At 47.9% G+C, this 144,179-nt stretch overlaps 1 protein-coding gene, 1 long non-coding RNA gene and 2 other non-coding genes across 4 annotated transcripts; 1 reads left to right on the plus strand and 3 right to left on the minus strand.

The window, feature by feature from the left end:
- Positions 1-4,019: 4,019 nt before the first annotated feature.
- PARVA (parvin alpha) lies at positions 4,020-108,974 on the minus strand. The gene is made up of 13 exons (XM_029060690.2): positions 108,714-108,974; positions 41,571-41,660; positions 41,101-41,171; positions 37,596-37,698; positions 32,118-32,258; positions 27,073-27,188; positions 23,663-23,721; positions 20,930-20,949; positions 20,093-20,154; positions 17,529-17,597; positions 15,046-15,147; positions 13,646-13,718; positions 4,020-5,492 (listed from the first exon to the last, which is right to left on the minus strand). Exons 1-13 carry the CDS (start codon positions 108,847-108,849, stop codon positions 5,416-5,418), a joined length of 1,119 nt encoding a protein of 372 aa, XP_028916523.1. The 5' UTR covers positions 108,850-108,974; the 3' UTR covers positions 4,020-5,415.
- On the plus strand, positions 48,019-48,152 carry LOC114810899. The gene has a single exon (XR_003758589.1). It is a non-coding gene; the product is annotated as a small nucleolar RNA SNORA7 (small nucleolar RNA).
- Positions 108,975-122,681: 13,707 nt separating the features above from the next.
- Positions 122,682-129,517, minus strand: LOC114810236. Its single transcript, XR_003757960.2, has 3 exons — positions 129,438-129,517; positions 123,297-123,370; positions 122,682-122,745 (listed from the first exon to the last, which is right to left on the minus strand). It is a non-coding gene; the product is annotated as an uncharacterized LOC114810236 (long non-coding RNA).
- Positions 129,518-137,578: 8,061 nt separating this feature from the next.
- LOC114810436 lies at positions 137,579-137,716 on the minus strand. The gene has a single exon (XR_003758136.1). It is a non-coding gene; the product is annotated as a small nucleolar RNA SNORA7 (small nucleolar RNA).
- Positions 137,717-144,179: the final 6,463 nt, after the last annotated feature.

The raw sequence follows: 144,179 nt of genomic DNA on the forward strand, positions 1-144,179 counted from the left end.
AGCGTTCACATCGAGGTGAGGTATCCCATACGGGCATGGAGCTCGATGCACGATGTCTGACTTTGAGAGACCCTGCCGTCTCCGTCTCATCTACCCATCATTCGCTTTTCCTTTTCTGCCCAGCCTCAGTCAGCAGGAGCAGCAAAGGCCCATGGAAGTGGAGGACGTGGGAAGGCCTCTGGAAGATTGTGCTTCCTTCCATTCCTGCCCCTTTGCACCCCCAGCCACTGGGCCTGGAAGCCATTTTGGGTTACCTGGAGTGGGCTACACCTCCTTTCCTCTTCTACCACTCCCTTCTGCACCCCCTTGACTTGCTCCCCTTATTCATCTCCCCTCCCAGCCCTGAAGCACTTATGTCTACATCTCTAATTTTATTTATTTATATTAATGCCTGTCTCCCACTCCAGACTGTAAGCTCACTGTGGGCAGGGAACTTGTCTACCAACTCTATTCTATTGTACACTCCCAAGCACTTAGTACAGTGCTCTGCACACAGTAAGTGCTCGATAAATACGATCGATTGACCCAATGCATCGGGCTGTTGCTTGGCTCTCTGGTTCCTCTTTGCCACAGGAGACGAGGACAGTGAACAGGTGGACGGTTAGCTGGCATTCGGAAGGGATTTTGGAACCGCTCCAGGAATCCCAGGGGTAGGCCTTTCCAGGTCCTTTGGGGAACACTGGACCCCGGGGGTGTGCGATGTAGCTGCCGGCCAGGAGGAGCACTGTCAATCGTATTTATTGAGCGCAGAACACCGTACTACGCACTTGGGAGAGTACAATATAGTAATATACAGACACATTCTCTGCCCACAATGAGCACTGGTCAACAGCCCCCCTGGAGGGAACCTGGGTGTGCCCGGCCTCAGCTGGATATAATAATGTCGGTATTTGTTAAGCGCTTACCATGTGCAGAGCACTGTTCTAAGCACTGGGGTAGATACAGGGTAATCAGGTTGTCCCACGTGAGGCTCACAATCTTCATCCCCATTTTACAGATGAGGTAACTGAAGCCCAGAGAAGTTAAGTGACTTGCCCACAGTCACACAGCTGACAAGTGGCAGAGCCGGGATTCAAACCCATGACCTCTGACTCCCAAGCCCGGGTTCCGATGGTACGCTTCCCTTCGGTTCCTAGTAAGCAGTGTGGTGGCCAACCCCACAGTCCATCGGGAAGGCGGAGGGCGCAGTCAGCTTGTCTGGCCCGTGACAGGAGCCCACTCCCTCCCTCAGAAGGTCAGAGCGGGCTTTTCCCCATACGACACTTAACCTCTCCTTTCCTCAGTTTCCTCAACTGTAAAATGGGGATTCAATAGCTGTTCTCCCTCCTACTTAGACGGTGAGCCCCACACGGGACAGAGACTGTGTCTGACCTAATTAACTTGTACCTACCCCAGCACGCAGAATAGTGTTTGACAGATAGTAAGCATTTAATGACATTTAAACAAACAAATAACAATTGAGCTGAGCTGCAGATCTGCCTGGCAAAAAATCAGAAAGCAAACTATTGGATAGACCAGGGTCAGCCTCTGTCTTCTACCAGGAAGGCCTACACGTAGAATTAGGGCCCCCTTCATATCAGACAATCACTCTCTCCACCTTATTGAAGGCACATCTCCTCCAAGAGTTCTTCCCTGACTAAGCCCTCTTTACCCCTACTCCCTCTCCCTGCTGTGTCACCCTTCCATTTGGATTTGCACCTTTCATTTACCCCACCCTCAAGCCCCACAGTACTTTCTTCATACCCATAATTTCTTTATTTATATTTATAAGCGTCTGTAAGCTCCTTGCAGGCAGGGACTATGTCTAGCAACTCTGTTTTCTGGTACTCTCCCAAGCGCTTAATTCAGTGATCTATACACAGTAAGCACTCAAAAAATACAACATTGATTGATTGATTGATGGGTGGGGGTTCTTTGTTCTACATCAGATAGGTACTTGGATGTAGGAAGTGCTTACAAGAATCTGAGTTATGGTTTAAAATGGGAAAAAGAGGTCATTTTTTTCCTTTGGCCCATAAACCATGAGATCTCTTGGCCTCAAGAGCTAACTCTGCTGCTGTTTGGATTTTAATGCATCAAAATAGAAAACTGGAATTCGATGTCATTTTTCTAAACACACAGGCATACACATCCCTCACTCCCTAATAGTGCCAAAGCCAAAATCCTGAGAATTTCCCAAACGGAAAATCAAGGGAATTCTCCACAAGCCTCAGTTTTTTCATATTGAGGATATGAGAACTGGGCAACCTGGCTTCTGTTGATTTGCATGTGTGATTCCTAGACTGAGCACCTCAAACCAAAAGAAGTAGTGTGTCCTAGTGAATACGGCAAGGGCCTCAGAGTCAGAGGACCAGGGTTCCAGTCCTGGCTCCACTTGTCTCCTGTGTGATCTTGGGCAAGCCACCTAACTTCTTGTCTGTCCGTCTCCCCCGATTAGACCGTAAGCCCGTCAAACGGCAGGGACTGTCTCTATCTGTTGCCGACTTGTTCATCCCAAGCGTTTAGTACAGTGCTCTGCACATAGTAAGCGCTCAATAAATACTATTGAATGAATGAATTGAATGAACTTCTCTGTGCCTCAATTCCCGCATCTATAAAATGGGGATTAAGAGTGTGAGCCCCATAATAATAATAATTATGGTATTTGTTAAGCGCTTATCATGTGCCAGGCAATGTACTAAGTGCTGGGGTGGATACAAGCAAATTGGGTTGGACACAGTCCCTGTCCCATGGGGCCTCACAGTCTCAGTCCCCATTGTGCAGATAAGGCACCCGAGGCCCAGAGAAGTGAAGCGACTTGCCCAAGGACACACAGCAGACAAGTGGGACATGGAATGAGTCCAACATGATTAGGCTTTAACTTCTCCAAGCTCCTAGTACTGTGCCTGGCACAGAGTAAGTGCTTAACAAATACCACAGGAAAAAAAAGAGGTAACTGAGGTCCAGAAGAAGTTAAATGATTTACCCAAGGTCACACAGCAGATGGAGCTGGGATTAGAACTCAGGTCCTCTAATTCCCAGACCATGTTCTTTCCACCAGGTCATACTGCTTCCCTTTAGATCAAGGCATTTCCTGTAGTTCCTGGGCAAGCCTATGGGCAAGTGACTCAACCCTAAACCCATGTAGGGGGAGTCGGAGAAGTATACACTGGACCACCCAATGCCCCAAGACAGAGAGGTGGGTTTTGTCCTGGCTAAAGCACACATCCCCCAAGAGGCCTTCCCCAACTAAGCCCTCCTTTCTCCTTCTCCCCCTCCCTCTGTGTCTCCATGATTTGCTCCTTTTAATCACCCCTTCCTCAGGTCCACAGGAGATATGCACGTAGCCGTAAATTTATTTATATTAATGTCTGCCTCCCCCTCTACACTGTAAGCTTGTCGCGGGCAGGGAATATGTCTACCAACTCTATTATATTGTTAAATTGGTCTCTCCCATGAGCTTAGTTCGGGGCTCTGCATCCAGCAAGGGCTCAATAAATATGATTGATCGATTGAAAAGCTCTGAAAGGGTTTTGATTCACCCTTCGTAGCTGGTGGAGAGGAAAACAGTCAGCTGGCCTGAATGAGCTCCCCAGATGAAGAAACCAAGTGGAAAATGTACATTTTAGTGACTGCACAATGAAAACATACTAGTTTGCTAACCACGACCAGTGGTGTATTCTTCAGATAAATTGACTCAAGGGACCACGACCTTTTTTTGGACCTTTCCAGGCTCACTAACTGAAGCTGGAAAATGTTCCTGTCTCACAATAAATTGTCCATAGACGCATGTAATGGATCTACATTTCGGTAGGTCTGCGTCTCTCCCAATAGACAGGCCATAAATTTATTTCTGAAACTCTCACGGAATGTTTTTGGAAAACGATAAGACCAATCTTACTTTGCGCCTTTCGGATTTAGATCGAAATAAATCCCTCAAAAACTACCGAGAGAGACAGACTTTCTGTAGCACATGAAAAGTAGGAGGCCCGGCAGGAGGGAAAACAACCACTGTTAGAAAAATAGACCAGGGAGGGCGATAAACCATTATCTGACTTTATGACATTTATAATATTTCTAAGGTAAAGGCTAAAGGCCAGTACAAACAACAGGCTATTTATTCCACCGCCTTAGTTCATTTTAAGCACTACGTCACCTACGAAAGCTTTCTAAGAAACACAACGCGACGATATCCTTGTCGTGGGCAGGGAACGTGCCTACCGACTCTCCCAAGCTCTTAGTACAGTGCTCTGCACACAGTAAGCTCTCAATAAATCCCAATGATGATGATGAGCCCTGTGAGCACTCTTCTCATGTTTGCCCCAGTGTGAAAGCAAGATGGAGTTTAACCTCTCTTCTTGGGTTCTCTTTCCTCCCTCATGACCCCGAGGGATGATTCAAAGCCCCATTTAAAATTGGGCCTTCTCACCGACCCCGACACATCACCGACAGCCTACTTTGGCCCAAATCACCCATTTTTTCTCCACTGAATTATCCAGATAAATACCTCCATTTGGCCCAAAGCGGCCAGTGGGCCCCTCCAAGCGAGAGGGGTAATTCTGGGGGACAGGAGGGTGAGGAGGGGGAGAAAACTGGGGAGAAGAAGGGAAAGGCTTTTTAGGTTTCCCTTTAAGGTTCAAGGCATCTCATTCATGGGATCTGAAATCCTCAAAGTTCTCCCAGGGTCTCCACACATGGGCTTGGCAGCAGAGCAGATACGATACGTTTTCTTAAGGATAATCAATTGGGTACTCTGCAGAAAGATGGAGGGCATGCCCAATGGTGCAATCAAGTCACAGACTGCCTAAGTCCCGAGTTCTCCCAGCCTCCCATCTCCCGCGGGCCGCCCGCTTGGTCCAAAGGACTCAGGACGCCGGGACCCCGATCTCTCGGGCTAGGTATGGATTCCCTCAAGGAGGGCCCGTTTGGATCCCCCCAGGAGAGGGGTAGGCGTTGAAACGTGGCCAAGCCAAAACTAGAACTAACTTGGCTTTGCTATGCTGGGTATCAGACAATCTCAGAATAAAGTTACAGGCGGTTTGGCAAGAGGAGTTGATCGGTTAATGAGAGGGGAATTAAGCTGCTGGGAAGGAAGGAGTAACGGGAGGGAGGGGGTCTGTCTTGGACTCTGAGGCCCCAGACCCCCAGGGTTCAGTTTATTTTTGAAGGTGAGCTTGCAAGGCCTTTTCCACTCTCCACCCCAGGAACATCCCTACTGGGTTGAGCACTTGTCTTAGTCCCGTGGGAGCCCCTGGTTTCTTTCCTCCAGAATTTTAGCGGCGCTCTCCCCCCGTCGGCATTTTCTCTTGCAAAGGGGAGCCAACTCAGAGAGGTGGTCTTGGGGTCGGGGGGAGGGGAGTGTGAGGGGACGGTGAGGGTCTCGCCTTCCCGCCAGGCCGATGGAGGAGGCGTCAGTCACGAGACCCGGCTTGGGAATCAGTCCACGTTTCGGTATTTGGTGAAGAGGTTGTAGAGTACGCGCAGGGTGGATTTCAAGTCACAGTTGACAATATCTGGAAAGAGAAAAGACGAGATGGAACCAGGAACTGCTAGTGTGATTAGACCCCCTCTCCCCACCGAGCCTATGGTTAATAACAATAATAACAGTAATAATGCTGGTACCTGTTAAGTGCTTACTATGTGGCAAGCACGCTCTTAAGTGCTGGGATAGATTTGATTCAATCACATTTACTGAGCATTTACTGCACGCAAAGCACTGTACTAAATACTTCGTTACAAGGTAATCAGTTCGGACGCAGTCCCTGACCCATTGAGGTAACTGAGGCCCAGAACAGTGAAGTGACTTGGCTAAGGTCACACAGCAGACATGGGGCAGAACCAGGTTTAGAATCCTGGTCCTTTTGACTCCCAGGCCTGTGCTCTTCTCACTCGAACTTAGACCCTGCTGAGGACAACGGAATTCCCTCTTGGACCTGGCTGGCGGTACTGCTTTTTCAGCTGGGAGTTAAAGGGTGCCCGGTCTTTTCCAGGAGGACTGGCGTGAAAACTGGAAGCGACGGGGTTTGGTGGAAAGAGCACGGGCCTGGGAGTCAGAAGCCCCGAGTTCTAATCCCATCTCTGCCACTATCCTGCTGTGTGACACAAGGCAAGTCACTTAATTTCTCTGTACCTCAGTTCCCTCATTGGAAGAAAGAGGAATCAAAACCTATTTTCCTTCCTTCTTAGACTATGAGCTAATTTTATTTGAATCTACCCCAGTGCTTAGTATGGTGTTTGGCATATAGTAAGCACTTGAGTACCATTCATTCATTCATTCATTCATCCATTCATTCAATTGTATTTATTGAGTGCTAACTGTGAGCAAAGCACTGTACTAAGCGCTCGGGAGAGTACACTATAACAATAAACAGACACATTCCCTGCCCACATTGAGTTTATGGTCTGGAGTTATTATTATTATGATAAGTGCTTAACAAATAATGCAATTATAGCTATGGTATTTGTTAAGCGCTTACTATGTGTCAAGCACTATTCTAAGCTCTGAGGTAGATCCAAGGTAATCAGGTCATCCCACGTGGGGCTCACAGCCTTCATCCCCATTTTATAGATGAGGGAATTGAGGCACAGAGAAGTTAAGTGGCTTGCCCAAGGTCACACAGTGACCTTGATTCTAATCACCAAGATTAGAACCTACGTCCTCTGACTCCTGAGCCTGTGCTCTTTCGACCAAGCTGCAATGCTTCTCTACAAGGTAATCAGGTTGGATACAGTCCCTGTCCCACATGGGACTCACAGCCTCGGTCTCCATTTTACAGATGAGGTAACTGAGGTCCAGAGAAGTTAAGTGACTTGCCCAAAGTCACACAGCAGATATGTGGCAGAGCCGGGATTAGAACCCATATCCTCTGACTCCCAGGCCCGTGCTCCTTCCAATAAGGGCTCGATAAATGCGATTGAATTACCATGATAAACACCAATATTAATACTAATGATTAATATCACTACTAATATTAATGATGTTAATATTTCATAACAAGCAGAGTTCTCAGTAGAAATAGCAAACCCTGGATTAGGGGAATGAACTATCCTGCATGACAAGAAACAGATCATCCCGAAAGCCTGAGCCCTAATAAATAGTGGGATTAACAGCTTGGCATTATGATTCTCATAACTGTTTTACTGCTTTTTCTCATATTCTGCAGCGGGTTTGCTCCCTGAGGCTCCATTCCAGGCGGAAACAGATGAGGATTTAGAAACTCCGCTGGTTCTCCTGGCTTGGGGAAGCAGTGGGTTTGTTGGCAGGCCGGACCACCGGAGGAGAAGCTGAAAGAGTGGCAGAGGCCAAGGGAGACCAAAGGAAGAGTTCTAATCCTGCCTCCGCCACTTGCCTGCTGTGTGACCTTGGGTAAGTCACTTCACTTTTCTGTGCCTCAGTTAGCTCATCTGCAAAATGGGGATTAAGACCGAGAGCCGCACGTGGGATGACCTGCTTACCTTGGATCTACCTCAGTGCTTCGAACAGTGCTTGGCACATAGTAAGCACCCAACAGATATCATTATTATTAAGAGGCTCATCCCACCTTCTCCTCCTCTTCCATTTCTCCACCTGCTCTTCTCCCTCTGCTTTTCTCCATCCTCATCCTCCTCCACTTCCTGCATCTCCTCTACTTTCTTCCCTTCCTCCACCTCCTAGTGGCAACAGTCATCATATTTATTGTTTACTGTGTAGAGAGCAGTTTCTCAGTCAATGGCATTTATTGAGCGCTTACTGTGGGCAGAGCACTGTACTAAGCTCTTGGGAAAGTACAGCGTAACAGACACATTCCCTGCCCACAGCAAGCTGGAGGAGAAGATACACATCAGTGTGCTAAGCGTTGTACAAGAATACTCAGGTGGGAATTAGATATTATCTCTGGCCTTCAGGGGGTCACAGTTTTTTATCCTCCACTTTCTCCTTCTCCATTTCCTTCTTCTCTTTCCTCTTCCTCCTTTGCTCCTCTTTCTCCTCTTCCTCCTATTTCTTCACCTCCTCTTGCTGCCCCTCTGGTGACCAGCAAGAGGGGAATTGGTGACCTGCCTTGAACCCAGAAGGAAATGGGGGTGATCAGAGTTAAGTCGGTATGACTTTGCCCTGCTTTGGCTGCTGGGTTCACCCCGTTTCCATTCTCTCCAGGGTCTAGTTGGGGCCCAGCTCCTCTCCTGGAGAAACCTCTTTAAATTTTTTTTTAAATGATATTACTATGTGCCAGGCACTGTGCTAAGCACTGGGGTAGATACAAACTCATCAGTTTGGACACCGTCCCTGTTCCCACATGAGGCTCACAGTCTCAATCCCCATTTTACGGTACAGTGCCTTAGAACACAGTAAGTGTTTAACAAACACCCACTCCCGCCACCAGACTGTAAGCCCTGTTTGGGCAGGGATTGTCTCTCTCTATTTCTGAATTGTACTTTCCAAGCCCTTAGTACAGTGCTCTGCAAACAATAAGCGCTCAATAAATACAATCGAATAAAGTGAATTACCATTATCATTATTATTTTGATATGAATGAGGCACAGAGAAATTGAGTGACTTACACTTAATTCACAGCAGATGGGTGGTGGAAGTGGGATTAGAACCCAGGTTCTCTGACTCCCAGGCCTGTGTTCTTTTCACTAGGCCAGGCTGCTTCCCATGTTTCTTTTTTTCCCTTATTTTTACTGGTATTTGTTCAGCACTTACTACGTGCCAGGCACCATTCTACGTGCTGGGTAGCTATGAGGTAATCAGGTTGGACACAGTCCATGACCCTCTTGGTGTTCATAGCCTTAATCACCATTTCACAGATAAGGTAACAGACAGAGAAGTTAAGTGACTTGCCCAAGGTCACACAGCAGACAAGTGGCAGAGCCAGAACTAGAACCCAGGTCCTTCTGACTCTATCCACTAGGCCTTGTTGTTTCTCATGTTCTTCGTGGGCAAGGAACATGTCTACCAACTCTGCTCTACTGTATTCTCCCAAGTGCTTAGTAAGCGCTCAATAATTACCAACGATTGATCGATCGGAGAAGCCATGCTGGAAGCAGAGGGAGGGGGTTTGGGAAAGAAAGTGGAGGGAGGGGGAGGAAAACCACTGCTCGCACCCTGATACCAAGCCAGTCCCCGCTTCCCTTGTCCCCAGATTTCTCACCACCCAGCCCTCTCTGACCCTCAGGGTCCCACTGGAGGCGGAATTGGGAGGCTCCAATGCTCCGAGCCAGTTTAAGGGGCTGCTCCGAGAGGACAAACTGTTCCTCTTGATTTCCTGTCTTGGGAGGAGGGAAGTGTCGAGGAGTATTAGGGCGGGGACAAACCCGTGTACCAACTCTGTTGTCTTGTGCTCTCCCAAGCACTTATTGTGGTGTTTCACACATAGTGAGTGCTCAAAAAATACCACCGATTGATTGACAAAAGGGGTCCTCAGACATCAGAAAAACGCTCAATTCTGGCAGCTTGTGACCCTCATTGTTCCCCCAGACCGATTCTCCAGAGGCAGCTTTAAAAATCTGCAGGCTACGTAGCAGCGGAGGAAACAAATAAATTATATTGGCTGTACTGCTGCCCACAATAGTCATGGAAAATCCAAAACTGTGGGAAGACCGCACTTCCTTCAATATACTGGGGCCTGTTCTTTTTTTTAATTTTCTTTTTAAATGGCATTTGTTAAGTGCTTACTTTGTGCCAGGCACTGTACTAAAGGTCTGGGGTAGATACAAGCTAATCTGGTTGGACACAGTCCCTGTCCCACATAGGACTCAACATTAATCCCCATTTTACGGATGAGGTCACTAAGGTGCAAAGAAGTGAAGTGACTTCTCCAAGGTCCCACAGCAGACAGGTGGCGGAGCTGGGATTAGAACCCAGGTCCTTCTGACTCCCGGGCCTGGGCTCTATCCTCTAGGCCTAGCTGCTTCTTACAGCAGCACTGCTGATCCACTGAGGGACAGAGTGACCGTGAAACTAGCCCAGGTCTTGAGCCAGGCAACCTGGTTTCTACCCCCACTTCTACCTGCTTTGAGATACTGGGCAAGTCACTTAGTTTCTCTGTGCCTCAGCTTTCTCATCTATAAAATAGGGCTAAGTTACTTAGGTGCAGTGTGGTTTAGTGGATAGAGCATGGGCCTGGAAGTCAGACGGACCTAGGTTCTAATCCCGACCCTGCCACTTGTCTGCTGAGTGACCTTAGGCCAGTCACTCTAATTCTCTGGGCCTCAGTTACCTCATCTGTAAAATGGGGATTAAAGCTGTGAGCCCCATATGGGACGTGGACTGTGTCTAACCTGATTAGCTTGTGTCTACCCCAGCACTTAGTATAGTGCCTGGCACATGTTAAGCGCCTAACAAATATCACAATTATTATTATTATTACAGTGCTTGGCACATAATAAGCACTTAGCCCCATGTGCAATCTGTCCTGATTATTTTGCAACAGGTACAGCGCTTGGCACATAGCACTTAGCAAATAAATAAAATAAAAATAAATTGTGGTATTTGTTAAGTGCTTACTATGTGCAAAGCACTGTTCTAAGCGCTGGGAGATACAAGGTGATCAGGATGACCCACATGGGCTCACAGTTTTAACCCCCATTTTACAGATGAGGTAACTGAGGCACAGAGAGGTTAAGTGACTTGCCCAAAGTCACTCAGCTGGCAAGTGGCAGAGCCGGGATTAGAACCCACGACCTCTGTCTCCCAAGCCCGGGCTCTTTCCCCTGAACCACACTGCTTCACAGTGATGGTCATTAGGACTCCTGCATTAGCCTTGCTGAGAATATGAAGGGATTTTGCACTGCAGACAGCAAAATACACTCCATCGGCTGAAGCAACAATACAATTAGCAATCGAAACAAAGAATAAAATCATCCTTTTCCAAATGTTCTTAAAGACAGTCAATTCCTTCACACCAGGTGTTGGGAGAGTGAGAAGCCTGTAGCCAGAGCAGGATGATAATTGGACTGCACAGAGATCTATGAATTCAGTTCTCATTTTCCAGTTCTTTATAAATGGGCAACATGGAGCCACTCATTCAATCAAGAAAAACAGCTTGGCCTAGTGGACAAAGCACAGGCCTGGGAGTCAGAAGGACCTGGGTTCTAATTCCGGCTCTGCCATTTCTCTGCTCTGTGACCTTGGGCAAGTAACTTCACTTCTCTGGGCCTCAGTTCCCTCATCTGTAAAATGGGGATGAAGACCGTGAGCCGCATGTGGGAGTTGCAGGGATTGTCTTTATTGCTGAAATGTACTTTCCAAGCACTTAGTACAGTGCTCTGCCCACAGTAAGCGCTCAATAAATATGATTGAATGAATGAATGAATGACCTTGTATCTATCCCAGCGCTTAGAACAGTGCCTGTCACATGGTAAGGGCTTAATAGATACCATTAAAAATGGTATTTATTAAGCACTTACTACTATTAATAATAATAATGTTGGTATTTGTTAAGCGCTTACTATGTGCAGAGCACTGTTCTAAGCGCTGGGGTAGATACAGGGTAATCAGGTTGTCCCACATGAGGCTCACAGTCTTCAACCCCATTTTACAGATGAGGGAACTGAGGCATAGAGAAAGTAAAGTGACTTGCCCACAGTCACAGAGCTGACAGGTGGCAGAGTCGGGATTCGAACCCATGACCTCTAGCTCCCAAGCCCGTGCTCTTTCCACTGAGCCACGCTGTTTCTCTACATGCAGAGCTCTGTAGTAAGTGCTTGGGTAGGTACAATACAACATAGTTCCCTGCCCACAGTGAGTTTACAATCTAGAGAGGTGGAGAGCTGCACGCAATAAGCGCTCAATAAATACGATCGGTCCATCAATCGATACCTAGCCGCAGGCAAAGGGGAGAAATGGACTCTGACCTCTGGACCTTTCTGTTTGGATTCTGCCTCTGCATCAAATGATAGCAAACCTGTGTTCGGCTCAAAGGTTCCTAGACCCCACGTGCCACGGGAAGAGAGGCGATGGAAATCCTGCCCATGGCAGGAACCCGGGGACCCTTGGCTCTGGAGCTTTGGCTCTTCTCTTTAGGGGTTCCGGCCCCCTCACCCTGGCTCTGCCCAGGAATACGGATGCTGGGGGGCACCAGCCCACTTCCGGGCCACCCATCCTGCCTCCCTCCCACCGGGAAAGAAAACAACACCTGGAGCCTGAGTCTCCATTCATTCATTCATTCATTCATTCATTCAATCAAATTTGTGGAGCGCTTTGTGTGTGCAGAGCACTGTACTAAGCGCTTGGAAAGTACAGCATGGCATAGTGGCATGGCCTGGGAGTCAGAAGGTCACGGGTCCTAATCCCGGCTGCACCACTTGTCTGCTGTGTGACCCTGGGCAAGTCATTTTACTTCTCTGGGCCTCAGCTCCCTCATCCCCATTTTACAGATAAGGTAACTGAAGCACAGAGAAGTAAAGTGACTTTCCCAAAGTCACCCAGCTGACAGAGGCAGAGCCGGGATTAGAATCACGACTTCTGACTCCCAAGCCTATGCTCTTTCCACTTTAGCCACGCTGCTTCTCATCACTTATATATTCTTTCCCACTGCTCAGTACAGCGCTCTGCGTATTGTAGGACCTGGGAGTCAGAGGACCTGGGTTCTAATCCCGGCTCCGCCATTTATCTTCTGTGTGACCTGGTGCAATTCACTTCACTTCTCTATCTCAGTTCCCTCATCTGCAAAATGGGGTTTAATACATGTGCTCCCTCTACTTAGAATGTGAGCTCCATATGGGATCTGATTATCTTGTACCTACCCCAGTGCTTAGTAATTTGTTTGGCAAATAGAGGACGCTTAAGAAAGACCACAGTTATTATTATTATTATTATTATTATTAATATCGTTCCTACTACTTCCAGCCCAGCTCTGCTCCTGGTTGTGGCTGAACTGATGTGGTGGGTAGAAGCAGCGTGGCTCAGTGGAAAGAGCACGGGCTTTGGAGTCAGGGCTCATGAGTTCGAATCCCAGCTCTGCCACTTGTCAGCTGTGTGACTGTGGGCAAGTCACTTAACTTCTCTGGGCCTCAGTTACCTCATCTGCAAAATGGGGATGAAGACTGTGAGCCCCACGTGGGACAACCTGATTCCCCTGTGTCTACCCCAGCGCTTAGAACAGTGCTCGGCACATAGTAAGCGCTTAACAAATACCAACATTATTATTATTATTATTAATTTGATTTCTGACCCATGTCTGCGTGATGGAGCTTGGCCCCCAGGGTAGCGAGATCCCCCTCAGCCCCCGGCCTCCGCCATCCCAGTCTGACCCCAAATACCATCCCCAGCTTCCAGCCCCAGACTATCCTTTCACCATCCCGGCCTGACCAGTCGCTGCCAGCCTGATCTCCCCTCCACTCCCCTTCCAGCCCCAATTATCTCCCCCCGGCCATTGAGGCCTGACCATTCCCTGCCGGACCGACCCCCTCTCCTCCTCCCCACGGCCTGACCCTCTCCCCCTCTGCCCCCCAACAACTCCAGCCCCAGACTATCCCTCGGCCATTCCAGCCTGACCATTCCTTGACGCCCTGACCTCACCTCCCCCCAAGCCCTGGCCAGCTCTGGAGCGAGGCTGCGTTTGAGCTGAGGCAGTTGGCGTTGGCTCAGAACAGACTTCCAGATCCAGCCCAATCGCCCCAGGACATCGGGAAAACGGCCACACCCCGGCTTCCCCCCTTCTCCGGCCGAGCCACCGACAGTTACCTTCGGGCCGCGGCTTCGGCTTTTCCAGCCCGCCATCCTGCATTAGCTCAAACGAAAACGACACATTGAGGACCTGGAAGTGGAATTTCAGGAGATCTTTTGGTTACTTCCTCCCTCTCAGCCCACCTGCCCGCCTTCTGGGTCGGAGGAGTCCGCGCTGGTGGACGGAACCATCGAGCCACGGGCCGGACGGGGCTACTCCTGCTCAGATGGACTGGCCGGCTACCCTCGGGGCTGCAGCCTTCTGCATCGCTAGGCCTGTCTGGGGGACGGTTGGAGTCCTCCTTCTGGCCAATCCTGAGCAGGCTTAACCTCTGGGACCACCATGAAAGCAGCCGGCCGTAAACCAGAGAGAAGGTCTGGAACCCTCCCCTTCATTCATTCATGCAATTGTATTTATTGAGTGCTTACTGTGTGCACAGCACTGCGCTAAGCACTTTGGGAGAATATAACAATAAACAGACACATTCCCTGGCCACAATGAGACCACCTTTCCTCCTGCCTCAACTCTCCCCTAGGCTGGACCTCCTGACCTGACCCCCTACCAGTCCTGACCAAGACTACAGCAGCATAAGCTAGTGGGAAGAGCCCAGCCCTGGGAGTCAGAAGATCTGGGTTCTAATCCCGGCTCCACCAAGTGTGCTGTGTGACCTCAGGCAAATCACTTCACTTCTCTGGGCCTCAGATCCCTCATCTGTAAAATGGGGGATAAGACCGTGATTGTGTCCAACCTGACTAGCTTGGATCTACCCCAGCGCTCAGTGCAGCATCTGGTCCATTACAAGTGCTTATCTCTAGACTTTAAGCTCATTGTGGGCAGGGAACATGTCTGTTAATTGTTGTACTGGACTCTCCCAAGCGCACAGTATAATGCTCCGCACACAGAAAGCAGTCAAGAAATACGATTGAATGAATAAATATTTAAAGAAAAAAAAAAAAAAGGAGACAGTCTTCCAGAGCTGGTGTGAGGGCTGGAGGTGGGGGGTCCGAGCGGTGGGGGAGGGTCTATCAGTTGAAGACACTCAGCTCCAGCTGTTGGACTTCTTTACTTTCAGGAAGGGGAAAATCTGGGTCAAGAAGCTGTACGGTGGTAAGGCTCAGCCAGATTGGGCTCAGTCCACCCCAGCTGAAGGGACGTGCACTGATTAACCCAGCCCATACTTCTCTGCTCCACCAGTGGTGGGAGGGAGGCGAGACAGACGCTAGCACTCTCATCATCCTCTTGGGGAGGCCCATTTGGGGCTGCTCGCCCCCAAGGCTTCCTGAGTTGGGGGGTCTGGGAACAGGGAAGAGAGGGGTAATCACAGTGTCGTTTCACTGGCTCCCTTCTCGGCAACCTGGGCGTGGGGGAGCCAGTGGGTCCACCCCGGGGTGGGGTCAGAGGTCAAGGGTGAAGTTACCTTTTGTTCAAAACTGTCCGGGGTCAAGAAGAAGCTGTGCAGGGGCACGAAGTATCCCTCCAGCAGCCCCATGATCAGCACCAGGTACACGCCGTCGGCAAACTGGAAGGAAGGCAGGCAAGTGAGCGGGCGGACAAGAGTGAGAGTCCCTTCCTCTGGTCGGACTAAGGTTGCTTCTACATTTGGGGGACCCTCGGGCAGGGGCTGATCTCCTGCCAATGCCCTCTGGGGTGGGTGACCAGAAGCCCCCCACACCAGTCAGGAACCCGCCCATCTGCCGCTCTCCTCAGACCAGCATAACCCCGCCACCGGAAGTGTGTGGGGAGTGGATGAAGCATTGGTGGGGACTGCCATAGATTGGCTCTGGGGGCCAGCGGATTGCCATCCCTAAGGGGTGGGCAAGGGTGGGTGTGGGCAAACGCAAGAAGCCAACACGCCGTGTTGCCACCTTCTGCTTTAAGCCTGCTCCGTTAAGGGGACTGGAGGAACATTAGCCACCTTGAGCGCCCCATGAGCCTCCGCTCTCCTTGTGCAGCTCAGACCTGTGGCTTCCAGAAGAGGCTGCTCTCTCATTTTGGGAAACCCTCCCTGCCCCCAACTTCCGGCATCTCCCCGAGGATGTGCTGGCCAGGAAACAACTCAACTTGTCTGGGTTAACACTGGACTCCCACTTAACAATGGTGAGCATGGATGCAGCACCTGGCCACCACCAGGACAAGACACGTGGAAAGATCTGGTCAGGGGTCAGAGGGTCAGGAGGGTGGAAGGGCGGCTGAGGGTCTCAGGATGGGGCTCAGAGGGGAAGGCCCTGAGGTCATCAGAATGGAGAGAGCTGCTAGGAGGGCTGGATGCCCACTGAAAGCCGCCCCTCTCCCAATCTCTGTCAGTGCCTCTCTCGGTCTCCACTTGCCTGCCTCTCTCCTTGTCTCTGTCAGGTTCTCTGCTGGTCTCTGCCCGCCCCTTCCCTGTCTCCGTCAGTCCCTGTCCCAGCCTCTGCTTTCTCCTTTCTCCTTAATGAACCGCAGGCTGGGGCTGGGGCGAGTGGTGGAGGAGGAGAGGCTCCTTAATTCTTTTACTGTTTTGTTCCCTCTCAGCCAGAGTGAAGCTGAGTCGTATAAGATCTGCAACTTCTGTTGGTGAGGTATAGAGTTCCTTTTCATGTCAGTTTAGAGCCGGGAGCTTGGGACTTTTGTCCTGGGGCTGAGACCGGACACGAGTCCCGACCCAGATTAAGCTGTGCTTAAGTACTCAGGGAATACCGTTCATGGTGATAAATTGGGATCCCTTCCCAAAATGCCACTCTCCCATCCCAGAAGCCTCTCCTCGCTCCCTCAGGCAGGAAGACTAATGGAAGTGGTTCACTAGCCACTTAACGCGCCTGAGGAGAGATCATTCATTTTAGAAATTCAGCATCTGGCAAAGATTTCCCCAACCCTTGCTGGGTTCCTTAAGCATGGCGTCGGATCCCGGTGATGTTTCCTGGGAAGCCCGGACACTTCATTTCCCGGGAAAATTAATGGACTGCACTCCTGGGTTTGAAAGAGAAGGCTTACTTCAAAACTCTCATTTACCTCCTACGCGGTTCCCCTTCTCAACAGCGGAATTAATGACCAAGTTGAAGTGCTTTTAGTTGGATTCATAATGTCCTCCAGACGGCTGTCTGGGCAGAAAAAGAACCAGAAGCAGTGTGGTCTAGTGGATTCTCCCCTGTTTAGACTGTGAGCCCATCACTAGGCAGGGATTGTTTCTATCTGTTGCCGAATTGTCCATTCCAAGCGTTTAGTACAGTGCTCTGCACATAGTAAGCGCTCAATAAATACGATTGAATGAATGAATGGAGTGCAGGCCTGGGAGTCAGAAGGACCTGGGTTCTAATCCAGGCTCTGCCACTTGTCTGCTTTGTGAGCTTGGGCAAGTCATTTCACTTCTGTGGGCCTCATTTACCTCATCTGTAAAATGGGGATTAAGACGGAGACCCCACGGGGGACAGGGACTGTGTCCAACTTGATTAGCTTTTATCTACTCCAGGGCTTAGAACAGTGCTTGACACACAGTAAGTGCTTAATATCATTATTATTATTATTATTCTCAGTACCTTAGTTACCTCATCTGTAAAATAGAGATCAAGACTGTTAGCACCATGTGGGACATGGATGATGTCCAACCAGATTAGCTCGTCTCTACCCCAGCATTTAGTACAGTCCCTGGCACTGAGTAAGTGTTTAACAGATACCATTAAGAACAAACAAACAACTAAAAAAAACTGGTTATCTTATATCTGCCCCAGTGCTTAGACCGGTTCTGGGCACATTATGTTTACCAAATGTCACCATTATTATTATTATGTTGGATCTACCCCAGAGGTTAGCACAAAGTAGGTGCTTAACAAACACCATCGTAATGATTATTCGAGCTGCAAATAAGGTAAAGCTTAGCTCTTGCCTTCCTCATCCCTGCAGTGCTCTGAGCGGCTGGTGACCTACCTGAGTCTCTAGCTCGGTAACTTCCAGATTCAGTTTGTTCAGGTGCTTGTTCACGAAAGTGATGAGTGTCTGAAAGAGAAGATTCAACAACAATGCTTTCAGACCCCTTTTTATAGAAGGGCACGACAAAAGAAGGTTTTAAGTGCTAAGCACAGTGCTCTGCATGCAGTAAGTGCTCAATAGTAATCGTTCCTCTAGATTGTAAACTCCTTGTGGGGAGGGAATGTGTCTATTATATACAGTTATATTGTACTCTCCCAAGTGCTTAGTACCATGGTCTGCCCACATTTAGTGCTCAATCAATACATGGACAAATACCTCTGATTGATAAAAACCATTGATTTTGACTCTGTGATGGAGAAGACACCACCACCTAGCTTTTTCAGAGCCAAGGAATGCTTTTTCAGGACTATCTCTTTTCCTGAAAGCGAGTTGAGAAACTCACTTTGGAAGTGAGAAGCAGTGTGGTCTAATGGACAGAGCACAGGCCTGGGAGTCAGAAGGACCTGCGTTCTAATCCCAGCTCTGTCGCTTGTCTGCTGGGAGACCTTGGGCAAGTCATTTCACTTCTCTGGGCTTCCGTTCCCTCATCTGTAAAATGGGGATGAAGACTGTGAGCCCCGCGTGGGACATGGATTGTGTCCAAACTGATTAGCTTGTATCTACCCCAGAGATTAGTACAGTGCCTGACACATAATAATAATGATAGTAATAATGATGATGATATTTGTTAAGTGCTTACTATGTGCCAAACACTGTTCTAAGCACTGGTGAAGATCAGGTTGTCCTAGGTGGGGCTCACAGTCTTAATCCCAATTTTTACAGATGAAATAACTGAGGCACAGAAAAGTGAAGTGACTTGTCCAAAGTAAACAGCTGACAAGTGGCGGAGCCTGGATTAGAACACACGACCTCTGAGACCCAAGCCTATGCTCTTTCCACTAAGCCATTCACTTAACAAAGACCATAAAGAAAAGAGTTTGTCAATTGTCTGGATCGTTTGACTGGTGGAGACACCTACTCCAGATCATATCAATCAATCAATCAGCTGTATTTATTGAGTGCTTACTCTGTGCAGAACACTGGACTAAGTGCTTGGGAGAGTACAAAAGAACTTGTAGACATGTTCCCTTCCCACAATGAGTTTACAGTCTAGAGGGGGAGACAGACACTCTGGACGTGTCACCCCGCTCCTCAAAAAACTCCAGTGGTTGCCCATCTACCTCCGCATCACACAAAAACTCCTCTCCATTGGCTTTAAAGCTCTCCGTCACCTTGCCCCCTCCTACCTTACCTCATGTTTCTCCTTCTACAACCCGGCTCGTATACGTTACTCCTCTATCGCTAACCTTCTCAGTGGGCCTCCATCTCGCCTGTCTCGCTGACGACCCCAATTACACTGTAAGCCCATCAATGGGCAGGGATTGTCTCTATCTGTTGCCGAATTGTACATTCCAAGCCCTTAGTACAGTGCTCTGCACATAGTAAGTGCTCTATAAATACTATTGAATGAATGCATGAATGACCCCTAGCCCAAGTCCTGCCTCTGGCCTGGAATGCCATCCCTCCTCAAATCCTACAATGACTCTCCCCCAGTTTCAAAGTCTTACTGAAGGCCCATCTCCTCCAAGAGGCTTTCCCAGACTAAGCCCTTCTTTTCCTCATCTCCCACTCCCTTCTCTTTCATCCTGCCTTGCTTCCTTTGCTCTTCCCCGCTCCCAGTGCTTTGGAACTGTACTTTTATTTCTTTGTATTGATGTCTGTCTCCCTTCCTCTAGGCCGTGAGCTTGTTTTGGTGAGGGAATGTCACTGTTAATTGTTGCGTTGTACTTTCCCAAGCACTTAGTAGAGTGCTTCGCATGCTAAGCACTCAATACATACGATTGACTGACTAAATAAATGAATTACAGATATGTACATATGTGCTGTGAGATGAATTATCTGGTTTGATTACCAGCTAAGCAGTGGGTTTGGTTTAGTAAACTCCCCATAATCAATCAATCAGTAGTATTTACTGAGTGGTTACTCTGTATGGAGCACTCTACTAAGCTGTTGGGAGAGAACAGGAGCGTTAGCAGACACAGTGCCTGCCGTTAGAATCCCACTGGGTGCTTACTCCAGGAAGCTATGCCCTCACCCTCCCAGCCCGATCTGCCATTCCCGAGCAGAATCAGACCGTAAGCTTGTTGCAGGCAGGGAATAGGACTAGGATGTCATCCTCTCCCAGGTGCTTAGTGCAACGCTCAGTCCACAGTAAGCACTCAATGATTATGATCGATGGACTGAATCATGCCACTGCCAGTTCTCTACCTCTAAAGTGAAAATCAGATTAGACCTGCAGTGCCTTGGCTCTTCTACCTCTTTTCAAATTACCATGCAGTACTCTCATTTTACCAATCAGGTAAGAACAGCATTTAGAAGTTTTCACAGGATGGGCTTTTCATAGCATTTTGATTCCATTTCAAATAGCATTTCAAACTCTGTGGCTCCTTCAGGCTAACTCAATGAATGTGCCCCATTTAACCTGTTTTCCGCACGTATTTCGGAAAAAAATAACGACCCACCTTCTTCACCACGTTAAGCTTATCTGGAGCATGGTCAAATAGGGTGTCAAAAGCATCCCGTTCTGAAAAACACAGGAATATAATTTTGGTGACCGGCAACAGACCCTCCTACCGCTTGGCCCCAGGGAAGATGACTTAACCAGATCCAGTGCGTTGTGGGTATATCCATGGGGGAACGTATTTTCTCCTCAGACCTGATCCGGTCAACGCAAAAGTATCGGAGGAAATTTCACAGCCACGTGGAAAGGGACACCCCCAGCACTGATTCCTCAAGCTATGTCCTCGACTGAGTCTGTTTGGTCTCAGTCTTCACCTTCCCCAGCTGTGGAAGGGGTACAAGCCAAGGGGGATGGATGAGGGGGCCTAACCATCTGTTAGGCAGTGAGTCAAAGACTCTCCATTCCCAGGACTTCGACCCAAACAAGGGGAAGGCCTCTGGCTTGTCTCTAGCTTTGAAGGGCACGAAGTGGAGTCTGGGGAAGATATGATCCAGTCTTCTCTTCTGAGCTACCTCTGGCCCCTACCCCTCCATAGGTCTTTCAAGCCCAGTGCCTATCACTGTCTACTCTTGTGGGATGCCTAGACCAGCCGACTGAAATCGAACGTAGTTTCCAGACGGCCATTTTTAGTGACCTAAGGGACAAAATGTGTGAAATGTGGGGCGAAGCTGGATTCATGTGCCCTGTTGTCCAGAAAGACTAGAAAAGAAGCCAAAATTGGCTGGAAAAAATGATTTGCTCCCAGGCTGCCAGTTATCAGCCAGCCCCAGAGAGGTCTAGAGCACAAATGGGTTTTAGCGGGGGCTAAAGGAAACGATGAAAATCAATTGAAACTTACCATGCCTTCCTGATAAAGCCCTAAAATAAAAGGGAAAAAAAAAGATAAAGATGTGAGTCTCAGTCTCTTTTGCTGTCTTCTAGAGTGAGTTTTACAAAACTCATACTCCATTTATTTATTCATTTAATTATGAATTTATCCATCTTCCCAGATCAATCCATCAGCCCATCACCTGTATTTATCGGGGGCCTACTATGTCCAACATTGTAATAGGTGCTTGGGAAAGCCCAAGAGAAACAAGGAACATATTCCTTGTCCTCAAGGAATACTGCTTTTCCTCCTGTCCCCACTGGAAGTTAACAATTTACATAATAATGATTGCAGTGTTTAGCATTTACTATGTGCCAAGCTCTGAACTAAGCGCTGGGGTTGATAAAAGATAATCAGATTGGACACAGTCTCCCTTTCAGGTAGACTTCACAGTCTAGCAGAGAGGAAGAAAAGGTATTTTATCCCCATTTTCCAAATAAGGTCACTGAGGTTCAAAAAAGTTGAGTAACTTGCCCAAGGTACCACAGCAGACAAGTGGCAGAGCTGCTTTTCAGTTCTGCCCACAGTAGACTCATGGACCCAGGAGACCCTCGGTATAATGATCAGTACAGAGTAGGGGCTCAGTGAATACACTTGATGGTTTGTCTGACCCCTTCTTGTTGTGCTGGGAAGCCTTGGACCTCCTGGGATCGGGGTTGAGCTTTCTTTCTTTTTTCTCTCTCATATTCATTCATTTTCATTCATATTCTTACTTTTTTCCCCTCCCTCCCCCCCCCCCCAGCCCCCAAGCCCCATGAAATGGGGCTCACAGGAAACTAATTGTGCCAGAACGAGGCCTGTTGTCTTGGAGAAAAGTACCTGGGTTCTAATCCCAACTCTGTCACATGTCTGCTGCATGACCTGGGGCAAGTGACTTAACTTCTCTGGGCCTCAGTTACATCATCTGTAAAATGGGGGTTATGAGTGTGAGCCCCACTTGGGACCGGGACTATGTCCAACCTCACTACCTTGTATCTATCTCAGCACTTAGAACAGTACTTGACACAGAGTAAATGCTTTAACAACTACCATTATTATTATTACTCTTGTTGTTATTAATAATAATGATAAAATCAAGCATGTGGAGATGGCTGGAATGGGCTTGGATAGGGCCCCGAGGCATCTCAGAAGCCAGGCCCAGGGCCCCCAGATGGACAGCAGCTGGCAAACACGGACTCCTCTCCCTCTGCTGGGCCTCCCCCGCCACCCAACTCCTCCCTTGCCAGAAATCATCCGCTTCTGGGGGGCACTGAGGCAGCCACGTGGGGGTGACCCCACCGCCCGCTCCTCCAGGAAGGATGGCAGGGTCTGGTGGGCCATTACGAGATAATGTCCCAGCTAGAAAGCCCACTGTTGTGTTTTTTTCTCTTTCTTATGATATTTGTTAGGTGTTTACTATGTGCCAGGCAGCGTACTAAGGGTTAGGTAGATACCAGCCAATCAGGTTGGGCGCAGTCCCAATCTCACAGGGGTCTCACAGCTTTAATCCCCATTTTACAGGTGAGATAACTGAGGCAAGTGATCCGCCCGAGGTCACACAGCAGACAAATGGTAGAGCCGGGATTCTGACTCCCAGGCACGGGCTCTATCCACTAGGCCACGCTGCTCCTCTGGTCCACGGCTTTGGTACCAGTCTACCCTGCCCAGAACTGCCTGGCCTTTCTGTTCTCTGGCTTATTCTTGAAGTAGAATCTTGAATCTTGAAGATTCTGGAGTAGGAGGAACTCCAGGGTGGCTACCACAACAGGCCTTTGGCAACTACTGAGAAGCAGCGTGGCTCAGTGGAAAGAACACGGGCTTTGGAGTCAGAGGTCATGGGTTCGAATCCTGGCTCGGCCACTTGTCAGCTGTGTGACTGTGGGCAAGTCACTTAACTTCTCGGTGCCTCAGTGACCTCATCTGTAAAATGGGGATTAAGACTGTGAGCCCCACGTGGGACAACCTGATTCCCCTCTGTCTACCCCAGCGCTTAGAACAGGGCTCGGTCCATAGTAAGCGCTTAACAAATACCAACATTATTATTATTATTACTTTGGGCTCCCAAGGGAGGGACTGACTGTGGAGTGTCTTTCCCAGCTCCTGGCAGACCCTATTATTATTATGATTACGATGGTATTTACTAAACTCTTACTATGAGTCAAGCACTGTTCTAACTACTGGGGTAGATATAAGCTAATCAGGTGGGACGCAGTTGCTATCCCACAGGGGGCTCGCAGTCTTAACCCCCATTTTACAGGTGAGATAACTGAGGCACAGATAAATTAAGTGACCCGCCAGAGGTCACACAGCAGACAAGTGGTGGAGCCGGGATTAGATCCCAGGTCCTTCTCACTCCCAAACCTGTGCTCTATGCACTAGGTCACGGCGCTTCTCTAGATGCCCGCTGTCCACTGGCCTCATGGCGCAGGGTAGGCACCCAATTACCCATCCCCGTTACAGTCCGGAAAGGACTCGGGGTAAAGTTGGCCTTTCTGCGGCGGATCCCTTCCTTTTCCCCACCAACCCCGAACCTGAAGGGCTGAGAGGGGCGTAGACTGAAGGCAGGGAACGGCTAAACTGCCCCCGTCGGCTGCGGCTTAATCCCTCCCGTAACCCCCATAAATGAAAACTAAATATCAGCAAATGGCTGGATTTCGCAAGGCCATCTGGGTTCCATTACAGTTCCGCTGGCAGCCAGGACTGGCCCCGGAGCTGTTGACATACTCTGTGTTCCCGGTTATTTCCTCTTGGATCTGCCGCGACTGGAGGATCCCTTCCCGTTTCTGGAATGGGAAAAGAAGAGCGATGATTTTTTTTGCATTACTTTCTATCTACCCCAGCGCTTAGAACAGTGCTTGACACATAGTAAGTGCTTACCAAATACCATCATTATTATTATTAAATGTTCCTGACATTTCTAGACTGTGAGCCCATTGTTGGGTAGGGATCGTCTCTATCTGTTGACGAATTGTACTTTCCTAGTGCTCAGTACAGTGCTCTGCACATGGTAAGCGCTCAATAAATACGACTGAATGAATGAATGAACCGGGAGAGTTACAGCTGCCCACCGGCTGTGAGAAGAAGCTAGCCTTATCAATCGGTCAATCAGTCATAGTTATTGAGTGCTTAATGTGTGCAGAGCACTGTAGTAAGCACTTGGTAGAGTACAATATAACGGAATTGGTAGGTACGCTCCCTGCCCATAACGAGTTTACAGGGGAGACAATCAATTAATCAATCAATGGCATTTATTGAACGCCTACTCCACCCAAACGGCTATCTTACTGTTACAGGCTCTCATAATATCCCGGCTGGATTATTGCGTCAGCCTTCTCTCTGATCTCCCTTCCTCCTGTCTCTCCCCGCTCCAGTCTATTCTTCACTCTGCTGCCGGGCTCATCTTCCTGCAGAAACGCTCTGGGCATGTCACTCCCCTTCTTCAAAACCTCCAGTGGTTGCCTATCGATCTCCGCACAAAACTCATTCTAGGCTTCAAGGCTCTCCATCACCTTGCCCCCTCCTACCTCTCCTCCCTTCTCTCTTTCTACTGCCCACCCCGCACGCTCTGCTCCTTTGCCGCCCACCTCCTCACCGTCCCCCAGTCTCGCCTATCCCGCCGTCGACCCCTGGCCCACATCCTCCCACGGTCCTGGAATGCCCTCCCTCCTCACCTCCGCCAAACTAATTCTCTTCCCCTCTTCAAAACCCTACTTAGAGCTCACCTCCTCCAAGAGGCCTTCCCAGACTGAGCTTCCCCTTTTCCCTCTGCTCTCTCTGCTCCCCCTCTACCCCCTCTTTACCTCCCCTCAGCTAAGCCCTCTTTTCCCCCCTTTCCCTCTGCTCCTCCTCCTCTCCCTTCCCCTCCCCTCAGCACTGTGCTCATTCGCTCAATTGTATATATTTTCATTACCCTATTTATTTTGTTAATGAGATGTACATCACCTTGATTCTATTTATTGCTATTGTTTTAATGAGATGTTCATCCCCTTGATTCTATTTATTGCTATTTTTTTTGTCTGTCTGTCTCCCCCGATTAGACTGTAAGCCCGTCAGTGGGCAGGGACTGTCTCTATCTGTTGCTAACTTGTACATTCCAAGAGCTTAGTACAGTCCTCTGCACACAGTAAGTGCTCAATAAATACTATTGAATGAATGAATGAATGAATACTATGTGCAGGGCTAATACTGCCCTGCAATATTAAGGACATTAGGACCGTACTAATATGTACAAAAGTGCGGCTGAGGGAGGGGTGAATAAAGGGAACAAATCAAAGTGTGAGGGTGATGCAGAAGGGAGTGTACCTGTTTACTTTTATAGTGTACTCTCACAAGTGCTTAGTACAGTGCTCTGCAAACAGTAAGCGCTCATTAAATTCCACTGACTGGCTGATTGACTGAGCGGGAGAAGAGGAAATGAGGTTCTAGTTGGGAAAGGCCTCTTGAAGGAGGTAAAACTTCAATGAGGCATTGAGGCTTTCAGAGGTAGCCAGGATTACATAGGCAGAGGGGATTGAATGGATAGATAATAACAATAATTACGTTATTCGTTTAGTGCTTACTAGGTGTCAAGCACTGTTCTAAACGCGGGGGAGAAGATACAGGATCATCAGGTCAGAAACAGACTCTAGTCCACACAGGGCTCACAGTCTCGGGGAGGGAGGATGGTACTGACTCCCCATTTTATAGATGAGGTAACTACAGTACAGAAAAACTGAGCGACTTGCCCTAGGTCACACAGCAGGGACGTGGTGAAGCTGGGATTAAGAACAGGATGACATGACATTCCACTTAATACCTGTGGTATCTCTTAAGCACTTACTTTGTGCCAAATTCCGTACTAAACACTAGACTAAGCGCTGTCCACTCCGGAGGCTTCCTGGATGGGAGGGTCACTACTCGATTGATCCCAACAGCAGCAGGGCAGGAGGGTCGTTATTGACCGCCTAGACTGGACTCTAAGTGATTCTCTTCCCCCTAGATCTGGCTCATGGGTTGGGAGAGGGGGTGTCAAGAAGCAGAGAGGCCTAGTGGAAAGAACCCGGGACGAAGAGTCAGAGGACCTGGGTTCTAATCCCGGATCTGCCAAGTGTCTGCTGTGTGATCTTGAGCAAGTCACTTTCCTTATCTGTGCCTCGGTTACCTCATCTGTCAAATAGGGACCCTGTATTTCTCGTCCCTCCCTCTGAAAACTGTGAGCCCCAGATGGGACAGGGACCGTGTCTAATCTCATTCTGCCAAGATCACCCCACAGACAAGTGGTGGAGCTGGGATTAAAACCCAGATCCTCTGATTCCCAGGCCTTTGCTCTTTCCACTAGGCCTCATTGTTTCTCAATTATGATAGCTGTTAAGCATTTACCATGTGCCAAGTACTGTACCAGACTCTGCAGTAGAAACAAGATAATTGGGTCAGACACAGCCCCTATCTTATATGACTCACTGTCTAAGTGGGAAGGAGATTTGCTCTCTTTAATCACCCCTCCCTCAGCCCCACAACACTTATGTCCATATCCATAATTTATTTATATTAATGTCTGTTTCCCCTCTAGACTGTAAGCTCAGCATGGGCAGGGAACATGTCTACCATCAATACTGAACTTTCCCAAGTGTTTAGTACAGTGCTCTGTACCCAGTAAGTGCTCAATAAATTCAACTGATTGACAGATTGAGAACAAATATTTAATCCCCATTTGATAGATGAGGAAACTGAGGCACAGAGAGTTTAAGGGACATCAGGTCAAAACTCAGAAAAGTAAAGTGCTTCTAGAGCCTAGGAAACCCAGAACAGATGTGAACTTGCTAGGTGTTTTCAAAATCTTCTTTGCATGTCTATAAATCGCCTTAGTTAAAAATGTTATTTTTATGGTAGTTGATATGCACCCACTAACCTCCAGGCACTGTACTGAGGACAGTCAAAGATACAAGGTGATGAAGTTGGACACATTCTCTGCCCATAACGAGCTAAATACACACATACACACAGCCCCCCTCAACCCATCCCCCCGTCAGCTTCATGCACTTGTCAGCCTCCCACACCCCCCTCAACTCCTCCCTCCCACCCGCCTTTTGACCCCCGGGTCCGGAGCTTGTATCAGCCACCCCCAGGCCACATCAGGATACCCGCTGTCCCCTCACCTGGACCACGACCACCTGGATGGACACATGGTCCGGGAGTCGGATGGGGGCCCGGAAATACTGGGACAGGGCCACCAGGAGGTGCAGGATGGCGACGATGCTCTTGGCATGGACGGCTGAAACGAGACGATGACCTCCGTTACGACGGGCTCCTCTGACCGTGCCCTTCCCCACCACGTCCCCTCACCTTTGACTGGCCCCAAGGGTTCCCGCAGCCCACCGGGGGGTTCCCCATCCAATCAGCTCACAAGAGAAGCAGAGACCCTCTCCTCTGACTGCTTCCATGAGAAGCAGAGTGGTCTAGTGGATAGAGCACGGGCCTGGGAGTCAGAGGTCCTGGATTCTAACCCTGACTCCATCACTTGTCCTCTGCCTGACCTTGGGCAAGTCACTTTTCTTCTCTGGGCCTCAGTTCCCTCATCTGGAAAATGGGGATTGAGACTGTGAGACCCACATAGGACAGAGACTGCGTCCAAACTAATTTGCTTGTATCCACCCCAGCGCTTAGTACAGTGCCTGGCATATAGTAAGCACTTAACAAATACCACAACTATGATTCTATTCTCTGTAGCAGCTTCCAGTTGTGTCACTTCCGACCTGAGGCGTCACTCCCTAGCTTGTGCCCCTGCCCGCCCACCCACCTGGGAAAAGATGAGCACGGTTTGATAGGGAAATTCACAATAACCCCCTGGAGATTTAATGCGTGTCACCACTCCATCAATCAATCCTATTTATTCAGTGTTTACTGTGTGCGGATTATACTAAGCCCATGAGAGAGTACAGTACAACAGATTTGGAAGACATGTTCCCTGCTCACAATGAGCTTCTAATCCAGAGGATTCCCAGTCTCAAACTCCTTATCTTGCGGGTAATCTGGGCTCCTCAGATTGGGCTATCCTGAAGTACTGAGGTTCACCTTTTGCAGCTTTTTGTTTGTTTTAAATGAAATTTGGGAAGTGCTTTCTACGTGCCAGGCACTTTATTAAGCCCTGGGGTAGACGCAAGCTCATCTGGTTGAACACAGTCCATGACCCAGATGAGGCTCACAGACTTAATTTCCATTTTACAAATGAGGTAAATGAGGAGCAGAGAAATGGTCAAAATACTTTTTTTTAAATGGTATTGTTAAGTGCTTACTATGTGCCAGACACTCTACTAAGCACTGGGGTAGATGAAAGGTAAACAGGGTGGACACAGTCCCTGTCCCATATGGGGATCACAGTCTTAATCTCCATTTTACCAATGAGGTAACTGAGGCAAAAAGCCTCTTAGATGACCATATCTGAGGGATAGCTTGGAAAATGCTGCCTGCTTGAAGATCCTCTGTTCTATGATGACCCCTATTCTCACTCCCGGCCACCTTGAAATGCCAAGCCCCTGGGTGTCGAGGAACTGGGCAAGGCAGTGGGGATGGCTAAGCCCAAACCATCACCACTAACTGCAGAAAAAACACAAGCAGGCCCTTGGGGGCAGCTATATTTTCAAGTACAGAGTGTACCAGTGGGCAGGAGAGTCTCTCTCTCTCTCCAAGACATCCGCATTGACGGAAACCATTTCCCCATTGGGGTCGAGGTTTTCAAGCCAAAGAATAATTCATCACTGTTAGAGGGGAGAGTTGAGATCCCCAACCAAAAGGACGGCCAGCTCATGGCTCCTACCAGCTTCCCGGTGCTCCCGGAGGAGACGGAATTCCAGGCTGGATAAGCCATGGAGCTGGACCCAAGAAGTCCTTACTCAAGGTCTGGTGACTTTCCTACTACAACAGGCCTCTCCCTCCAAACGGAGGTGGCTCAGTGGAAAGAGCACGGGTTTGGGAGTCAGAAGACCTGGGTTCTAATCCCAGCTCTGCCAAATGCTTACTGTGTGACCTTGGGCAAATCACTTCACTTCTCTGAGCCTCAGTTCCCTCATTTGTAAAATGGGGATTCAATCCTACCCACTCGTTCTTAGACTGTGAGCCTCATGTGGGACAGGGACTGTGTCCAACCCGACTTACTTGGATCTATCCCAGAGCTGAGACTATATGTTTGATGCGTAGTAAGCACTTTACAAATGCCATATTTATCCCCAGCAAGGTGGCAAACCTGGGGAGGGGGGTGGGATTACAGAGGAGGAGGCTGACAGACATAGACCCATCTTGGGCCTCTGGCCTGGAACGCTATCCCTCTTCGGATCTGACAGGCAATTACTCTCCTCATCATCAAAGCCTTATTGAAGGCACACCTTCTCCAAGAGGCCTTCCTTGACTAAACCCTCATTTCTTCTTCTTCCACTCCCCTCTGCATCACCCTGATTTGCTCCCTTGACTTCCTCCTCAGCCCCACAACACTTATGTCCATATCCCTAATTTATTTATATTGATGTCTGTCTCCCCTTCTAGACTGAAGCTCATTGTGGGCAGAGATTGTGTCTACCAATCTGTTAAAGTGTACTCTCCCAAGTAAGTACTAAGTACCGTGATCTGCACATGGTAAGCGCTCAATAAATATGACTGATTGATCTATCGATTGATGGATAATGACACTGAGTAACCAAGGTCCACAGCCAGATCTGGACTCCTCTGTTACATCAGGGCTCTAATCCTTCCTACCTTCTCTTCTTCTTCCTCATGCAGCAGTTTGTTGTGAATCCCATCCCCCAAGGAGTTCCCATCCCACCCTCTTCTAGGTTCCCGGGGCTGAAGAAGGCAGAGAAGGGGCCCATCGCTCTAGATGCTATTGATTAATGATTGTGCTATTTTTTAAGTGCTTACTATGTGTCTCATCTTCCTGCAGAAACGATCTGGGCATGTCACTCCCCTTCTTAAACAACTCCAGTGGTTGCCTATCAACCTCCGCTCCAAACAAAAACTCCTCACTCTAGGCTTCAAGGCTCTACATCACCTCGCCCCTTTCTACCTCTCCTCCCTTCTCTCTTTCTACCGCCCACCCCGCACGCTCCGCTCCTCTGCCGCCCACCTCCTCACCGTCCCTCGGTCTCGCCTATCCCGCCGTCGACCCCTGGGGCACGTCCTCCCGCAGTCTTGGAACGCCCTCCCTCCTCACCTCCGCCAAACTGATTCTCTTCCCCTCTTCAAAACCCTACTTAAAACTCACCTCCTCCAAGAGGCCTTCCCAGACTGAGCTCCTCTTCTCCCTCTACTCCCTATACCACCCCCCCTTCACCTCTCCGCAGCTAAACCCTCTTTTCCCCCTTTCCCTCTGCTCCTCTCCCTCTCCCTTCCCATCCCCTCAGCACTGTACTCGTCCGCTCAACTGTATATATTTCCATTACCCTATTTATTTTGTTAATGAATTGTACATTGCCTTGATTCTATTTAGTTGCCATTGTTTTTACGAGATGTTCTTCCCCTTGACTCTACTTATTGCCATTGTTCTTGTCTGTCCGTCTCCCCCGATTAGACTGTAAGCCCGTCAAACGGCAGGGACTGTCTCTATCTGTTGCCGACTTGTTCATTCCAAGCGCTTAGTACAGTGCTCTGCACATAGTAAGCGCTCAATAAATACTATTGAATAAATAAATGCTATTGAATGAATGTCTGGCACTCTACTAAGTGCTAGGTAGGTACAAGCTAATCAGGTTGGCCACAGTCCTTGTACCACACAGGGCTCATGGTGTTCATCCCCATTTTACAGATGAGGGAACAGGTCCAGAGAAGTGAAGTGACTTGCCCAAAGTCACACTACAGATAGGTGGTGGAGTTGGGATTAGACCCCTTGTCCTTCTGACTCCTGGGCCCATGCTCTAACCACTAGACAACGCTGCCTTTCAATTGCATTTAATAACAATAATAGTGGTAATCATTAAGCGTTTACTATGTGCCAGGAACTGTACTAAGCACTGGGGTAGATGCAAAAAAATTGGGTTGGACACAGCCCCTGCCCCACATAGGGCTCCTAGTCTTAATCCCCATCTTCCAGACGAGGGAACTGAGGCAGAGATAAGTGAAGTGACTTAACCAAGGTCACAAAGTAGGCAACTGGCAGAGCTGGGATTAGAATCCATGTCCTTCTGACTCCCAGGCCAGTGCTCTATCCAAGGGCCATATAGAGTTGGGGCAAGCAAGCACCCCAGCTGGAATATTTCAGATTCCTGGCTGGATTGGGGGCAAGACCCTTCACGAAAGCCAGGGTTTGGAACTTCGGATCCAGATAGTAGACTCTCAGCTGCAGCACTGTACAAACTCTGCGCTCTCTCTCTCTCTCTCTCTTCCCCTGTTTCAACTCATTTACCTATCTCTGTCCTCCTTTTCTCTCTCTCTCTTTACGATATTTGTTATGTGCTTACTATGCATCAAACACTGTTCCAAGCACTGGGGTAGGTACATGTTAATTAGGTCAGACACAGTTCCTGTTCTTCATGGGGCTCAAAATCTAAGTAGAAGGGAGAACAGGTATCTAATTCCCATTTTACAGTTGAGGAAACTGTGGCACAGAGGAGTGACTTGTCCAAGGTCCCACTGCAAGCAACTGGCAGAAGCAGGATTAGAACCCAGGTCCTGTGGACTGTAAGATTGTTGTGGGCAGGGAATATGTCTGTTTATTTTTATATTGTACTCTCCCAAGCACTTGTAGAGTGCTCTATATGCAGTAAGAGCTCAATAAATGCGATTGTCTGACTGACTCTGATTACCAGACCCATGCTCTTTCCACTCCGCCACGCCGCTTCTCTTTCAACTAAAGTGTTATTTCGGCCACGGTCCAACGTTTTCTGTCGGGAGATCGGGCCCCGCTTGTCCATGCTAAAGTTTGGCCACATGGCCCGGATGAGTAAATCCCATATGGAACAGCTCTCCTGGGAAGATTGGCTGCCGCACGAGGCAGGCGGGACCGAAGGGAGGGGAATGGCGGGAAGAAAGTCCCTAACTCTTGATACCTGTTTACTTGTTTTCATGTCTGTCTCCCTACTTCTAGACTGTAAGCCCGGTGTGGGCAGGGAATTTTCTCTTTATAGCTGAAGTGTACTTTCCAAGTGCTTAAGTACAGTACTCTGCACACAGTAAGCGCTCAATAAATACGACTGAATGAATGAATGAATGAACTCACAATCCACATTCCACTTGATGCTCCGAGGAGGAAGTTTGAGCGTGTCATTGATCTTTTCAAGCACCGTCTGCAGTTTCTGCTTCTGGGCAATTTCCGACTGGGTGACTTCTGCGACGTTCAGCTTCTCGCTCTCCAGCTTCTCTGCGATGGGGAGAACAATAAACAGAAGCGCCTCATCATCGGCTTTAAGGCACTCAATCCCCTTGCCCCCTAACTCACCTCACTACTCTCCTACTCCAACCCAGCCCGCACACTTCGCTCTTTTAACACCAACACTCTCTCTGTGCCTCCATCTCGTCTAACTGCCAAGCCCTCACTAGCATCCTGCCTCTGGTCTGGAATGCCCTCCCCCTTCATATCTGACAGTATCATCACTCTCCCCACCTTCAAAACCTTATTAAAAAGCACTTCTCCTCCAAGAGGTCTTCCCTAACTAAACCCTCATTTCCTCTTCTCCCATTCCCTTCTGCATCACCCTTGCAATTTAAGCACTTTATATTCAACCCACCTTCTGCCCTACAGCACTGATGTACATATCCATCTGTAATTTATTTAAATGTCTGTCTCCCCCTCTGGTCTGTAAGGTTCTCTTTTCTCACGGCATTTGTTAAGCGCTTACTAAATGCCAGGCAGCATTGTCTAGTGGATAGAGCTTGGGCCTGGGTGTCAGAAGGTCCTGCTTTGTAATCCCAGCTCTGTCACTTGTCTGCTGTGTGACCTTGGGCAAGTCACTTAACTTTTCTCTGCCTCAGTTCCCTCATCTGTAAAATGGGGATTAAGACTGTGAGTCTCATGTGGGACAGGGACTGCATCCAATCCTATTTGCTTGTATTCACCCCAGCGCTTAGTACAGTAACTGGGACATGGTAAGCACTTAACGAATACCACTATTACTATTATTAATACTAATAAATGCAAGTGATAGATTGATCCCCATGAGCAGCTAGCCTAACCCACCCAATCTGCTCTAATCCCTCTACACCGTGAAGCTCAGCAAGGTGGAGATATAACATAGCATAATTCTGTTAAACTGGACTCTCTCAAGTGCTTAATACAGTGTTCTCCACACAGTAAGTGTTCACTAAATACCATCGATTGATTGACCATGCTCGGGAACCCTAGCTTGAACCCAATACCGAACCCAACCCGGTAGCCCGAGATCTTGGTTCGGCCTGGGACTCAGGTGCAGGCAGGGCAGATGAGGCAGGATAGAATATTAATAATAATGGTGGTAGGTTTTGGGTGTGTACTAAGTGTGCCAGCACTGTTCTAAGCGCTGGGCTAGATGCAGTGCAAATTAAGTCAGACACACAGTTCCTATCCATAATAATAATAATTGTAGTATTCGTTAAATGTTTACTATGTGCTAAGCACTATTTTAAGTGCTGAAGGAGATGCAAGGTTAGACAGAGTCCCTGTCCCTCATGGAGCTCACAATCTTAACCCCCAATTTACAGATGAGGGAACTGAGGCCCAGAAAAGTGAAGTGACTTGCCCAAGGTCAAACAACGGACAAGTGGTGGAGCTGGGACTAGAACCTGGGTCCTTCTTACTCCCACTAGGAGTTGCTCTTTCCACTAGGCCAGGCTGCTTCTCTATCTCTCCTTATAAATGAATGACAAACAGCTAGTAGAAATAATGGTATTTAATAAGCACTGTGCAAAGTACAGAGGTGACAATGAGACCTGGTCCCCAGCCCTCACACAATCTATAAAACAAAGTAAGCTCATGTCTCAGCTCATTGTTCACTGGGAATTTATCTACCAACTCTGTTGTACTGCACTCTCCTAAACTCTGCACAAAGTAATAAATTTCACTGCTTGAGAAAGGAGAGGAGAAAGAAGAAGGAGTGAGGCCTAATGGAAAGAGACTGGGCCTGGAAGTCAGAGCAACTGGGTTCAAATCCCGACTCCGCCACTCAATTACTGTATGACCTTGGTCATGTCAGTTCGAATCTCTGTGTCTCAGTTACCTCATCTGTAAAATGGGGATTTAATCTTCCTCCCTTCAACTTAGATAGTGAGCCCTATGTGGGACAGGGACTGTGTCCAAACTGATTGCTTTTTATCTAGTCCAGCACTTAGAACAATGCCTAGCACATAGTATTATTTTTATTATCAAGTGCCATCGAGTCATTTCCAATTCATGGACACTCTGTTTGGCTTCAAAGCTCTCCATCATCTTCTGCCTCCCTACCTCACCTCCCTTCTCTGCTACACCCCAGGCCGCACACTCCGCTTCTCTGGTGCTAACCTTCTCATTGTGCCTCGTTCTCGCCGGTCCCATCGTCGACCCCTGGCCCACGTCCTACCTCCAGCCTGGAATGCCCTCCCTCCTCAAATCCTCCAAACAATCACTCTTCTCTCTTTTCAAAACCCTACTGAAAGTGCACCTCCTCCAAGAGGCCTTCCCAGATTAAGCCTCAGCTCCCCTTCCCTTCCACGTCACCTCGATTCCCTTTCTTTGCTCTTCTCCCCATCCTTGCCCCACAGCACTTAGGTATATATGTATACTGATGGCTGTTCACTTGTTTTGATGTGTATATATCTATAATTCTATTTATTTATATTGAGGCCCGTTTACTTTGATGTCTGTCTCCCCACCTCTAGACTGTAAGCACTGTGTAGGCAGGGACTGTCTCTATTGCTGAATTGTACGTTACAAGCTCTAAGTATACTGCTCTGCACACAGTAAGCACTCAATAAATAGGATTGAATGAATGAATGAATGAATATTTTCTCTAGAGCATCCTATCTTCTGCTATAATCCGCAACCTGGCTAACGGTTCTTCCGTTATTAAGCACATAGTAAGCGCTTAAAAAAATCATAAAAATAATTCAAAAAAAATTATGTCCAGTCCAGTGTTTTCCCCAGCCAGTGAGTGTCAACCAGGTGTGCTGAACCTGGCAGAGGAATAAGACAGTCTCATGCCCTGCGGGCAGGAGTCTGTGCCGGAGGGGTGGGAAAGGGGGGACATTCGGAAGCCCCCTCTCAGGACGGATGTGACTGAGGGAAACTGACCGGAGCATTTCCTTGCTGCCCCCACCGTGAACTCCTCCAGATGGGACTAATTCCAGAGATGTCAGCCCCTGCTACTCCCCTTCCCCAAAGAAGAGCAGCTTCCTCTTTCTACAGGCTCAGCGACTCCAAGATGAACCTGGGCACCTCCACCCTCTGCCAGAGGCTGGGCCCGCATGGCCAGTTTCCTCTCACTACGCTGAGAAGCAAAGTGGCCTAGTGAATTGAGCCCAGGCCTGGGAGTCAGAAGGATCTGGGTTCTAATCCTGGCCCCGCCACTTGTCTGCTGTGTGACCTTGGGCAAGTCACTTCACTTCTCTGTGCCTCAGTTCCCTAATCTCTAAGACTGTGAGTCCCATGTGGGACAGGGACTTTGTCCAATCTGATTAGCTCATATCTCTCCCAGGGCTTAGAATAATGCTTGACACATAGTAAGCACTTTGCAAATACCATCACTACTATTATTAGCCCTCTCCACACTGCCCTCTGGCCCGGTGGACCTATGCCCAGAGCCGGGCCCCAGGACCTGGTTGGGCTTCCTGGAGGGGCTCTCGGTGTCGTCATGCCCAAGGAAGGGGGCAGGACAGATCAACCGGTGTGAGGTGGTTCTCCAGGGACCACAATGGCAAACTTTGCTTCCAGCTTGGGTATGGATAGGATGCAGTGATCCTGGCCTGGGTGTGGATAAAATGCAGTGGTCCTGGCTTGGGTATGGATAGAATGCAGTGAGGCCCTACTCATCCTCTCTTCTGTGAACCCCTTGAGCACTTTGATACTCACCCCTGCTCTTCAGCACAGCAGTTATGTTCATATTCATTCATTCAATAGTATTTATTGAGCACTTACTATGTGCAGAGCAATGTACTAAGTGCTTGGAATGTTCATTCGGCAACAGATAGAGACAATCCCTGCCCAGTGATGGGCTCACAGACTAATCGGGGGAGTCAGACAGCAGAGCAAAACAGAATGAAACAAAAACAAGGCAACATTATCACGATAAATAGAATCAAGGGGACGTACACCTCATTAACAAAATAAATAGGGTAATAAAAAATATATACAAATGAGCACAGTGCTGAGGGGAAGAGGAAGGGAGAGGAACAGGGGAAAGGGGGCTTAGCTGAGGGGAGGTGAAGGGGGAAGGAGGAGGAGCAGAGGGCGGAGAGGGAGCAGAGGGGGAGCAGAGGGAGCAGAGGGAAAAGGGGGTAGCTCAGTCTGGGAAGGCCTCTTGGAGGAGGTGAGCTTTCAGTAGGAGTATTCTTATACTCTACTATTTCCCCTACCTGTAATTCATTTATTTCAGCATAGTCTAAATGCTACTTAATCCCCTTCTACCTAGACTGTGACCCCCATGTGGGACAAGGACTGTGTCCAAACCGATAGCCTTGTACTTACTGTTTTTAGCGTTCGTCACATAGTAAGCACTCAACAATTACCAAAAAAAAAAAGTGTTTTCTGGCTCCCCAGCAAGCTGCTTCTCCTTCCAGCCCCTGGATGCCCCCAGGAAAACGGGAGTTCAGGCCCTCAGCCATGTCCGGGTCTGCAGAGCCCCCTGGACCACAGGCCACTCCCTCCCCAGTGCCCCTGCATTTTCCCCTGGGTTGGGGGAGCAGGCCAGCCCCCAGCAGGTGTTTCAATTTTTTTTTAATGGTATCTGTTAAGCTCTTATTATGTGCCAGGCACTGTACTAAGCGCTGGAAGTTATTCAAGCTAATTAGGTTTGACCCAGTCCGTGGTCCATGAGGGGCTCACAGTCTCGATCTCCATTATTAAGGATGAAGGAACTGAGGCACAGAGAAGTGAAATGACTTGCCCAAGATCACACAGCAGAGAAGTGGTAGAGCTGGAATTATCTCCCCTTCTCCCTACCAGGGCACAGTGACATCTACCCCACTCCACCCTGACGCCACGCCTAGTAAGGAACGGACGGTGTGCTCTCTCTGGGTGGGAGGGAGATGCCTCGCCGCCCCCCTCATCCCCAGTGTCCCTTCCCGGGGTAACTTGTCTCTATCACCCGAGAGTTTCTATAGGACATGCACGTCACCACCCCCACCCCCATCCCGACTGTCCTTTTCTGGGGTCACTTTTTTTTTTAATAGTACTTGTTAAGCGCTTACTATATGCCAATCGCTGGGTTAGATACAAGTTAATCGGGCTGGACATCGTCCCTATCCCACATGAGACGCACACTCTTAATCCCTATTTTACTGATGAGGTAACTGAGGCCCAGAGAAGAGAAGTGATTTGCCCAGTCTCACAAACAGATCAGTGGAGGAACTGGGATTAGAACTCAGGTCCTTCTTGACTCCCAGGCCCAAGATCTAGCCACTAAAGCCATGCTGCTTCTCACTTTTCTCACTCTCTGAAGAGTTTTGGCAGGACTTGTCTGTCATACTTGTCGGCCGTACAAGTTGTCCCCTCCAGTCCCCATCCCTAATATCCCCTTCCTGTCTCTCTCACCGAAGAGTTTCTGCAGGACTTGTCCATCATACATGTCCTCAGCCAGGTCTTTCACGATGATCCTTTCTCCAACCAGCACATCATTAATCCAGTCGATCAGAACCTAAGGAGAGAAGCAAAAAACCATCAGAATCATTGTGGCTTAAAGCGCTTACTCCGTGTCAAACGTCCTACTAAGCACTGGCGTGGATACAAGATCCTCAGTCCTTGTCCCGCATGGAGCTCACAGTATAGCAATCTATTAATCAATCATGTTTTCTGAGCATTTCCTGTTTACAGAGCTCTGTACTAAGTGCTTAGGAGACTACACAAAAATATAACAGACACATTCCCTGCCTATAACGATCTTACAGTCTAGAGATGAGTTTAGGAGGGAGACATGAGGAATGAATCCCCATTTGACAGATTAGAACCCCGAGACACCGAGGAGTGATGTGACCTGCCCAAGTTCACGCTGCAGGCAAGTGATGGAGCCGGGATTAGAACCCAGGCGCCCCGACTCCCAAACCTGCGCTCTTTCCTCTAGACCACGTGCCTTGCGGAAGGGAGGACTGGTTGACTCGACCACACGGAGTTAAAGTGGCCATGCAAAGATATTTAAGCGTGACAACGGTCTCGCCGGTGTCAGGCTTGGCGTTGCTCTGACCCGGTGAGCACCAGGGAGCAAGACCTAAGGTCCTGGGGAGTCAAAGGGGGTCAGCACCCAGGGCCCCGGGGAGGTCCGGATTTGGATCACGTTGGAAAGAACCGGGGGTCCTCCCGATAGGCTCAAAATCATCTGAAAAAGGGCAAATTCTCATACACCGACTTTTCCCCGAAGGTTTTGGCAGCTGGACTGACTGAAGGGCCGGATCTGTCTTGTTGACATTCCCCGGAGTGGGAAAAAAAAAACACCCAAAAATGGTTCCTGTCTTTCCTGCTCTTGTTCCTAACTTTTCCAGAGAGCAGTGGTTTGAGAAGTCCCAGGTCTGAACCACGCGAGTGGTTGCAAATTGATCATTTTTCTTAAAATTTAGCACTCAGCTCCTGAGTCCAGATCTGAAGGGTCCTTCTCCCAGCAGAGCTGTGCGCTCTAAGTCTGGTCTGAGAGGCTTCTAGGTCTGCTCTGAGATGCATGGGCTCGACTTGCAGACTCCAAGATTAAGCGAGATTAACCTACCCCCTCTCTGCTCCTGGAAGCCTTGGTTGCCCTGTGCCCATTTTGTGCCCATGTACCCTGAGCTAGTAATAGTAACAGAGGTGGTATTTATGAATAATAATAATGATGGCATTTGTTAAGCGCTTACTATGTGCCAGGCACTGTTCTAAGTGCTGGGGTAGCTACAAGGTAATGAGGTTGGCCCACGTGGGGTTAACAGAAGTGAAGTGACTGACCCAAAGTCGCACAGCAGACAAGTGGCACAGCCCGGATTAGAACCCACAACCTCTGACCCCCAGGCTCGTGCTCTTTCCGCTAAGCCACACTGCTTCTCTGGTATTTGTTAAGTGCTTCCTATGTGTGCTAAGCGCAGGGGTGGACACAAGGAAATCAGGATGGACACAGTCCTTGTCCCATATGGGGGCTCACAGTTTTAATCTCCATTTGAAGCAACTGAGGCACAAAGAAGTGAAGTGATTTGCCCAAGGTCCCAGAGCAGACCAGTGGAGGAGCCGGGATTAGCACCCAGGTCTTTCAGACTTCCAGGTCCATGCTCTATCCACTAGGCCATGCTGCTTCTCTAAAGCACAGAACTAAGCACAGTGTGAAGATATGTATGGATATGTGTGTGGCCGAGGGGCCGGGGGGTGAGTTTGCAGACGGGAAGGATGGTGTTGCCATCCACAGTGATAGGGAAGTCAGGGAGAGGACAGGGCTTGGGAGGGAAGATAAGGAGCTCAGTTTTAGACATGCTGAGTTTTAGATGGCAGGCAGACATCCAGGTGGAGATGTGCTGGAGGCAGGAGGAGATATGAGCCTGGAGGGAGGAGGAGAGAACCGGGGGAGGAGATGTAGATTTGGGTGTCATCTGCATAGAGATGATAGTTGAAGCCGTGGAAGCGAATGAGTTCACCAAGGGCATGAGTGCAGATGGAGAACAGAAGAGAGCAAAGAACTGACCCTTGAGGAAACCCTACAGTTGGTGGATGGGAGGGGGAGGAGGAGCCCGCGAAGGAGACCGAGAATGAACGGCCAGAAAGATAAGAGGAGAACCGGGAGAGGACGGACTCCGTGAAGCCAAGGTGAGATAAGGTGTGGAGGAGAAGGGGATGGTCGACAATGTCAAAGGCATCTGAGAGTCGAGGAGGATTAGGATAGAGTAGGAGCAATTGGATTTGGCAAGAAGGAGGTCATGGGTAACCTTTGAGAGGGCAGTTTCGATGGACTGGAGGGGACGGAAGCCAGATTGGAGGGGGTCCAGGAGAGTCTATGCAGGCATGTGGATATGTGAGTGGGTGCATTTGTGGGTGAGTGTGCATGTATGTGCATATGTCTGCGTGAGTTTTTGTGTATTTGAGTGTGTGACCATGTGCATGCGGGGAAGCGAATGGGTATAAGTGTATGTGAATGGTTGTATCAGTGCGTGAATGTGTGTGCAAATGTGTATAAGTACATATGCATGTCTGTATATTGATACAAGAAAATTTGTGTGCAAGTATGAGCGTGAGTGGGTGTATCTGTGTGTGAGAAGGTAAGTGTGTATTTGAGTGGGGAAACACGGACTGAATGTTTTTGTAGAAAAATGATCCGGGCAGCAGAGTGAAATACGGACTGGAGTGGGAGAGACAGGAGGCCGGGAGGTCAGCGAGAAGACTGATACAGTAATCGAGGTGGGATAGGATGAGAGCTTGGATGAACACGGTAGCAGTAAAATGGCACCTTTTGGGGGTTCGCAAACATTGACCCCACCCCCACACCTCCCTGAGCCTCCCTGCCGTCGGTCAGGGATTCAGTGCCTGTTCAATGCCAACTTTGAGGGAGCCTCCGCCCACTGACCCTGCCAGTGCTGGCTCTCTGGCCACCTGAGGCTCCTCATGGGTCCTCCAGTGTCCGTCCGAATCCAGTCTGCCCCCCGTGTCCCTGCTGGGGGGCACTGCGTACCCCGCAACCTGGAAAATTCCCCCCAAATTCCGGAGAGAAGCCCCTGTTCCAATTCCAGCCTCGCAACCATGTGGATGCTGCTGCTCTCCCCTCCTTCCCTATGCGATCTTTGTCCACCCTGCCACATTCAGGGAGCAAGCCTGGGGTCCTCCCTGGAGGCCGAAGCGGGTATTCCAAACGTGGGAGGCATTCTTGAAATGGTGCCATCCCTCAGGTCGACCCCAGCCTGACGGGAGGAGACCCCCGGGGGGAGTCGGGGCTGAGGGTGAGAGGGGATTGGCGGGTTCGGCTGCCAGTGGGGGATCCCCTCCGGCTCGGCTGAGGGTCAGCACTGGGTGGGCCGGACCAGACGGGAAGAGGAGGGACAGGCCCAGGATGACAGCGTTTTCCCAGCGGTGCTTCGTGTCGCACTCAGCTCCCTCTCACCTTCATCAGTTCCTGCAGCTTGGGGTCATTCCGGGAATTGGGGTCCACCATGGTCCGCACTTCGTTCTCCTCTTCAAAAGAAAAAGGGAAGTCAAAACTCAGGAAGGCCAGAGGGTGGGAGGGAGGAGAGGGAGGAAAGAAGGAGGTGAGGGAGGGAAGAAAGGAGGGAGGCATGGGAAGGAAGGATTGAGGGAGGGAGGGAGGATCGGAAAGGAGGAAGGTAGGAAAGGGAGGGAGAACGAAAGGAGGAAGGAAAGGGAAGGAGGGAGGGGAGTAAGGTAGTGAGTAAGGTAGGGAATGAGGGAGGGAAGAAAGATGGAGGAGAGGGAGGGAAGAAGGGAGATGAGGGAAGGAAGGATTGAGGGAGGAGAAGGAAGGAGGGAAGGTAGGAAAGGAAGAGAGGGAGGGAGAGAGGAGAAAGAAGGAGGGAAGGAGGAAGGGAAGATAGGGAGGGAGGGGAGGAAGGTTACCTAGCATGGTGTCCTCAGGATCCACCTCGAAGGGAATGGGGTTGAGTGGTAAGTTGATGGCATTCATCCCTTCCTCTTGCAGCTCCGACACTAGAAAAGGCAGAAAGAGTTCAGCAGATCTTGGAAGCAGAGAAGCCTAATGGAAAGAGCTCTGGTCTGGGAGCTAGAGGACCTGGGTTCTAATCCCTGCTCTGCCACTTCCCTGTTGTGTCACCGAAGGCAAGTCACTTCACTTCTCTGGGCCTCAGTTCCCTCAGCTGTAAAATGAGTATTCAACATCTGTTCACCCTCTTAACTTAGACAGTCAGCCCCATGTGGGACAGGGACTGGTCCAACCCGATCAACTGGCATCTGTCCCAGGGTTTAGAACAGAGCTCGATACATAGTAAGTGCTTACCAAATGCCATGATAAACATTTCCCTGGAGCAGCTCTGCTACCTGGTTTGGCGCACACCTCACCCCATCCTCAAAGCCCTCGGGCGTCAAGCATAAATTCCTCACCACCAGTTTTAAGGCCCTCAATCAGCTCTCTCTCCACTTCCCATCCTCCCTCCTCTCCCAGTACACCCCAGCTCACACTCTTCTTTCCTCTCAAGCCATCCTCCTCACAGGGCCTCAGTCCTGTCTCTCTCACCATCGACCCCTGGCTCCCTCCCATCTTTCCTTTCACAGCCGACGGACCGCTGGCCAAGCTCTTCCAAAGTCACACCTCCTCAAGGAGGCCTTCCCTGATTAAGCTCTCAAGTCTCGGTCCATCTGCTGTTTGCGTTATAAGTGATTCCTTAATGTACCACAGCCCCTTTGGCCACCCTGATTTAATTTTTAAATCGACAATGGTCTCCGGCCTTAGCCCCCTGCCACTTTGGAAGGGCTCTTCCAAATGAATCAACTGGAAATACTAAACGGCAGATGAGGTTTCCCAACAAAGAGAAAGAAACCGACACAGGTCCAAACTCGCCCAACTGGGGAGCAGTGAGGACCAGTGGAAAGAGCTCAGACCTGGGACTCAGAGGACCTGGGTTCTAATCCCGGCTCCACCACTTGTCTACCGCGCGACTGTGGGCAAATCGCTTGACTTGTCTGTGCCTCAGTTACCTTACCCGCAAAATGGGGGTTCAATCATTCATTCAATCATATTTATTGAGCGCTTACTGTGTGTGGAGCACTGTACAAAGCACTTGGAAAGTACAATTCAATATCTCTTCTTCCTCCTAGACAGTGACCTTATATGGGGCTTGATAACCTTGTATCTAACTCAACATTCAGTACAGTGCCTGGCACATAATAAGTGCTTAACAAATTCCACAATTATCATGTGAGATATGGACTGTGTCTGACCTGATCCTAACAGTACAATGCCTGGTACATAGTAAGAGCCTAACAAACACCACAATTATCATTTGGGACATGGACTGTGTCCAACCTGGTTAGTTTGTATCTACCCTAGTGCTTAGTACAGTGTCTGGCACATAGTAAGCACTTAAATACCATAGTTACCATGTGGAACATGGATTCTGTCAGATCTGATTAGTTTGTATCTATCCTAGCGCTTAGTACAGTGCCTGGCACATAGTAAGTGCTTAACAAATACCATAGTTACCATGTAAGACATGGACTCTGTGAGAAGCAGCATGGCCCAGTGGAAGGAGCACGGGCTTGGGAGTCAAAGGTCATGGGTTCTAATCCTGGCTCTGGCACTTGTCAGCTCTGTGACTTTGGACAAGTTGCTTAACTTCTCTGTGCCTCAGTTACCTCATCTGTAAAATGGGGATGAAGACTGTGAGCCCCACATGGGACAACCTGATTACCTTTTATCTCCCCCAATGCTTATAACAGTGCTTGGCACATAGTAAGCACTTAACAAATGCCATCATCATCATCAGATCTGATTAGCTTGTATCTACCCTAGCGCTTAGTACAGTGACTGGTACATTGTAAACGCTTAACAAATAACACAATTATCACGTGGGACATGACTTATATGTACGTCTGATTTAATTAACTTGTAGCTACCCCAGCGCTTAGTACAGTGCCTGGTGCCTAGTAAGCGCTTGTGTCTTGGAAAGAGCACAGACTTGGGAGTCAGAGGAAGTGGGTTCTAATCCCAGCTCTGCCACTTGTCTGCTTTATGATGTTGAGCAAGCCACTAAACTTCTCTGTGCCTCAGGCACCTCACCTGTAAAATGGGTATTAAGACTGTTAGTCCCACATGGGACAACCTGATTACCTTATAACTACCCCAGCGCTTAGAACAGTGCTTGGCACATAATAAACACTTAACAAATACCATTATTATTGTTATTGCCACAGTTATCATGTGGGACATGGACTATGTCGGACCTGATTAGTTGGTATCTACCCCAGAGCTTAATACAGTGCTTGGCACAGAGTAAGCGCTTAACAAATACCACAGTTATAATGTGGGACATGGACTGTGTCCAACCTGATTAGCTTGTATCTACCCCAGTGCTTAGTATAGTGCCTGGCACATAGTAAGCACTTATATAATAAGCACTTAAATACCATATAAAAAAGAGAAATAATACAGCTGGGACCACATTTCTTTTTTTTTGGAGCTGGTGTTTGTTTAAACTCAGGGTTGAGGGGACCCGCTTCCACACTCCCCTTGAATACACGTCCACTGGATCGAATGAGCCCATGCTCGCAACAAGTACACAGAGGAGGAAGTGGCGTGGAGGGTTTATTGGAAACTGACTCGCTGCACGTTCTAGGATACAAAATCCAGTTCAAATAAACTCTGGCCGCAGCTCCACCAGCCCAAATGTGCAGAGAGACACCGAGAAATGTGTCGAGCAAGTAAAACACATCTGCTCTGCAGATTCTTTTTTTTTTTTTTTTCCCAGTCAGAACCGAACAGTGACTACCGGGGTATTTACACATTTCCAAGTGTGAAGAGAAATTCAATATTAGCATTTACCAAAGTGGAGCCCAATCACCAGCTAAAGGTGGGCGGGAGAGGGTGGATTTTGATGCGTAGGTCATCGGCAAAAATGTCCTCGGACCATAAACGTCCATTTGGGAGGCTTCCCCGCCCCTCCCCGCTGTCTGTCCACCGCCCTCCCTCGGGCCTTCATTCTCAGAGACATAACAAACGAGGGAAGAGAAGCAGAGATATGTTTGCAATTGAAAATGTTTTTCAGGAAATGATTCAGTACAGGGACATCATTCTCGTTCCATTAACCGCTGACTCTGTTCCAATCGTCGGTCAACGTAAATACGCCGCCGGTCCTCTCACAATGCAACCCTCTTTAACGTGACTGCATTAGTGTGCCTTCTTTCCCCAAAATCACCCATCTGCTGCAGTGGGCTCATTTCTCCATTTAAACAGAAACGGGGCCCCCGAGGAGGCCGTAAGAGCCCCGTAATTTAATTTTCTCCATGTATAATACGGATGAAACGTTTATTGCCTCGAACTTCTCCTAACTAATCTGGAGCTATTCCGTGGGGCTTGGCGGCATGGTTCGCTTATTTTTGACTCAATAAACCGAGTCTAAGAGGAGCAGCATTCGGGATGGTGGCAAGCAAGCGGGGCTGGTTGAAATGCCTTTACGGTTCAACCTGGAAGAGCGGGCTGAGTTTTCTTTGGAAGCGGGTCAATCCTCCCTCAGAGTTCCGGAGTTGGAGACGGAGAGGCCTCTCTCTTGACCACAACGCCCCGCTTTCCCAAGTCATCCACCACGGAAACCAGAGCATCAAAGAAGCATCAGAGAAGCAGCATGGTGTAGCGGACACAGCACCAGCCTGGGAGTCGAAAGGTCTTGTGTTCTAATCCCAGTTCTGCCACTTTTCTGCCGTGCGACCTCAGGCAAGTCACTTCACTTGTCTGGGCCTCAGTTACCTCATCTATAAAATGGGGACTGAGACTGGGAGCCCTGCATGGGACAGAGACTGTGTCCAACCCCATTTGCTTGTATCCACCCCAGCGCTTAGTACAGTGCCTGGCACAGAGTAAGCACTTTACAAATACTATTATTATTATTATCATTAAAGAGCCATGGACCCTGTGAGAAGGGGTCCTGGGTCCTAACCCCAGTACTCCCACTTGTCTGCTGTGTGACCTTAGGCAAGTCACTTCACTTCCTCGTCAGTTCCCTCATCTGTGAAATGGGGATTGAGACAGAGAGCCCCATTTGGAAGAGGGACTGTGTCCAATCCCATTTGCTTGTATCCACCCCAGCACTTAGGGTGGAAGCACATAGGAAGCACTTAAATATCCTAATAGCAATAATAATAATTATTGTTATTTAAGAGCCAGGGGCCCTCGGGAAGGGTAGCTGGGTCCTAACTCTGGCTTCGCCACTTGCCTGCTGGATTCTCCCTTCTGAGTCATCCATGCTCTTGGATCTTTTAGGCTGTGAGGTCGTTGTTGGGTAGGGATTGTCTCAATCTGTTGCCAAATTGTACTTTCCAACTGCTTAGTACAGTGCTCTGCACACAGTAAGCGCTCAATAAATACCATTTATTGATTTGATATTTGCCTTACCTTACTCTAGAATGTAAGCTCATTGTGAGCAGGGAATGTGTGCGTTATATTGAGTTGTACCCTCCCTAGAGCTTAGTCCCGTCCCCTGCACACAGTGAGCGCTCAGTAAATACAATCAATTAATTACCTTCAGCACCACAGCACTTATGTGTATATATATCTCTCTAAATGATGTACTATAAATTATTCTATTAATGCCCATTTGCTCTTCTAGACTGTAGACTGTACAATACTCTCCCAAGTGCTTAGTACAGTGCCTTACACAAAGTATGAGCTCAATAAATACCATTAATTGATTTTAATATTCCTACCCTAAGCCCTCCAGCACTTATGTCCATATCTATAAATTATATATCATAAATGATTTTAATGGCTATCTGTCCCTTTAGGCTGTAAGCTTGTTGTGGGCAGGGAATGTGATTACCATCTCTCTTGAATTGTACTGTCCCCAGTTTTTAGGACAGTGCTTTGCACATAGTAAGTGCTTAATATATACCATTGATGATGATGATGTCGTGAATTTGGGGAAGTCCTGACAATGTTGAATTATTACCATATTTGTTAAGCGCTCACCATGTGTCAAACACTGACCTAAGCACCGGGGTAGATTCAGGTTAATCCAGTTGGACACAGTCCCTGTCCAACATGGGGCTCACAGTCTAAGTAGGCCAGGGAATGGGCATGGAATCTCTATTTTACAACTTGGGAAACTGAGGCACAGAAGTTAGGGGACTTGCCCAAGATCACACAGCAGACAAATGGTGGAGGTAGGATTAAATACAGTCCTCTGACTTCCAGGCTCTTGCTCTTTCCACTGGACCATGTTTTTAAATGGGGATGAAATCCCATTCTCTCTCCCACTTAGATCAGGAACCCTATCAATTAATGTTACTTATTGAGTGCTTAAGCACTTGAGAGAGAACAATACAATAAGCAGACAAATTCCCTGCCCATAATGAGCTTACACTCTAGAGGGGCAGACAAACATTAATAGAAATAATAATTTATATTACTTAACTTAAAGACATGAACATAAGTGCTGTGGGGTTTGGAGTGGGGCAAAATATCAAATGTCCAAGGGTCACAGAGCCAGTGTTACTATGTGCAGAGCACTGGACTAAGCACTTGGGAGAGAACAATATAACAATATGAGACACATTTCCTGTTGCATTGATCCCTCACTGAAAGAAGCCCAGAACATGAAGCAGTGTGGCCTAGTGGATAGAGCCCAGCCCTGGGAGTCAGAGGACCTGAGTTCTAGTCCCTGCTCTGCCGCGTGTCTACTGCGGGACCCTGGGCAAGTCACTTCACTTCTCTGTGCCTCAGTTACCTCATCTGGAAACTGGGGGTGAAGACTGTATGATCCATGTGGGACAGGGACTGTGTCCAACCTGACTCATTTGCCACCCCAGCGCTTACTACAGTGCCTGGCACATAGGAAGCATTTAACAAATACCCTTAAAAGAAAAAAGCAAAGAAAAACCGTGAAACCTCCCACCGAGTCCTATCAGATTAAGGCCGAAGAGAATTGACCCTTCTAAATGTCCTCATGCTCCCCTCACAGTCAGCTGGTCCATCTGCTGAAATCGGACATGTGATATTCACACTATCCACAACCCCGCAGCACTTATGTACAGATTTTTAATTTATATATTATCAGTTATTGATTTATATTCATGTCTGTCTCGCCCCTCTAGACAGTAAGCTCCTTGCGGGCAGGGAACACGTCTGCTAACACTCACCCAAGCGCTTAGTGTAAAGTGTTCTACACTCCAGCCTGTAAGCTCTTTGTGGGTAGGGAACATTTCTACCAACTCCGTTAACTGCACTCTCCAAGGCACTTAGTACAGTGCTCTGCATACGGTAAGAGCTCAATAGATACCATTGGTTAATTGATGAAAGCTTTTTCCTTTTCATTTGCTGGCATTTTTCCTTCCCTACCAAATCTACCATCACACCTGGAGAGTTTCCAGTACTCTACCAGTCTCGACTATGGGTGGGAGAGTCAAGCAGAGGCCTATCTATTCCATTCCTAGCTTGGGCATTGGCTAGCGAGTGGAAGGCAATCTGCTACAAGTCACAAGTCACCTGGACTGGGCAGCAGCAGCAAGGGAGAGAGTCGAAGGTGGAGACTCAGGCTTATTGCTCGGAAGGAGGCGATAGTAAACTGCTTCTGCATTTTTACCAAGAAAAATCTATGGATCCACCAACAGAATGATTGCAGATGGAGGTGGGGCTTTCTGGGAGAGATGCATCCATGGCATCACTACGGATCAGACACAATTTGCCAGCATAAGACAACAACAACCAAATCCACCAGCCCTCTTCCCCATCTCACAACTCCTAAAATCCCACCTCTTCCAGTGAGCCCCCCCAGCTGAACAACCATGCTTTTGGATGCTGCAACTCTATCCACAGAACTGACTTTTAGCTGGCTGCAGAACCGGCTGAAGCTGTCATTATTCAATTATTATTATTATTGTTGTATTTAAGTGCTTACTATGTGCCAAGCACTGTACTAAGTGCTGTGGTAGATACAAGCTAAGCAGGTTGGACACAGTCCCTGTCTCACACGGGGCTCACAGTTGAAGTAGGACAGGAAACAGGGATGGAATCTCCATTTTACAGTTGAGGACACTAAGGTATAGAAGTTATGGCTGGATTAGGCAAAGAAGGGATTCGCAGAGAAGCAATGTGGCCTAATGGATAGAACACGGGCCTGGAAGTCAGAAGGACCTGGCTTCTAATCTCGGCTCCACTAATTGTCTACTGGGTGACTTGTGGGTAAGTCAGTTCACTTCTCTGGGACTCAATTCCCTCATCTGGAAAATGGAAATTGACTGTGAGCCCCATGTGGGACAGGGATTGTGTCCAACCTGACTAGCTTGCATCTACCCCTGTGCTTAGTACAGTGCTTGGCACAGAGTAAGTGCTTCACAAACTCCACAGATATTATTATCATTTAAGGTGTGTTGAGAGGAGAGGGTCTTACAGCCGCTACTGAAGGAATTTCAAGCAGCCCTGCCAGGCAAGGAGAAAAAGGCAAAAATCACAGATGGCGTCAAGGCCGGTCATGCTTTTCCTCCCTCTTCTACCACTTAATTGTTGTAATTATTATTATGGTATTTGTTGAATGCTTACTATGTGCCAGGCACTGTACTAAGCACTGGGGTTGATTTGCGCCCCAAAGAATAATAATAGTAATAATATTTGTTAAGCACTATCATAGATACAAGCTTAAGCTTATCTTAAACTTAACAGTTTAAGCTCACAAGTTCACAGTTTAAGAAAAATCACAATAATTATAATAATGGTAACAATGATAATTGTGGCTTTTGTTATGTGCTTACCATTTTTCAAGCACTGGACTAAGTGCTGGAGTAGATACAAGATCATCATGTCCCACACGAGGTTCATAGTTGAAGTAGGAGGGAGAACAGATATTGAATTCCCCATTTTGCAAATGTGGGGACTGAGGCTCTGAGGAGTAAAGTGACTTGTCCAAGGTCGCAGAACAGGTACGGCGGAGGGGGGGATCAGGGATTAGAACCCAGGTCCTCTGACTCCCAGGCCAGAGCTCTTTCCTCTAGGCCACGCTGCTTCTCTGCCTGTATTCTGTATCAGTAGCATGGGAGGCTCTTCTGAGCTACTCCAAGTTCACTTATCAATGAGACCCAGGTGTCCTTAACCACCCGGTCCTCTCATGGTGTCTCCCTCTCCCAGATGTCTCATCTCAGGGACCATCCTAAACCCACAAGAAGGTCAGGACTGGATCCCAAGTACCCCAAGGGTAAGAGGAAGGTGTAGAAGGGAAGTGACGAATAATTGCAATTATGATCATAGTAATTTTGTATTTTGATAAGTGCTTGTTTGTCAAGCTCTGTTCTAATCTCTGGGGTACAGAAGAGATCATCGGGTCTTGTCGGATTCTAATTAGATTCAACCTGATTAGCTTGAATCTACTTCAATGCTTAGAACACATAGTAAGTGCTTAATACCATCATCATCATCATCATTAGATCCCCCAAAGATCTAAATAAGAGGGAGAACAGGCATCAAACCCCTATTTTGCATATGAAGGAACTGAGGCACAAAGAAGTGACTTGTCCAAGGTGACATGGCAAGGTGGCAGAGCCAGGATTAGAACCCAGGTCCTCTTGACTCCCAGGCCCGTGCTCTTTCCACTAGGCCACACTGCTTCAGTAGGGCCATTCCTGCTGACCCCTAAAAGGTCCTGCCCAGGATAATAATAATAATAATGTTGGGGAAGTTACAAAGGTAATCAGGTTGTCCCACATAGGGCTCACAGTTTTCATCCCCATTTTACAGATGAGGTAAATGAGGCACAGAGAAGTGAAGTGACTTGCCCAAGGTCACACAGCTGACAATCGGAGGAGCCGGTATTAGAACCCATGACCTCTGACTCCCAAGCCCAGGCTCTTTCCACTGAGCCACACTGCTTGGGAGGAGCAGGCTCTGGCCATTCCCTCCCAGAAGCCCAGGGGGTGGTCGAAGCGCCGCAAGGAATGATGACAAGAGCATATCTCTAAGTCTCTGGAATACTTTTTCATGCTCCTGTCAGGCAGTCAGTCAGTGGTATTTATTGAGCTTCTACTGTGCGCAAAGCACTGTACTAAGCGCTGGGGAGAATACGATAGCACAATAAACAGACACATTCCCTGCCTACAATGAGCTTACAGTCTAGAGAGGCCCCCCCTCACAAACCCCAGTCCCTGCCGGCCCTGTGTACTCTCCCCAGAGGGGCTTTCAGGAAGTCCCCAGATTCCACCCTCTTCTGTCCTGATACCCAGTCAGCACCCTCATCTGGCTCTGCTGCCCTTCACGGGGTTCCGGGTGGCCCTGAGACGGAGGAGGGAGTCTGGTAACTGCCAGAGAAGGTGTGAGGGCATCCTGACCCCTAAACTGGTCATCCCTAAAGGGAATCGGACATAAGGAGTGCCCCCCTCCCCACCCCCAGCCCAGGCGGCCGCCAAATCACCCACAGAACCGGGCCTAGACTCTGGGAAGAATTCCCCACCCCCTCTCCCCTCCTGATCGTTAATGCTCGCTAATGTCTGCTAATAACGCCTGCCTATGCTGCCAGCCAGAGCCTCGGGCTGGGAGGCTAATCACTCCCTTGGGCGGCGGAGGGATCAAAGCCCCCAGATGGCCTGTGGTCCAGCCGGGTTGGGACAGGGGGCGAAGGGACCAGGAACTGACCTGGAAACACGCAAATCCCATTTGAGACCTTCTGGCCTCAGCCAGGATCACGAAGAAACGGGCCTGGAGAAGGTGCATAGAGCAAACAGGCTTCCATGTACTCAGGGTCCGCCCAGTTATGGGGGTCCTGATGTTCGTGCCTCTGAGGGCGATGATGGGCCTCAGGGCCGGCTAACTGGCCAGCGGGCAGAGAGAACTGGTGTCCACCCAGGGCCTCCTCCTCCTCTCCCGGAACTTGTTCTCTGGTCTCTCTGTCCAATCCCCACTTTCCCAGTGCGGTCATTTCCCAGAGGACACCTTGTCCACAGGAAACAGTCTCTTTTTCCCTGCCTGCCCCCGGCCACAGAAACGCCCACACCTCCGGCTGCAACTGCACAGGCCCGGCCCTGACTCCGGGTTGAAAAGAAAAAGGAAAAGACCGTGTATTCTGAGGTGAAAATGGGCCAGGAGCCTGACCAAATGGAAGGCCGGAGCGGATGTTCCCCCCCTGCCCTCGGATGGGGGGAATCCAAGCCCAGAAGCAGTGCAGGGCTGCCTACCTTTAGGACAAAGTGCACCACAGCCCATGGTGAGAGATCCACGAGGAAACGCCTTCATCTTTTCTCCACCTGGAGAGCGACTGTGAGGGGTCCCCCCCTCAAAAGAGAGGGGGGTCCCCTTTCCACAGACCCTTCGAACCTGTCCTGTCTTTTCGGCTGCTCTGCTAACAGGAGGCTTTATGCCACTCTACAACTCTTAGCTCAGAGCACCGGCTGAGAAGAAGTGACTGCCTATATAATTTAATATGATGCCACAAGAGACTCATAGACCATCTGCAAAACAAACGGAAACCTCTCCTCTCTCTCTCTTTCCCTCTCTCTCTTTCCCTCTCTATACCTCTTTCATCTCTCTCTCCCCCTTGCTTTTTCTCCCTCTCCCTCTCTCTCTTCATCCATCTCTCAGTCACTCCCTTTATCCATCTCTCTCTCTCTTTCTTTCAAGCCAGGACAATCAGGACTCCACTGTGCTTGCAAAGAGTTCCACCCGGCCCCCCTCATGGCCTGCCCCCATGGGGCTCCGTGGCAGGGGGATGGCTTTCCTGAGTCAGATCCTGGAAACCAGGAACATCAGTCAGCCAGTCAATGGTATTTACTGAGCGCTTACCATGTTCAGAGCACTGAACTAAGCACTTGGAAGAGGCCAACAGAACAGCAGAACAGACCCATTCCCTGCCCAAAACTAGAGGACTGCAGAAGGGCAAGCAATCATGTCTCAGTGATCCGGGAAAATCCTCATTTGACTTTGGATTTTTTTCCCTCAGAAACCCAGCAGAAGGAGGCCATGTCACCCCATTTTCTGCCAGCCCGGGGCAGTTATCCAGCCCTGACCTCGAGCCAAGTGCTGGAATGCAGACTCCCCAACTCGGGGTCACCCTGATGACCTCCCCCGAGAGGCAGATCCAGCTCAGTGATGCTGCAACATCCCAACCCCGTGCCCTAATGAAAATAACAATGTTATTAGTTAAGCGCTTATTGGGTGCCAGGCACTGTACTAAGCACCGGGGTGGATGCAAGCAAATCAGGTTGGACACAGTCCCTGTCCCACATGGGGCTCTCAGTATAAATCCCCATTTGGTGATAAGGTAACTGAGGTCCAGAGAAGTGAAGTGACTTACCCAAGGTCACACAGCAGATAAATGGCAGAGCCAGTATTAGGACCCACAACCTTCTGACTCCCAGGCCTCCCGCTCATCTCCAAGGTCACCTCCACAATTTGAGAGGGGGGGGAAAGGGGACCAAGTGGCCAGGGGAAAACCAAGGCCCAGGTTAATAATGATAACCTGGGCCTTGGTTTTCCCCTGGCCACTTGGTATTTGTTAAGCACTTACTATGTACCAGGTACTATACTAAACACTGGGGTGGACACAAGGGGTGGACACAAGCTAATTGGGTTGGACACAGACCATGACCCATAAGGGGCTCACAGTCATAATCCTCATTTATTCAATCATATTTATTGAGCACTTGCTATTTGCAGAGCACCATACTAAGCATTTGGGAGAGTGCAATACAAAAATAAACAGACACAATCCCTGCCCACAGTGAGTGTACAGTCTAGAGCAGGGGTGGGAGTGAAGTGGGGGGAGACAAATACGGACATAAGTGTTGGGGGCTGAAGGAGAGGTGAATAAAGGGAGAATAAAGGGAGCAAATCCAAATTCAAGCATGATTCAGAAGGGAACAGGAGAAGAGGAATGAGGGCTTAAGTCAGGGAAGGCCTCTTGGAGGAGATGTGCTTTCAATATGGCTTTGAAGTGGGGAGAGTCATTGCCGGACATGAAGAGGGAGGGTGTTCTAGCCCAGAGGCAGGATGTGGGTGAGAGGTCGGCAGTGAGATAGATGAGGTCATGGTACAGTGAGTAGGTTAGCATTAGAAGAGAGAAGTGTGTGGGCTGGGTGGTAGTAGGAGAGCAGTGAGGTGAGGTAAGAGGGGACAAGATGATTGCATGCTTTAAAACCTCTTCCTAATTGATGCTACAGAACGGGGTAGGCGGAATTGACCAAAATCAACCCCTCCTTTCTCGCCCCCATCCTCCTGTTTCTTCCCCACGCGAGGCGCGATGATTCTGCTTTTCGCTAAGTGGAGAAAGCATCCCATTTCTCAGAGTCTAGAATTGAGGGTATCTTATCCCCATTATACAGTTGAAGAAACCGAGGCTCAGAGAGGACTTGCCCAAGGGGCCGACCCAAGGTCACATGTCTGTCTGGATGGGGGCAGAGAGAGACAGGGTTATCGAGGGAGAAGCTCCATCTCTTTCCAGCATTTTCTTGTTGCATTGTACTCTCGCAAGCACTTTGTACAGTGCTCTGCACAAGGTAAGCGCTCGATAAATACAACTGACTGACCACTCCCCAGCAACATGATACGGAAAGCTTAATTTGTGATTCTGCATAAATGCTGTACCTGTCGCATAACACATTGAAGTGTGTAACACTTCAACCCGGGAAGACCACCGCAATGCTCGGTGGAGAGGTTTTCGGTTCACAGAAGGGGAAATTTCATTAAAGCATGTAATGTCAATTACTGTCATTTCTAATCTGATTTGGCCTTACTAGAAATAATACAGATAGAGGACTCCAGAGTTACCTGCCTGTTTGATGTAAAGAGGATAGAATTATCTGGGTCCTGAAAAGATCCAGATAGGAGAAGGGAAAAAAAGTGTCTCTACCTTAACTCCGTGTGTCATCAAATTTCATTAGGCTTGTCACAGAAAATTACCAGGCTTGCGCCCGGTTGATTAGAAATGCATCAGCCTGAGGCTTCTCAGCATAAAGGAGTGGGAGGACTGAAGATTATCGTGGCCTAGTGGTTACAGCGGGTCTGGGAGTCAGAAGGACCTGGGTTCTAATCCCGGCTCCGCCACGTGCCTGCTGGGTAACCTTGAGTAAGTCACTTCACTTCTCTAGGTCTCAGTTCCCTCATCTGTAAAATGGGGAGTAAAACTGTGAGCCCCTCATGGGACATAGACTGGACCCAACCTGATTAGCTTGTACCTACCACAGCATTTAGAACAGTGCCTGGTGCATAGTAAGCGTTTACACAAATACCACAAGTATTATTATTATTTTTGAACTAAGCCGGATGGGCCTACAGGCAGACCATAAAATTTAGGCTGAACCGGGGACTGAATTAGCCAGAGTGGTTGCTGACACTGAAGAAATTAACTGGATAATTGTCCCATCTCCCCTTTACTCTGTATCACAAAGGTGTAGCCTGACTGTGCCTCTTAGATGGTGAGCTCCTTGGGAGATCAGGACTATATCTAATCCCCTCCTGTGTAGTCTCTCCCAGTACTTAGGACAGTGCTCTGCACACAGTAAGCACTGAATAAATACTATGGATTGGTCTAAAATGGTCACCCATGATTGCTGGGACAGCTGAAATTCACTTTGTCTTCAGATCTGGCTTGGGCCAGGTCCTGGATAAACTAATCTATGGCCTAAAATGGAGAGTTCTGGGTTCTAATTGGGTGTTTGTCACTGACTTTGAGCTTCCAGATTCACATCTACATCACTTCTGTCCCACTCGGTCAAACGGGAGCATTTATTGAGCGGCCCCCATGTGCTGAATCTCAAAGTCTGTGAGTCCACTTCCCAACACCGGTCTCTGACACGTCCATGGGATTGGTGGAGAGGGGACTCTGATTTGTGGGGACCGCCTATGGAACGGGGACCTTCAAAGTGTGCCTGGAGGCATAAATAAAACGGTCACCAAAGATTTCAGCCATCCCTCTGCTTTGAACTCCCTCTTCCTTTGCACCTTGCTTACCATTGGTCTTCCCATCTTCAAAGCCCTTTCAAAATCACGTCTCCTCCTTTCCTGATTAATCTCTCATCTCCCTACCCTATATGCAACTCCCTGTCCAACCACATAAACACTTCTGCATCACTTGGGCATTTGGGTTCTCACTCTGCTCCCCATATGGCTCTTATGGAATTAATCCAGTCAGTGATATTTCTTGAGTGCTCACCGTGTTCAGAGCACTGAACTGAGCCTTTGGGAAAGCTCCATACAGCAGAGTTGGTAAGCGCGTTTCCTGCCTACATGGGGAAGCAGCGTGGCCTAGTGGAAAGAACATGAGCCTGGGAGTCAGAGACCCTGGATTCTAATCCCAGCTCCACCAGTTGTCTACTGTGTAACCTTGGGCAAGTCACTTGACTTCTCTGCTCCTCAGTTACCTCACCTGTAAAATGGGGATTAAGCCTGGATGGGGAGTGTGATTATCTTAATAATAATACTGATAATTGTGCTATTTTTTAAGCACTTACTTTGTGCCAGGCACCAATCTGAGCCCTCAATTAATTGAGTTGGACACAGTCCCTGTCCCACTTAGGACTCACAGTCTTAACCCCCATTTTGCAGAAAAGGTAACTGAGGCTCAGAGAAGTGACTTGCCCAAGTTCACACAGCAGACAAGTGGCAGAGGTGGGATTGGAATCCAAGTCCTTCCGACTCCACGCCCATGCTCTTTCCACTAGACCACACAGCTTTTCTACCTCAGCATTTAGTAGAGTGCCTGGCACATAGTAAGTACTTAACAAATACCATTAAAAAACAAAGCTTACAGTCTAGCGGGGAAGACAGACATTGAAATGAATTGTGGCTAAGTACATAAGTACTGTCTGCTTGAGTTTGGGGTGAATGTCAAGTGCTTAAAGGGTACAGATCCAAGGGCACAGGTGACATAGGAAAGGGAGCAGAGGAAATGAGGGCTTAGTCAGAGAAGGTTTCTTGGAGATGTGATTTTAATAAGGCTTTGAAGATGTTATCTGTTGGAGATGAAGTGGGAGGGAGTTGAGATGAAGTGGGAGGGAGTTCCAGATCAGAGGAAGGTCCTGGGGAAGGGCTGAGCAGCAGGATAGATAAGATTGAAGTTGGGGTTAGAAGAGAGAAGTGTGCAGACTGGGTTGTGGAAGGAAATCAGAGAGGTTAAGGTAGGAGGTGGGGAGCTGATTGAGCGCTTTAAAGCCCATGGTAGGGAGTTTCTGTTTCATACAGAGATGGATAGGCAATTACTGGAGGTTTTTGAAGAGTGGTGAGATGTGAACTGAACTTGTTTTAGAAAAATGATCTATGCACCGAGTGAAATATAGACTGCAGAAGAGAGAGACAGGAGGCAAGGAAGGTCAGCAAGCAGGTTGATGCAGTAGTCAAGACAGGAAAAGTGCTTGGATCAGTTTCGATGGAAAGGAAAGGGTGGATTTTAGTGGTGTTGTGAGGATAGAATTGGTGACAAATTGACTATGTAAGTTGAATGAGAGAGATGAGTCGAGGATAATGCCAAGTTTACTGGCTTGGGAGATAGCGGTATTGTCTATAGTGAAGGGAAAGACGGACGAGGACACGTTTAGGGCGGGAAGATGAGGAGCTCTGCTTTGGACACATTAAGCTGGAGGTATTGGCAGGATATCCAAGGAGAGATGTTCTGAAAACAGAAGGAATTTAAGTCTGCAGAGAAGGAGAGAGATCAGGGCTGGAGATGTAGATTTGGGAATCATCCACATAGAGGTGGTAGTTGAGGCCATGATAGCAAATGAGTTCTCCAAGGGAGTGGGTGTAGATGGAGATGTTGAGGGACTCCCCTAATTGGAGGTGGGAGGCAGAGAAGGAGCCCATGAAAGAGACTGAGAATGAGCGGCCAGAGAGAAAAGAGGAGAACAAGAAGAGGACAGTGTGAGTGAAGCCAAGGTTGGATGATATTTTCAGGAGGAGGGGGTGGTTGACAATGTTGAAGGCAGCTGAGAGGTCAAGGAGGATTAAGATGGAGTAGAGGCAGTCAGATCGAGCGAGAAAGAGGTCACTGGTGACTTCATAGAGAGTTGCATCCTTGGAGTGAAGGAGATGGAAGCCAGATTGGAAGGGGTCAAGGAAAGAACTGGAGGAGAGGAAGTGGAGGCAGGCAGAGACAACTTGCTCAAGGAGTTTGGAGAGGAAAGGTAGGAGGGAGATGGGGCAATAACTGGAGGGAGCCGTAAAGTCAAGGGAGGGTTTTTTAATAAAGGAGTGGGGAATTATGAACTTATTGGAAAACAGCGGGGAAACAGCCATGTAGCTATCTTTATACTCTATTGGCCTTATATAGGAGCAGCAGCATGGAGGAGTGGATAAAGCTTGGGCCTGGGAGGCAGAAGATTATGTGTTCTAATCCTGTCTCTGCCACATCTGCTGTGTGACTTTGGGTGAGTCACTTAACTTCTCTGGGCTTCAGTTCCCTCTTCTGTAAAATGGGGATTAAGACTGTGAGCCCTTTGTGGGACAGGGACTGTGCCCAACCCAACTTGCTTTTAGCCACCCCAGCGCTAAGAACAGTGCCTGGCACATAGTAAGCTCTTAACAAAAACATAGTAATAATAAAAATAATTATTATTGCTTCCTCCTACCAGCAATTTATCTTAGTATCTGTCTCCCCTGCTAGATTTCAAGTTCCTCAAAAGCAGGATCAGGCATTCTGTTTTACTCTCCCAAGTGCTTAGCGCACTAGTCTGCACACAGTAAGCACTCTATAAATAGCACTGATTGATTGATTTTATTGATTGGAGTAGCACGTTCAGCGTGCCCCAGCCTGTGCGAAGTCCTCCCTGACAATGAATTCCAAGGAAAACCCACAAATGTTTCCAAAGAGACAAGCAAAGTAAAAATGTAGAGTGGTCCTTTGGGAACATGTACGCGATTCCTTCTGGGACAGCGGGTTGGAAGGGTATTTCTGGAGTCAGAATGACCTACTGCCAAAACCTACAAGAAAGAGGAAATCTACTGCTGTAGCAGGAGAAATATCATGGATGTAGTCCAGAACACCATTATTAGCATCTTTTTTTTTCTTAGTGTAACCTGTTGAGCATTTACTATGTGCTAGGCATTGTTCTAAGCGCTGATTAGTTCTTAGAGCTATTCGGGTTGGCCACAGTTAATGTCCCACGTGGGGCTCAGTCTTAATCCCCATCTCTCATGCTCCGACCTGTGCATCTTATACTAGGCTATGCTGTCTCTTGTGTTTTTTATAAGCTCAGAGGATGCTTTGGCTGCTGCTGACATTCTTGGAGGATAACCCAAGACTGCATTGGTTGAGCTGGGGGTTTTCGTCCCCAGGGATGGGGTCCTTTAAGCTATCTTCAAGGAGTGAATCAGTCAGGGTCCAGTAGCCCTCTCTCCCCAACCCACCACCCACCCCAGCTGCTCAGGTTCAACCACTGTACTGCAATGGCAATCTATCACTGGCTGGGGTGTCTGATTTGTACCTTTAACAGCTTGCCCTTGCCCCATCTCTCTAACACTGGATAACACCCTATCTGCTTTGAGAACACTCGAAAGAATGCTCTCCCTCCTCATATCCAACAGACAATGACTCTCCCCCACTTCAAAGCCTAATGAAGGCACATCTCCTCCAAGAGGCCTTCTCTGCCTAATCCCTGCTTTCCTCTTCTCCCACTCCCTTCTGTTTCACCCTGACTTGCTCTTTATTCATTCCCCCTCTCAACTCCACAGTACTTTTGTCCAGAACTGTAATTTATTTATTCATATGAATGTCTGTCTCCCCAGCTAGACTCTAAATTTGTTGTGGGAAGGGAAAGTGTCCGTTTATTTTGTAGTGTACTCTCTCAAGTGCTTAGTTCAGTGCTCTGTACATGGTAAGTGCTCAATAAATATGATTGACTGACTGACGTGCCTTCCCAGGAACTTAGTACAGTGCTTGGCATTCAGGAAGCACTAAATAAATATGATGAGAAGAAATGAGAAAGAGATGTAAGCTGATCCTATCCTCAGGCTGCAGCACGGCAACGATTTCCACGATCGATGCAGCAAGCCACAATAATTCGGAAAGAAAAGTCACTGAGCAGGCTGTTGGAATCAACAGCTAAGGTAACCTCACTCCAAACTCCTCTGTGGGCCTTCCAAGGCCCTGTAAGAACAGTTGCCAAGAAATTGAGTTGTTTCTGAAGGAAGCTGATGTGGATCTGTTCGGAATCAGAAGGGTGTCTCAGAGACAAATTGAGAGGCAAATGGGCAGATCCTGCTGGGATCGTCAATCATTCAGTGGATTTTATTATGTGCTGACTGTTTGCAGAGCACTGTACTAAGCACTGGGGAGAGTACAAGACAACAGAATTGGTAGGCCTCTTCCCTGCCCTCAACAAATTTACAGCTTAGAGGGGGAGACAACTGTTAATAGAAATCAATAAATTCTGGATACAGACCTAAGTGCTGTGGGGTTGAAGGAGGAGTGAAAAAAGGGCACATGGTAATATTGTTTCTTTCAATGTTTATCATCTTCCCCCTCAAGCGGGGCAGGTTTACCCTGATTTCTACCATTCAGTCAACCAATTGATCGATCATTAGGTATTTACTGAGCACTTATTGTTTTCAGAGCAGTGTACTAAGTGATTGGAGGAGTACAGGAGAGACAACAGACATGATTTCTGCCTCAGGGGAATTTCACTCAAATGGGTGAAGCAGGAAGTACACTAGACTGCAGACTCAATTATGCCTACTTGATTATGTCAGTTTTTAAACGCTCACTATGTGCCAGGCACTGTACTAAGTACTGGGGTAGTACTGGGGTAGTTACTGGGGTAGATGTAACATTATTAGGCTGGAGGCAGTCCCTGTCCCACATGGAGTAGAATTTAATCCCCATTTTACAGATGAGGAGTCTGAGGTCAAGAGAAATTAAGTGTCATGCTTTTGGTCACACAGAACCTGAGTGGAAGAACCGGGATTAGAACTCAAGTCCTCTGATTCCCAGCCCTTTGCCCTTCTTCCTAAGCCACACTGCTATTACTCTCTCCCAAGGGCTTAGTCCAGTTCTGTATAAAGAGTAAGTGCTTATTAAATACTGTTGATTAATTAATTGCAGAATAAGGGATACAACTGGCACAGGTGTGTCAGAATGAAATAACCAAATCTCTGTAAATGGTATTTATTGAGAGACTGCTGCATGCAGAACCCTGTACTAAGCATTTGAGAGAGTACAGTGAACCAGAGTTGGTGGACACGTTCCCTCCCCACAACAGATTTACAGTCTAGAGGGTCAACACATAAGAATGCATACAAGCCGGTGGGTCTATAAATGCTGAGAATAGCTATAAATGTGTATAAAGGGGAGTAAATAGGTATAAATAGCTATAAATGGGTGTGTCTATAAATGCTGAGAAGCAGTGTGGCTTAGTGGAAAGCGCACAGGCTTGGGAATCAGGTCATGGGTTCTAATCCCGGCTCCGCCACTTATCAGATGTGTGACTTTAGGCAAGTCACTTAATTTCTCTGTGCCTCAGTGACCTCATCTGTAAAATGGGGATTAAGACTGTGACCCCCCCCAAGTGGGACAACCTTAATACCTTGTATCTATCCAGTGCTTAGAACAGTGCTTGGCACCATAGTGAGCGCTTAACAAAATACCATCATTATCATTATTATTATTGGATTGAGACCTATGGGGTCCTGAGGTGTTTAGTGTTAACCAGAGAAAACTTATTGGAAGAGGGGGAATTTTAGGAGGGCTTTGAAGATGGACAGTCTAGAAGGGGAGACAGGCATTAATGTAAATCAATTATGGCTAAGGACATAAGTTCTGTGGGGATGAGGGTGGAGCGAATAAAAGGTGCAAATCAACACAGAAGGGAATGGGAGAAGAGGAAATTAGGGCTTAGTCAGGAAAGGCCTCTTGGAGATGTGTTTTTAATAAGGTCTTGATGATGGGGAGAGTGATCGTCTGTTGGATCTGAGGAGGGAGGGCGTTCCAGGCCAGAGGCAGGACGGAGGCGGGTGGAGGGGTTAGCGGCGAGATAGACAAGCTCAAGGCACAGCGAGTAGGTCGGCTTTAGAGGAGCAAAGTGCTCGGGCTAGGTTGGAGTAGGAAATCAGGGAGGTGAGGTAGGAGGGGGCAAGCTGACTGAGTGCTTTAAAGGTGATGGTAAGGAGTTTTTTGCCTGATTCTCTTTCCTTTGGAGGTTGGGATGTCTTTCCCTTGTTTCTGAAACTTGAGTGGGCCCTTGCATCCTTCAGCCTAACCACTTATCATTCACCACTCAGAGAAGCAGCGTGGCTCAGTGGAAAGAGCACGGGCTTTGGAGTCAGGGCTCATTAGTTCGAATCCCAGCTCTGCCACTTGTCGGCTGTGTGACTGTGGGCAAGTCACTTCACTTCTCTGGGCCTCAGTTCCCTCATCTGTAAAATGGGGATTAAGACTGTGAGCCCCACGTGGGACAACCTGATTCCCCTGTGTCTACCCCAGCGCTTAGAACAGTGCTCGGCACATAGTAAGCGCTTAACAAATACCAACATTATTATTATTATTATTAGCGTCTTAGGTTCTTGTTTGCTCTCACTTGTTTCCCAAGGATTTGATCAACCTGGAAAGAGGGTGCCCACAAGCACTAACCAGACTGCTAGCTCACTATTTTCTGACACACAAGCTCTTCCTCTACATTTTGGGAAGCAAGGTGGTGAATTTCTTTTTTTAATGCTATTTGTTAAGGGTTATTACGCATCAAGCACTGTTCTTGTTAGTCAGGTTGGACACAGACCCTGTCCCACATGAAGCTCACAGTCTAAGTTGCCAGGAGGTGAATTTAATCCATTTTACAGATGTGGAAACCGAGGCCCAGAGCAGTTAAGTCACCTGCCCAAGGTCATCTGGCAAGCATTTGGCAGAGGTAGGATTAGAACTCAGGATCTGACTCCAGGCCCTTTCCACTAGGCCAAAAATTGCAGAGAAACTGTGTTAAATTGGGTAAATGAAAAAGCTAACAGCAGCAGGAAAAAAAAATCATAAGAATGTAGTTGAATCCGTCTCGCCTTCCTCAGCAAATTTGGTCAATGATTGCTGTGTGAGTCATGCGAGTGCTTTGAAACTTGCCCTGATTTACATGGGCAGGAAACAAAGTTCAAGGCATCACATTTTTCTTATTCCCAAACCATATATTATTTCTCTCGACCCTGAATTTCTTGTTAATTACTTCAGTCCTAAAGTCCGCCCCTAGGAGTTTTTCTGCTCTATGGTTGATGCTCACCCAAAACATCCTCCACAGCCTCAAGTCGCTGGCTTTTGAGAGATCTGAGGAAGCTCTTTTTTTTTTTGGCTTAATGGTATTTATTAAGTACTACTATGCGGCAGGCACTGGGGTAGATACAGCGATGGACATAGCCCCCGTCCCACAAACAATTCACAGTCTTAATCTCCATTTAACAGCAGATGAGCGACAGAGCCGGGATTAGAATCCAGGTCTTCTAACTCCCAGGCCCATGTTCTTTCCACTAGACCATGCAGCTTCTCTCTGGCAAACTGGGGAGCAGGGAAAAATCAATCTTTTTAAATGTTTGTTCCAAAATTAAGCGGATCTTGGGGAAAGCATGTTTTTTTTTGGCTTATAAATTCTGAAAATTCCCCCTCCGCACTCAGAAATGAGATTTTCCTGAACGATAAGATTAACTGCAGTTTACGCAGTCAGAAACAAACACTGATCTTGACTCTCTGTAGCAGCAGCTGTATTAGTGATATTTTTTGAGCGCTTACTGGATGTAGTGCACTGTACTAAACACTTGGAAAGTATGCAAGTATTTCCTGCCCACAGGTAGTTTATGCTCCCATGGGGGAAGATAGGCACGCTCCTACTAAAATCCACCCAGATATTTTGCTCCTCTGGTGCTAAACTTGCCACTTTATCTCCATCTCATCTATCTCTGACCTTTCACTCATGTCCTGCCTCTGGTCTGCAATGCCCTCCCTCCTCATATCCGACCCTCCTCATATCCGACAGACAATGACTCTCCCCACCTTCAAAGGCTTAATGAAGGCACATCTCCTCCAAGAGGCCTTCCCTGATTAAACCTTTCTTTTCTGTTCCTTGTGGACAGGGAATGTGCCTGCTATATTTTAGTCTCCCAAGTGTTTAGGACAGTAGTCTGAACAAAGTAAGCGCTCAATAAATACGACTGACTGGCTGACTGACTAGAGAAGCAGTGTGGCTTAGTGGAAAGAGTCCGGACATCAAAAGGACCAGAGTTTTAATTAATCCCGGCTCTACCACTTGAATGCTCTGAGACCTTGGGAAAGTCACTTCACTTCTCCGTAACTCAATTACCTCATCTGTAAAATGGGGATTAACTCTGTGAACCCTATGTGAGACTGAGGCTGTATCCAACCTGATTATCCTGTATCTACCCCAGCATTTAATACAGTGGCTGGTACATAATAGATGTTTAACAAATACCATTTTAAAAAATGTATTTGAAAGGGTTTGGAATCACCGTGGACAATGAAGTCTACCCTCACCAGAAGAAAAGTGTGCAATGAGCTCTTCTTGGTGTCGAGCTGATGTGCGAGCAATTGTAGGCAGAACGTGTACAAAGTCTTCCAGCATTCTCTGTCCCTTTCCCTGGAGATCGGTCTCCGGGGTGAAGGAATTCATTCCGGCGGCAAAAAGGACCAGGCTAACAAACCAAACCCAGTTTCCTTTCTTCTAGAGTGATGAAAGAGTTCCACCGCTTGCCCCATCATGTCCACGATCCCCGGAGATGTTGGCAGAGGGCGAGCCCATTTTAGAGATGAGAATACCGAGGGCTGGCAGAAGTTAACCGCATCCAGTCACTCTTCTACTTCCACTCCCCATGCACAGCTTCTGCCCCCCATATAGGGCCAGAGCCAAATCTATCTTTCCCAAAGCCAGAAGAGGTACCCTTTCCTAGGGCCGAGGCCTAGAAAGGGTGCCCTTCTCCGGGCACCCCTCACTGTTTCATTCTCCCCGACAGCAGGGAAGCTCACACTTCCGTTCAGCCTGCTCCCGAAGGGGCTCAATAAGTCCAACTGATTGGATGGCACTAGGGCAGGCCGGGGGAGAGGGTCAGGTGGCCTGAAGCTCCTGGGGATACCAGGAGGATTGTTCAACCAATCAATCAATAGTATTTACTGAGCTCTTTCTGTGCGCAGAGGTCTGACAAAATACCTGGGAAAGTACAACACAACGAGTTAAGAGATGCGATTTCTGGCTACAAGGAGTGTCCAGTGTACAGGGGAAGACTGGAAAAGAGGAGGGACCACTGGAGTCTAGGGAGCTGGAATTTTAAATATCAAGGCCCAATCTGGGGGAGCCACTGTCACAGATGACCCATGAAGCCATCAACATGGCCTAGTGGATAGAGACTGAGCCTGGGAGTCAGAAGGACCTGGGTTCTAGTCCTGGCCCTACCACTCATCCGCTGGGTGAACTTGAGCGAGTCGCTTCACTTCTCTGTGCCTCGGATCCCTCTTCTGTAAAATGGGGATGAAGACTGTGAGCCCTATGTGATTAGTTTGTATCTACTCCAGCGCTCAGTACGGTGCCTGGCACATAGTAAGCGCTTAGCAAATCAAATGCAATTTAAAAAAAACCAAACGATCAGGGATCGGAGAAGGAGAAGGTCATTAGAGGAAATGCCAAGGGTTCATAGCCAGACTAAAACGTAGCCGCGGTGGGCGGTGTTGACTCCAACTTCACCTCTCCTCTGCTCTTGGGCCAGTGCCCGCAGCTACCACCCCCCCGCCTGCCCTCTCAACTCTGAGCACTTTCTGAAAAGCAAATTAGCCATCACCAAGCAAGCCGGGACTCGGCTGGGATGCAGACATCTCGGCAGCTGGCTGGGGCAGAGGTGGGGGAGGAGGTGGAAGCCCCACCTCCCCTAATCTCCAGGCTCTGAGACTCGGGATCCAAGCACCCCCAACCAGGACCTTCTCCCTGCATCCCAGAACAAATCCCAATTGGGCCCCCAGAGCAAGCATCCAAACCAAACTCAAAGACAGCTTCCCCCCCAAGACGGTATGGAACCTCTGGACAGCTCCTTCCTCCCCCCGTACCCCTCTTCCTCCTCCTTTCCATTTCCTGACAATCAGTTAATAATAATGATTGGTATTATTATTATAGTACTTGTTAAGTGCTTATTATGTGCCCAGGACTGTTCTGAGCAGTGGGGGAGATGGAAGCTAATCAGGTTGGACACAGTCTTAATCCTCCTTTTACAGATGAGGTATCTCAGGCCCAGAGAATCCAAGTGACTTGCCCAAGGTCACACACAACAGACAAATGGCAGAGCTGGGATTAGAACCCAGGTCCTTCTGACTCACTGTTTCTCATTTTCCCACCTGAACAGGATATTGCAGTGGCTCTGCAGCACTTAGGCCAACTGGACTTTTTAGGCCGTAAGTTCACTGTGGGAAGCAAATGCGTCCACTAACTCTGTGGTACTGTACTCTCCCAACTGCTTAGTTCAGCGCTCTGTACACAGGAAGTGCTCAATAAATACCATTGACTGACTGATTGATTACCCTCCATGTACTAGCAAGACACCCATTTGTTCCAGCTCAAAACATAGACAAGCTACTTTGGGGTCTTTTCTGCCTGAGCAAAATACTCCTGTACGAAGAAGAAAATTAAAGGCAACTCCTTTGGGGCTTCAGATAAAGTAGATCCTAGCCCAGACAACCATTTTTTATGGTATGGTTAAGTGTTTACTATGTGTAAATCACTGGTCTGAGCAATGGGTTAGGTACAAGTTAATCAGGTTGGACACAGTCATTGTCCCGCATGGAGCTCACACTCTTAGTAGGACAGACAACAGGTATTTGATCCCCATTCTTCAGATGAGGAAATTGAGGCACAGTGAAGTGAAGTGATTTGCCCAAGGTCACACAGCAGGTAAGGGGCAGAGTCAGGATTAGAACCCGGATCCTCTGACTCTCAGGAGCTTGGGTTCTCCAAGGACTTGGGTTTTCAGTCTATGAACCTTCAGAAGCTAACTGAATCAGGGAGCGTGTCACACTGTGCCCAGAATTAAATAGCTGCCGCTTTTTCTGTGTGTGGTATTTGTTAAGCACTTACTATGTGCCAGGCACTGTACTAAACGGTGGGGTAGATACAAGCTAATCAGTTTGGACCACAGTCTGTGTCCCACATGGGGCTTGAAGTCTTAATACCCATTTTACAGACAAAGGAACTGAGGCTCAGAGAAGTGGAGTGACTTGACCAAGGTCACCCAGCAGACAAGTGGAGGAGCTGGGGTTAGAAACTAGATCTTTCTGATTCCCATGCCTGGGCTTCCCCTTGGCACAAGAAAAACTGCTGGGAAAGGACAATGGAGATTTTAGGTGGTCCTGGGAAGATGGATGAGGGAGAGAAATGTGTATGTATGGAGCTGGTGGGGGAGGAAGAGGACAGGTCACAGGGAAATGGAGGACTTGAGAAAAATCCCGGTTGACCATTTGCTCTTCTCCTGAGCAATGGGTTACGTGGGTGCATCCATGTTCTAATAATAATGATACTTGCTAAGCGTTCACTTTGTGCAGAGCGCTGGGGAAGAGATGAGATAATCAATCAATTGTATTTATTAGGTGTTCACTGTATTAAGCGCTAATGAGAGCAGGAGAACAAGGAGAAGATGAATGGGCTGAGGGAAGTGGGGGAAATATCAGCATTGATAGTCATTTTCCTTCTAATCCCTCTTGACTAAGACTTGCTATTTGCTCACCTGCCATGAGGTCCCAACTCGGACTTATCAGGAGGGTGAGACCACCCGCAGCTGCAATTTGTAGGGGGTGAATTTGGGCAGTTTGGCAGTTATTTGGGACTTCTCAGAAACTCCTTCTGTATTTGACATCTTCCCCACTACACAGAAGATCAGAGGATAGCTATACCGTAAGCTTGTTGTGGGCAGGGAATGTGTCTGTTTATTGTTATACTGTACTCTCCCAAGCACTTGTACAGTGCTCTGCACACAGTAAGCACTCAATAAATACCACGAATGAGGTCAGACACAGTTCCCACATGGGGCTCACAGTCTCAGGAGGAGGGAAAACAGATATTGAATCCACATTACGGCTGACAAAACTAAGCACAGAGAATTTAAGCGATAGAGAAGTAGTGTGGCCTAAAGGATCAGGCACGGACCTGGGAGTCAGAAGGACATGGGCTAATAATAGTAATAACGATGGTACTTATAGGCACTTAGTATGTGCCAAGCACTGGTCTAAGCACTGGGGTAGTTACAAGTTAAGCAGGTTGGATACAGTCCTTAACCTAAATGGGGCTCATACTCTTAATCTCAGGTCTTTCAGACTCCGTGCTCCATCCACTAACCCACACTGCTTCTCTTCTAATCCTGGCTCTGCCTCTTGACTGCTGTGTGATCCCGGCCAAGTCACTTCATTTCTCGGTGCCTCATTTCCCTCATCTATAAATGGGGATTAAGACTGTGAGCCCCATGTGGGACATGGACCGTGTCCAACCTGCCTTATATCTACACCAGCGCTTAGTACAGTGCCTGGAACATAGAAAGCGCTTAACAAATACCATTTAAAAAAACCTCCAAAACCACAACTTGTCCAAGGTCACACAGCAAGCGAGCGGCAGAGGCGGAATTCAAACTCAGGTCCCCGACCTCCCAGGCCCACACTCTTTCCATTAGGCCTCGCTGCTTCTAAATTCAGAAAGAACATAAAAGAAGCCCAAGCCCATCCAAAGAAGTTTATTTCTACCCTTGGAAGGCCTCTGGGGATTCAGCGCTTTTCTACAACTTAGTAATGCATTCTTCCGGACAACAATAGCTAATTAATTGGGCCCAGTCCTCAGCTCTTAGGGCCATCGAATCAATCCGAAGGAAGAATTCATGCTTTCTGCTGCCTCTGCCGAGTGGGTGCTGTCTTCCCTGGGGTGTGGGGGGGATTTTAGGGTCCTCACTGCCCTCATTCTGGCTGTTGGGTTTTGCCTCTTTCTCTTCCGAAAAGGGATGGAAGAAAGCACTTAGAGGGAGAGTCGTTTAGTACCTAGACAGAAGCAAAGAGTCCACAGCCTGCCCATCACCCATCTCCGTCTATTAAAAGCCAGACCAGAGCTGCCCACCAGCTCCAATCCACCGCTGGCCTAGGTAAGACTGGATGTTTTTCCGGCCTCCTCGCGTTTCTCTGTTTATTTTTATCTCCGGGATCGGGCGCATTAGCGAGCGAGAGGAGGGAGACCTGGTATGAGGGGCCTTTAGCCGTCATTCTTGGTTACTTAACATCTGTGGTCAATTTTCCACACTTTCTTCCATAAAAGGTAAACGAGGCACTGTACTTGCAACAGGATAATCTAAACAATATGAACAATGTTACTGTTAAAGACCGTCTGGCTGATCCAACTCGGCCTCAGACTTTTTAACTCCTTGTCCTCCAGCCCCTCCCAAGAGTCTCCCTCGTCTCCCCCCACCATTCCCCTCTCTGCCACCATTTTGTTTTTACCGATTAAATATGGGAGTCTCTTTAGGCCTAGGAGGCTGGGTATCCTGCAAACTCTGTGCTCTCAATCGTTTCCAGAGCTAGCGTGCCATGGCTTTGTTGGGTCTGCATAAGGGCAGCAAATCCCAGTTCCCCCACTTGTCTCCTGTGTGACCTTGGGCAAGTCACTTCATTTATCTGGGCCTCAGTTACCTCATCCGTAAAATGAGGATTAAGACTGAGAGCCCCATGTGGGATACAGACTGGGTCCAACCTGATTAGTTTGTACCTACCCCAGTGCTTAATACAGTTCCAGGTACAGAGTAAATGCTTAGCAAATATCATAAAAATTAAAATGAAATAGCTCTTATCTTAGCCCTCAGCTTGCTAAAGCGAAGCACTGAGGTCTAGTGGATAGAGCCTGGGCCTGGGAGTCAGGGGACTTGGGTTCTAATCCCAGTTCCACTGCTTGTCTGCTCTGTGATCTTGGACAAGTCACTTCGCTTCTCTGTGCCTCAGTTCCCTTGTCTATAAAATGGAGATTAAGACTGTGAGCCCCACATGGGTCACGGAGAGTGTTCAACTTGACTAGCTTGTATCTCCCCCAGATTTTATTACAGTACTTGGCACACAGTAAGCGCTTAACACACACCACTAAAAACCAAAAAAACCCAAGCTTCTCAGGTGAGAGAAGCAGCATGGCCTGGAGGAAAGAGCATGGGCTGGGAGTTAGGGGATTTGGGCTCTAATCTCAGCTCTACCTCTTCTCAGATGAGTGACCTTGGGAAATTCCCTTTAACTTCTCTGGGCCTCAGTTTCCTCAACTGCAAAATGGGGACTCAATTCCTGTTCTCTCTCCCTTTTAGACTGTGAGCCCCATGAGGGACAGGGACTGTGTCTGATCTGACCCATTAAATCTACCCCAGCCCAGGCCCATAGTAAGCTCTTAAATACAACAATTATTAGCAGGCTCTCTCTCCCACTTAAAACCAATGGGTTTTTTTATTCACTGAAAAGAATCAGTAAAACACATTGTGGGTTCTCCTTCAAGGGCTCTAAAATGTCAATTGGATCTTAACAGGAATTTATAAACCCAAGGAGAAGAGAGAAAGAGGTGGAGGGCAGTGAAATATAGGAGCAGCGTGACCTAGTGATAAAAGCCTGGGCGCCAGAAGACTTAGATTCTAATCCCAGCTCCACCACTTGTCTGTGTGACCTTGGGCAAGTCATATAACTTCTCTGCACCTCAGTTCCCTCATTTGTAAAAGGGGGATTAGGAGTGTGAGCCCCATATGGGTCAGGGAGTGTATGCGAACTGATTAGCTTGTAACTACCCCAGCGCTTAATACAATGCCTGGCACATAGGAAGCATTTAACAAGTTTTTTTTTTTTTTAAATGGGGTCCAGGAGCTGCAGGTTTGGGGCTGGGGCAGGAGAGCAGGAACTCCAGAAGGCTTTGGCTGGTCCGTGGCTAGCCCAGTCCTGACACTGATAATCCAACTCTGACCCCCCAGCAGCATTTTGTCCCCTACAAGTTGGGAGACCCCCATGGTCCCTGGCCCGCTGCTCCTCGGGTCACATCTTCTCAGGCATAGAAGAGGCTTCCAGCTTCTCGGGAATACAGCAGCGGCTTGGCCCATCCATCCCGGACTGCAAGCCGGCGACCTAAATAATAACCCGTCTTTTTAAAAGTCCTGAAGGAAGCCCAAGGGTCAGTCGCTCCAGATGCGGAAATGTAAAAGCCAAAAGAAAGGGCATATCTAGTCATCAGGCCGGCTGGCAGAGATGAAGACTTTGCTCTTCCTTCGGGAAGCTACTTCAAATTCCTCAGCAGCGGCTGAAGGAAATTTTCTGCTTCCTAAGCAGACTGTACTTCTGTCTCTCGCTCAGCTGTAATTCCTACCTCCCCGGCCCGGGCTCAGTTGACTCTCTCATCTCCCGCTTTTAATTAGCAAAGTTTACCCACACAAAGCGTCACAAGAATGGCGGGTAACTTCCATTCTCACATTATGGTTCGTTTGCACCAGGCCGCAGTTCCACTAAAACTTTCCCCATTCTCCATTCGGGAATGAAACTGGCTTGAAATATATTCTCAGGTTCCAGTGAAGTCCAAATGGTTCTCTGAGGCCACCCTGTAGCTTTATTCTCCTCTAGACTGTAAGCTCATTGTGGGCAGGGAATGTGTCTATTTATTGCTATATTGTGCTCTCCCAAGCACTCAATACAGAGCTCCGCACACAGTAAGCTTTCAATAAATACGACTGAACAAATCTTTAAATCACATTTTGAAAAGCCTCCCAAGTCTCACGTGGAAATGCATTTTTAAAAGGTATCACAGGCTAGACACCCATTTAAGCAGTGAGGTTTTGCTTAGGATTCACATTTGAAAGTCAGGTTGATTACCCTGAAATGTATGGACTTCACCCGAGAACAGCAATTAGGGAAAAGTATATGGAATGGGTACAGTTTAGAGGAATCTTTGGCAAGAAAAAAGATCACAAGGCATAAAGAATTTTTGTTACACTAAAAGCTGTGATTTTGTTGACTGGGGCAACTGAAGTCTTGGGCTAGAGGAATAGTCCCCCTTTTATTTCTCTTGGAAAACAATCCCTCCGCCACTCCAACAAGCAGCTAGAAAACGTAACCTGAATCGAAGTTCCGAAATGTAACAGGTTAAATGAACTTCATGTGACCTGAAATGTGACCCAATTACTGAGAAACACCATGGCCTAGTGGATAGACCCCAGGCCTGGGAGTCAGAGGACCTGGGTTCTAATTCTGACTCCACTTGTCTGCTGTGTGACTTTGGGTAAGTCACTTTAACTTATCTGTGCCTCAGTTACCTCATCTGTAAAATGGGGATTAGGACTGTGAGTCCCACGAGGGACAACCTGATTACCTGGTTTCAACCCCAGCACTTAAAACAATGCTTGGCACATAGTAAGCATTTAAGAAATACCATCATTATTATTATTATTTTGGGCAAGTCACTTCACTTGCTTGGGGTTGCTTTTAATGTTGATCTTAAAAACACAAGTTTGTGTTTAGAAGCAGTATTGCCTAGTAGAAAAAGCACAGGCCTATAAATCAGAGGGCCTGAGTTCTAATCCCGACTCTGCGGATTGCTTGTTGTGTAACCTTGGACAAGTCACTTAACTTATGTGTCTCAGTTTCCTCAACTGTAAAATGGGGATTAAATACTTGTTCTCCTTCCCTCTAAGACTGTGGTCCCCATGTGGGACAGGGACTGTGTCCAACATGATTAACTTGGATCTACCTCAGCACTTAGAACAGAGCTTGACACATAGTCGGTGCTTAACCGATACCATAAAAAAAAAAAAAAAAGACCTGAAGGAGATCTGTGTTTTTCCCAGTGGGAGAGAATGTGTTCACAAGGCAGAATACAAGGTCTAAGAGGGTTTTTTCCCATCTGACAGCTTGCTTACTTTGAAACTTCCAAACTGACAAGAATTTTCTCCCTTAGATGTTACAGTCTTCCATTTCACAACCATTTCCTGGCCTCTGTTCTCTTGGTTTGTTTAAAACCAACCCTTGTCTCAGTTCCTGAAGGAGCCAAGCCCCATCAGCCATCCGCCCTGACGCCTTAAGGCTGATCCCCTCTAAACACAATCCCTTCCTCCCTTCCACCTGCCCTCGAGACTGATTTTGGAAATATCAGCCTTCAGCCAAAAATATCGACTAAGTCAAGCCTCATTCTGCCTGACATCAGGCACCCTAATGACTGCTGAGAAAATGTGTCAAATCAAGATGGACACAACACCATATCAGTGATATCTACCAGCTCTATTATACTGTACTCTCCCAAGTGCTTATTAGAGTGCTCTGCACAGACAGTAAATGCTCAATACATACATTGATTTATTGGCCAATAATGATGATGGTATTTTATTAAGCTCTAACAATCCACCAAGCACTGTGCTAAGTGATGGGGTAGATAGGAGATAACCGGCAAGACCTAATCACCCCACACAGGGCTCACAGTCAGAGGGAGAATGGGTACTTTATCTGCCATTTTACAGATGAGGAAACGGAGGCACAGAGCAGTTCAGTTCCCTCCCTCATCTGGAGATAAAATACCTGTTCTCCCTCCCCTTTAGATTGTGAGTCCCTAATGGGACAGGGACTGTGTCCGATTGATTAACTTGTATCTGCCCCAGCGCTTAGAACAGTGCTAGACATGTAGTAGATAACCTTCATCATTAATTGGGGAAAACAGAAACGTATCAACGTGCTGTTTAGCTCCTTGGGAGCAGTTCCGGGGATGGGTGTCCAGTTCTTGGATGTTCAAACACTAGAATTCCTGCCATCTCCTCAAGTTAAAGTTGTGACAGAAATTGATTTGGGGGGGGACCCCTTTCACCAAAGCCGCTGCCCTCATAACCGGAAATGACACTTCTCTAAATGGACAGTGATATCTATCCCAATCCTCGACAACCTTCCCTAAGCTCTCACTTTCCCTACTCTCCCACACTTTTTTTTTTTAACATTTGGGTCTTTATCCCTTAAACACTTTGATATTCTCCCCACCCCAAGCCCCACAGCACTTATGCACATGTCTGCGGTGTTACCTTGGACAAGTGACCTTCACCTCTGTGCCTCAGTTAACCTCATTTGTAAAATGGGGATTAAGACTGTGAATGCCATGTGGGACAGGGACTGTGTCCAACCTGCGCACCTCGTGTCTACCCCAGGGCTTAGAACAGGGCTGGGCACATAGTAAGCACTTAAATACCATAATTATTATTATTACACATCCATCTGTAATTTATTTTACATCTGCCTCCCTCACTAGACTGTAAGAGCTTTGAGAACAGGGATTGTAATCTGCCATCTCCATTCTTCTGTACTCTCTTAAGAGCTTAGTACAGTGCTCTGAAAATAGTAAGTGCTCAATAAATACCACTGACTGATTGTTACTGTGAGCCCCTTGAGGGATAGGAACTGTGTCCTGCCTAACATATCCCAGCACTTAGTACAGAGCTTGTGCTTGGCACATAGTAACCCCTTAACAAATACCGTAAAATAAAACGATCCTCATGCCCTCCTCCCAAGGCTGAAACTTCCTCCTCCCTCCAGCCAGCATGAGCAGGGACTGAGTTACTGGTCCCAGTGCGTGGATAAACTCTGGTGGGTCACGGGGCCCAGAGAGGAGGATGGTAGCCCAGCACAGATAGCCCAAGCCTCACTGAGAAGCAGGGCCACAAGTTTGGCCCCGCTGCAAGCCCCATGGGATCGGGGTTTCAGCGGTTATAATGCCAAGGGCAAAGAATTCCCCAAGTCATCACCAAATCAGCTCTGCCTGGTTAATGATAACAGTAATAATTATTGGGGGGTATAATGCGATTACTATGTTCTAGGCACTGTACTAAGCCCTGGAGTAAATACAAGACAATCATGCTGGACACATGGGGCTCACAGCCTCATTCCCCATTTTATACATGGGGTAACTGAGGCACGGAGAAGTGAAGTGACTGGCCCAAGGTCATGCAGCAGACAAGTGGTGGATCCAGGATTAGAACACAGGTCCTTTTGACTCCCCAGCCCGTGCTCTATCCCTTAGGCCACACTGCTTCTCACAATTCAAGCACTGATTATGTGCCAAGCACTGGATTAAGCACTGGGGTAGATATTAGATAAATAGGTCCCACATGGGGCTCACAATCTAAGAGAGAGGAGCTGGGATTAGGATTCAGGTCACTCAACCAATCAATCAATTGTATTTATTGAGTGCTTATTTTGTGTTGGGCACTGCACAACTGAGCAATATAATAGATGCAATTCCCTGCCTACTACCGTCTAGAAGGGGAGACAGACATTAATATAAATGAATTATGGATATGGACATAAGTGCTATAGGGCAGGGTGACACAGAAGGGGTTGGGAGAGGACAGGAGAACTTAGTCAGGGAAGGCCTCTTGGAGGAGATGTGCCTTCAATAAGGCTTTGAAGGTGTGGGAGAGTCAGTGTCTGTCGGATATGAAGAGGGAGGATGTTTCAGGCCCTTTGAGCCCCACATAGGACATGGACTGTGTCCAACCTGATTAGCTTGTATCTACCCCAGCACTTAAGAACAGTGCCTGGCATGGACTAAGCGCTTCAACAATACTATTCTTTAAAAAGTGGGGCAAACTTTAACATGTTTTAAATTTCTTTTGGACACGTTAGGTTTGAGGGTCAGCCTGGGCAGAGCTATCTTAGCTGGCAGCCGTACCACGGAGCCTGGACCGAGGCGGGGCATCTGGCCCTCGCCCGTCCCCAGAGTCCGGAACGGCCAGGACCAAACCGGTCCCACCCAGGACTAGCTGGCTGTGCTTGTCTCCGGCATGACGAGCCCTCAGGATGGGGCTGGCATAGACTCACCTTTTCCGAACAATCTCTCTCTCTGATTAATGCCAGCCATGTCCCGCACCCCCCTCCATGCACAAACATACACGAACACAAAAACCATGCCCAGCTCTGGGCTTCCTTCCTGTGGAACAAGGAGGAGAACCAGGTGGGATCCAGCCCCAGAGCTTGGCTCAGTCATGCCCACCCTCTGGGAAGAGCACAGGCCTGGGGGTCAAAGGGTGTGGGTTCTAACCCCGGCTCCACCACTCATCTGCTAGGTGACCTTGGGAAACTCCTTTCTCTGTGCCTCAGTTCCCTCATCTGTAAAATGGGGATTAAGACTGTGAGCCCCACCTAGGTATTATGTCCACACTATGGCTACTGACCACCAACACTGACATTCCTTCTAACTGGACAGTGTGTCCGCACTGTTCCCACTGATCACTAACACACACAGTCACAGTAAAGAAGCAGCATGGATAGAGCACAGACCTGGGAGTCAGAAGGTCATGGATTCTAATCCCAGCTCCACCACACGCCCACGTCTCCCCCATCCTAAAAAAACCCGCTCTTGACCCCACTTCCCCCTCCAGTTATCGTCCTATCTCCCTACTACCCTTCCTTTCCAAAATCTTAGAACGAGTCGTCTACAATCGATGCCTAGAATTCCTTAACTCCCATTCTCTCCTAGACCCCCTCCAATCTGGCTTCCGTCCCCTCCACTCTACCGAGACTGCTCTCTCTAAGGTCACCCATGACCTCCTTCTTGCCAAATCCAATGGCTCCTACTCCATTCTGATCCTCCTTGACCTCTCTGCTGCCTTTGACACTGTCGACCATCCCCTCCTCCTCCGTACCTTATCTCACCTTGGCTTCACGGACTCTGTCCTCTCCTGGTTCTCCTCTTACCTCTCTGGCCGATCATTCTCGGTCTCCTACGCTGGAGCCTCCTCCCCCTCCCATCCTTTAACTGTTGGAGTTCCTCAAGGGTCAGTTCTTGGCCCTCTTCTGTTCTCCATTTACACTCACTCCCTCGGTGAACTCATTCGCTCTCACGGCTTTGACTACCATCTCTACGCAGATGACACGCAGATCTACATCTCCGCCCCTGTCCTCTGCCCCTCCCTTCAGGCTCGCATCTCCTCCTGCCTCCGGGACGTCTCCACCTGGATGTCTGCCCGCCACCTAAAACTCAACATGAGCAAGACTGAGCTCCTCATCTTCCCTCCCAAGCCCGGTCCGCTCCCAGACTTCTCCATCACCGTGGATGGCACGACCATCCTTCCCGTCCCGCAGGCCCGCAATCTCGGTGTCATCCTTGACTCGTCCCTCTCGTTCACCCCACACATCCTATCCGTTACCAAGACCTGCCGGTTTCACCTCTACAATATCGCCAAGATCCGCCCTTTCCTCTCCACCCAAACGGCTACCTTACTATTACGGGCTCTCGTTATATCCCGGCTAGACTACTGTGTCAGCCTTCTCTCTGACCTCCCTTCCTCCTCTCTCGCCCCCCTCCGGTCTATTCTTCACTCCGCTGCCCGGCTCATCTTCCTGCAGAAACGATCTGGGCATGTCACTCCCCTTCTTAAACAACTCCAGTGGTTGCCTATCGACCTCCGCTCCAAACAAAAACTCCTCACTCTAGGCTTCAAGGCTCTCCATCACCTTGCCCCTTCCTACCTCTCCTCCCTTCTCTCTTTCTACCGCCCACCCCGCACGCTCCGCTCTTCTGCCGCCCACCTCCTCGCCGTCCCTCGGTCTCGCCTATCCCGCCGTCGACCCCTGGGCCACGTCCTCCCGCGGTCCTGGAACGCCCTCCCTCCTCACCTCCGCCAAACTGATTCTCTTTCCCTCTTCAAAACCTTACTTAAAAATCACCTCCTCCAAGAGGCCTTCCCAGACTGAGCTCCTCTTCCCCCTCTACTCCCTCTGCCATCCCCCCTTTACCTCTCCGCAGCTAAAGCCTCATTTTCCCCTTTTCCCTCTGCTCCTCCACCTCTCCCTTCCCATCCCCACAGCACTGTACTCGTCCGCTCAACTGTATATATTTTCGTTACCCTATTTATTTTGTTAATGAATTGTACATCGCCTTGATTCTATTTAGTTGCCATTGTTTTTACGAGATGTTCTTCCCCTTGACGCTGTTTAGTGCCATTGTTCTTGTCTGTCCGTCTCCCCCGATTAGACTGTAAGCCCGTCAAACGGCAGGGACTGTCTCTATCTGTTGCCGACTTGTTCATCCCAAGCGCTTAGTACAGTGCTCTGCACATAGTAAGCGCTCAATAAATACTATTGAATGAATGCTGTGTGAATTTAGGCAAGTCACTTCACTTCTCTGGATCTCAGTTATCTCATCTGTAAAATGGGGGTTGAGACTGTATTGCTATGTTGCTTGTATCCAACCCAGCGCTTAGTACAGTGCCTGGCACACAGCAAGGGCTTAATAAATACTGTAATAATAATAATAATTATTCCTTTCATCTGGGCAGTGGGTCCAAACTGGGGCCACTGACCACCAACACAGGAATGACTCAGCTGCAATCCTTGTTAAAAGTGAGACTAGATCTGTACATTAAACATAGTGGATGATTGAGCCACTAATAAATCAAATAATGAATCAGAAATAAATCAAATAATAAATCAAATGTGCCAAGAACAGTGCTTGGCACATAGTAAGCGCTTAACAAAAACTACAATTATTATTATTAATTAAATCTGTGACCAGATATGCAGCTGGGAGTGTTGATTTGCTCCCTTCATTCACCCCTCCACCCCAGCCCCACAGCACTTATGCCCATGTCCGTAATTAATTTATTTATACTAACGTCTGTCTCCCCCTCTAGACTCTAAGATCACTGTCGGCAGGGAATGTCTCCGTTATGTTGTTATACTGTACTTTCCCAAGGACTTACTACAGTGCCTGAACAGAATAAGCACTCAATAAGTATGACTGATTGATTGACATGGATTCTGACAAGTGGCAGAGCCGGAAGTCAAACCCATGACCTCTGACTCTGAAGCCCAGGCTCTTTCCACTGAGCCACGCTGCTGGGACATGCCCGACGACTGGTACGGTGGCCGGGGAGGAGAGCAGGGGGTGGGGCGAGACCCTCCTGCCGCACGGAGGTGGGTCTCGGGTCTCGGAGCCAGGGCCTGACCCCCTGCCCTTCCTGCCTCTCAGGACTCTGGAGGAAGCCGCCTCCGTGCCCGTGGTCTACACCACGGCCTCCCCAGCGCTTAGTACAATGCCTGGCACCCAGTAAGCATTTAACAAATAAAACAACAAAAATTCACTTAACTTCTCTGGGCTTCAGTTACCTCATCTGTAAAATGGGCACATAGTAAGCACTTAACAAATACTGCCAAAAAAAAAAATCTCAATTTGCAGATAGGAGAATTTAGGTACAGGGAAGTGACTTACTCAACATCATGCAGCAGGTAAGCAACAGAGCCAAGATTAGAAACCAAGTCCTCTGACTCCAAAAACTGTGTTTTTTCCACCAGGAAGCACTACTTCTCTGAACAGCTGCTTCCTCTCTCAGCCCAGCCCAGGCACTGCAGGTTTGGGCGATGAGCCGTTAGTGCAGTGGGTTGGTGGTTTGGCAGGTAGGTCCCTGGAGTAAAGCCCCTTTCGCCATTTGGGCTTGGCACCAGAGTGGCCTACTGGGTAGAACACGGGCCTGGGAGTCAGAAGGACCTGGGTTCTAATCCTGGCTCTGTCACTTGTTTATTGTGTGATCTTGGGCAAGTCTCTTCTCTGGACCTCAGTTCCCTCATCTGAAAAATGAGAATTAAGACTGTGAGCCCTATCTGGGACAGGGACTGTGTCCAACGTGATTAACTTGTATCTACCCCAGCACTAAGAACAGTGCCTGGCACATAGTAAGTACTTAATAAATACCACAGTTATTATTATTATTATGGCTCAGGGAAGCAGAGGAAAGAGCTTGGGCCTGGAAGCAGAGGACCTGGGTTCCAGTCCCTGCTCCACCACTTAACTGCTGCATCTCCTTGGGCCAGTCATTTCTCATGTCACTTCTCTGTGCCTCAGTTTCCTCATCTGCAAAATGGGGACTCAATCCCTGTTCTTCTTCCTACTTAGACTGTCAGCCCCTCGTGGGATCTTCAATCCATCAATCAATGGTCTTTATCGATTGTTTACTACGTGCAGAGCACTGTACTAAGCAGTTGGGAGAGTACACTACAACAGAATTAACAGGCACATTCCCTGTCTATGACAAACTTATAGTCTATCTACCCCATTGCAAAGTTCAGTGCTTGGCACATATTAAGTGTTTAAAAAATTCAATCAATCAATGGTATTTGCTGAATGCTTACTGTGTGCACAACACTATACTAAGCACTCAAGAGAATACAACAGAGTTGGTAGACACATTCCCTGCCCCAAACGAGCTCACAGTCTAGAAAGACATTAATATAAATTCAATTGTTTATCATAAAAGGATAATAATAAAATAATAACAATTGAAAATTATTATTATTCATGGTGACTTTGTTGCACGGGAGAAACCCAGAGTGTCCGCCAGAGAGCTCCAAGCCAATGTGCCCTGCTCACATTAAGTGCACAATAAATATAACTGATCAATTGATTGATTGGAAGTTTAGCAAAACATACCAGATGTTGGGACTGGCCCAGGGCCTTTGCTCCTGGTCCCCGGAACAGGGCATTTCTTCTCAGAAGAAGCACAGGCCACTTCCTTTAATCTGCCCAACTCTTAGCCTTCCCTCTAAGCCCACCATTCCTCCTCCTCCTCCTTGTCCTCCTCTTCTTTCTCCTCCTCTTATTTCTTCTCCTCCACCTGCTCCTCCTTCTCTTCCTCCTCCTCTTCCTCCATGTCCTCCTCCTCTTCCTCATTCATTCATTCAATAGTATTTATTGAGCACTTACTACGTGCAGAGCACTGTACTAAGTGCTTGGAATGTACAATTCAGCAACAGATAGAGACAATCCCTGCCCAATGATGGGCTTACAGTCTCCTTTTCCTCATCCTCTTCCTTGTCCTCCTCATTTTCCCAGCATCGACAGGCCCACAATCCTCCCTGTCCCCAAAGGTCAGGGTTGACCTCTCACTGCCTTTCACCTCCCACATTTAGTCTGCCCCTACATCCTGCCAGCTTTTCCCTTTATATTTCCCCGATTCATCCTTCCCTCTCCGCCCAAAGCAGCCCCGACCCTGATCCAAGTTCTCATCCTTTCTGAACTGAACTACTGGATCCCCTTCCTTCCTCGTGGGTCTCTCTGCCTCCAGCCTCTCCCCTCTCCCCTCTCCTGTCCCATCTTACCCTCCACTGCCCGGGCCATATTTTTTTAATGGTATGTATTAAGCACTTACTACATGCCAGACACTGTACTAAGAGCTAGGGTAGATTCAAGCTAATCGGATTGGACACAGTCCAACCCCCACATAGGGCTCACAGCCTTAATCCCCATTTTACAGATGAGGGAACTGAGGCCCAGAGAGGTGAACTGATTTGCCCACGGTCACACAGCAGACAAGTGGTGGTGCTGGGAATAGAACCCAGGTCTAAAGTGGGACTTATCTTTCATCTTTCGACTCCTTAACAATCTCCAGAGGCTACCCACTGCCCTCCAAATCAAGCAGAAAATCCAGACCTCTGTCTTCAAGTATCTCAAGGAGTTCTCGCCTTTTGCTTTTTTTTATGGTATTTGTTAAGCACTTACTATGTGCCATACACCATTCTAAGTGCTGAGGTAGATACAGGCTATTCAGATTGGACACAGTCCATGTCCTACCTAGGGCTCAGAGTCCTTCCTAGGGCTCACTCTCTCCCCACCTTCAAAGCCTTATTGATGGCATGTCTCCTCCAAGAGAGTTTCTCTGACTAAACTCTCCTTTCCTCTTCTCCCAATCCCTTCTGCATCTCCTTTGCTCTTGGATTTGCACCTTTTATTCACCCCCCTCACACACACCTCAGCTCCAAAGCACTTACATCTATATCCATAATTCATTTAGCATCTGCCTCCCCCTCTAGACTGTGAGATTACTGTGGGCAGGGAACATGTCTACCAACTCTTTTATGTTGTACTCTCCCCACTCTACAGTGGTACAGTGCTCCGCATACAGTAAGTACTCAATAAATACGATTGATTGGTGGATACATGGACTAAGTATGAAAGCATGTGTGAGATTCTCTCTCAACAACATGCCCATGAATAAAGCCTGCTAGCAGCATCACTTTTGATCCGAAGGACAATTTTCCTAGCTCTTTGTGGGCAGGTAATGTGTCTGTTTATTGCTGTAATGTACTCTCCTCAGGGCTTAGTACAGTGCTCTGCACACGGTAAGCGCTCAATAAATACGATTGACCAACTGGCTGACAATTTTCCTAGCGCAAGCCTGGACAGTCCCCAGAGCACTGATTTCAAAATCTCTCAACTGGTACCCCAAGGTAACAGCTCTCCAAAGTAATATAATCAAACAATCAATCCATCATATTTATTGAGCACTTACTGTGTGTCGAACACCGTACCAAGCGCTTGGGAGAGTACGGAATAACAGAGTTGGGAGACACATTCCTTGCCTGGGGGAAATCTCTCTCTCTTCTTCTTTTTATGGTCTTTGTGAAGTACTTACTTTGTTCCAGGCACTGTACTAAGTGCTGGGCTAGCATAAGCAAATCAGGTTGGACATCCCTGTCCTACATGGGGCTTACAGCCTTAATCCCCATTTTACAGATGAGATAACTGAGGCCCAGAGAAGCGAAGTGGCTTGAGGAGCGCCAGTAAACCCTCTCAACTCACCCCCAAAGTTCCAACTCCCCAGTAACTCCTAATGGATGGAGGTCACACTACTCTAGTGGCTGAAGCTTCAAGAAGACAAATATTGCTCTAGCAGCCTGTGATATCTCTAGCTTTTGGTATTCATTATTTAAGGACTGGAGAAACTGGACGGCTTTGAAGTCGACTGACTCATCCTTCTCTTCAACTTCTTATTTCCTGTAAACGATCCATTAGCTTTTGGCAAGCTCCACGTCACATAGTATTTCCATCAAAAGGCTATTCTTGAGCGCTGGCAATTCCAACATCGCCTTTTGTGGCAGAATTTGAATCAAGACGGTGCTCCTCGGATGCCGCTTGGCTTCGTCCTTGCCTCCACCAGACTTAGATGGATTAAAAATGGGAACCATATGTCGCGTCTGACTATTCGCGGATGACAACGCCGCTTGCCCTCCGAGGAGCACAGTTGATTCTTCAGAGGGATGTTTTCCTGGACTTCAGGCAGGGGGGTCAATGGGCAGGCACTTCGCTCTCCAGTCTTTCCATTTTTGGCCTCTTGGCAACAGTCCGGATCACGGTGACTGAGATGAGGTGGGAGAAACGGAAACCACAAAACCCATGGGACGTCACGGGTCATCAGTCGATCGTATTTATTGAACGCTTACTCTGTGCGGAGCGCTGTACTGAGCGCTTGGCAGAGTACTCTAGAACAATAGAATGGACACATTCCAGCACGGGCCTGAGAGTCAGAAGGACCTGGGTTCTAATCTCAGATCCGCCACTCGTCAGCTGTGTGACCCTGGGTACATCATTTGACTTCTCCATGCCTCCCTTACCTCTTCTGTAAAATGGGGATTAAGACTGTGAGCCCCATGAGGGCCAGGGACTGTGTCCAACCTGATTATCTTGTATCTCCCCCAGTGCTTAGAACAGGGTTTGACACGTAGTAAGCACTTAACAAATACTATCATTATCATTATTATTATTCTAATAATAATAATAATTTATGTGTGAGGGGAGGGAGGAAAGTGGGGGACAAGAGGGATGGGCTTGGGGGGGAAATTTGGTTACCAAGAGCTAATGGGTCAGAAAGACCCAATTTGAAGATCTTTTCGGCTCAAATTTTAAACCCTTGGATCTTGTTGGCTCATTGTATGCAGGGAACATGTCTACCTTGTTGCATTTTACTCTCCCAAGCTCTTAGCACAGTGCTCTGCACACTGTAAGCACTCAATAAATACCACTAATTCACTGATTCACCTTGAGCAGGGGACTTGTTTACCAACTCTTGTTATATTGTAGTCTCCCAAGCTCTTAGTACAGTGCTCTGCACACAGGAAGCACTCGATAAATATAACTGAATGAAGGAATGAATGAATGATCTGCGCAGAGTGAGGGCTCAATAAATACCTCTGATCGATTGTCAGGGAGCCAGGATAAGCAGAGCCCCGACAGCTATGGGGAGCAATGACTTCACCCCACAATTTGGCAACCCGGGGGACTCCAAATTACATCACCCTCTCTTGAGGCTGGCCCCTCTGCAGGGCAAAGACTTTTATGGTTTTTTATTATTATTATTATGGGCTAGGCACTGTACTAAGCACTGGGGTTGATACAAACTAATCAGGTTGGACAGAGTCCCTGTTCCACATGGGGCTCACAGTCTAGAGAAGCAGCGTGGCTCAGTAGAAAGAGCATGGGCTTGGGAGTCGGAGATCATGGGTTCGAATCCTGGCTCTACTGCTTGTCAGCTGTGTGACTGTGGGCAAGTCACTTAAATTCTCTGTGCCTCAGTTACCTCATCTGTAAAATGGGGATTAAGACCGTGAGCCTCATGTGGGACAACCTGATTACCCTGTCTCTACCCCAATGCTTAGAACAGTGCTCTGCACATAGTAAGTGCTTAACAAATACCAACATTATTATTATTATTATTTTACAGATGAGGTAAAGTGAGGCCCAGAGAAGTGAAGTGACTTCCCCAAGGTCACACGGTGGACCCATGACAGGGCTAAGATTTGAACCCAGGTCCTTCTGACTCCCAGGCCCATGCTCTTTCCACAAGACCAAGCTGCTTCTCAGAAACTTCCAAACTCCTGAGCTTTGCATTTACTTATTATTATGGTATCTGCTAACCACTTATCAGGTGTCAAGCACTATTCTAAGCACTGGGGTATACACAAGATAATCAGGTTGGCACTCTTTTCAATCAGCCATCCATGGAGCAAAGTGAAAATGCAAGACAACACCACCAATAAACAGATACGTTTGGGCCCACATCAAGTTTACATTCAAAAGCCTGAATTCTTAGCTCATGTTAAACAAAACAGACCTCAAATCTTCCACCTCACGATATCAAAATGGAATTCCAGCAAAATCTATACCTCCAATTACAGCCTGTGATAAAATACATGTGACAATAGAGAAATTGATTTGGGTTTTCTCTTCACGGGAAGATTTATTGTCCATTAAAGCAGATATTGACAACTGTTCCTTTTCATCCAAGAGCTACGACTTCCGTCGATAAATCTCATTATCGACACCCAGGAAAATGGTTTTGGCCTAAAAGTGCTGTCTGGGGAGGACAGTACTGTCAAAGTGTTAACTTTCAGCTGAGGTCAGTCTTCTATGTGAAGAAGCGTGGCCTAGTGGAAAGAGCCCGGGCCTGGGAGTCAGAGGACCTGGGTTCTAATCCTGACTCTGCCAATTGCTTCCTGTGTGACCTTGGGCAAGTCACTTTATTTCTCTCTGCCTCAGTTTACCTGTTCTCCCTCCTACTTAGACTGCAAGCCCCATATGGGACAGGGACTGTGTCCAATTTAATTAACTCGTATCTACCCTAGCGTTTAGAACAGTGTTTGACATATAGTAAGAGCAAGACAAATACCATTAAAAAAAAAAAAGTCACCGACAACTAGTAAATCTATTCTGTTATTTCCAATCTTTTCAATGACCCACTGCTGGGGATATTTTTTTCCAATTTTTAACACTCCTTTCACTCCTATTTTGGCTCCTGTCTTGAGAAACAAATTAATAGTGGTCGAGATACAACTGCATATTTTCACACTCCAAGCACAAATTATGAAAAAAAAAATACCTGTGAAACTTTTAGTAAGCAGAGCTGTGCAGATTTCTCCCAATTAAACTATTCAATTATGCAAATTATAAAAATAATAGTAATGATTGTGGTATTTCTTAGGTGATTACTATATATGCCAGGAACTGTACTAAGCACAGGGGTGGATACAGGAGAATCTGTTTGGACACAGTCTCTGTCCCACACAGAGCTCAGAGTCTTAATCCCCATTTTACAGATGAGGGAACTGAGGCCCTGAGAAGTGAAGTTACTTGCCCAAGGTCACTCAGACATAAAGTGGCAGAGCCGGGATCAGAACCTAGGTCCTTCTGATTCCCAGGTCCTTGCTCTATCCAGTAAGCCATGTTACTTCTTGTATAAATAAAATAGTAGCTTGACGTAATTTCTTAAAATGGATGCCTTAACTTGGCACTGGAGGTACACTCATTTCTGTTACATTTACTCCCCAAAGGGAATATTTGGTGGAAGACTAAATCAATAAGTTTTCAACAGAAATAAAAGCAAATCAAAATCTCTAACACAGTAGTTGCTCTGGTCCATAACTGACAACATTATTTAAAACTAACTCAAAATATAATACGAGGGTAAATGAGTGCCATGACTCTTCCACACAACCCCAACCTCCACGAATTCCAGGGAATTTTCATCTACTGATGGATCCCAATAAAGTTAGTAAACTCGGCAAATAATGCACTAATTTGAGGAGAATTAAACCCCACTAAAAGGGGGGTTGGTCACCATCATTCCTTAGTGATCCAGAACGCTTCACTTTGGTAGCAGCGTTTGGATTTTTTTTGGTTTCATTTTATTTTTGTTTTTATGGCACTGTTAAGTGTTTACTATATGCCAGGCACTGTCCTAAGCACTGGGGTAGATATAAGCTAATTGGATTGGTCACAGTCCCTGTCCCACGTAGGGCTCGCAGTCTTAATCTCCATTTTGCAGAGGCCCAGAGACATGAAGTGACTTGCCCAAGATCCCACTGCAGACAAGTGGGAGAGCTGGAATTAGAACACAAATCCTTGGACTTCCAGGTCCTGTACACAATAGGGACAGAATAGCATGGAAGAATCAGGGAACAAAGTTACCACAGTGCGGCTGTGGCCTGGTTATACCATGAGGGTTCTGGCCATGGGAGTTTGCCAGAAATACTGTTTCAAGTAGATCTGGGTATTATTTTGAAACCATTATTAGTTCTTCATAGAGCACTGCCCAGGGAACCAACTGCAAGTATTCAAAATTCCCCATGATGATAAACTGATTTTAAGGAGTACAAAATTGCACCCTGAGAGGGGTTAATGTCAGAGAAGTAGGTGAATGGTGAACATCATTCAATCTTTTCATCATCCACAATCTTCTTGAATTTCACCCTGTGTGATAGAAGTCATGTATCATTTAAATCTTGTATTTTTCTGTTTTTAAGGGTATCTGTTAAAGGCTTCCTATGTGCCAGGCACTGTACTAAGTGCTGGGGTAGAAAATATGATACAAGATAAGCAGGTTGGACACAGTCTATGTCCCAGATGGGGTTCAAAGCCTGAATGCCCATTTTACAGATGAGGTGAAAAGTGAAGTGACTTGCCCAAGGTCGTACAGCAGCCGGCAGACTCATTTGAAAATCTTTTGCAAATCATCTTATTCCTAACCCTTTTTCTTCCACTGAAACAATTGCTGACCCAACACAATTTTGGATGACATGGGTGTTTTCAAGACAGTCACTATCATGCTGTAAAAGAAATGCCTGTGTCACTTCCTGACACCAGCATGGTATCTACCCACTAGATGGGCATCTGGATGACGAATGATGCTCCCATCAACTCTCAGTAAAGACACCCTGAGGTGAAAGAGAAACTCTAATTAATCATTTCTTATTTGACAGTCAGTTACTCTCACAAAAGAATGGCCAAAGGAAAATGAGCCATCTTTGCCAGACTGAGTATTTGACAGAGGATTTTTAAGATGTAAAATAAGATGATCCCAGACCTGGCCCAAAACTGAACTGGCTGTGACTCAAGCCCAGAGTCTTCTGTGTTCCCCTTTTCTGGATTTTTTTTTAATTGTATCTGTTAAATGTTCATTATGTGCCAGGCATTGTACTAAGCATGAAGATCTGCCAGGAAGATTTGTTTGACCCTCCAGTCACCCCTGGAATTCAGGAGTCTCCTTCTGAAACCAAGCTCGGGGAAAATATCTGTCGGGAAACCCAAGGGAAAGGAGGGAAGGGTCATGCCTAGTCTCCACCTGAATCTTAATGAAGCAACACGGCCTAGATGATAGAGCACGGACCTGGGAGTTGGAAGGACCTGGGTTCTAATTCCAGCTCTGCCTCTTGTCTGCTGTGTGACCTTCGGTAAGTCACTTCACTTTCCTTGCCTCCATTCCCTCGTCTGTAAAAAGGGGTTTAAGAATATAAGCTCCATATGCGATATGGACTCCAAACTGATGGGCTTCTATCTAACTCAGACCTCAGTAGAGTTTTGGTTTTATGGTATTAGTTAAGTGCTCATTCTGTGCCAGGCACTGTACTAAGCACTAGGGTAGATACAAGTCAATAACGTTGGACGCAATCCCTGTCCTACATAGGCTCACAATCTTAATCCTCATTTTACAGATGAGTTAACCGAGGCACAGAGAAGTGAAGTGACTTGTCCAAACTCACTCAGCAGACAAGTGACAGAGCTGGGATTAGAACCTAGGTCCTTCCGACTCCCAGGCCCGTGCCCTATCCATTAGGCCATGCTGCTGCCTGTTATATAGTAAGCCCTTAAGAAATACTATTTAAAAAGAAAAGCTCTGTGCCCCAGTGCGCTCTCCAGCCCTGTCTCCGGAGAGGCTCAGGCCCCAGCTAAGTTTTCCGGAGGTAAGGAGCCCCTCCATGCTCACAGCCGGAGGAGGCCATTTCCTCATGTCCTCACAGGAGGATACCGGCTCCGTTCTGTGCTCCCAGAACCGGTCGGCCATTTGCTCCTGGCCCCGTGGGCTTTTTCCCAAAGTCCTCTGGACACGGCTGGGGAGAGGAGGGAGGCCAGGCCCTGATTAATAAAATACCGAGTGTAAAAGTGCCCGGGGCCTGGTGAAAAGCAGAGGCGTCGGGGGGGGGGGGGGGGGCCGGGCGTGGATTGGGTGGGGGTCCTCTCAGAATGGGCAGCCCACACCCTGGGTGTTCTGGAGAAATAGGGCTGCCACAGAAGGAAGCGCTCTTTTGTCAGTCTTTTGGTCTTTGAGCCTGCCAAACTCCAGGAGCTGGTGGTGCCGCCTGGCTCCTGAGAACTGGTTCCTGGAGCCCCCTAGTGCCCTCCTAAACACTAGCACTGGTCATTCATTCCTATTTACTGAATGCTTACTGTGTGCAGAGCACTGTACTAAGCGCTTGGGAGAGTACTACGTAAGAACAGACACATTCCCTGCCCACAACAAGTTTACAGTCTAGAAGAGGAGACAGACATTAACACGAATAAATTACAGATATGAACGCAAGTTCTTTGGGGCTGGGAGTGGGGGATGAATGAAGGGAGCAAGTCAGGGTGAGGCAGAAGGGAGAGGGAGAAGAGGAAAGGAAGGCTTAGTCAGGGAAGGCCTTCAATAAGGAGATGTGCCTTCAATAAGGCACTGAAGTGGGGGAAAGGCACCGTCCGTCAGATACGAGGAGGGAGGGCGTTCCAGGCCAGAGGGAGGACGAGGGCGAGAGGTCGGTGGCGAGATAGACAAGATCGAGGTACAGGGAGAAGGTTGGCATTAGAGGAGCAAAGTGTGGGGCCTGGGTTATAGCAGGAGAGTGGCGAGGTGTCCCAGAGAGACCATCCAGAGTGCGGTCAGGGAGGGGGGAAAGGGGTGGAAGGGGAGCATCCCACCCAATCTCTCAGGATCCCCAGGAGTCCCTCATTATTTTATGGTATTTGTTTAATGCTTACTTTGTGCCAGGCACTTTACTAAGCACTGGCGTTAGATCCAAGCTAATCAGGTTGAACCCAATCCCTGTCCCACAAGGGGCTCCCAATTTTAATCCCCATTTTCCAGATGAGGGAACTGACGGCCAGAGAACTGGAGTGACCTGCCCAAGTAGTCACAGCAGACAAGTGGTGGAGCCAGAATTAGAACCTGGGTCCTGCTGACTCCCAGGTCCCAGGTCAATCCACAAGGTCATGCTGCTTCAGAACACTCTCCTGGACCCCTACTGTACGTAGGACAGCGTGCTGGGCCCGTATTATGTACCAAGAACTGTCCTGAGCACCTAGTTTGTGCAGAGCACTGTACCAAGTACTGGGGAGCAAACCGTCACTCAGTGGTATTTATTGAGCACTTATGGTGTGCAGAGCACTGTTCTAAGCAACTGGGTGTGTACAAAGTTCTTTCCCCTGCCTGGTGTGAGCCAGTCTTCGCAGGATTGGCACTGCCACTCCTCCCAGGCAGAGGGGGGCATTCACCGGGAGCAAGCTGGCAACCTGGAGCCAAAGGCAGCTGAAGCTGGGGAGGTGCCTGCCGCCGATCTTATCCAACCACTCCCGGTCAGGCCCCCCAACATTCTGGGGACAACCGCCCAGTGCCACCCCTTGCTGAAGCCCTCCCTCACAAGCCGAGGCCTGCTATCCTCACAATCCATCAGTCCTATCGATTGAACACTTACTAATAATAATAGTATTTGTGAAGTGCTTACTGTGCCAAGCACTATTTTACGCACTGGGGGTAGATTCAAGGTAATTAGGTTGTTCCACATGGGGCTCACAGTCTAATCCCCATTTTACAGATGAGGTAACTGAGGCACAAAGAGGTTAAGCGACTTGCCCAAGGTCACAAAGCAGACAAGTGACAAAGCTGGGATGAGTGCAGAGCTCTGTACTAAGGGCTTGGGTGAGTACAATAATAATAATTGTGGGATTGGTTAAGTGCTTACTATGTGCTAGGCACTGCACGTAGCGCAGGGGTGGATAGAAGCAAATCGGGTTGGACACACATGGGGCCCTCAGTCTCAATTCCCATTTTACAGATGAGGAAACTGAGGCTCAGAGAAGTGAGGTGACTTGCCCAAGTTCAGACAGCCAACAAGTGGGAGAACTGGGAATAGAACCCATGAATTTCTGACTTCCAGGCCTGTGTTCTATCCTCTACACCATGCTGCTTCTCACTAATAATAATAATGATAATGATGGTATTTGTTAAGCGTTTACTATGTTCTAAGCACTGGGGTAGATACAAGGTAATCAGGTTGTCCCACGTGGGAATCACAGTCTTAATTCCCATTTTTACAGATGAGGTAACTGAGGCACAGAGAAGTTAAGTGACTTGCCCAAGGTCACACAGCAGATGTGGCAGAGCCGGGATTAGAACTCACATCCTCAATTCCCCAGTTCAGTCCTTCCTAGGCTAGGGGATAGGCACTGGTGGTCCAGGTGTCCGCTGGGCACAGGGCCTGCGCCAGTTGCGGAATATCAGCAGTGAAGTGTCCGCACCTAGCCCACATCAATCCTGGATGGAGAACCGATCATCTCTGGAACTGCTCACGGGGAAGGTTTCCACATACCTATTGAAAGCTCACCTCCTCCAGGAGGCTTTCCCAGACTGAGCCCCCTTTTCCTCTGCTCCTCCTCCCCTCCCCATCGCCCCGACTCCCTTCCTCTGCTCTACCCCCCTCCCTGCCCGACAGCACGTGTATATATGTATATATTTATTATTCTATTAATTTTATTAATGATGTGTATATATCTATAATTATATTTATTTATATTGATATTATTGATGTCTGTCAACTTGTTTTGTTTTGTCTGTCTCCCCCACTTCTAGACTGTGAGCCCGTTGTTGGGTAGGGATTGTCTCTTTTGGTTGCCCCATTGTACTTTCCAAGCACTTGGTACAGTTCTCGGCACATAGTAAGCGCTCAGTAAATACGATTGAAGGAATGAAAGAATGAATGAAGCAGAATGGCCTAGTGGAAAGAGCACAGTTCTGCGAGTCAGAGGACCTGAGTTCCAATCCGGGCTCTGCCACTTGTGTGCTGTGCGACCTTAGGAAAGTCACTTTACTTTTTTGGGCCTCAGTTCCCTCATCTGTTTTCCCTCCTTTGTAGACTGTGAGCTTCATGAGGGACCTGATTATTTTGTATCTAACTCAGCGCTTAGTACAGTGCTTGGCATATAGTAAGTGCTTAACAAATATTATCATTATTATTCTGTGAGCCCCATGTGGCATCTGATCATCTTGTATCTATCACAGCATTCGGTACAGTTCTTGATGAATAATGCTTAACAAATACAATTATTACTGTTATTATAATAATTATTGTTACTATCCTTAAACTGGCAGCCCCATGTGGGACCTGATTAGCTTGCATGTACCCCAGCACTTAGCTCAGTGCTAGATACATAAGCACTTAAATACCACAATTATTATTGTCACTTTATTATTCTTAAATTGTGAGTCCCATGTGGGAACCTATCTTGTATCTACAGCACAGTGCCTGGCACATAGTAAATGCTTAACAAATACCACAGTTATCATAACTTTATTTTACTTCAACTGTAAAGCCCCATGTGGGACCTGATCATCTTGTATCTACAACAGCGCCTAGTACCAGTGCTTGGCACATGGTAAAAATGCTTAACAAATACCACAGTAGTTATATTATCATCATCATCAAAACAAAGGTCTTTCCAGGAGAGGATTCCGGCATACTATCAACAAAAGGGAAGGAATCAGAACTGTTTACAACATCAGGAGAGGAATTTCTTTTGAGATTCTGGAAGGAATTTCCTTTGAGAAGAGATGATCTCATGCCCCTCCACCCCCCTCCTGCATACAATCAGGAAAAGGAAGGAGAGGCTTGTTCAGCATATGTAAGATTCTTTGATAGACTGGGAACTAAGGGGAAGAGTCTGGAAAGAATTGGGGAGTTTGAATTTCTTTGGCTATTATTATTATTATTATATATAATATTATTATATAAACTATCATTTGTGAAACCAAGGCTCATTTCACTAACTTAGCAATGCATATGCACAAAATAGGTTACCTTGATTACCTCATCTGTAAAATGGGGACTAAGACTGTGAGCCCCACATATCTACCCCAGCACTTTGAATGGTGCCTGGCACAAGTCTGAAAGCTCGCTGTAGGCAGGAAATGTGTCTGTCAGATTGTTATACTGTACTGTCCCAAGCACTTAGTACCGTGCTCTGCACTGATACCATTTTTTTAAAAAGAGACAAAAAATGCCACACAGAGAAAGAGAGAGAGATGGGGCCGAGTCAGGAGGTACACGGGAAAATTACTCTCCCCTCCTTCAAAGCCCTATTGAGGGCACATCTCCTCCAAGAAGCCTTCCTGGAGTAAGCTTCCCCTTTCCTCTTCTCCCACTCCCTTCTGCATTGCCCTGACTTGCTCCCTTCTTCCCCCCTTCCCAGCTCCACTGCACTTATGTACATATTTGTAATTGATTCATTTGTATTGATGTGTTTTCCCCTACCCCGGCCCCAGACTGTTAGCTCATGGTTGGCAGGGAATGTGTCTGTTTATTATTGTATTGTACTCTCCCAAGCGCTTAGTACAGTGCTCTGCACACAGTAAGCGTTCAATAAATCCAATTGAAGGAATGAATGAAAAATACCCTCGCTTCCTTCTGGGCATGTAGATGGCATGTGGATGGCATGTAGGGTACTCATACAACAGACCAGGGAGGTGGCATCCAAACAAAGTACACCTGCAGCAGGAGATGACGGGGTCGTGAGGAACATTCTCAGTCTCCTTGGTGGACTCCTCCTCTCCCTCCCACTCCCTAAATGTGGGGGTCCCTCAGGGTTCAGGTCTGGGTCCCCTTCTATTCTCCATCCATTCTCAGAAATGTCACCGGATATACTTTTTTTTCCCTATGATGCTTGTTAAGTGCTTACTATGTGCCAAGCACTCTACTACGTCCTAGGGTAAATACCAGGAAATTAGATTGGACACAATCCCTGTACCACATGGGGCTCACAATCCAAACAAGAAGACCAGGTATTGGATCCTCATTGTACAGAAGAAGAAACTGAGGCACAGAGCAAGGTCACATAGCAGACAAGGGATGGAGGGGAATTAGAACCCAGGTCCTCTGACTCCCAGGTCCGTGCTCTTTCCTCTAAGCCACACTGCTTCCAGCTCCCTCCTCTTTAATAATAATAATGACGATGGTATTTGTTAAGCGCTTACTATGTGCCGAGCACTTTTCTAAGCACTGGGGTGTTGTCTCACGTGGGGCTCACAGTCTTAATCCCCATTGTATAGATGATGTAACTGAGGCAAAGTCACACAGCTGATGTGACGAAGCCGGGACTTTAATGCATGTGGGTGGATTCTGGTGAATAAACAATTGGGGGGGGGGTCTGCTCTTGCATCATGGGGCTGCCTTTCTGCACTAGAAGAACTCCCCACTCCCACACACTCATTCATTCAATAGTATTTACTGAGCGGTTACAATGTGCAGAGCACTGTACTAAGCGTTAGGAATGTACAATTCGGCAACAGAGAGAGACAATCCCTGCCCAGTGACGGGCTCACAGTCTACTAGAGACAAGAATCTGTCCTGGAGAAGGCCTCTTCACCACCCGCCATGCATGGCACCATGGCATGGCACCACCCATGCCAACTCCCCTTGGATATCCTGTAGTGGATGGAGCACTGGCCTGGAAGTCAAAAGAACCTGAATTCTAATCCTGGCTCCGTCACGGGTCAGCTGTGTGACCTTGAGCAAGTCACTTCACTTCTCTGCACCTTGGTTACCTCATCTGTAAAAAATGGGGATGAAGACTGTGAGGACAGTGTGGGACAGGGATTGATTAGCTTGTATATGCCCCAGTGCTCACTACAATGCCTGGCACCTAGTAAGCACTTCATAAATACTGTTTTTGTTTTTTTAAATGATTCAGCCAGCCCCAGGCCTGCTTCTGTTGAGCTACTCAGCACAGACGCTGCAATTTCAGACATTTTTCTCTCCTCCTGCTCTCCCGCCCACTCCCTCTCAGTTGAATTTTCTGGTCTCAGTGTGGGATTTGAGGAAACTTTTTGAAAACAGCCACGCCTTCTAGCAGATGGTGCTGGAGGGGAGAGAAAAGACCCGTTCTCAGGGCCTGGGCCATTTCCTCTCCAAAAGCAGCTGGGTGGGGAAGAAAATGTTTATTCCATCCTTGGGCAGGGAATATGACGAGTCAGAGAAGCCTACCCAGACTCCCATTTTAGGCAAATTTCCTCTCCTCAGCTCTGCTCCCCTCGTCTCGCCCAGCGGAGAGATAAAGCCAGGCGGTTCGATGCCCCAAACCCTTTACTGTGGGCAGTGTGGGAAGCCAGACATAACCACTTCCTCCGGCAGTGGGGAAACGAGACCTACGAAAGGAGAAGTTGACTATCGGGGAACTGGGGCTGGGGGGGGAGGGGGGGCGGGGCACTCGGGCAGTGGGAGGCTTCTAAAAAAAAAAGAAAAGCAAAGAACACGGAACTTTGAGAGTCTTGAAGACTGAAATTTGCTGCTCTGGCCACAGCACTCTACTGATTCAGTTCTGTTGGTCTTTACATAGGGTGTATTTGTTGTTGTTATGTTGTTTGAGTGTCTTCATTACTGCATCTCTCCTCTTGGGTCTGTCTCCCGACCCTTCCCCCGGCCCCTTAGACAAAGATTCTGAGCCCCTCGGATGCCCAGGACCAGATCTAATTCTCACCTCTGTATGATTTTCCAATCGACAGTATTTTTTTGAGTGGTTATTGTGTGCAGGACTGCGTACTAAGCACTCGGGAGAGTGCAATAGAGTTGACAGACATGATCCTTGCCTTTAAGGAGCTTCCAGTGCTTAGTAGAGTGCTCTGCAGCCAGAAAGTGCTTAACTCGATTACTGCCAAAGCTTCTATTCCCTTCTCTGGGCCTCATTTACCTCATTTGTAAAATGGGGATTCAGACTGAGAGCCCCTCGTGGGACAGGGACTGCGTCCAACCTGCTTAGCTTGTATCCTGTACCCTGGAGCTTAGTACAGTGCCTGGCACATGGTAAGCGCTTAACAAATACCATCATTATTATTATTACTACGAGGGACTAGAAATGGTAAAAGCTGTTCTTCAGTGCTGGGAAGTCGCTGAGCTCCCAACAGGGAACCTTTCTCCCACTCTTTCCCTCAGAGACAGAATTCTGATAGGCTTGTGGATCTGTTGGGTTTTTCCACCATATCTTGAGCATCCTTGGTTTCTTCATTGATAACATGGTCAGGGGAAGACAAGCTTCCTAGTGGCTTTAGAAGCAAGAAGTTTAACACTGCACACAAATGGCATGGAAAAAAGCAGTGTGGCCTAGTGGAAAGACCATGGGCCTGGGAGTCCGAGGACCTGGGTTCTAATTCGGGCTCCACCACTTGCCTGCTGTGTGACCTTGGGCAAGTTACTTAATTTCTCTGTGCCTCAGTTACCGTATCTGTAAAATGGGGATTCAGTAACTGTTCTCCCTCTTACTTGAACTGTGAACTCTACGTGGGACTGTGTCTGGCCTGATTATCTAATATATTCCTTAGTGCCTAGACCAGTGATTGAAACATAATAAGTAATGAATACCACAATTATTATCCCCAGTAGCCATTAGTACTGGGCCACTGAAAGCCAATTCATTCATTCAATCATATTTATTGAATGCTTACTATGTGCAGAGCACCGCACTAAGCTCTTGGAAAGTATGATTTGACAACAAATAGAAACAATCCCTAACGAACAATGGACTCACAGAACAATAATAATGATAATGATAATTGTGGAATGGGTTAAGCATTTACTATGTGCCAAGCACTGTTCAAAGTACTGGGGTGGATACAAGCAAATCGGGTTAGGAACAGTCCCTGTCCCAAAGGGGGCTGACAGTCTCTATTTTACAGATGAGGTAATCGAGGCACAGAGAGGCAAAGTGACTTGCCCAAGGTCACACAGGGGCTGTACAGCTTTAGACTTTGGGGTGGGGACTCAATCAGCTTTATTTTTTTAAAAAAATTTTGCGATATTTGTTAAGCATTTACTATGTGCCAGGTACTGTACTAAGTGCTGGGGTAGAGGCAGCTCACCAGATTGGACACAATCCATGACCCACATGGGGCTCACAGTCTTAACCCCCATTTTACAGAGAGGGTCACTGAGTCACAAAGAAGTGAAGAGAAGTGAGGCTAATCAGGTTGGGCACAGTCCCCGTCCCATATGGGGCTCACACTCTTCATTCCCAGTTTACTGAGAGGGTAACTAAGGCCTAGAGATGCAAAGCGACTTGCCCAAAGTCACACAGCGGACAAGTGGCAGAGTAAGGATATAAAATCCAGGTCCTTCTGACTCCCCGGACCAGGTTCTATCCACTAGGTCATGCTGCTTCTCATCTCTGGCTACTTTTCCACTACAGGTGCTGGATTCCCCTTGTGAAAACAAGACCCTCCATTCCCAAAGGCCTCCGTCCTTAGGTTCCATCCAGCTGAAGGCAAACAGAGTCTTCTTTGTCCCGTGCCCGCTTTCGGAAGATTGATTTAGGTCAGTTAATACCACAGCCAAATGCCAACCTTAATCTGAAACTCGCTGGTCTTTTACTGCCGGTCGCTGGTCTTTTACTGCCGGACGTTTTGTCCTGGCGTGAGGCCAGGGGCTAAGTCCACCTCACCTGGGGCCGAACGAGGTGGACACTGGGCAGAGGAGCTGAAGAGCTGGATGGATTTTCAGGGCTTAATTAAAACACAGAGTTGGCCCCGGGGCCCCTTCCGAGCCGATATTTGCTTCTCCGCCTGGATCCAACTTTGAGTCAATATTAATCCGGAGACCGACGGGACGGGCCTTTCAGCCGAGCAATCCCCCTTCCCTGGGGGGCCCCGTGGTTTGACCTTTTGGGGTCTCTCGAGACGATCTTCTCGAGAACCCCCGTTTCTAGGAAGCTGATATTGGCTACTGCATGGCCACAAGATTCTGGTCGACATGGGCACCCTTGGGAGATTGGATCCGGAAACTCCCTCTGCATATCTTGCTCTCTCAAGCAGCATGGCCTAGAGATTAGAGCCGGGGCCTGGGAGTCAGAAGGACCTGCATTCTAATTCTGGCTCTGCCACTTGTCTGTTGTGTGACCTTGGGCAAGTCACTTCATTTCTCTGGATCTCTGTGCTCTACACATAGTAAGTACTCAATAAATACTACTGATTGATTGATAAGGGAGACCCCTGCAATTCCTACAGGAATGGATGACCCTCTCCCCTGTAAGACCTGTCTTTCTCTAGGTTTGGCTGTCCGGGGGAGCTCATCAAGCAAGACCCCCTTCCTCCAGGAGGATTTTGAGAAGTCTGGAACCCGTACAGGGTCTGTCTGCTGGGAAAACAGTAAAGCAAGGAGAAACAGAGTGGCCTAGTGGATAAAGCACAAGCCTGGAAGTCAGTCAGTCGTATTTACTGAGTGCTTACTGTGTGCAGAGCACTGTACTAAGCACTTGGGAGAGGACAATGTAACAGACACATTCCCTGCCCATAAGGTGCTTATGTTCCAGAGTGGGAGACAGACATGACTATAAATAAATAAATTACAGATATGGACATAAGTACTGTGGGGCTGCAAGGGGGATCCCTCTGGATGACCTAGAGGACCTGGGTTCTAATCCCGACTCTGCCTATTGCTTGCTTCTGTGGCCTTGGACAAATCACTTAAATGCTCCGTGCCTCAGTGTCCTTAACTGCAAAATGGGAATTCACTACCTGTTCTCCCTCCTACTTAGACTGTGACCCCCATGTGGGACAGGGACTGTATCCAACCTGATAAACGTGAATTTATCCCAGTGCTTAAAACAGTGCCTGACACATGGTAAGAGTTTAATATAATGATAATAATAAAAATAATGATCCAGGAGACAGGAGCTGTAAGAGAAGCTAAAAGTGCCAAGGCTCAGCAAGACCACTTTTTGCATACACCACTAGCCTTACACCCAGCAAAACTTCCAAAACAACTGGAAGAATCCTCATTACCAGAGGAAAGGGACAGGGATATGGTTTTAATAATAATAATAAGAATGATGATGGTATTTGTTTACAAAATGTGTCGAACTGTTCTAAGCACTGGGGTAGATACAAGATAATCAAGTTGGATAAGTCCCTGTTCCACAAGGGGCTCACGGTCTTAATCCCCATTTTCCAGAAAAGGTCCCTGAGGCACAGTCAACCAGTCAGTCAATTGCATTTATGGAGCATTTACTGTGTGCTGAGCATACTTGGGAGAGTACAATATAACAATATAGCAGACACAGTCCCCAACCAATGTGAGAAGTGAAATGACTTGCCCAAGGTCACACAGCAGACAAGAGATGCAGGTAGGATTAGAACCTAGGTCCTTCTGACTCCCAGACCCATGATCTACCTATGCTTAGTACAGTGCCCAGCACATAAGTGCTTAATAAATACCACAATTATCATCATTATTATTATCTTCCCCTGAGCCTTTCATTTATTCATTCTTATTTATTGAGCACTTACGGGGTGCAGACCACTGAACTAAGCATTTGGGAGAGTACAATACAACATTAGTCGGACACATTCTCTGCTCACAATGAGCTTATAGTCTAGAGGCGGGGAGACGGGCAACGATACAAATAAATAAAATTACAGATATGTACATAAGTGCTGTGGGGTTGAGGGAGGGGTGAATAAAGGGAGCATCAGGAAGACACAGAAGGGAGAAAAGGAAAAAGAGGGGCTTAGGGAAGGTCTTTTGGAGGAGATGTGCCTTCAATAAGGCTTTGAAGGTGGGAGAGTAATCATCTGTCAGATATGAAGAGGGAGGGTGTTCCAGGCCAGAGACAGGGAAGGGGTATAGATGAGATCGAAGTACAGTGAGAAGGTTGGCATTAGAGGAACCAAGTGTGTGGGCTGGGTGGTACCAGGAGACCAGCGAGGTGGAATAGGAGGGGGCAAGGCGATTGAGGGCTTTAAGGCCCATGGTAAGCCCTGGGCAGATACCGAAACTGCCCCCACTACCCAGGTAGTCACCAAGACAGCCCGCTGTGCCCAGGCAGCTTTATCCAGTGCCCTGGGCAGACACGGATGCTACCCCCCAGCTCCCGGAGCCCCAGGCAGAACCAGATGCTGCTCCAGTGGCCCAGGAAGATACCGATGCTACGCCCAGTGCCCTGGGCAGACACAGATGCTAACCCCACTATCCGGGTGAGGCTCTTCCTCGAGTGTATGAGCTCTCCATTCACGCTCGGCCCTTCCCTTTAGCCCGGGGATGATCCGCTCAAACGGTTTTGGGGTGAAATGGAAAGGCTGGCCCCTCGGCCCCAGTGTGGCAGACAGACATGGACACTGCTCCCCAGTGCCCCGGGCAGACACTGATGTTACCCCTAATGCCTGGGGCCTGGAAGCACTAGAAGCAATCTACTGAATTCTCTCCTTACTCTTCTCATTTTACCAAGTTTCCAAAGGAACGGTGTCTCAGGGACACAGGAGGGCGCAGATGCTATGTTCTCTGAGCCCAACAGGTTCGGGGCTGGAGGAGGAGGGCGCTGGCTGGGGAGGCCGAAGCTGAACCAAGGTGGACAGAAGCTTCCTCCGGTATCTCCCTCGAGACCTGAATGGCACCGATTTGACATCGCCCAAAAGCCTAACTTGCTCTCCTCCCTCAATGGGACTCTCCGAAGGGGGTTTGTCCGGCCCCAGGATTCGGGAACGAATGCACTGAAGTAGAATGGGGGTCGTGCCAATCTTGTCCTACCTCTTCCGCCCCCTGGGAGCTGCACTGACTCCTGTTCACACACTGGACATCCCCGGGTAACACCCCCCCACCCCCGGGTGACTCTTGGCACAGGCTCTGGGTTGTGGTGTGGCAGGCAGCTCATTCCATTTCCAGCCCACTGCCTGTCTGCACCAACTCGGTGGCATGGCAGAGTGGATAGAGCACTGGCCTGGGATTCAGAAGGTCACAGGTTCTAATCCCAGCTCCACCACTTGTCTATGTGACCTTGGGCAAATCACTTCACTTCTCTGGGCCTCAGTTACTTCCTCTGTAAAATGGGGCTGAACCAAGGTTGCTGGTATCCATCCCAGCCGTTCCTACAGTGCCTTGTACAGAGTAAGCACTTAACAAATACCACAATTATTATTATTATTTGGAAAAGAGACCAGCCTTGTATTGCCTAAGTAGGAGAGATGGGGTGGGTAAGTCTGCAAGCCCTGTGGATTCAGGAGAGGCCAGAAAAGAACACAACCAAGCAACCAAGCGAGCATCCAAGAGAAACAGCCTGGCTTAGTGGATAGAGTACAGGCCTGGGTTCTAATCCCGGCTCTCCCACGTTTCTGCTGAGTGACCTTGGGCAAGTCACTTCACTTCTCTGTGCCTCAGTTCCCTCATGTGAAATGGGAAACAGGACTGTAAGCCCCAAATGGGACAGGGACCATGTTCAACCTGATTAGTTACTAACTACTCCAGCACTTAGTACAGTGCCTGGCAATAGTAAGTGTTTAACAAATACCATTTAAAAAAAATGTGTGGTATCAATGATCCTGTCCCACTCAGCAGTGGGGCAAATGCTATGCCCTGTGGTACCAAGGCTGAGGGAGTAAAATACTTAACAGTAATGTTAATGACTGTGATATTTGTTCAGTGCTTACTATGTGCCAAGCACTGTACCGAGCACCGGCGTAGATACAATATCATCAGGTTCGTGAGCCACGGTCCCTGTCCTTTGTGGGTCGCATGGTCTGAGTAAGAGGGAGACCAGATATTGAATCCCCATCTTACAGATGAGGAAACTGAGGCACAAAGATGCTAAATTAGGCAGTCCCTCCAGCAGCCCCAACATTTAGCACAGAGGTAATGATTATAATTACTACTACTATTAATAATAATTTTGGTATTAAGTGGTAACTATATGCCAGGCCACTGTACTAACAGCTGGAGTGGATACAAGCAAATAGGGTTGGACACAGTCCCTATCCCATGTGGGGCTAACAGTCTTAATCCCCATTTTACAGATGAGGTAACTGAGGCCCAGGTAAGTGAAGTGACTTGCCCAAGGTCACACAGCAGACAAGTGGCAGAGCCAGGATTAGAACCCATGACCTTCTTACTCCCACCCCTGTGCTCTATCTACTACACCTTGCTGAGCTTACTTTGTGTCAAGCACTGTTTTAAGCGCTGGGGTAGATAGAAGATAATCAGGGTCAATGCAGTTCCTGTCCCACATGGGGCTCACAGTCTTCATAGGAAGGAGTAGGATTTAATCCCCATTTTTGAGGCACGGAGATGCTAAATTAGGCTGTCTCTCAGCAGCCTTGCCAGACAGCCCAGTGATAACATTTATGATAACTATGGTACTTGTTAAGTGATTACTACCGGTCAAGCACTGTTCTAAGTGCTGGGGTAGATGTGTGTCCTGTCCCACAAGGAGCTCAGAGTCTAAGTAAGAGGGAGTAGGATTTAATCACCATTTTACAGAGGAGGAAACTGAGGCACAGAGAAATGAAGTGACTTGTCCAAGGTCAAAGAGCAAGCCACTGGTAGAGTCCTCTGACTCCCTGTGCTCTATCCTCAGTTGCTTCTGAGAGATATGGCTTGAGATTCAGGGCTGCTAATTACAAACTAAGGAGCCTCTGGGGAATTTCCTAATTGTGCTTGTTAAAGAAATGGGAGGGGCAGGCAAAGAGGTATTCGGAGATCCGGGCCATGGATTCCATGGATTCCAAGAAAGCTTCCCCGACTAAGCCTTCCTCTCCTCTTCTCCCACTCCTTTCTGTGCCGCTCTTCCTTGCTCTTCCAGACTGTGAGCTTGTTGGAGGCAGGAATGTGTCTGTCTCTTGTTATACTGTACTCTTCCAAGTGCTCAGTACAGTGCTTTGCACACAGTAAGAGCTCATTAAATACCACTGAATGAATGAACGCATCAATTCCTAACTCCTTCACAAGCTCTGCCTTCCTCCTTCCTCCCTCTCCCTCATCCCAGTCTTCCTCATCCCCCTCGGGCTCACTAAGGAAGCTCTGGGAATGTAGAAGCAGAGATTCTTCTACACTTTGAACTGCTCCCAAAGGGAGAGTAATCCCAGCCCACCTGGTGCAGTCAACAAAACCCACTTCTGGCCAGAGGAGCTCAGCAGGCCCCAGTTTCTCTCCTTCAAGCCTATGTGCCAACCGCCAGCCCCTGACCGAAAATGGGAGCGGAAGAATATTCCTGCTAAACTCTGCCCTTTCCTCTCCATCCAAACTGCTTCCACATTAATCCAGGCACTTATCCTATCTCACCTTGATTACAGAATCAGCCTCCTAGCTGACCTCCCTGCCTCCCGTCTCTCCCCACTCCAGTCCATACTCCACTCTGCTGCCTGGGTCATTTTTCTACAAAAATGTTCAGTCCATGCTTCCCCACTCCTCAAGAACTTCCATCCACAGAAACAGAAGTTCCTTATCATTGGCTTTAAATTACTGAATCACCTCACCCCTTCCTACTTTACCTTGCTGCTCTCCTAGTACAACCCAGCCCGCGCATTTCGATCCTCTAATGCCAACTTACTCACTGTACCTTGCTCTCATCTATCTCACCGCTGACCTCTTGCCCACATCCTGCCTCTGGCCTGTGAAACTCTCCTTCTTCATATCAACAGACCGCCCTTCTCCCCACCTTCAAAGCCTTATTGAAGGCTCATCTCCTCCAAGAGGCCTTTCCCGACTAAGCCCCCCTTTCCTCTCCTCTCACTCTCTTCTGTGTTACCCTTACACCTAGATTTGCTCCCTTTGTTCACCCCTTCCTCAGCCCTACTTATGTCCACATCTGTAATGTATTTATATTAGTGCCTCTCTCTCCCTCTAGACTGTAAGCTCAATGTGGGCAGGGAATGTGATTACCAACTATGTTGTACTCTCCCAAGCGCTTAATACAGTGCTCTGCACACAGTGAGTGCTCAACAAATGTGATTGATTGATTGATTGATTGATTGATCAAGAGCATCTGGCCCTGGTCAAGAGGCTGAAAGATGGTGGAGTCCCTCAGTCCCCCAGGAGGGTATGGCCCTCCTGTTCTTGTGGTGAACGGAGCAAAGGATGAACGACAGGGAAAACGGAACAGAGGATGAACGACAGGAAGAACAGAGCAGAGGACAAATGACAGGGAGAACTGAGCAGAGGATGAACAACATACCCAACGGAACTGAGGATGAATGACAGGGAGAACGGAACTGAGGATGAACGATAGGGAGAACGGAACAGAGGATAAAAGACAGGGAGAGCAGAGCGGAGGACGAATGACAGAGCCAACGGAGCAGAGGATGAATGACAGGAAGAATGGAGCAGAGGACGAACGACAGGGAGAACGGAGCAGAGGACGAAGGATAGGGAGAATGGAGCAGAGGATGAATGACAGAGCCAACGAAGCAGAGGATGAATGACAGGAAGGGTGGAGCAGAGGACAAACGACAGGGAGAACGGAGCAGAGGATGAACAACAGGGAGAACGGAGTGGAGGATGAACGACAGGGAGAACGGAGAGGAGGGTGAACGACAGGGAGAACGGAGCGGAGGACGAACAACAGAGCCAACAGAGCAGAGGATGTCAGACAGGAAGAACGGAGCAGAGGATGAACGACAGGGAGAAGAGACTAGAGGACAAACAACAGGGAGAATAGACCAGAGGATGAACGATTGGGAGAACGGAGCAGAGGATGAACGACAGGGAGAACGGAGCAGAGGATAAAGGAAAGAGCTTGGGCCCCTGCCAGACACCTGAAAGGACCGGGAAGAGACTGAGCAGCAGATCCTGATACACAACGTCTAGCGGCAAGATCAGCCAGCCACGGGGTCCAAGAGGGGAGCATCGGCCGTGGGAGAGCTGATCTGAGGAAGGATCCGAGAGAGGAAAAGGGGTGGCTCCTTGGACCCATAATAAAAGGCCATTCCAAGAACCACTGTGGCCTAGTAGGAGTCCCTGCCTGGGAGACAGAAGACCTGGGTTCTAATCCCCACTCCACTACTCGTCTGCTGTGTGACCTTGGGCATGTGACTTCACTTTCCTCATCTGTAAAATGGGGATTCAATCCTCCTCCCTCCTACAAGACCCTTGGACCATGTCCAAACTGATTAATTGGTATCTATTCCAAGAGCTTACAACAGTGCTTGGTACATACTAAACACCTAAAAAGTAATAAAAATAATTGATGATCACAACTTCTCCAAGAGGCTGCCCTTGACTAAGCCCTCATCTCTCCTCTGTTTGCTGAGTGACTTTGGGCAAGTCACTTAAGTTCTCCATGCCTCAGTTACCTCACCTGTAAAGTGGGGAAGTTTTCCCTCCTACTGTGAGCCCCATAATTGGAGAGGGACTGCGTTTGACCTGACTATCTTTTATCTCCCCAGTACTTCCTATAGTTCCTAGCACATCTGAAAGATTTAACAAAGATATAAAGTAATAGTATAGTGGTACAATACAACTGTAGTGTTAAAAATATATCTGAAAGGCCAGATGGCAGTGCAGGGGTAAGGGGGAGGAGGAGGCCTCCTTAACAACCAAGGACTCAGTGACACTTTGCTAATCTTAGTATTGTGCCTGGCACACAGTAAGCACTTAAATACCATGGTTATTTTATTATTAATATTCTGATCTCTGCGCTGCTGTAGACCGTAAGCTCACTGTGAGCAGGGAACGTGCCTACCAATTCTGTTTTAGTGTACTCTCCCCAGTGCTTAGTACAGTGCACAGTAAGCTCTCAATAAATGAATCAATCATTCATTCAATTGTATTTATTGAGCACTTACTGTATGCAGTAAGCTTACAAAAAGCTTATCAGAAACAGCGTAGCTTAGTGGAAAGAACACGGGCTTGGGAGTCAGAAGACGTGTGTTCTAATCCCAGCTCCTCCACTTATCTGCTGGGTGACTCTGGGCAAGCCACTTCTCTGTGCCGCAATTACCTCATCTGTAAAATGAGGATTAAGACTTTGAGCCCCATGTGCGACAAACTGATTACTTCGTATCTACCCCAGTGCTTAGAACAGTGCTTGGCATGTAGTAAGCGCTTAACACATGCCATAATAATAATAATAGTGAGCGCTTGGGATAGTACACCAGAACAATAAGCAGACACATTCCCTGCCCAAAACAAGCTTACAGTCTCATCCTCCAGTCTCAGATGGGCAACGGTGGGGCCAGAGGAGGTTGGTGAGAAATGAGCTTTGAAATGAAGGCCTGTAGGTTTCCCATCTCACTTGATAACTTAAGAGTCACTTGTCTACTGTCTAGTCTTGGGCAAACCATTTCACTTCTCTGTGCCTCAGTTCCCTCATCTGTAAAATGGGGATTACGATTTTGATCCCTATGTGGGATGTGGGATATGGACTGGGTCCAATCTGATTAGTTTGTATCTACACCAGTGCTTAGTACAGTACCTGGCACATAGTAGGAGAGAACAGAGAGAGGAGGAGAGAAGGGAGAACCTAAAGGGAGAGGAGAGAATAATAATAATAATGGCATTCATTAAGCACTTACTATGTGCCAAGCACTGTATTAAGTGCTGGGGTGATTACAGGCAAATCAGGTTGGACAGAGTCTTTGGCCCATGAGGTGTTCACAGTCTTAATCCCCATTTTACTGATGAGGTTACTGAGGCCCAAAGATGTGAAGTGATTTACCCAGGGTCACATATCAGATACGTGGTACAGCCGGAATTAGAACCCTTGAACATCTGACTCCTAGGCCCGTGCTCTATCCAAGAGAAGCAGTGTGGCTTACTGGAAAGATCACGGGCTTGGGAATCAGAGAACATGGGTTCTAAACTTGCTTCTGCCACTTGTCTGCTATGTGACCTTGGGCAAGCCACTTAACTTCTCTGTGCCCCAGTTCCCTCACCTGTAAAATGGGGATTAAGACTGCGAGCTCCACGAGAGACAAGCTGCTTACCTTGTATCTACCCCAACATTTAGAACAGTACTTGGCACTTAGTATGCGCTTAGGACAGTGCTTGGCACATAGTAAGCATTTAGGAAAAACATCATCATCATTATTATTAGAGAGAAGAGAGAAGGGGAGAGCGAGAGAGTGCAGAACTGTAAAGATGTTTTCCTCCTGCTGGGGGACAGGGAGGTGACCTCTTAGTGCCTGGCACACAGTAATCACTTAAATATCACCGTTATTATTTTATTATTATTATTCTGATCTCTGCGCTGCTCTAGACTGTAAGCTCACTGTGAGGAGGGAATGTGCCTACCAATTCTTTTTTAGTGCACTCTCCCGAGTGTTTAGTACAGTGCTCTGCACACAATAAATGAATCATTCATTCATTCAGTCGTACTTAGTGAGCTCTTACTGTGTGCAGAGCACTGTACTAAGCACTTGGAAAGTACAATTCAGCAACACTGCAGGGGGCAAGAATATGTCCCCTTCCTGTCCTTCCCCCCGCCCCCTACCCCTGATGCTTGGGAAGGGGCACAGGTCCAGGGCTCCCATTATTAGCCCCCCTCCCCCAGGGCTCCAGGACCAGTTGGGAAGAGGATGAAACCGAGAGTGGGACTGGAGGTGGGGCGAGGGAGGGTGAGGGGGGAGGAGACTAAGTTGGGGAAGGGGATGGGAAGGGGGGGTAAAGACCCCCCTACAGCCACTGGGCTGCTGTCCTTCTGCCTGGGCCAGTCCAGCGCCATGACTTTCTTGGGGGGCCTGTGTGGGGTGGGGGCCGGAGGGATGGGTAATAATCATAGTAATTATGGTATTTGTTAAGTGCTTACTATGTGCCCAGTACTGTTCAAAGCACTGAGGTAGATAAAAGGTAATGAGGTTGTCCCACATGGGCCTCACATTTTTAATCCCCATTTTGCAGATGAGGTAACTGAGGCACAGAGAAGTTAAGTGACTTGCCCAAGGTCACACAGCGGACCAGAGGGCGAGGGATGGATGACCAGAGGGCAGGAGGGATGGATGACCTGAGGGCCTGGGGGATGGAGAGTAATAATAATGATGGTTATTTGATAAGCGCTAACTATGTGCCAAGCACTGTTCTAAGCTCTGGGGTAGATACAAGGTAATGAGGTTGTCCCACATGGGGCTCACAGTCTTAATCCCCATTTTACAGATGAGGTCACTCAGGCCCAGAGAAGTGAAGTGACTTGCCCAAATTCACATAGCTGACAAGTGGCGGAGCTGGGATTAGAACTCACAACCTCTGATTCCCATAGCCCGGGCTCTTTCCACTGAGCCACGCTGTTTCTCTGGGACGGATGACCAGAGGGCCAGAGGGATGGATGCCTGGAGGGCCAGAGTACCAGAGGGATGGAGGGATGGATGACCAGAGGGACGGAGGGATGGATGACCAGAGGGACGGAAAGATGAATGACCAGAGGGATGGAGAGACGGATGACCAGAGGTCCCGAGGAAAGGATGACCAGAGGGCCGGAGGGCCGGATGAACAGAGGGCCGGAGGGCCGGATGACCAGAGGGCCGGAGGGACGGATGACCAGAGGGCCGGAGGGCCGGATGACCAGAGGGCCAGAGGGACGGATGACCAGAGGGCCGGAGGGACGGATGACCAGAGGAATGGATGACCAGAGGGACGGATGACTAGAGGGACGAAAGGATAGATGATCAGAGGGACGGATGACCAGAGGGTCGGAGGGACGGATGACCAGAGGGCTGGAGGGACGGATGACCAGAGGGACGGATGATGAGAGGGACGGATGACCAGAGGGTCGGATGCCAGGAGGGCCGGGGGAACGGGGATCCGGGGGCCGAAGGGACGGGTGACCAGAGGGCCAGGGGGATGGATGACCAGAGGTACGAAAGGATGGATGATCAGAGGGACGGAGGGCCGGAGGGCCGGATGACCGGAGGGTAGGGGGATCAGAGAGCCAGGGTCCGGAAGGCCAGATGACCAGAGGGCGGGAGGGGAGGATGACCGTGGGGGAGAGAGGCTGGAGGGCCGGGGGATTTCGGAGCCAGGGTCCGGAGGGAAGGATGACCGGGGGGGCAAATAGCCGGGGGGGCCGGATGACCATGGGGTCGAGGGGCCAGAGGGCCACATGACCGGAGGATCGCGAAGCCAGGGTCCGGAGGGCGGGATGACCAGGTGGCCAAAAGGCCGGGGGGCCGGATGACCATGGGGCCGAGGGTCCGGAGGGCCAGATGACCAGGGGGTTCGGGGGTCCGCAGGACGGGGTGGCCAGGGGGTGGGAGGGAGGATGACCAGAGGGCCGGGGGGCCGGGGGATCGCGGACCCAGGGTCCGGAGGGTCGGATGATCCGGTGGCCAAAAAGCCGGGGGTCGGATGACCACGGGACCGAAGATCCGGAGGGCCGGATGACCAGAGGGCCGGAGGGGCCGGATGGGCCTTGGTCGCGGAGAGGGGGGTCGCCCAGCACACCCGGATCCCCCCCCCCCCAGGCCCGGGTGAGGGTCAGGGTCCGGTCCAGGGTGCGGGTATTTTTCCCCTCGGGAGGTTTTCCAGGAGCCAGCGGTGCGAGTGTCCCCCGCGTCCAGCCCAGCCCCCCACTGACCTTCTTTGGCTTTCTTCCTGCGAGCCAGGGTGCCCCCGAGTTTGCCCAGGAACGAGTCATCCTTCTTGCGGGACGGTGGCGATTTGGGGGTGGGAGACTTGGGAGCCGAAGGGGACTTCTGCGGGGAGGAGGCCATCGGGGGGCTGCGGACCGCCGGGCCGAAGGGGCAGGGCCGGGGCCGGGACCAGCCAGTCCTTCCCCAACGGAAGCGGAATCATTCCAGGGATCTGACACTGCCTTTCCTTCCCTTCCCTTTCCTCCCTCTCTCTCCCGCCTCCTTCCTTCCCCTTTTTGCCGGGGGAGGGGAGGCCGCCCTGCCTTCGGCCCCAAGACCCGGGTAGGGGGGCTGCCGGCCCGGCCCAGGGGTCCCCCCGCCTTGGGGTGGCATTTGTTGGGCGCTTACTACGTGCCAGGGGCCGCTCAGAGAAGCTAATAGGGCTGGACGCAGTCCCTGCCCCACGCGGGGCTCAGGCTCTCAGTCCCCATTTTAAGGAAAAGGGAACTGAGATCCAGTTCCTCTCCTCTGCAACCCCCTCCTTTGGGAACCAAATAATAATAATAATAATGGTATTTGTTAAGCCCTTACTATGTGCCAGGATCCCTCTCTAAGCGCTGGGGTAGATACAAGCCAATAGTGTTGGACACGGTCCCTGCCCCACGCGGGGCTCACAGTCTCAGTCCCCATTTTACGGAAGAGGGAACTGAGACCCAGTGAAGTGACTTGCCCAAGGTCACCCAGCAGACACGGGGCAGGGGCAGAATTAGAATCCATGACCTCTGACTCCCAGGACCGTGCTCTACCTGCTAAGCCACACTGCTCGGCGTGGGGCTGGATCTACGGCTACTAAGTGGGGTCGGTTGGGCTGGGGGTACCCCCCAACACCCCCCCTTCCTCTGCAACCCTCTCCTTTGGGAACCAGATAATAATAATAATTATGGTATTTGTTCATTCATTTAATCACATTTATTGAGTGCTTACTGTGTGCAGAGCACTGCACTAAGCTCTTGGAAAGTGCAATTTGGCAACAGATAAGAGACGATCATTAAGCACTTACTATGTGCCAGGCACTGCTCTAAGCACTGGGGTAGATACTAGCTCTTCAGGTTGGACAAAGTCACTGCCCCACGCAGGGCTCATCTCTCAGTCCCCATTTTAGGGATGAGGGAACTGAGACCCACAGAAGTGAAGTGACTTGTCCAAGGTCACACAGCAGACACGTGACAGAGCTAGTATTAGAACCCATGACCTTCTGACACCCAGGCCCGTGCTCCATCCATTTAGCGACACTGCTTCTCGACACTGGGCTGGGTCTATAGCTTCTCAGCGGGCTCAGCCAGGCTGGGGGAACCCCAAAGCCCCCTGCCCCTTTCCTCGGCAACCCCCTCCTTTGGGAACCAGATAATAATTATGGTATTGGTTAAACGCTTACTATGTGCCAGGAACCCTCTCTAAGCGCTGGGGTAGATCCAAGCTAATCAGGTTGGACACAGTCCCTGCCCTACACAGTGCTCACGCTCTCAGTCCCCATTTTACAGATGAGGGAACTGAGACCCAGTGAAGTGACTTGCCCAGGATGACACAGCAGACAAGTGGAGGCTGCGGGATTAGAACCCACATCCTCTGACTCCTAAGCCCATGCTGAATCCACTAAGCGACACTGATTCTCGGCATGGGGCTAGATCTACAGATTCTAGGCAGGCTAGGCTGGGCTGGGGGTGCCACAAAGCCCCCTGCCCCTTTCCTCTGCAACTCCCTGTCGCTGCTTTGGGAACCAGCTAATAATAATAATAACAATAATAATAATAATAATATTCTAGGCTGTAATCTCATTGAGGAGAGGGAATCTGTCTATTATTGTACTCTCCCAAGCACTTAGTACAGTGCTCTGCATTCAGTAAGTGCTCATTAAATATGCCCACATTGGGCTTACAGTCTAGAGGCGGGGAAACAGGAAAACAAGTAAACAGATGTCAATAGCATCAATATAAATAAATAGAAATATATATATCTATATCTATATATACGTTCACTTCTCTGTGCCTCAGTGACCTCATCTGCAAAATGGGGATGAAGATTGGGAGTTCCATGTGGGAGAGGGATGGTGTCCAACCTGATGATCTCATATCTCTCCTAGCGATTAATACAGTCCCTGGCACATAGTAAGTGCTTAGCATGTACCTATTTAAAAAATGCACCCTGTTTATAGGGTTGGGAAGCAGGCACAGGAAGGTTGAGTGAACTGGATTCAAAATGAGAACCCAGGGTCCCGGTTTCCCAGACCTCTGTCCTATCCACCAGACCACGCTGCCCCCACACCCCCATGTGGCCCAGGAGAATAGAGTGAGGAAAGCCAGATTATAAGGAGCTTTGGGAACCAGTTTTAAGATGTTTGGAATAGCATTTAAATCTAATAATAATAAGGTATTTGTTAAGCCAAACACTGTACTAGGCGCCGGGTTGGACACAACCAAATCAGTATGGACACAGTTCCCGTCCCATGTAGAGTTCACAGTCTCAATCCCCATTTTACAGGTGAGGGAAATGTGTGGTAATTATAATGTTGGGGTTGCTGACACCATCCACCTTGGTAAATTGGAGCTCCCTCTTCCAAACAGAGCTGGGGTAATTGCTGGAAAATTGGGTAGGGGGGCTGTTAATGAAGTTGCTGAATTTAATTCCTCCTCCAGGAGCCGTAAGAGAAATGGTTTTCCCAGGGTTTATTTATTTATTCATTTGTGATTTGTTAAGTGCTTACTGTGTTCTGGGTGCTATATTAAGCACTGGGGTAGGTACAAAGTAATCAGGAGGGTCACAGTCCCTGTCCCACATGGGGCTCACAGTCTTAATCCCCATTTTACCGGTGAGGTAACTGAGTGCTTACTGTGTTCTGGGTGCTATATTAAGCACTGGGGTAGGTACAAAGTAATCAGGAGGGTCACAGTCCCTGTCCCACATGGGGCTCACAGTCTTAATCCCCATTTTACCGGTGAGGTAACTGAGACACAGAGAGGTGAAGTGACTTGTCCTAGTGGAAAGAACATGGTCCTGGGAGTCAGAGGACCTGGATTTTAATCTCCGCTCCGCCACTTGTCTGCTGTGTGACTTTGGGCAAGTCAACTTAACTCCACTGTGCCTCAGTTCCCTCATCTACAAAGTGAGGATTCAATCCTCTAGGCTGTAATCTCATTATGGAGAGGGAATGTGTCTGTTTATTGTTGTACTGTACTTTCCCAAGTGCTTAGTACAGTGCTCTGCACACAGTAAGTGCTCAATAAATATGCATAAATGAATGACTACCTTATCTCCGTCCTACTTAGTCTGTGGGACCAGACTATTCTGTATCTAACCCAGGGCTTAGTACAGTGTTTGGCTTAGAGTAAGCACCTAACAATATTATAATTATTTTATAATATAATGATTATATATGATAATAATATAATTATATTATTTTATTATTATATTATTATCACCTCCCCTCAGCTAAGCCCCCTTTCCCTCTGCTCATCCCCCTCTCCCATCCCCTCCCCTCAGCACTGTGCTCATTGGTATATATTTTTACTACTCTATTTTGTTAATGAGGTGTACATCCCCTTGATTCTATTTATCGTAATTATGTTGTCTTGTTTTTGTCCGTCTGTCTCCCCCGATTAGACTGTGAGCCCGTCATTGGGCAGGGATTGTCTCTATTTGTTGCTGAATTGTCCATTCCAAGCACTTAGTCCAGTGCTCTGCACATAGTAAGCATTCAATAAATGCTATTGAATGAATGATTATGAGCTCATAGAAAAGGAATGCAGAAAGCCTAAACCAACATAGTTACTCTCCCTCTCTCTCTTGCTCTCCTTCCTGGAGGTGTATGTTTGAGGGAAATTGAAAACAATTCCAGAAAGCTGTTCCTGGCCTCATCTTAATGTTAGGCCAGTGATGTTAATAAAGGGAGAATTAGGTTCAGGGTACCATGTCCTTGGGGGCCACAAGTCCATGGTTCCCCTGGGGGTCAGGGAGAGGGGGACTCTATCCCTAAAGAATGTTAAGTAGGCAGAGGTAGCCCACTCTACTCCTTGAAGCCAAGATGGCAGCCCCACATTTTGTCCCAGAGGCTGAGGTTCATGGTATCTGGTAGGGTCCTTTTATCTCTGATCCTGGGGTCCGGGGAGTCAGTTAATAATAATGATGGCATTTGTTAAGCTCTTACTATGTGCAAAGCATTGTTCTAAGCGCTGGGGAGGATACAAGGTGATCCCCGTGGGGCTCACAGTTTTAATCCCCATTTTACAAGTGAGGAAAATGAGGCACAGAGAAGTCAAGTGACTTGCCCAAAGTAGCACAATTGACAAGTGGCAGAGCCGGGATTAGACCCCACAACCTCTGACTCCCAAGCCTGGGCTCTTTCCACTGAGCCACACTGCTTCTACAGTCAGATGGGAACAGTCTGGATGGTTCGGGATGAGACAAATTTGGACTGTGTGCCCTGGAGTATCCCCCTGGTGTACCTCAATGTTCCCTCACCGTGAATCGATCCGTTGATTCTGTTGAGCACTTACTTTGCTCAGAGCACTGTACTCAGAGCTTGGGGAGTATGATACAACAGAGTTATTACTATTATGGTCTTGTTGAGTGCTTACTATGTGCTACGCATTGTTCTAAGCACTGGGATAGATACAGGTTAATCTGGTTGGACCCTGTCCCTGTCCCACAGAGGGCTCACACTCTTAATCCCCATTTTACAGATGAGTTAATTGAGGCCCAGCCAAGTGATTTACCCAAGGTCACACAACAGATAGGTGGCAGAGCCGGGATTAGGACCCAGGTCTTTCTGGCTCCCAGGCCTGTGCTCTAGCCACTAGTGGAAAGAGCACGGGCTTGGGAGTCAGAGGTCATGGGTTCTAATCCCCGCTCTGCCATGAGAGCCGTGTGACTTTGGGCAAGTCACTTCACTTCTCTGTGCCTCAGTTCCCTCATCCGTAAAATGGGGATTAAGACTGTGAGCCCCACGTGGGACAACGTGATTACCTTGCATCTACCAGCGCTTAGAGCAGTGCTTGGCACATAGTAAGCGTTTAATAAATACCATCATCACTATTATAAAAGCCACGCTTCCCTGCTGACAAGGAGCTAAAACTGTAGATGGGGGTGACAGGCATTAATCTAAATAAATAATTTACAGATTTGCGCGTAAGTGTGGTGGGGCTGAACTCCAGCTTCTAGGTATTCCTGAATCTCTCTCCTTCTTGGTCTCTGTGGGCATCTGTCCTACTCACTTTTTCCCCAGACCAGCCCCTCGCAGAGGATCAGGGGTTCCTCTGCCACCTCCTGCCATTATTTCTACATTGGTAAACTGAGGGGAGAGGACCCCCACCAGTGTGAAAACGCCCTTAGCAAATTGGGTGACCGTCAGAAACTTCATTGGAAAGTTACTCAGAGAGTAAGGAGATCCACATCTGAAAACAACCAGCCTGGTACTGACGTTTGGCCTTGCTGAAGTCACTGTTGGCTAACCAAGATCATTTCGCATTTCCCAAATAAATGCCTGGTTTGTAACCAACAGGGAAAGGTAGGACTCAGAATAGAAGGCAGTGTGTCCTAGTGGAAAGAGCACAGGCCTGGAGTCAGGAGACCGGGGTTCTAATTCTGACTCTGCCACCCGTCTGCTGTGTGACCTCGGGCAAGTTACTTAACTTCTCCGTGCCTCAGTTACTCCATCTGTAAAATAGGGATGAAGACGGTGAGCCCTCCAGAGGCCAGGAACGTTTCCAACCTGACTCTACTGTACCTGCCCCGGTGTTTGGTACAGTGTCCGCAAGTAGTAAGAATTTAACAAATACTATAAAAAAATAGAAAAAAGACAGGTTCATCCGTCACTGAGATCAGGTACACGATCATTTGATTGGTGCCATTTATTGAGCATATGCTATGATAAACGCTTGAGAGAGTACGATCCTTTAGAGTTGGAGGAAACTATCCCTACCCTCAGGGAGAAGCAGCCTGGCTTGGTCGACAGAGCACGGGCCTGGCTGAAAGGCTGAGGTAGATACAAGCTAATTACGTTGGACAAAGTCCATGTCCCACATGGGACCCACTGTCTTATTCCCCGTTTTCCAGAGGAGATAACTGAGGCACGGGCCTGGGAGTTGGAAGGACCTGGGTTCTAATCCCGGCTCCACCTCATGTCTGCTGTGGAACCTTGGGTAAGTCACTTCGTTTCTTCCAGTATAAGACCGTTCACATTAGCTTCGTTTAGCCAGTCCACACCCAAAGATCACATTCTACTCTCTGAAAACCTCCAAGCAAGAGAATAGATAGCAGAAGTGGTCCCTTTTCCTAAGCACCAACCTTCCCATTACTACTCAGTCATATTATTTGAGCACTTACTGTGTGCAAAGCAGTGTATTAAGCACTTGAAAAAGTACGATATAACCATCAACAGACACATTTCCTCACCACATCGAGCTCATAAACTTCTCCAGCTGGATTAGTCAGAACCACATTTTACTCCAGTTCAGCTTCCATGGTTTCTGGCGGGCTTTTCCTTTGCCCCTTGAAATCCCTGGAGTTTCATTCTAAACCACTTGCCATGTCCACTTTCAACATGCCAAGGCTTAGGATCTGTGTTTGTTTTTTCAACGGTATTTGCTAAGTGCTCACTATGTGCCAGGCTGAAACGGTACATAGGTACCAGGTTGAAAGGTAATTAGCTAATTAGGTTGGACATAGTCCATGTCCCACATGGGGCTCACAGTCTTAATCCCCATTTTCTAGATGAGGTAAGTGAGGCACAGAGAAGCCCAGTGACTTGCCCAAGGTCATGCAGCAAAGTGATGGAGTCAGAATTAGAACCCAGGTCTTTTGACTCCCACTAAGCCACGTTGCTTTTCATCTACTTAAAGGGTGCCCCTCTTCCTTCCCCTCCACATGATATTTCCCATTTTCATTTCTGGAGAAACATATCAGTGGTGGTGAACAGGTGGGACCTATCTGGGCTAGTTCCGGGAGCAAACATTTATGGACTCAATTATTCCACCTTTACCAAATGTTTTCTTTTCAGTGACACCACAAAGCCCAAACAGCAGATTTCACAGTTTTATAACTGTTTGTTTATAGCAACCTGCTTAAACACTGGATTTTTTTTTATTTCAAAAGAAGCAAAGCCCCCACTGAGGAAAGAAGCATTCTAATTGGCAATGAACCAGTTTTCCAGAAGGAAAAACCAAGAAGTGTGACCATTATCTCATTTACAACATGCTCTGGAAGGGAGGTGAGAGAGCTGACTGGTAAACCACTGAGGCCTCTCCTTGGGAGTTGCCCAGAGGCGTCTAGGACTGATTCTGCTGAAGAAACGCCTTTAAATACGTGCTCCCAGAGTTGTGATGTGACTCAGTCAATTGTATTTACTGAGTGCTTACTGTGTGCTGAGCACTGTGCTAAGCGCTTGGAAGACTCCAAAATAATAAGCGGACACATTCCCTGCCCACATCGAGTGGCTTCAGACCACAGCGGGGCCCAGCACGTGAAATATTAGTGGCTTAAAGACTCGCAGGGAGAGGCATCAAATCTGCTGCCTGGTGTTTGCAAGCCTTGTGAAAAAAGTTTAGTTGCCCTGAAAATGACACTGAGAAATCAACAAGTCCAATACAAGAAGTCAGCAGGTAATTACGTATAGCTTCTCGATTGACTTCTCAGTTATATTCGGAAGTTGATTGAATTAACGTACCCATCTGCACCTAGGAAACACTAAAGCGTGGATGAAAATCTCCATCAGGTACCCAGAGCTAGATGTTGTTGCTGATTGTGTAGCCAAGGTTGTAGGCTGTTCAACAATGCAAGACAGTAAGCTTCCCTAGGGCAGGGACCTGTCTTTTACTCGTATTATATGCTCTCAAGGGCTCAGTTTGGTTCAGTGCTCAGCAGACAGCAGGCACTCAGTACAGTCTCTGCACTGTCACTGTAAGCCGATTGTGGACAGGGAATGTGTCTGTTATATGGTTAAACTGTTCTGTCTCAAGTGCTTAATACAGTGCTCTGCACATAGTAAGTGCTCGATAAATACGACTGACTGCACTCAGCGGGTGTCCAGTGCAGTGCTCTGTACACAGCAGGTATTCAGTACAGTGCCCCGAAAACAGTAGGCACTCAATAAATTCTTAACAGATCAATAAATGAATGAATGATCGACAGATAGAAAAATGAATCAAGAAGGAAAGTGTGTCCTTTGGGATAATGGCTGATGGGGGTCAAGAGTCAGATCGGGCAGTTGTTCGTCCAATCTTTTCTCAGGCCCTGAGACCTAGATCGAGCACTTATTACAGTGCTCTGCATACCGTAAACGCTCAATCGATACAATTGATTGATTAATCTTGCAGAGTCCGCATTCAGCTTTTTGAACAGTTTCACTAAAGCCTCAGGTAAAATTCTTAACATCCAGCAGCTGGAAATAATAACAATAATAATACCTTGGTTTTTGGATAGCATTTTTATTCCCAAAGTTTTCTCTCATTGTTTATCTCACTTTTGCCCACACAACAACCCTGTGAGGTAGGTAGAAAGGCAGGTTTCATTATCCCCATTTTGCAGATGAGGAACTTGAGGTGCAGAGCGGTTAAGGGACTTGGTTGTGGTCCCACAGCAGAACGGTGGCTCAAACCAGGCCTTCTGTTTCCCAGATCGGTGTTGTTCTGCTCCCTTTAGGACCACAAGCAGTGAGGTCCTGGGGCAAATCAGATCAACAACATCAAAGTTGCTGGTCCCATGTGAAGCAGTGGAGAGAGCACGGGCCTGGGAAACAGAGGACCTGGTTTCTAACCCTGACTCTGCCACTTGCTTGCTAGGTAACCTCAGGCAAGTTGCTTCACTACCCAGAGCCTCCCTTTCTTCATCTGTAAAACGGGAATTCAAAATCTGTTCTCCCTCTATCTTAGCCTAGGAGCCCCTTGAGGGGCAGGGACTGTATCTCATCGGCTTACACCGTATCTTCCCCAGTGTTTAGTACAGTGCTTGGCTCATAGTAAGCGCTTCACAAATACCTCCATCACGAAGTGGGACATGTGAGGGGCCTGAGCGACAGCAGGACATCCAAGAGCTTCTCTAAGATGAGCTGAAATGGGGTAAATGCCAGCAGGGTGGACAGTAGAAATGCTTTTATGCTTCAATAAAATGTCACTTCAGACCATGTTTCAGGTAAGTGGACAGTTGGGAGGGACCAGCAGGAGACAGACAAGCCTGGCGCACAGCGACTCTAAAGGGGGTTGGTCAGTCTTGAAGCAGAGCTTCTGGGAGATTGTGACATCAAGAAGGAGACAGCACAACAAGGTCAGGCATCAGGGGAACAAATGCACCAGTGCAACGGGGAAAACCTTTATGGTCACGCAATGTGGGTGGGAAAGTCCATCACACCCATCAGCCGCCCCCGATCACGATAAAAAAGCTCGTGCTCTAGAACTTGCCTCATCTTTGAACCCATAGTACAGCTCTATGCTTCAGTAGCTGTAAGCTGTTATGTGCATTTGAGAATGGAAAAAATCAGCACAAGAGAAGAGAAATGAGCATTCTCCTAAAAGGAAAACATTTTGGACCATTCCCTCCATGGTAAGAAAGACATAGGAATATTTTTCAAAAAAAATTTGGCTGTCTCATCGGGGAGAACAAAGCATTTTATTTTAACCCCAAGCACTGAAAAATGTGTTTTTTATTAGTAATAACAATAGTTATATTATTATTATTATGGTACTTAAGCGCTTACTATGTGACAAGCACTGTTCTAAGCGTTGGGGTAGATACAAGGTAATGAGATTGAACACAGTCCCTGTCCCACATGGGGCTCACACTCTTAAATCCCCATTTTATAGATAATAATAATAATAATGTTGGTATTTGTTAAGCGCTTACTATGTGCAGAGCACTGTTCTAAGCGCTGGGGTATACAAGGTAATCAGGTTGTCCCACATGAGGCTCACAATCTTCATCCCCATTTTACAGATGAGGTAACTGAGGCACAGAGAAGTTAAGTGACTTGCCCACAGCCACACAGCTGACGAGTGGCAGAGCTGGGATTCGAACCCATGACCTCTGGCTCCCAAGCCCATGCTATTTCCACTGAGCCATGAGGTAACTGAGGCCCAGAGAAGTGAAATGACTTACCCAGAGTCACCCAGCAGACAAGTGGCAGAGCCGGGATAGAACCCAAGTCCTTCTGACTCTCAAGCCCAGGTCTATCCACTTGTTCTTTGTTGTTGTCACCTAAACATTATTTACAAAACCCGACACCGGGTACGGCCCTTGATTTATCCGAGTTAACGGGGCCTGGGGAAGCCAGAGTTGATAGGTCAGGGGCTGGATTCTGCCCTCTGGACTGATCAAACTGGCACCCAATCACCCAAGGCTTTACTGTGACACCTGCCCAGCTGAGTTGCTGTCTCTCTTCTCCATTCCCAAAGCAGACATCCTCCCTTCAACACGGAGGAGTATTTCCTTAAAATACCCAGCGATCCAGAGACTGTTTTGGCACTTCTCTGCTAAAATTACCACAGATGCTAGTCTACCCTGGCAGGACCCTGAGGGCAGATTCTGAGTATTTCCAGGATGGGGGTTGGACTTTCTTGTCACCCCTCCCATGCTTAATGCCCATGGGATCCTGGACCTAAATCCTAAAGCCCTCTAATAGTAATAATTGTGGTATTTGTTAAGTTCTTACTATGTGCTGGGCATTGTACTAAGCACTGAGGTGGATCCAGCATGGCTCAGTGGATAGAGCCCGGGCTTGGGAGTCCGAGATCATGGGTTCGAATCCTGGATCTGCCACTTGGCAGCTGTGTGACTGTGGGCAAGTCACTTAACCTCTCTGGGCCTCAGTGACCTCATCTGTCAAATGGGAATGAAGACTGTGAGCGTCCCGTGGGACAACCCGATTACCCCAGTGCTTAGAATAGTGCTCTGCACATAGTAAGCGCTTAACAAATACCAACATTATTGTTATTATTATAAGCCCACATAGAAGCTTTCCCAGAAACCTGTGCGGAAGTCCACCCATGGCTCTGATATCAGCATCACCCCCAGTTGACAAGCTCCTTGGGCCTCCAGCCTCCATTAGACCCCATGAGTTTCAGGTCATCCAACGGGGAGAAACCTCCGAGGATTTAATGACTCTACCCGACATGAACCCTAACCTAAAGCTTTAATAATAACTGTGGTATTTGTTAAGCGCTTGCTGTTGCCAGGCACTGTATTAAGCGCTGGGGCAGATATGAGCAGATCAGGTTGGACACTTTCCCTGTCCCACAAGGGGCTCACAGTCTCAAACTCCATTTTCCAGATGAGGGAACTGAGGCCCAGAGCAGTGAAGTGATTTACCCAAGGTCACACAGCAGACAAGTGGGGGAGCTGGGTTTAGATCTCAGGTCCTTTTTTCATTCAATAGTATTTATTGAGCGCTTACTATGTGCAGAGCACTGTACTAAGCGCTTGGGATGAACAAGTCGGCAACAGATAGAGACAGTCCCTGCCGTTTGACGGGCTTACAGTCTAATCGGGGGAGACGGACAGACAAGAACAATGGCACTAAACAGCGTCAAGGGGAAGAACATCTCGTAAAAACCGATGGCCTTTTGACTCCCAAGCCCGGGTTCTACCCACTAGGCCATGCTTTGCAGCTTAAACCAGCTATAGAGGAACAGAATTCACTTAGAACAAATCCCCCTGCCAACTACTCAAATGGAGTGGGTACTGGCCAATCATGCCAGGCCAGTGACCTTTTTCAACCTGCCACTACAGGTTCATCGGTCTAGAGGAATCTGATCTTCGGAAAGGCCATTAAACTCCCATTTTTTTCTTTTTTTTGGTAACTGTTCGGTGCTTACTAGGTGCCAGGCAGTTTTCTAAGAGCTGGGGTAGATACAAGCAAATCAGGTTGGACACAATCCCTGTCCCACATGAGGCTCACAGTATTAATCGCCATTTTTCAGATGAGGGAACTGAGGCCCACAGAAGTGAAATGACTTGCCCAAGATCACACAGCAGACAAGTGGCAGAGCCAGTATTAGAACCCAAGTCCTTCTGAATTCCAGGTCAGTGCTCTAACACTAGGCCACATCCTGAGAGCGTTTCTACATGCTTTGTCCAGCCTGCTGTCAGAGCTGGCCTGTCTAAGAAAGCTTTCCTCTACTGGACAACAAGAACTCAACAAGTCACGTACAAGAAGTCAGTGGATAATTATGAATGGCTTCTCAGTTGACTTCTCAGTTAAATTTGGAAGTTGACTGAATTTATGTACCCATCTGCACCTAGAAAACACTAAGCAGGGATGAAAATCTCCATCCGGTACCTAGAGTCAGATGCTGTCATTGATTTCTGTGCCAAGGTTGTATGCTGTTCAACAGTGTGACACTGTAAGCTTCCGAAGGGCAGGGACCTTCTTTTACTTGCTTTATACTCTCCTGAGGGCTCAGTTCTGTGCCGTGCTGGAAGATATCTTCAAGAGAAGACCGGGTCAGGCTGCCAGATTTGGGGCATCAGAAAGGAAGAAACAGCACCAACAGTGTGGAGAAATGTCCAGTAGATGGAAAAGAAGTTTGTATTTCCAGTTCCATCTAAAGCTAACTCAAAAAAATGGCCCACTGCTACCAGCAGCCCCCGGGAAAGAGGTGCACAGGCAAAACATGTCTTACATTTGATATCTGTGCCACCTCCAACCCCACAGCACTTATGTACACACCTTTAAATTATATACTATAAATTATTTATTCATATTAATGTCTGTCTCCCCTCTAGAATGTAAGCTCGTTATGGCAGGGAACATATCTGCTAGTTCTCCTATATTGTACCTCTCCCAGGAGCTTAGTACAGAGCTCTGCACATAGTAAGTGCTCTCAATAAATATAATTGACTCTGATTTTTCCAGTTTCTGGGCAGTTAGAACCATGCTCTGGAGTAAGAAGGTTAGTTATGCCTTGACCTTTGGGAAGTCTGGTAACCTTTCAGGCACCATCTCCTCCATGAGGCCTTCCCTGACTAAGCCTTCTTTTTCTTTTCTTCCACTCCCTTCTGTGTAACCCTGATTTGCTCCCTTTATTCATTCCCCCTCCCAGGCCCACAGCATTATGTACATATCTGCAATTTTATTTATTTATATTTATGTCTGTCTCTCCCTCTAGAATGTAAGCTCGATGTGGGCAGGGAATGTGTCTGCTATATTGTTCTGTTGTCCTCTCCCAAGTGCTTAGTACAGTGCTTTTCACACAGTAAGTGTTCCATAAATACGATTGACTGACTGACAGGTTACTATTTTACAGAATCGGGGCTCTTATCCTCTATCAAATGCTCATTCATTATGAACATCACATTCGTGTCAGCAAATACAACTGAACTTGACACCTGGCCATGGCAGCTATTAATTTTCTACCATCAGCACTGCAGAGGGCTCTGGGTCCTTATCCAGGAACCCCTTTTCAATATTAATCTCATCTTCAAACCGATGACCCTTCTTTATGACATTTACAATCAGTTCAGCCGTGCCCCCGAAAAACCAAAAAAAAAAAAAAGGTGGCTAAGGATAGGGGAGAGAAAAGATGTGAGGAAAAGGGTGCGCCTGAGCCAGCCATCTCTGAGAATTCAAAGGAAAGCCCAGTTTTTGCATCCGCTCAACCCGGCTGAGGAAAGCTAACGAATCTCACGTTCCGATGGGCTCAGCTCCAGAGCGGGCCAGGAGAGATCGGGGGCTGTATCCTCTTTCTAATGGAAGTGAAGCATTCCCCGCTTCCGTCCCTTGTTTAATTCAGCTGCCTCTCTCCTGGGGACCACCCATCCACTTCTCAAGCTCCCCCTGGACTCCCCAGGGCCGATTCGGGGAACAATTCACGTCCGACTGAGCTGGTATCCCCGGGGTAGCATGGAACTTTTGAAGAGCTGTTCTTCTGTCTTCTCCTTGACGCTCTGCTCCGCTAAAAGAGCCGAGGGTTTGCTCCTTGCCTCAATCGCACAGTGTCTTGGTGAAGCTCTCCTCCTCCTCCTCCTCCTCCAGGTCTGTTTCCTCTTTCTTGTGTTCTACAGTGTGACAGAGTAAGGAAGAGGGCTGAAAAGTGGCCGTCTCTCCTTTTTTTTCATGGTAGTTGTTAAACACTTATGATGTTCCAGGTACTGTGGTAGATATAAATTAATCAGGGTGGGCACAGTCCCTGTTCCACTTGGGACTTGGTCTTCATCCCCATTTTACAGATGAGGTCACTGAGGAACAATTGCCTTCACAGAGGAGCAGGTCTCCAAGGGAGCAGTGAGGCCTAATGAAAAGAGGACCGATCTGGGAGTCAGAGGACCTGGGTTCCAATTCCAGCTCCTCCACTTGTCTGCTGTGTGACCTTGGGCAAGTCACGTCACTTTTCAGAGCCTCAGTTTCCTCATCTGCAAAATGGGGATTAAATTCTACTTCCTCCGGTTTAGGTTGTGAGCCCTATGTGGGACAGGGACTGTGTCTACCCTGCTTAAATTGTAAGTACCCCAGGGTTTAGAACAGTTTTTGACATATAGTAAATGCTTAATAAATACCATTATAGGAAAAAAAAATTGGGGGGAGGGTATTGGAAAAGCAGCAGTCTTACCATCTGAGGTCACTTTCCCTTTTTGTTCCTGCTCCCATCTGCTCTGGTTATCTTCCAGTTCCAGCTCCTGGGCCCTGTGGAACACAGAGTCAGAGCTCGATGAATCTCAGCGGATAGTGGACAGTGGACCAATCGTCAATTAATTGTACTTATTGAGTACTACAGTGCCTGCTATGTGACCTTGGGCCAGTCACGTCACTTCTCAGAGCCTCAGTTTCCTCATCTGCAAAATGGGGATTAAATCTTACTTCCTCTGATTTAGACTGTGAGACTGTGGGAGTGGAGGGAAGGAGAGGGGAGAGGAGAGGAGAGGTGGTTTTACTTTGGGCAGAGCACTGAACTAAGCGCTCAGGAGAGACAGTGGGACAACCGTTTCCATAGCCATGGTTAATTCCCCTAGTGATGCTGCTGCTGCCGAAAGGCTCCCTAGTTTCTGGGGCCAAGAGGGCTGGAAAAGCCAGGGTGGCAAGCGGGCCCTTCCTTTCTGATAACGTGACCATCGGTCTCCTTGCCGATTGGGTCCCTCACTGGCACGGCTCTGGCTACCCATCGTGGGATCTTGGGCAAGTCGTTTCACTTCTCTGGGCCCCAGTTCCCTCATCTGTAAAATGGGGATTAAGACGGGTAGCCCCATGTGGGACATGAACTGTGTCTGACCTGATTAACCTGTATCTATCTAGTGCTTAAAACAATGCTTTGCACGTAGTAAGAGCTTAACAAGTGCCATAAAAAAATCATTGTCACCCAGCTCAAAATGAGCCCCTTCTTGGGCTATTATTATTATTATTATCATTATGTTTGTTAAGCACTTTCCATACACCAAACACTATTTTAAACAGTTAATTAGGTTAGACATAGGCCCTGTCCCACATGGGGCTCACAGTTTAAGTAGGAAAGAGAATAGGTATTTAACTTCCATTTTTTACAGTTGAAGAAATGGAGGAACAGGGAAGTTAAGTGACTTGCCCAAGTTCACACAGCAAGCAACTGGCAGAGTCAGGAGTAGAACCCAGGTCCTCTGATTCCCAAGCCCCGTGTTCTTTCCACTAGGCCACTCTGAACACTGGCATTTTTGAACAAGAGAAAATGATCAGGAATGATTTTGGTAATTTGCTTGACCTTGTCTGGAGCTTTAGGAAGGAGAAAAACCCATGGGAAATAGGTGCAGCTTCCCCAGAGTGATGACTAGTAATAATAATAATAATAGTGATATTTGTTAAGTTTTTACTATTTTGCCAAACACTGCACTAAATGCTGGGGAGGAATGCAAGCAAATCAGGTTGGACACAGTCCCTGTCCCACATCAGGCTCACAATCTTAATCCCCATTTTACAGATGAAGGAACTGAGGCACAGAGAAGTGAGGTGACTTGCCCAAAGTCACACAGCAGACCAGTGGCTGAGCTGGGATTAGAACCCATGACTTTCTGTCTCCCAGGAACTAAGGACATCAAAATCAGTCACTGGAGTCTCAGCAGGGACCTTCTGGCTCCCATCGGGCTGGCAAACAAATGTCAGTATCAGGTCTTTTTTTGAGTAAATCAATAAAGTTTTATTGCAGCTGACTAAGCAGTCGGAAGAAATTCTAATCGCCAAAGATTCTGAAAGGGAGAATGGCTTCAAAGTTCTCAAGCGGGGTCTGAAATCATGATTCAGACTGGGAATCCTAAATGCTTTCAACCTCTCCAGTCTTTCCAACCATTATCCCCCCGTGATCCGATTGAGACCAGAGAGGAAAAAAGGTCACACAGGCCGGACCCCACCAATGGCAATGCCTGTTGTGGAACCAGGTGGCAAACACTCAGACCCGCCCGGCAGGCCCAAGGTCCATGACAGGCAGGGGAAACCAGCTGTTCTCCCCCAGGTGGGCCTCGGAGGCAGAGCACCTGCGTTCTTATCCTGACTCTGCCACTTATCTGTTGGGTGATCTTGGGCAAGTCCCTTTACTGCTCCATGCCTCAGTTTTCTCATCTAGAAAATGGAGATTAAATGATCCTCCCTCTGACTTAGACTGTGAGCCCCATGTGAGGCAGGGACTGTGCCCAACCTGATTATTCTCTACCCACCCCAGCACTTGGTATAATGCCCGGCACAGAGCAAGCACTTAACAAATATAATAATAATAAAAATAGTAATAATAACAAATCATGATAATAACAGATGGAACCGGTGGGGGAAGACATGGAAGGAGAATCAGGAAGTCTGGTTTTCCATCAGGTGTGGCTTTCCACACCTCAGGTTGAGCTTCGGACAAAGCCGTGGCCCTTAAAGGCCAAGCGGCACTCCTCTGTCGGAAATGGGTACCCCCCTCGCCTCTCCTGGGAGCTGCTGCCCAGCTGCAAGAAGAGCTAGGACCAGACTGGCAGCTTTCCTGTCCAAGAGTTGTCGCCCTCCTAATGACGTATTTGTTAAATGCTTACTGTATGCTAGGCGTCGTACTAAGCTCCAGGATAGATACAAGCAAATCGATTTGCACACGGTCCCTGTCCCATGTGGGCCTCACAGTCTCAATCCCCATTTTAGAGATGAGGTAACTGAGGCCCAGAGAAGTTAAGTGACTCACCCAAGGTCACAAAAAGCAGATAAGTGGCAGATGTGGAGTTAGAACCCGTGACCTTCTCACTCCTGGGTCCATGTTCTATCTACTAACGCCACGCTGCTTTCCCTAGTACTGTCCAAGGACCCTCTCGTGCTAGAAAGGATGACAACTGGTTTTCCACTTCCTTTGATCCTGGAGTTACCACTTTACTGCTACCATGTTAATCCAATCCCTTATCCTACCCCGCTTTGATTACTGTATCAGTCTCCTTACTGACCTCCCCGCCTCCTGTCTCTCCCCACTTCAGTCCAGACTTCACTCTGCTGCCCGGATCATTTTTATATAAAAACTTTCAGGCCATTCCTCAAGAACCTCCAGTGGTTGCCTATCCATCTATGCATCACACAGAAACTCCTTACCTTTGGCTTTAAAGCAGTCAGTCAATTACCTTGCCGCCTCCTACCTCACCTCACTGCTCTCCTACTACCACCCGACCCACACACTTTTTGCTCCTCAACCTTCTCACCGTACCTCGATCTCTTCTATCTCACAGCTGACCTCTCCCACATCCTGCCACTGGACTGGAACGCCCTCCCTCCTCATATCCTACAGGCACTGATTCCCCCCGGCTGGTGCCTGCTTCAAAGCCATACTGAAGGCCCATCTCTCCAAAAAGCCTATCCTGACTAAGCCCTCTTTTCCTTTTCTTCCACTCTCTTCTGCGTTGCCTTGACTCGCTCCCTTTATCCATCCCCAATCCCGGCCCCACAGCACTTATGTACACATCTGTAATTTATTTATTTATATTAATGTCTGTCTCCCTGCCTAGACTGTAAACGTGTTGCGGGCAGGGACTGTGTCTTGTTATATTGTTTTATTGTACTCTCTCGAGCGCTTAGCACAGTGCTCTGTACAAAGTCAGCACTCAATAAATAGGATGGACTGCTTGACTGGAGTGTGATTGGGCCTAGGGCAGATCAAGGCAGGCTTGCAGAAAAACCATGGCCCAGTCACTGAACAAGCCAAAATTTCAGCTGGGCATGGAGCAGGAAGGCTGACTGCAAAGCTTGGGGGATGGCAGTTTGGTTACTCAATAAATCAATCGATGCTATTTACTGAGCACTTATTTTTTATGGTATTTGTAAAGTGCTTACTCTGCATCAAACACCATCCTAAACCCTAGGGAAGGTACAAGTTAATTAGGTCAGGCACAGTCCCTGTCCTTCATGGGGCTCACAACCAAAGTAGGAGGGAGAAGAGGTGTTGAATTCCCCATTTTACAGTTCAGGAAACTGAGGCATGGAGAAGTCAAGTGACTTGCCTAAGGTCACACAGCAAGCAATTGGCAGAGCTGGGATTAAGACCCAGATCGTCTGTCTCCCAGGATCATGCTCTTTCCACTAGGCCATGCTGATTTTGTGCGCAAAGAGTGCTTGGGAGTGTAAAATACTAGAAAAATTGGCAAACGTTCCCTCCACATAATGAGTTTCGGTCTAGAGGAATTGTAAGGAAATTCTGTTTGATGCAGAGGTGAATGAGCAACCACTGGAAGTTCTTGAGGAGTGGGAAGAGTTGGACTGAACGGTATTTTAGAAAAGTGATCCAAGCAAGACGAGCAAAGTAACAACGGGAGAGGTGAGAGACAGTGAGAAGGCTGATGTAGTAGTCAAGAGAGGCTATTATAAGTGCTCGGCTCCTCAAAGTAGCAGTTTGATTGGAAAAGAAAGGGTGGTAGTTTAGCAATGCCGAGAAGGTAGAACTGCCAGGATTATTGTCAGATTAAATATGTGGGTTGAAGGAGAGAGACGAGTCAAGGAAAATTCCTCGATTACAGGCTTGTGAAACAGGAAGGATAGCGGTCGTGTCTATAAGATGGGAAAGACAGGGGGAGGATAGGGTTTGGGTGGGAAGATGAGGAGTCCTGTTTTGGACGTATTGAGCGGGAAGTGTAGGTAGGACATTCCAGTGAGGATGTCCTGAAGTCAGTGGGCAATGTGAGCCTGAAGGGAAAGAGAAAGGACATAGCTGGAGATGTAGATTCGGGAATGACCCATGTAGAGATGGAATTTGAAGCTGTGGGAGCAAATGAGTTCTCTGAGAGAGTGGGTGTACACAGAACTGAGCCTTGTGTACTTACTCCCAGAGTTAGTGGATGGAAGGTGGAGAGGGAGACTGAACTGTCAGACAGATAGGAGGAGAACCAGGAGAGGACAGTGTCAGGGAAGCCAAGGTTGGATAATATTTTCAGGAGAAACGTCTTGTCGACACTCCCGAAGGCAGCTGAGAGGTCATGGAGGATTAGGATGGAGTAGAGGCCATTGGATTTGGCAAGAAGGAGATCATTGGCATCCTTTGAGAGGGCGGTTTTTGTGAAGTGAAGAGGACCGAAACCAGGTTGGAGGGGGTCAAGGAGAGAATTGGAGGAGAGGAACTTAGAATACGGTGGGGAGCCCAGCTGTTGATTGTTGTGGGCAGGGAATGTGTCTGTTGTACTCTCCCAAGTCCATAGTACAGTGCCCTGCACACAGTGAGTGCTCAATAAATATCATTAAAAGGGTCCTCCTGAAGGCTGGCAGTCTCACTGGAGAACCGACTGCTCGCCTGACAGAGGCAGCTCAGCAGGGCCTCTGCACATGAGATTCTCAAAGCGTGAGGAGGCTGGGAATGCTTGGTTGCAGTCAGTGGTATTTATTGAGCGCTTCCTCTGTGCAGAGCACCGTATTAATTGTTGGGAAGAGTACGATACAACAGAATTTGGGGACACGTCCCCTGCCCATAACAAGCTTACAGTCAAGAGAAGCAGAGTGGCCTCGCGGATAGAGCAAAGGCCTGGAGTCAGACGGACCTGGATTCTAAACCTCGGCTCTGCCACTCATCCGCTGTGTGACCTAGGGCAAGTGACTTCAGTCCTCTGGTCCTTAGTTCCCTCATCTGTAAAATGGGGATTAATAATAATATTGATGGTATTTGTTAAGCACTTACTATGTGCCAGGCACTGCTCTAAGTGCTGAGGTATTGTTCTAAGCACTGAAAGACTGTGAGCCCCACATGGGACAGAGATTGTGCCCAATATGATTACCTGAACTTACGCCCATGCTTAGAACAGTGCTTGGCACATAGTAACTGCTTAACAAATACCATAATTATTATTACATGGGACATGGATTATGTCCAACCTGATTACCTTGTATTTATCCCAGCACTTAGAACAGTGCCTGGCCCGTAATAAACGCCTAACAAATATCATTTAAAAAACAAAGACGGGGAAACAGACATTAATATGCCCAAGCTGTCCACCCCAAACTGAAAATGGACCCAAGGGGGAGAGATCTCCCCACCCGAAAATCCCCCCCCCCCCCAAACGATCCTAAATCCCTCTCCCTTGTCAGCGTTGGGTCTCCACGGCGAGTGAGCGGGACCCCATGGTCTCCGTCACTAATGGGGAGATGATATGCCAGGCCCCGACGTGTCAATTTAGCTCAATGACATTATCTGCATTCAGGAGGAGGAAGAGCCCTGGCTGGGCACCCAGACCCGGGAGACTCTCCCCTCCCCCTCCACCACCTCTCTGACTCCCGGCCATCTCCAAGTCCCCTTACTTACATGCTCAAGAGCTCAGACTCATACTGCAATAATTTATTCTTCTCCAGGACCAGCTTAAACCATTCATGCAAAAGCGGAGCCTCGTCCTGTGTGCCTGAATCTGTTTAAGAAATAACAAATAAATGCGTTAGATTAGAATTCCTTCCCCCACGATCGCAAAGCTGGCGAACCACCTCAGCTGCCCGTGTTTGAGACAATAGCCCTCCCGCCCCCTGGAAGGGAGCGTTCACAGTGTATAGCTGTGGCTAAAGAGAATCCAGCTCTGGATTCTCACTGCGGGGGTCTCTGTGGCACTGTGGAGAACCTAGAAATTGGAAGGGCGGGGGGGTGTTCACTCAGGAGAGAGATCCCTGAGGAATGAATTTTCTGTCTCTCCCTGAAGCTGCCCGTTTTCCTCTCTGCCAGGTGCTCGATAATAATAATAATAAATAATTATGGTACCTGTTAAACACTTACTATGTGCCAGGGTCTGTTCTCAGGGCTGGGGTAGATACCAGCAAATCGTTTTATATGCAGTCCCTGTCCCACAAGGGGCTCACAGTCTCAATCTCCATTTTACACATGAGCGAACTAGGTCTAGAGAAGTGACTTGCCCAAGGTCACCCAGGCGGAGCCAGGATTAGAACCCATGACCATCTGACTCCCAGGCCCATGCTCTATCCACCACACCACACTGCTTCTCCAGTCATCTCATCCCCTTGGCCCTAGGGATCTATACGATGTCATCCTGCAATCCTGCCCCATGTGGGGTGTGGACTGTATCCAATCTGATTAGTTTTTATCTACACCAGCACTTAGAGTATTATGCCCAGCCCATAGTAAATGCTTAATAAATGCCATTAAAAAAAAAACCTGTAGAAATAAAGGGTTAAAAGAACACTCTAGAATGAAGGAGATGGGAGGAGGAATTTTGGGGTGCGGGGAAGGGAAGGACTGGAGCTTTAAACAATGAGAGGAATACAGTGAGCGTCCTGTAGCTCCATGAGAGAGCAGGCCCAGCCACATTCCTGATGACGTTCCAGAAGCGGAGGAATTTGTTCAGTCATTCATTCATTTATTCATTCAATTGCATTTATCGAGCACTTACTGTGTGCAGAGCACTGTACTGAGAGTTTTTCCTCTGCCAGGCAATCCAGCTGCTCAGGGCTGTGGCCTGTTAGCTCGCTGTGGGCAGGGATTGTCTCTCTTTATTGCCATATTGAAATAATAACGATGGCATTTGTTAAGTGCTTACTCAGTGCCAAGTATTGTTTGAAGCACTGGAATAATAATAATTGTATTCATTAAGTGCTTATTATGTGCCAAGCACTGGTCTAAGCCCTGGGGGAGATACAAGGAAATCAGGAGGTGGGGCTCACAGTCTTAATCCCCATTTTACGGATAAGGTAACAGAGGCACAGAGAAGTGAAGTGACTTGCCCAAAGTCACACAGCTGATAAAGTGGCAGAGTCGGGATTAGAACCCATGAACTCTGACTCCCAGGCCCTTGCTCTTTCCACTAAGCCACGCTGTTTCTCCCAAGTGCTTAGTACAGTGCTCTGCACACAGGAAAAGCTCAATAAATGCAACTGAATGAATGAATAAACCTTCTAGACTCTAAGCTCTAGACTCTAAGCTCCTTGCGGGCAGGGAACGTATTTACCAACCTTGTTGTATTGGACTCTCCCAAGCATACAGTACAGTGCTCTGCACACAGTAAGCGCTCAATAAATACCACTGATTGACCTATTGGGATTGCTTTAGCCAGAAATGGGTTTGGAACGGAGAACCTTTGTGAACGTTTTGTAGTACGCTACATCCCTGTCTGCCTACCCCCTTGATGCACCCACTGATCCAGCGAGTCCTGAAGTCTGCAAGATTACTGTGATATTTGTTAAGCACTTGCTATGTGCCAGGCACTGTGCTAAGCACGGGGGTGGATCCAAGAAAATCAGGTTGGACAGCCCCTGTCCCACATGGAGTTCACAGTCTTAATCCCTATTTTACAGGTGAAGGAACTGAGGCCCAGAGAAATAAAGGGACTTGCCTAAAGTCACACAGCAGACAAATGTCAGAGCTGCAATTTGAACCCAGGACCTTATGACTCTCGGGCCCGTGATCTAGCCACTAGGCCACGCTGCTTCACCTGCTGTTTGCCAAAGATGACTCCAACATCATCATCATCCTGGTTTTCGAGCACCTTCCTGAACACTGTGTTAAGGGCTGGGGTGAATTCATAAAGATTTCAGAGTCTGTGCTCAGACATCCTCTTGGACTTTCCAGATTTTTCCCCCCTTGGAAATGATTCTTATCAATCAATTGAGGGCTTACTTTGGGCAGAGCACTTACTAAGCTCTTGGGAGAGTACAATATAAATGACCCATTCCCTGCCCACAGTGAGCTAGAGTCTAGAGAGGGGTGGATAGACATTAATTTCTCTGGAAAATCACAGGTAGTATATTGAATAACCACACACATAGCTAATGCCTGCTAAGGTTGTAGAATCAATCAATCATTGAGCGCTATTGTGTGCAGCGCACTGTACTAGATACCTTCTCTGCCAACAGTGAGCTTATAGTCCAGAGAAAAGTCTCATCTAGTCCAGAAGGTCAGAATGTGGGAAAATGAATTTGGAGAAAACATTAGTATCTGAATTCAGGCCACACAATTTTTCCCAACTAATTTGAGGACAGAACTGTGCCTGCTGTTTTGCAAATATGTGAGTATTAATTTACATAAATCTACATACTCGCCTCAAAGAAATGGTCCCACTCCAGCAATGTGAAATAGATCATTAACATAACCTGCTGCCGTGTTGGTAAAAATTATCTTTGAATGAGTAGAGCGTTCTTATTATTCTTCCAAAGTACTGTCCCCTCCACAATCACATTTTATCCTCACATCATCCTGGTGAGGTAAATAATAATGATGATATTAAGTGCTTACTATGTGCCCAGCACTGTTCTAAGTGCTGAAGAGAAGCAGAGATCATTATCCCATTTTACAGATGAGGAAACTGAGGCCCAGAGTGGCTAAAGGCCTCAGTGCCCAAGTCTAATGGCAAAAGAGGAGGCAGGAGAGGCTATTGCGATAGGGTTCTGTCCTCAGAAACCAAGAACAGACCTTGGGGCCAGTGGCGGGGAATGATTAGGGTAACTGGGGAGAAAGACCAACTTAGGCCTGTGCCTATATTGTACTCTTCCAATTGCTTAGAACAGTGCTCTGCGCACAGTAAGCGCTCAAGAAATACGACTGAACTGAATCGAATGAAAGCATCGCAGCCCGAATTATCTCAGCTCTTTGGCTACTCTCCACTCAACCCAGTGCTACCCAAGAAATTGGCTCTGAATATGAGTGAATCCACTCAAAATGGCTGGGCGACAACTTCTCATTAATCAAGAATTTTAACTGCAGTCAATTAGGAGGGGCTAAATGGAAGCGATCTGACATTTCTATTTGGTAAAGTCATTAGTTGCCACTTCCCTGACCTATAAATCCAGCAAAAAGCCCTCTAGACTGTAAGCTTGTTGTGGGCAGGGAACATGTCTAACAACTCTGCTATATTATACTCTCCCAAGAGCTTAGAACAGTGTTTTCCACACAGAAAGCACTCAATAACCTATAGTCCTTACGTGCATATCTGCAACTTACTGATTTATATGAATGTCTGACTCCTCTTCTAGACTGTGAGCTCACTGTGGGCAGGGAATGTCTTTACTAACTCTGTTATACTCTCCCGAGCACATTGTACAAATATGATTGATTGAAAAAGCAACCTCCCACCTCCATCTGGGAGATAACCAACAGAAATGGAGCAGTTTGGGGGAGTTGGAGTGCTCCCTAAAACTTAGGGGAGTAGGAGAGGGAGAGAGGAGCTGAGGGGAAGCAACGTGACCGAGTGGATCGAGACCGGGCCTGGGAATCCGAAGGACCTGGGTTCTAATCCCAGCTCCACCACTTGTCTGTGCCTCAGTTCCCTCATCTGTCAAATTAATTCAATAGTATTTATTGAGCGCTTACTATGTGCAGAGCACTGTACTAAGCACTTGAAATATAAAATTCGGCAACAGATAGAGACAATCCCTGCCCAGTGACGGGCTTACGATCTAATCGACAAATGAAGGTTAAGACTGTGTACCCCAGTGGGACAAGGATTACATACAACTTGATTAGCTTGTATCTACTCCAGCACTTAGCACAGTACCTGGCACATAGTAAGGGCTTAACAAATACCATAAAAAATCATCAGGGGGTCAAGGAGGTGGTGTTCTTGGTGACCAGTGGTTAGCGAGGGGAGCTCTTCACTTGAGAACAATGTTCTCACGGGGTGAGAGGGGTTGTTTTCCTGGCTCGGACTCATTGGAAACCAGGTCACTTGGATGATGGTGATGAACTCTTCCATCGAAATCAACAGAGGAGCTTCAGTAGGACTGAGGAGCCGTGCAAGAGATTGGTTATAGAGGTTGCAAAGTACTCCTTGTCTCTACCAGTTGTGCTCTGAAACTGGGCAGCAAGTAAACTGAAACTGGGCAACTGGGCAGCACTGGATATATATATATATATACATATATTTTAAATGCAAGGCCCATCCACGGCCCCCAAAATGGGCAATCTGCACCGCAGTAAAATGAAGCAGCGGGCAGTTGTCTTGTAGCCCCGGCGGTTTTGACTGCCCTCGTTAGTCTATCTAGTTTTCAAGATTCCTGCCAGGCTCGCCCCTCTCAGAATGCTCTTCGTTAGGAAAATATTCACTCTTGATGTTCAGCCCTAACAGACAGCCCCCTACTTCACATGCCCTCTGGACTATAAGTTCGTTATGGGCCGGGAACGTGTCGGCTAATTCCGTCGCATTGTACTCTCCCAAGCACTACATCCAGTGCTCTGCACATAGCAAGCACTCAATAAATGTGATTGATTCATTGACTGATTTAGTGCCCTATTACTGATCGTTTGTTCAGAGCTCCTAGGAGGGAACAGCGCTGAGTATAGTGTCTGGCATAAAGTAAGTGCTTAACACATACCATAATTATTATTATTATCACTCTGCTTGGGGTCTTTTTTGTTGTTTTGTTTTTTAATGGGACTTGTTCAGCGCTCTCTATGTGGAGAGCATATGGAGAAGCAGCGTGGCTCAGTGGAAAGAGCATGGGCTTTGGAGTCAGGGCTCATGAGTTCTAATCCCAGCTCTGCCACTTGTCGGCTGTGTGACTGTGGGCAAGTCACTTAACTTCTCTGTGCCTCAGTTCCCTCATCTGTAAAATGGGGATGAAGACTGTGAGCCCCACGTGGGACAACCTGATTCCTCTATGTCTACCCCAGCGCTTAGAACAGTGCTCGGCACATAGTAAGCGCTTAACAAATACCAACATTATTATTATTATTATTATGTGCCAGACACTGTACTAAGCGCTGGGGTAGGAACAAGCTAGGCAGATTGGACACAGTCCACACCCCACATGGGGCTCACATTCTATGTAAGAGGGAGGAGGATTTGATCCCCATTTTACAGATGAGGTGAACTGAGGCCCAGAGAAGTAAAATGACTCGCCCTGGGTCACACGGAAGACAGCTGACGGAGCTGGGATTAGAACCCAGGTCCTCTGACTCCCAAACCCACACTCTTTGCACTAGGACAAGCTGCTCCCTCTGTTCTTCAAGTCAGCCAACCAACAGACTCGATTGTGCGCCTGAAGGACCAGTCAGAGGACCACGGGGTACATCTTCAGCCCAAACTAAATCCTCCTTCCTTCCACAGGGACAATAAGACTTCCCAGCGCCATCTGGTGACCGGGAATCCCTCTGGCTCACAGAGAAGTAGCGTGGTTCAGTGGAAAGAGCCCGGGCTTGGGAGTCAGAGGTCATGGGTTTGAATCCCCGCTCTGTCACTTGTCAGCTGTGTGACTGTGAGCAAGTCACTTAACTTCTCTGGGCCTCAGTTACCTCATCTGTAAAATGGGGATTAAGACTGTGAGCCTCACGAGGGACAATCTGATTACCCTGTATCTACACCAGCGCTTAGAACAGTGCTCTGCACATAGTAAGTGCTTAACAAATATCAACATTATTATTATCTTTGATCATTTTCCCATCCTACTCCCAACCTGCTGGTCAGCCTTTCTGGCCCCCGGGGAAGAAGCTGAGCAGAAACGATCCCGTTAGCTTCTCTATCAAAGCTAAACTAAGCTTTGGCTTTGTTCACGTTCTTATGTTTCGAGGAAGAAGGTAATTCCCACTAGTTAACACGCCCTACAGCCTGGGTTGAAAACAGGCAAATTGGGAGCAAAAACAAATTATTTGGCATTTTTTAAATGGTATTTATTAAGTGCTTACTGTGTCCCAGGTACTGTACTAAGCACTGGGCACTTAGGACTAGGTACCAACTAATCAGCACCACAGGGATGGCACAGTTTTAATCTCCAATGTTACAGTTGAGGGAACTGAGGCCCAGAGAAATAAAGTGACTTGCCCCAAGTCACACAGCAGACAAGTGATGGAGCCGGGACTAGAACCCAGGTCCGCCCGTGCTCTATTCATTAGGCCACAATGCTTCTTACTTTGAAAACTCAACCCAACGAAACACATCTGCTCACAGAGGAGTCTCAACAACCAAAGGGTGAAGGGAGAGATGGTCCGTTGCATGCCTTGGTACCCTTCCTAAAGACCCCCATCCCTCCTTCCAGGACCAGGAAGACTCCTCTCCGCTGTGGCCCAGTCACCGAAGTCAGGCAACCATCTCAACCAACCCATTCCAATCCCTTCTCCGACTCCTCTGGGCTGGAAGACAATCTGCCACACAATCAGGATTTGTAAACCACGGTGTGTTGTGTTTCTTCCGGGGGACAATGTGGGGGGTAGGGGGTGGGGAAGACCCAGTGGGGGAGAGGGAGAAAAGAAAATCATTCTTTGGGCTGTGATTATCTCTGACGGTTGGGGGAGAAAGACGGAATTGTTGTCACTACAATTAGGAGATCATCAAAGGCTCATTTTGTTCATCAGCTATCACTGTACTTTGTGTGGAACCCACGCATGTTCTCGCTAATTCAATGCGGCGGCTAATGAATAACTGATCTGAACAAAGGGGCCTTTCATTCCTGGCTCACATAATTATCAGAGGAGAGTTGCGTAAATGTCACTGAAGACTAGTGTTTGCAGGCCTGCCTCTAAATTTGGTTATTCACAACCTTTATAGCTCAATATTATTGCTCAACTGTGATCATTTTCTAATTATCCTAATAATACCTATTAAATCACTTGAACTATATAAGCACAGGCCTCCTCAAATACAACTTAACCTAATAAGCATCGGTCATTCATTAAGCTACAGCACCCTTTTTTTTAAAGGGATGAACAGAATATTAAACAACAGAAGAACATTGTTATTACACAAATGTTATTACAAGTTCGAGTATATTAATTATGGGGGGTGGGGGCTGGTTTGCAATATTCCAGACTCTCCTCCTTTGTGGCATGTGACCAGAAGCAGAGTCTCTCCTGCCTGAGGTCATGGGGTTATCGGCAACTCTCTGTCCAATCACCCTGAGAGAGACAGGACACAGTAAGCTCTCAATAAATGCAACTGAATGAATGAATGAATTTAAAATCAGGGGATTATATTACTAAAGCTACAGGGGGAATGAGTCAAATCGATCTTTTTTGTCATGGAGGATGTAGGATTATTGGGGCAAATAGATCTGGAAACTCGACTGTGAGCTCGCTGTGGGAAGAAAACGTGTCTACAGACTCTCTCGTATTGTACTTTACTAAGAGTATAGTACAGTGTTCTGCACATAGTATGCTTCAAATAAATACCATTAATTGATTGACTCTCCCTTCCTGGCCAGATTGCTTCTTCCCCCTGATTTCGGCTATAGGAAACAACTTTCTGACTCCTACCCGTAAATATGCTCTCGCTCATTAATGGATCTCTCGGTTTTGTTGTTGTTGTCTCATGCTGTGAGTCGTGTCCGACCCATAGCGACTCCATGGACACATCTCTCCCAGCACAACCCACCTCCATCTGCAATCTCTCTGGTAGTGTATCCATAGAGTTTTCTTGGTAAAAATCCAGAAGTGGTTTACCACTGCCTCCTTCCGCGCAATAAACCTGAGTCTCCACCCTCGACTCTCTCCCGTGCTGTGCTGCCCAGAACAGGGGAGTTTTGACATGTAGCAGATTGTCTTCCACTCGCTAGCACCCGTTCAAGCTCAGAATGGAATGAGGAGGCCTCTGCTTGACTTTCCCTCCCATAGTCGAGACTGTTAGAGTACTGGGAACTCTCCAGGTGCGACGCTGAGAGGCTCTCGGTTTTAGATTTGTTTAAATCTGGGCTTCCTACTGCTCACAGAAGCAAGCTCCAAACTAAGGCAAGATTGCTGTAGTGAACAGAAAGGGAGTAAGATGGTTTCACTGGCCTGAATTCGGAATCCCCAAGCCACCTAAAGGAACCACCCAAACCCCGCTGGGATACTGGCTAAGAAACACAATCCAGAAATCAGAAAAAGTTTATCGAACATACTACTAATGATATGAACATTTAAATTATATATTCTGAATTACTTATGCATATTAATGTCTGTCTCCTCCACTAGACTGCAAGCTAGTTGTGAACAGGGAATACGCTTGCCAACTCTGTTGTGTTCTACTTCCACTCCCTTCCTCTTCGCCCTGACTTGCTTCCTTTATTCACCCCTCCCTCAGCCCCACTGCACTCACATCCATATCTGTAATTTATTTATATTACCTCCTCCTGTTTTTTCCGTCACTGTAGACAGCATCACTATCCTCCCTAACTCATAAGCCTGTAACCTTGACATTGTGCTGGCCTCATCTTTCTCATTCAACCCACCTATTCAATCCGTCACCAAATCCTGTCTGTTCTAATTTTCACATCATTAAAATCTCCCTTCTCCTCTCCATCCAAACTGCTACTATACTGATCCAAACATTAATCCTAACTTGTCTTGACTACTGCATCAACCTTCTCGCTGACCTATCTTCTGTCTCTCCCCTCTCGAGTCTTTACTTCACTCTGCTGCCCGGCTCATTTTTCTCCAAAAATGTTCAGTCCATGTTTACCCAGTGGGTGTATCAAACAGAAACTCCTCAACGTCAGCTTTAAAGCACTCAACAAGTTTGCACCCTCCTACCTCTAATCCCTTTAATCCAGTAGGATTTCTTGAGTGCTTACTCTACGCAGAGCACTGAACTAAACGTTTGAGAGCATACAAGAGCTGTTAGACAAGGTTCCTGTCTTCAAGGACCTTACAATCTAGCAGGAAGGGGCTTCCCCTTGGGTTAGGCCGTCATTACTGGAGGATAAACCACCTCAGTAGGGTATGTGGGGCAGGAGACAAGCTGAGTAGGAATCGTTGGAGAAGTAGTGTGGCTGAATGGCTAGAGTCCAGACCTGGGAGTCAGAGGTTCTGGGTTCTATTGTTCCCAAATAGAAATGGGGATTCAAATGGGGTGGCGGAGACGGTGGGGATTGTGCGGGGAGGAATCAGGAACTGAGAAATGGGTGATTTGGAATATCGGAAGGGAATCCAGCTGGAGACATTTTGGGTTTCGGGCACCAGGGAATGTCACTTCAGCTCCGAGACCCCAGTGGTTTGGAGTTTTAATTTTTTTCATGGTATTTGTTAATCGCTAACCATGCACTAGGCACTGTACTAAGCCCTGTGGTAGATGCAAGCTAATCAGCTTGGGTACCACTGCCCCACTCTTAATCCCCATTACTTTACTAAGTGCTTGAGGGAGTACAGTACAACAGAATTGGTAGACATGATTGCCTTAGAGGAGAACCCTTCCCAAACAAAGCCACTCACTCTCCCTTCTGCGTCACCTATATACCTGGATCTGTACCCTTTAAGTACTTGATATAATAATAATGACGATGATATTTGTTAAGCGCTTACTCTGTGCCGAGCACTGTTGTATTTACTGGGATAGATACAAGGTAATCAGGTTGTCCCATGTGGGGCTCACAGTCTTCATCCCCATTTTACAGACGAGGGAACTGAGGCACAGAGAAGTTTAGTGACTTGCCCAAAGTCACACAGCTGATAAGTGGCGGACCTGGGATTAGAACCTAATAATAATAATGTTGGTATTTATTAAGTGTTTATTATGTGCCGAACACTGTTCTAAGCCCTGGAGTAGATACAGGGTAATCAGGTTGTCCCACATGAGGCTCACAATCTTAATCTCCTTTTTACAGATGAGGTAACTGAGGCACAGAGAAGTTAAGTGACTTGCCCAAAGTCACCCACTGATAATTGGTGGAGTGCAGATTAGAACCCATGACCTGTGACTCCTAAGCCCAGGTCCTTTCCACTGAGCCACGCTGCTTCTCTATCATCAGCTCCACAGCACTTATGAACATATTTGTAATTTATTTTAATGTTTGCTTCCCCCTCTAGACTGTAAACTCCTTTTGGGCGGGGAATGTGTCTACCAACATTCCCAAGTGCTCTGCATACATTAAACGCTCAAGAGATATCATTGATTTATTAACAGGTATGTAGTCCCCATACCTAGAGGGAAGATTGAAAGAGTTGACAATTGTTCTCTCCCGGGATCGATAATCAAAAATAAAGGAACTAATAGTCAAGAAATAGAAGATCAGCATTAGGAAGAATTGCTATGAAGATCCTGGGAAAAAAATCATGAAACTTGCTGATGTAATTAATGCCATATAAATACGAATTGTCAATTCTATATTGTTAATGTTTCCAGTGACAAAGTATGACTCCAAACGTTGGACAGTGAAAATCAGGAAAGAAAGCTCATCGATTCTTTTGAAATGTGGTACTGGAGAAGGCTTTTGTGAATGCCATGGACTGCCTGAAAGGCAAACAAATGGGTTTTGGAATGTGGTCTTTGGAAGGCCAGTGACTCTATTTAGCATATTTTGGATGCATCACCAGGAGGACCAATTCTCTGAAGAAGACACTAAGGCTAGGGAAAATGTGGAAGAGGCAGACCACCAGCAGGTAGATAGAAACCATAACAACGATAACGGAAGAACCGTTAGCAGGGTTGCGGTTAAGGCCGAAGATAGGATGTTCTGGAGAAAACGTACCCATACAGCCGCTGTGAGTCGGAAATGACTTGACGGCAATTGATGAAAGCAATCCCTGTTTTACAGGTGAGGGAACTGAGGCCCAGGGAAATGCAGTTTCTTGCCCAGAGTCACACAGCAGACCCAGATGTCCTGACCACCAGATCTGAGCTCTTTCCACTAGGCCACCCCGCTTCCCTCGCTAATGCCACAGTACTGCCCCTCCAGACCTTAGAACTTATTTGTCAGTCTGTCGTATTTATTGAGCACTTACTGTGTGCAGAGAACTGTACTCAGCTCTTGGAAGAGTACAATATAACAATAAAAGGAAACAGTTTCTGCTCAAAATGAGCTTACAGTCTAGCTTACACGTTCCTATTTTTTATCGCTCACTTCATCTGGGGACTATGCATAGGACAGAGATGACCATATCCACAGAGAGAGGCAGAGGGAAAATGTGTATGTGTGAGTGTACCCAGTATTAAGACTGTGAGCCCCATGTGGACTGTGCCCAACCTACCTTGTATCTACCCCAGGGCTTAGAACGGTGCTCGGCACATAGTAAGTGCTCAATAACTACCACAGTTATTATTATTAGTGAGGGCTTTATCATCAGGAGCATCTTCAAAAACAAAGCACAGAGGTTTCAATCCCATAAGTCCAGGCTTCACACCCCTTCCTTCCAAATGCTTCAACAAGAGGCCCCCCCCATCATCCACCCAGGGGCTGCTGAGGGCTTGTGGGCTTAGCTGAAGCTGCTGGTGCAAGGACTCCAAGTTTAAGAACTGTGGGTTCAATAGCTGGAGGGTCACTACCTCGGTCCCGGGACCTAGAACCAGTCACACATTAGTGGTGAAGGTGAGTTTGAACTGGGTCACAACTGGAAGTCTTTGGAAGGTGGGAAGAGCACTCAGGTGGACTGCAGATGTTCAGCTTGACCTAGCCATAGTGAGCCATGCGTTTTTATTCTTTCATACCAAATCTTCAAAACCTGCATTACCATCAAGCTGAGAACTCAGATTCTGTGCTCCTGCACAGGCGCACTCACACACACAAGCACACGCACGCTCTCAGGTTTATTCTTGATTTACCTGACTCTCTTCGCAAGGCTTTCTCCAGTTTAACCCCTTGGATTTCCGCCACTCACTGCCGCTCCTCTACCTCCTCCAGCTGTCACTGGATTGCCTGCAAACGGAGATTTCAAAATGATGCGTGTGTACACGGGTGCACACACACAGGGGTGCACACGGAGACAAGTGGAGCCTATGCACTGGGCCGACAGAAGATTCCCCAAATAGCCAGGAAGGTGGGAGCCTCTCAAGAAGCAAGGGATTCTATTCCCGTCTGGAAGAAACGGACAGCCCTGCTAGCCCAGACCTGCACAGCAAATATTCTGGATCATCTAGTCTGCCCTGGGAACCAGAAATGGCAGGCATCTTCCTACATCACCTTCCTCCGGGAAGGACGTGAAACCTGCAAGCACAACTGTTTGTTCCAGAAGTTTGCCGCACGCAACTGAGTTTTGATCTTCACAATCCTGCTTCTTCTGGGATATTTACAGGCAAAACAATGAGGAGGAGTGGGAATGCTGCGATGCTTTCTGGGGGACGGTCAGGAGTTTGGTCAGGGGAGGGAATCCCTCATCCAGGCTGATTTCTCGCTATGTGACGCTGGGTAAGTCATTTAATTTCTCTGTGCTCAGTTTCCTCATCTACCAAATGGAGATTAAATCCTACAACAATAATAACAATAATTCCAAAAAAAGGCTTTGTCTCAGTTTCCTCATCTGTAAAATGAGGATTCAATTCTTGTTCTCCCTCTTACTCAGACCATGAGCCCAAATAGGACAGGGACCCTGTCCAACCTCATTATCTTAATGCTTAGCAAAGTGCTTGGCACATAGTAAGTGCTCAACAAACACCACGATTCTTATAATATAAACATTAATATAAATGATTTATAATGTATAATTTAAACCTCAACTTGATTCTCTGTGCCTCCATTATCTCATCTGTAAAACGGGGATTAAGACCGTGAGCCCCAGGTGGGACACGGACTGCGTCCAACTTCATTTGTTTCTATCTACCCCAGCGCTTAGTATGGCAGCTGGCACATAGTAAGCACTTAACGAATGCCAAAACAAAAATGAAAAAAGAGGTTGGTGGTTCACCCTGAGAAAATGCTCTCACTACCACATCCCTGGTTCTTCTAGAGTCCACCAACCCCTGAGCCTAAAAATGTCTCCTTTTTGAACTTGTGCCCACCTGGGCTGAGCTGACGCTTCAGTTCTTCCTGCTTCACCAACTGCTTACTTGCTTATTTCAGCTTCCTTTGCCTCCTTAGAGCCTGCCGTTCCTGGAAGGGCTGGAAGGGGAGAGAACAGATATTGAGGAACAATCAATAAATCAGGTTAACTTGACACAGAGCTTTCCTTCCAGAAAAAATTCATCTTCCACCGTACCCAGCTTCCCCAGGGCTTTGACAGGGATGGGTTTTTCGGGGCCCTTTCTTGAGCAGGAAATCAGCACTCATTCATTTGTATTTATTGAGTGCTTAGTGTTTACTTCTCTGTGCCTCAGTTTCCTCATCTGTAAAATGGGGATTGAGACTGTGAGCCCCATGTGGGACAGGTGACTGTGTCCAACCTGACTTGACTGTATCTACCCTAGTGCTTAATACAGCGCCCGGCACACAGTAAGTGCTTAACAAATACCATAATTATGATTATTAGAGGGGGAGACCGATATTCATAGAAATAAATAGCACTTGGGAATGGCCAGTAGAAGTTTAGGATGACGTACACGGACGTGGGCACACACACACACGTTCCAAGGCCTCGGGGCAGCTGAACCCAGCACCCCAGTGGCATTCAGCATCTCACATGGCATCTGCCTCTACCCAGGGCTGTCGGGGGGGATGATTCTGGTCCATCATGGCTCCCAAACTCCAGTAGAATAACATGCACCTTCCTCCAATCTGGCACCTGTGAGCCCCCAAGACAGGATACTCCCAAAGACATTCGCTCCAGCCAACGCTCTCGTGGGCTGAAATGCAGAAAAAGCAGCGATCTGCCCACCGTGAACCCACCATCCTCCCTCTCCGCGTAATAGACAGTCCACCCTTCCAGGGTATCAATTTCTCTATGAAACTGCATGGCTCACTGCGCATCTCAGATTAGAATCAACATATCATTTTGCATGCAATCTGTCTCTAGTGCTTCTTCAACGAAGCTGCTTCCCCCCACCCCCCAGGGAAACGTGCATCTGTTTGTTTTCATTTTTTCAATGGTTTTGCTCGATGGGCCACATTTTCAAACCACTCTGTCGCTTGGAGCTTCGGAGAGGTTTCAAGTAAACACGTCCACTTTTTTCAAATTGAATCCTCTGCAGAGAGAGGTGGCGGCAACGGGGGGGATGTTGGGGGGAGGAATCAAGATCTGAGAAATGGGTGATTTGGAATATCCGAAGGGAATCCAGCTGGAGAGGTTTTGGGTTTCGGGCACCAGGGAATGTCACTTCAGTTCTGAGACTCCAGTGCTTTGAAGTTTTAATTTTTTTTTTTATGGGATTTGTTAAGCGCTAACCATGTATCAGGCTGGGGCAGTTACAAATTGATCAGGTTGGATACCGTCCATGCTCCACTCTTAATCCCCATTTTATAGATGAGGGAACTGAGGCTCAGAGAAGATAAGTGACTTCCCCAG

Source organism: Ornithorhynchus anatinus, chromosome 3, assembly GCF_004115215.2.
Source record: "Ornithorhynchus anatinus isolate Pmale09 chromosome 3, mOrnAna1.pri.v4, whole genome shotgun sequence".
Lineage (NCBI taxonomy): Eukaryota > Metazoa > Chordata > Mammalia > Monotremata > Ornithorhynchidae > Ornithorhynchus > Ornithorhynchus anatinus.

Excerpts from the sequence above, each read along its gene's own strand:
- PARVA (XM_029060690.2), bottom strand. The coding sequence starts at position 108,849 with ATGGCCTCCTCCCCGCAGAAGTCCCCTTCGGCTCCCAAGTCTCCCACC. Across the intron at positions 32,259-37,595 it reads AGTCCTGCAGAAACTCTTCG|AGAAGCTGGAGAGCGAGAAG; the intron begins GTGAGAGAGACA and ends TCCCCATCGCAG. Across the intron at positions 20,155-20,929 it reads GGCTTTATCAGGAAGGCATG|AACGGGATGCTTTTGACACC; the intron begins GTAAGTTTCAAT and ends TGTGTTTTTCAG.